Raw genomic sequence first — 124,795 nt, 5'->3', positions numbered from 1 at the left:
TGAATTGTACCCATAATGTCTACTTTAATCACCTCATAACTCATTAGTTTTTGAAAGATATTTATCTCTATTTTTTTTAGTAAGAAAGAAAAATTCCTTAATTAAAAATAGAGTCATTTAATTTTCTAACACTGCTTCAAAATTTTGTTTATATATAGATAGTGGGTTATACATATGAGCCTCCTAAATTAATTATTTTTTCAAATCTTATAATCATAATGCAACTTTTTATCTTTAAGACTTAGAAGTACAATGTAAATTAATACTTGTTAAAAAACATGAAAATCAACTTAATATTTTAATTATAATTAGTCAGAACTCTCTCTCTCTCTCTCTCTATATATATATATATATGTGTGTGTGTATAATGTGTATGTGAAAATGGATTTGGAATTGGTGAGGAAAGACCTCAAAAAGTTACAAGGGAAAGGGTAGCAAAATTTTCAGTGCTCTCATACCTACTTATTTGCCTTTTTTGACATTTTATTCAATCAACACTAATTACTTACGTGTAATACATGATAATTAGTATTTTTAATTAGTGGCCCCACTATAATAAACTATTGAGTTTTTTCTATATCATAGTAAATTAATACTATTAATATTGGTTAAATGAAATAAAAGCAAAAACTTAAATCTTTTATCATGATTAATCAATATTCGTCATGATTTTTAGCCATAGCCAAAACGTTTTGACAATATCTAATATTTTGGCTACACTTACAGAACAACGTTCAATAACCGTTGCGAAACTATGATTGATTTGTATTAATCATAATAAAAAATCATAATTTTGTTAATGCCCTATGTGTGTGTGTATATATATATATATTTACAGGAAAGTGCTCTATCTATCTATCTATATATATATTGGGACTTGCTAAATAATTTGATTTGCCTTTTCATATATTTATGATGGATATATGATCAAATCTAGCAAGGGTTGACTCTGAATTATATATATATGGTGATGTTGGAAGACAATTTCTCAAGTAATTGATCTTGATTTGGCATAAGATCAATCATGGTTTTGCTTTTTTAATTAGATTTAAATCACTTTTTTTTTTAAATTTTTTTCTACTTTATAATGATGTATGTGAATGCTACTTTGTATGGATTATGAGGGGAAACAACACTTTTGATCCTGTAATTATAGGAGTGATAAATTTTGATTTTATTAAAATTTAATGTGGTATTTAAGTCTGTAATTTTGAAAATTTGGTATATTGGGATTATAATATTAAAATCCATCGAAAATTATAAATTTTGTTGAAATTTTATACGTATATCTCATGTGAGCCCCAAATTTAATCCAAATTGCATTTTTTTAACGAATTTTACTTCAACGTGTCAGTTTTTAGAATTGCAAGAGTTAATTGTTAAATTGAATTCCAATAAGAATAAATTATGATTATCCTATAATTACAGGACAAAAATTACAATTTTCCTTACTATGAGGTAGGTTATGAATCTTGCTAAACATATGAGTCCAAATCTAGTTGTTTGATTGATTTTTTTAGACATAAATTCAGACCCTAATATTGTTAATTCAATAATTTTAGTTATTCGTATTAGAACATGAATTTGAATATTTTTATCAATTTCTTTTATTTATTTGGATGAAGAAATGAACGGAGTTGATCAAACTTATTGAATCGGACTAGAATTTGTTATTATCAATATGAGAACTGTGTTGATAGCTAATTTATAAATAATTTGATTTAATCCGTAACAATAATGAGTATCAGATTCACTTAAAATATTTTGTACTTACCACCAAATTATATATTAATGGTCAAAACCTTACAAAAATTAAGATAATTGCGGCAAATATAAGCAAAAGATGAACCTCAAACCTTAAAATCCAAATTATGCAATAGATAAAACATGTCTGACCCATTTGAGCTACATTTAACTGTGGATAAGAATTAGATAGACCACAATGAATTCAAAAAGGGATGTCTCCACTTTGTCCCCCACCCCACCCCAACCCCCCTATGTGAAATGATGTAATAACAAAGATTATAGGTGGTTTAGGTTGTCATGCACTTCATCTCTACTTCCATGCCGACCACCCAATCCCTCAATGCCACGTGTGAGCTGTGCATCCATCCAGGACATAGATTTTGGATTGAGAAACACTGGACTACTTTACTTCATGGATAGGTAGATATATAGATAGTGATGAAATTAAATGAACCCTAAGAAGAAAAGGAGAGTTTGTTCCATTGCAAGCCTACAACACCCCCCCTTTTCAATTTAGTGGTTTTTAAGGTGGATCCCAAATATTTTTCTTTGCTTTTAGCTCAATGAGGTAATAGCCTACCCTTAATTTAAGGCAAGTTTTTTGATCAATTTTTGGTGGGGATGATGGATTTTTATGGTATCCAACTTTCTAATATTTTTGAAATGATTCAACATCATTAAGATTCATGTATTTTTTATTTGACCCGATTCGATCGAAATTATATATAGTCGTTGAAGCTCCTATCTTTCAAGGGCCTTTCAACAAATACGTGACTTTGTAAAACCTCTAACAATTGACCGTTTATAGATAGTAGTTGTTATCATTTGGGAAATATGAATTCATTCCCGCGAATACTAGCTTTTCAAATGATTACCCAATTTGACTCTTGAAATTAGAGAGTTTTATCTAGGGGCCACTCCAACGAACCTAACTTTCAGGTCAAATTGTTGAGGACCTTGCAAACACCATCTCTAACGTGTGCAAACTGCTTAACCCCTAATTAGGACCATCAGTTGGCCCACGACACATCGATGACCTCAACCCGAATTAGGGGGTTTTGTTTTTTGTTTTTATTAATTATAAATAAAATATTACAAATTGAATATCGATCTCTACTAGAATGTGTTGATATTTCTTCACTTTTTGGGCAACATCTCTTCCCATTTCTTCATGTGCAGTTGACCTATTTACTCATAATCATTCACTCCAATAATGCCTTGTCATAATACTCTACTTTTTATTTATTTATTTCTTATTTTTTGCGAATGCATCAACTTTGCATGAATATATTGGACAATTTTTCACCAACCAACAATCTTCCCACTCTCAACCAATCAAAATTCCCAACATAAATAAAAGTAAGCAACCTATTAATTCACATTTCTACTCACATTGCATTATTTTATATAGAATTATTAATGGGATAAAAAAAAAAGAAGAGAAATTCATGTTGGTGTACAATTGAATACCATATTCGACTTTTGATGGTGTTGTGTTGATGAAACTAACGTTTATTCTAATTGTTCAAGTATTTGATATGAGAATGACAAACCCTTTGAAATTATGCATATATACACAGAAATGTGTGTGTATATATGTAAGTGTGTAGAAAGCATAGAAAACTTGAAAGAATAGTGGGCACAGGTCAGCGCTGACTAATTGTGTCTGGACAAGGAAGAATGGATAAGTAGAGGTGGTGTGGGCGCCTTAGAATGTCAAAGAAACACACTCACTCACCTATGACGATGAAACCATTTCACTTGCATGTCCTTCCCATCTTCACCCATACCCCCCACCCCCAACCCCCTCTTTCTTTACTAATATTACAAATCTTATTATATAAATACATAAATATCAATCAATAATTTAGTCATCTACCAAGAATTAATGCTATTAAAATTATATAAATCGATACCTATTTTTTTAAAAATAAAATAAAAGGGGTAGTGGGAAATGGTGAAAAGGGGATGCAGGCACCCTACTTCTGCATGTCCAACTCCACTCTCTGTCTTTCTGTTCTAAATTATTTTCTTGGATTTAGTCATTTTATATTTGTAGTCTTGTTTATTAATTTGCAGTTGACTTTTGATCGAATAAATTTGCATTTTACTCTCCAATAACTATACAAACATTCAATATATATATTAAAAATGTGTAGATGTTATAAATATTAACTAAAATAAAAATATATAATATTATTTTAAATTAACATTCCAAGTAATATCTTAACTAAGGAGATGCTTTTCTCGATTGACTGCCGGACATTATTGATTTATAATGTTAGGACATATAACATTATTAATTAAGATATTGGTTGAATGGCTAAGATTTTCGGGCAATTTGGCCACCAATTCCATGTCATCAGCTGTGTCAATACTTAATTTGGGATTTTTGTTGAATTTGGTGACGCGACAGTCCAAGTTATAATTTTTAATTGTAATTTTGGTCCTCCTACTTTGAATGTAGTGATCTTAGTCCTCGCTCTATCTCTCAAAATAGTAGCAATTTTGGTCCTTAAGCATGATTAGTGATCATTTTGACATTTTATGATGAAATATCAAAACATGCTATTAATCAGGCTCAACATACTTCCAAATTAAAATTAAGCATCGATAACTTCGTACCTTGGAGTTTGACTGTCTTGCCACCAAGTATTCAAAATTCTAAGTTTTATGAATTTTCTTCAACACTACCGTAACAGATGGTTCACAAATACTTGGCTCATTCACTAACAAACAATAACAAATGCAGTGAGATGTATACAATCCACCAAGATCTGGGTAGAACACCAGTAAGGAGAGGTTTTGTCCATATTTTGATTCAAGTGTTTTATTTTCATAGGTATATGGATTTATGTCCACAATCTTGAACTATCTTTTGGATCTTGAGAAAATTTTGAGATATCCGGCTCGAGTTCTTTCCAACCAATTCCTTTTATTATAATATTAAGAACTCCACCGTTTTAGAAATTTGCCCAATCAATCTCTCCTTACTGGTATTCTCCCCAAGATCTTGGTGTATTGAAGAAGTCTCATTGCATTTGTTGCTAAAAAAGTCAAGTATCTAGAAACCATATATTAGATAATGTGGTTGGAAGAAGTTTGTAAAATCAAGGGTTTTAGTTGGACAGGTGGTCAAATCAAGCTATGGAGTTTATAGAAGCTTAATTTTATCTGAAAGCATGTTGGGGCTGATTAATAGCACTTGATAAGACTATTGAGATTTTATCATAAAAGGTCAAAATGGTCAATAATCAGACTTAAGGACCTAAATCGCTACTATTTTGAAAGATAGAAGACTAAAATCGCTACATTCAAAGTTAGAGGACCAAATTGACAATCCCTTAAAGATATAGAACCAAAATAACAATTAAAAATTATAACTTGAACTACCACGCCATTAAATTTATTAAAAATTCCCATTTAAAATTCCCTTAAAGATAATGCAGAATTTTTTGGTCAAATTGAGACAAAAATTACCACCACCAAATTTCAGAATTATTACATTTCCCCCCTCTACACACACACGCAAAAATGTCTAGCTCATGTTCAAAGGTAACATCCAATTCACACCAAACCGCAAATTAATTAAGACATGAACTGTTGACATAGTTAAAGCAGTTGGCACTTGAATTTGGCACCTTCCCACTACGACATATATATATCAAGCCTACCAAAACAAATATTCCAACAAAGAAGTATAGACCACCAAACCACGGCTTAAATTAGAAAAGAAGTCAAACTTTGCTTTAATAATTTGATGCATATATTATATATATATATATATCAAAGTATTAATAATTAAGGAAGTAATAAAAATTTTGGATGAGCAAGTACAATCAATAAATCTTGATTATTTGTTGGAATTCTTGTTAATATATATATAGAGAGATGTTTTTGTTTTGTTGATATTAATGATGATGATGATGATGTAATTATGAAAAGAGGAGGTGGCGTCCACGCGATGGAGGAGTGGTGTACTGGAAAATTCTGGGAGTACTGTGCTGTTTGGTCACAGGGGCCACTACAAAGATGGGGGGCTGTGGGCTGTGGTCTGTGGCCTGTGGCTGTGGTACTACTACTATATAAATAAATTCAAGGCCTTCTTTCCCCCTTCAATTCTGGGGAATACCTTCACGCCTCTCTCTTGCTCAAACAGCATACTTGGTGTGAAGGACCTAGCTGCTAATAATTCATTACATCACGCACATATATATATATATATATATATATAGAGAGAGAGAGAGAGAGAGAGAGAGAGAGAGTAGTGTGTGTAGTGTGTGTGAGGAAATGGAGAGCTCAAGAAGGCAGGTGGATTTGAAGGGAGAAAAGAGCGGTGCTGAAGAGACTACTACTACTACTACTACTACTGTTGATTGGAGAGGAAAGCCTTCCGACCCTCTTAAGCATGGTGGGATGAAAGCTGCTGCCTTCGTTCTAGGTCTCTCTCTCTAATTACACCTACACATTGTGTGTGAGTTTATTTTTCTTGATTTGTGTATGGTGTGTGTACGATATGTCCATTCGAGGTCCAAAATCTCAGAAAGCAGCGTTTCTTGGATTTTGTGGTGCAGGACTTCAAGGATTTGAGATAATGGCAATAGCTGCAGTTGGGAACAACCTTATAACCTATGTCATAAATGAGATGCACTTTTCCTTGTCAAAAGCCGCAAACACAGTCACAAACTTCATAGGAACTGTCTTCCTCCTCGCTCTTCTTGGTGGCTACCTCTCTGATTCTTATCTTGGTTGCTTCTGGACTATGCTCATCTTTGCCTTTGTTGAACTCTCGGTATATATACACATATGCATATATCCTCCCTTCAATCTCTCTCTCTCTCTCTCTCTCTCATGCATGTTTCTTGATCTTATCTGTTACATAGGGTTTCATCTTGCTGTCAGTGCAAGCCCACCTTCCCCAACTGAAACCCCCACAATGCAATATGCTGACTGATAGTGAGAACTGTATGGAGGCCAAAGGGTTCAAGGCCTTAATATTCTTTATAGCTCTATACTTGGTGGCATTGGGGAGTGGCTGTGTGAAGCCTAACATGATAGCCCATGGAGCAGACCAGTTCAACCAAGATGATCAAAAGCAGTCCAAGAAACTCTCCAGATACTTCAATGCTGCTTATTTTGCCTTCTCAATGGGTGAACTCATAGCCTTAACTGTCCTAGTTTATGTCCAAACACACTCCGGCATGGACGTTGGCTTCGGTGTCTCCGCTGCCGCCATGGCCATGGGCCTCATCAGCTTAATTTCCGGCACAGTTTTCTACAGGAATAAGCCTCCTCAAGGCAGCATCTTGACCCCTATTGCACAAGTAAGAAAATCTTTTAAGTTCCTTCTTTGGCTGTGTTTTAATTTCTTTAGCCTTAATTATGTATCCATGTATTCTACCTATTGTTATTATTTTATGCATAAAACATCATATTTTAATCAAATTGGAAATTATACATGTTATTATATGTGGTGAGCTTAACTGTTTGATTCTGCTGATTATGGATGCTTTCTTGTTTTCTTATATATGCTGAATGTATAGATGGGATTAAATAATATCCCCTCCTTATTGATTGGTCTGTTGAATAAAATAAGTTGGTATGGATGCAAATGCTGATTTATGTTCTTGGGAGAAAAGTTTTTACCATTTATGTGCCAAAATTATAATACAAGATACAGATGTGTCGGAAGATTTGGCATCTTGCTTACATACATTTTCTTTTTTTTAAAAAAAAAGACTTTCTTGATTTTTAGTATAATAATAAATTATTTTTCTGCCAGGTATTTGTGGCTGCAACTTTAAAGAGAAAGCAGGTTTGCCCATCTGATCCTCGGATGCTTCATGCCATCCACTCCAAAGAGCCTAATACTGACAACCCAATTTCTGACACTTCACCCAATCCTCAACTCACTCCAAGATTTAGGTAATTTTTCACATTTTTGTTTTTACTTTTATTTTTCCACTATATAATGGGTTCTTGGTGTTAATTACTAATATTCCCTATGCATATATTATAATTCAAAAAAAAAAAAAATTCAGATTCTTGAACAAGGCCTGCATCAAGACTATTCAAGATGGGAATAGCAAGGAGAGTTCATGGAGTCTTTGCACTGTGAACCAAGTGGAACAAGTGAAAATTTTGATGTCAGTTGTGCCCATATTCGCATGCACAATTGTTTTCAATACAATTCTTGCACAGCTTCAGACATTCTCAGTCCAACAAGGGAGTTCCATGAACACTCAACTAACTCACTCCTTCCACATTCCTCCAGCTTCTCTCCAGGCCATTCCTTACATCATGCTGACCTTCATAGTCCCTCTCTACGACGCATTCTTCGTCCCCTTTGCTCGTAGGATCACCGGCCACGACTCCGGGATCACCCCTCTACAGCGCATAGGGGCCGGCCTATTCCTTGCCACGTTTTCGATGATCTCAGCCGCCATGATGGAGCACAAAAGACGGGAGTCGGCCGTGAAGTCGCATGAGATACTGTCAATATTCTGGATCACACCGCAGTTTCTGATATTCGGGATATCAGAGATGTTGACTGCAGTTGGCCTAATTGAGTTCTTCTACAAGCAGTCTTTGAAAGGGATGCAATCGTTTCTAACAGCTATAACTTATTGCTCGTATTCGTTCGGCTTCTTCCTGAGCTCTTTGCTCGTGTCGATTGTGAATAAGGTGACTTCGGGCTCATCTGGTGATGGATGGCTGAGTGACAATGATCTCAACAAAGACAGATTGGATCTTTTCTATTGGTTCTTGGCAGTTCTGAGCTTCCTCAACTTTTTCAATTACCTCTTTTGGGCTAGATGGTATTCGAACAATCGATCCTCGTCAACATTGCAAGATTCTAACATTACCATTAAAGTTGCAGGAGATGACATTAATGTATATCCATCAAATGATGTTGTATGATTGCGGTGGAACTTTGTGTTGTTCACTGCTGCCTTAATTATTGAACTTGTTGTACTAAGAGTAGAGAAAGGAGAAAAGAAAGGCTAGTGCCATAGCTGAGATAATTAATGGCATTAGTTGCATAAATGTATAGAAGATGGAATCAATAATTGCTCCTTAGGCAGATGATCTTGATGGATATTCTCCTATCTCTGGACAATGTCTTTGGAATCATAGGTTGCTTATAAGAGTGCGGAGAAAATCGAACCCACAACCATAAGAATGAAACAGGCCAAGCCTGTCTTTATCTGTATTTTGTAATGTCACAAGAAAAGTATGTTTTTAGAGGGACTCCAAATCCAAAGTAGCTTTGACATGATGGAATCATGTATATATAAAATGAAGATCCAATGAATATAAGCTTAGTACTATTGCATATGATGATCGGATAGTCAACAAAGGGTTGATCACAGAACATGTGCAAGCAGTGTGTATATTAGTGGCTCTAGCTACTTTTTGGTTGGTTGAAGACACTAGTGCTAGTGTAATTCTACTATTGCAGCCTTGATGCATTAATTGTCATATTACACAATCAAAGTACACTATAGAACAACAACAAGGCTACAGTCATGAGAACAAAGATGAAAACAAAAGAAAACCTCTCCTTACACATATATATATATATATATATATATATATGAGAGAGAGAGAGAGATGATGTCTTGATTGTGTTGTTGTTTGTGTGAATGAATGATTCACCTTTTCACAAGAGGGACATGTCTGAAACATGTTGGAAAGAGGGACAACCCCCCCCCCCCCCCCAAAAAAAAAAAAAAAAGAAAAAAGAAAATCCCCCATTTGAAATTCTCCTACCACCACTGCTTCAGTATGTTGCCCAAAAGATGGGCATAACTATTAACTTGGTCCCTCCATCCATACATATTAACATACCCTTTATTATTCTCTTCTCTCTCTCATCATTTATACTTATATAATATACATATGTACACATTATCCACACCATATGAAAAGCTTCAAAATAGCTCCAATATGTGCAATGTGCATGTGTCTTGAGTGAGAACGCTGTCTCCATTTCTGGCTTTTTTAGAGTCATGTAAGACCACTTTTAAAATATCTACCTTAACTACAAAACATGCTAACATATATATATAATTCTTATCTTGCACGATCGATAGTATTTCAGTTGGCTTGGTCTATATGTGGTTATTTATATATGTTTTCTTTAATTATTCCAAAATTTTAAATGAAATGAAGTGTTAAAATGAAATTCAACTTGCGCCTGACATCAATTTTATCAAAATTTTTGAGAATTTTCTGAAATCTATAGAAATTTGCCAGAATGTTAAATATTATTTGGGTAATTTTGAATTTAATTTAAATAAATATTAATGCTATAATAGATATAGTTAATTACTAACTTAATAATGAGTGGTAATAAAAAAATTAATAAACTCTTTTTTATACATACATTTACCAATTCTGACAAAAAACAAAATTTACTTTTATCTAATGTCCTGAGCTGAATATTGTCATCATCATCTGATTAATAATATGTATAATTGTTAGTATAAAAATTGGAGGTAACAAAGTGATCGATCAATTATAATAGTGATCTTCAATTTCCTAAATACAAATCCTATATTGTTGTTCTTATCAATTAAAACGTATCATATCTTCATCATAAATGTTTTTTTTTCTCTTTAGAATATTAATAAAAAGAGAAAAACTTAAATTCATGCAAGGACCTCAATTTCTATAGCAACACGTATTGGACTACAAGACTTGGTATATATGGGCATCTAACTGATGCTTGCAATAAACAATACAAGTTAATTATAATTGAAAGTTGAAAATATCTGAAAACAAAAACGAAAAGTGGAATAAGATTGAATTGGAATAGGTGAAAAAGCATTCATAGTTCATATTTATAATTTTATCCAATAAATTGCAGAACATGAGGAAACGGCTAAGGATATGCACTTATTTTCAGCAATTGTAGAAAACCCCTTGCTGCAACAAACTCTGAATACAACAACAATACTGCAAATATATTAAGGATGTTGGATTAGACAGCATAGCAGCATAAGCACCAAGCTATTAATTTGAGTATTATGAATTATCAACTGCAGTGATAGAAGTAGCATGTTTTGCTTAATAAGAGCAACACACCCAACCTTAAAGCTACTAAAACTGTTCACAATTGGTCGGAAGTTTTGATATGTATCTACACAACCACAAGAAAACCCGAAAATATATTCAGTATCTAAGTTTCTACATTTTCACCATCTGCAATTTCTATATTAGCTCCTTTCAGATGAAGATGTTTTTCTCTTCTCTGAAACTCAGTCAAACCCTTCCCACTTCCAGTTACCCCAACCTTCCCAAAAGGATCATCTGGGGATTTAAATATGCTTTCTCGCTTTCGCCCAGAGAAGAAACCGACCTGATCAATAAACAGAAAAATAAGAGAGAGCACATAAACAGAGAACAGAACACTAATTAGATTGTATAGAAGATATACGATGCAGTAACTCGGCTTTTGATGTTTCAGTTGGAGAAAAAGTACACATAACTTGTAACCCTTGATGCCTTAAAATTAGACACCATAGCTTTATTCTCGTTCACTAGGTATCAGCTGGCTAAGGCTTACACTCCACCAAGAAGTAATTGACAAGTCTGAAGAAGCAATAAATCCACAGAAAGGAGAAATATGCATACAAGTTCTATGGCTAGACTGAAGCGCTTCAAAACAGAGGAACAGCAATGACACGTGAAAAGGCTTCTTTTTGAGGGTTCTGAACTACAGCCAGCGGGGCCCAAAGAGTCCTCTCATCTGCTATAGAACAAGCTTGTAATGCAAGCCTGACAATAGGTGATGTATAACCCTCTCCACACCCATAAAACATAAGAGAACCTACAATGATAGTAAATAAAGCCCAGGTGCAAACCTAATAGAAAAATGGAACGAGTGTGGTGCGGTAGCTTCTATGCCCAAAAATAACCCAATACACAATTTTCAACACCATTGGAGCTTATCCTACCCAATAAGCTAGATTAAACCCTCGATCACGAAGGCTAGCTAGATTAACACCCTATCTACCCCCCAAAATCTCTTGACCAGACTTCACTGTCAAGGTTAACCAGGTTTCCAACAGTTTGGCTCCATTCTGCACAGCAATATAGAACCATTTCCCACAAGGAAGCTGTTGATGCAGCCAAGCTCATCGGTGTACTTAGTAGCTCTTTCTCTGCTGCGTGTCCGCTCAACAGTGACAACAGAACTGGGGAAAATGTCAATACTGCTCAGTCGGGTGCATGGCTTTGATAAATTGCTTCGCTCAGGGTGTTCAGATGCTGATTGTTGGCCATATGTTTTCGGGTTTGGGGATTGGGCTTACCAATCAAGTACATACTGGACCACTGTAAACATGAAATAAGGAATTCCTTCTGATTTTCTCTGTTTCAGTTAATTCATGGTATAGATTTTTACCAAGAATTGGGAGATTCAAATATCTTTTCATTGTTCCGCCCTCTTGTTTTTTCTTGCAAGTTTTTGTTATAGAACGAAATGGTGTTTTCCACCATGGCATTTACTGGGGCTTTTTTACTGCTTCAGGATATTTCAACCTCATGTTACCAATCCATGCGGTTCTAGTCTTGGTTTTGCAATCCCCTACACTTAATTGTTCTCTTAGATTTCATTAACACACACAGAAACTGTCAAAACTGTCAGGTTTTGACCCGAAGCTCAAATTTGTGTCAAACTAATCAAGCTCAATTCAGGGGTCCAGTGATTCTCCATTGGCGTTGGGTAAACACCTGGATCGGGGGCGCGCCTATTGCAATGGCATCATTGCTTCCATATAGATGCAATAATCTATTGCAGTACTCAAGAATGAATTATTCAACTCATATTTTGAGTTAAGTTGCTTACAATTTTGTCAATTAATCTATTTCTTTTCACCCATATTAGCCCATAATAAATGGTTCTCTACATGCTAATAGTATAGTGCTTATTATAAGTATGAAATCAAGGTCAGATGAGATAGACAGCATTTTATAATTCAGATAATCAGACACAATAGACTACAAGATCATGGTAAAAGTCAGAAAAATCTACTCAAGCGTAGCAATGAAACATAATTTTCTCTATATTTGAAATGACAACCATGTACTCATAGAAACAAGATAGTGTAGGCACTTGCAGACCACCAAAAATGGAGATGGCTAAAGAATATAGCAAGTTCGCCACAATTACTTCTCACACAGGCACACACAAGCAGTAACTTTTGTAGATAGTAGCAGGCAGGTTACCTTTTTAGCCCGGCCTTTAGTTGTCTGGAATTGCTGCCAGGCATTCTGCCTCTTATTCTGCATAACTTCTTTTGCTTCAATCCGCATCTTGGACTTAAAAGCATGTAATTTTTTCCGCTTGGCAGCTTTCTGTAAACAAAGTGTGGGAAATTATACAGCAAGTTAGTGACAATAAAACAAGCAGATGTTGCAAACGGAAACAGTAAATAAGAAGATCTGGAAACCATATATAATTAATTAGTAAATAAGAAAAAATGAAAACAAGCAAACAAAAAATGAATCGGTTTATTCATTTCCCCCATTCCAGGGGAATAATTATATCCAATGCTAGAAACATGAAAATAAAACATAAGAAAAGAACTGGAAATATTATTTGATGCTTTGTGTAATGTGCCAGAATAACTATAACAAACACTGTAGATATACTAATAGTACGCCGTAAATCAAGAGGAAGCAGTAAGCATCTCTGACCAGAAACATGAATGTCAGTTTGATGCTTCACCTAATGTGCCAAAATGATAATAAAAACTGAAGATTCCTAAACACCAAGTGCCACCAATCATGATAAAGGACCTCTAACCAGAAACACAAATTCTGGAATTCTCACCAGGGTTTAGCAAGATGATGTTACTTGATCCAAAAACTGGACAGTATCTTTGGCTAAAAGATACTAAGCTATCATTTGCAAGCTACACAGTCACACTAGTTAGGTATGTAAAAAGCTAGTGAAGATTCTTTGAAAGCACCTGCACATTGCAGCTACAATGTGATCATAATCATTTTGCAATGTAATTTAATTCTCACATACCATATCTTCAGGGTCATTTGGATCAATTCGAAGTTTTTGTGGCACAGTCCAGTTTTCGAAGTCTTTGGCAGCAGCTTGGGCAATCTTTCGTTTAAGGGCTTCTTTTGTAGCCACAGCTATCCTCTCAGCTTCTAGCAAAGGGTTGGGAGTGCCTTCTTGAATTGGTCTAACATTATCGGGATCAACCTGGAATCACCAATTATGCACAGGATAACTAGTAAACAGAAGCACAATGAAGCTTCAAAAGTCCTAAGGCCACTAGAATCATGGCTTTTCAAGACAAGTAAATGTTTCAGAAATTTTATTAGAATGGTCGTATTTTCAGGGTCTTTTCACTTTGCTACCTCTATTTTTAGTCACATTAGTCATTCTATCTATCAAATATTTTTCCTGTTTTATTGTTGCTACAACTGACAACAAGAGAACCAATAAAAGTTGGACTTTGTTCTATTGCCTTCCATATCGTGGGTTTTAGAATTCTTTTTACATTTTCTTTACTAGCAGTTGGTTTTCTCATTTGAGCAAGAGCTCAATTAGATCGACCCTGGTAATAGATCAACCATTCAACCGTGTTAATTATTAAATTATATAACAGTGTAACAGAAAAGATAAATAAAACTGAGGGCTAATAAGAAAATAACAACAGAGGTTTGAATAAAAGATGAGTAAGTAAGATCAGAAATCAGGTTGTTGGTTTTGTAAACAAAAACCCTATGATGTACCTCATTTCGTGAAGTTAACCTAAAAGGTTAAATGAAAGAATAGATATTTCTAGAGCACAGATGATTTATGTCGAGTATTTTAACATAAAATGGACTTATTCATGTAAATTTGTTAGTATAGGACCAAACTGTCATCTGCATCAATAACATGAGCAAATTAGGACGTCTTTGAAATGAAAATTACTTGAACATTCAACATTCAGAAAGAAAGCTAAAAATCAATGTCTAAGTGTGATGCTTAATATTATTATCTGTGATGGCTTTAGAGAGATTAATGATGGAACTCATAATTAATAAAAAGCCTCAGAACATAAATGATCTCATTGAAGATTGGCATTCTTCATCTCTTACAGGAAAGTGATGCATGCTCTGTAGCACTCTACTTTATCTTTTACATCAATATCACAATATAAAACAACGCCAAAATGGGATTTGCAGTTCAAAAAGGAGCAAGTCCAAACCAACTTGGATGCCCACCTCGACTAGGTCACCACCTGATCTAAGCATGTATCATGAAAATGGATGTCGAATTTCTGATTGCTACTTAGAGTATGCAACAGGTCTAAATAAGGATAATAATATAACACATTCAGAATATGATATAATGGTTTCCAACTTGATCTCATAATTAAAGATATTTACTGATGAATTTGTAATTCACTTCTGAGCCTTGTTCAACAGATAAAAAGTTAAAAGGACTAATGGGGAACAAGAATCTAGATAAGGTCCTAAGGAAAAGGACAGCCTTGAAGCTTGCCAAGACTTAAGATGTCGACTTAACTTGGAAAATAACAATCCAATTTCACACAAATCATACCTCTTCCTTGTTACCCCATCCATCATACCGTACATAATACCCGTTTGGAGTAAGTGCCTCAATTGTTGCATCATACCTGAATGTCAACTAAATCAACCACAGATGACAAGCAAAAGGTAGAGGAAATGAAATAAACAATTCAAGTAGAACATATTGAAAATGTGAAAAAAATTTAGATACCACTCTCCATCTTCACTCCAAACTGCTTGAACTTTTGCGCCAACTGGGAACTTATCACCATAATTAGCAATAGATCTTGATTTCTGGATTAAAAATTTGAAATTATCACTACCACGAGCAAAGCAAGGCAGTGTCATCATAAAAACAAGTTAAAACAGAGGGAACAAGTGAAACAAAGCCATCAAAAGAAAAAGAGTTGAAACATGCACGATGTTACAATCATTGAAGTCTAACATTATTATGGTGAATGGGATGGTGGGGGCTGCCATAAGCTGCTTTAACAAGATCAAACAAAAATGAGAAAGTAGTGAGAAGCAATAGGATGAGATGAGAGAAGGTAAAACTTAAACCCTTGGTTATATAAAGAAAATTTTGTAGAATACTAAATGCGAAACATAAATTAAGATAAAAAAGACTTCCGTCCCAGAGACCACGACCTATATCTACCTATGGTCAATCACATTGCTGTAACCACTACCACCGGCTTAGCTCCCAATTTACCACATTAGTGACCCATCACTATCAGAATTTCCACCACCACCTGATCATTGCTCCCTCCCTTAATCCAGACTAGTTTAAAATTGACTACTTTGTGAACTTGAAGAGCTCTATTAAACCAAAACTGGAGGTCCCCTTTCTCGACCTCTTATACTGACAAATTCCATAACCTATTTTCTTTTTTCATTAAGCAAATAATTACTTGATTCTCCTTACAAAAATGTTCCTAGGCTGGTATCAGGGTTTATGACTAAGTCCTCATAATTTCCATTTCCCGTATCAAAGATCAAAATAGCAACTTAATGAGTGCAATTGAAATGTTTGTTTTGATAATAGTTTTAAATGCTCCAACAGCTGCCACACAGAAAGGCATTAGTAATGGAGGCAAATGAATAGAGAGAATTATTTTTATTGTTTCAAATGGAATATTTTTCTAATTGGGATAGAAATATCAAAATGATGTCTTCATACTCCAGATAAAAGAAAATTTGATTCAAATCAATTCAGACTCCAAAGTGAATTAAGGCAGCATAGAGCAGCCGGCAGCGGAAAGTTCAGAGCTTAAGTGCAATGACTCGTTTTTCTTTAGGTTATAATTGAAAGACTGCTCGCTCGTGGACTTAATAAGTCCACTCTATGAAACTTGTGAAATTCCAGAGCTGAAGAATGTTAAAGGCCAGCAAAGAAAATCATTTGAAATATCCTAAAGGAACCCTTGTGCAGCCACTGAGATTTGAGTCCACCGGACAACTTGTATTACCAAAAATAGAAAAGATACAGGCACTTCCATATCAAATGAGAAGTTCTAATTAATCTGGAGATGCGCAAAATCTGAATAATCTTTGAAATAAGTCAGTAGTCAACACACCACATCAGAAGAGCTCCCAGGAAGATGTAAGCTAGGAGACACTTCCGCACTAGTCCCAGCAACCAGTTCAGAATTACCATCACTTTGTTTTGCAGTTGCCAGAAGTTCTTCTGTCAACGTAATCACCTGATGCCACATAATCAACAAAGTTCAAATTAGAAAACAAACATTTTTTTTCCTAATGCAACTCACTAGAGATTAAAAGACATTGAACTTCAAATCCAGAGAGACATCTGAAAATCACGAGAGAGAGGCAAGCTGGCCGTCACCAAACATAGCAGACCTGCAATATAACCAAGACAAAAGTGATGTGCACCTTGATAAAGTCTCACACTCCACAACTTTCACAAATACCCATGCTTCGCTACACCAAGGGTGCATATTTCTCTTAACAATATAAAATAACCTCACCTTAACGAACCAAGGACAAAAAGATCTCTCCTCATCAGGGTAGTTCCTTCAAACTGCTTGTTTGAGCAATAATAATATTTGAGAAGGAGGAATAGATAGTTGAATTCAATTCCAACAAATACATAGAATGACCTTCTAACCAAATTTATTAGCCTATAATGCTAGATGCTAAAGAAAATGGCCACCACTAAGCTGATAAAAATGTTTTTCGACCCAAACCCCACCAAGTTAATAAAAAATAGATAAAATAAAATGGAAATGGAAAAATATAAAAAGGGATTGAGAGGAGGTAGGGGGTTTCCTGGGGGTAAAGACAAATATGAGATCACCTCCACAAGTTCCTTCTCCATATCCAAAAGTTCAGAGTTCTTAGGATCATCATTCAATACTTTGCGGACCTGAATCATAGAAAAAGGAAAATATTGCTAAGGAATTAGCAGCTTGTGTTGTAAATTGAAGAAAACCTACACAACTGCATAATGAAAACAAAAACTCTACAATGAAGTGAAGACAAAGTACCACAGTAGGTATAAAGAAGAAAATACACCAGGTTGCTTCTGTTCATAAAGGGAAGAGAAGGAACAGAAAGCTTGAAAAGCAATTTCTTAGGATCATTGATCATTCATCACTAGAACTTCCATGTGATGTCAATATGAACAAGCTATTTGTTCATTCTAAGGGATTTACAATAATCGACTTAACCAATAATACTGAAAGACAATGATAAAATTAGTTATTTCATGTGAACACAAAGAAATACATCCAAACTCAATAAAGCCAGCACTTCTAGAAGCAAATCAATGAACCAAACTTTATTATATCAGCACTACCAGAATGCCATTACGCCAAACAATCACATTCTTTCGTAAGGATTTCTTGGGGCAAGAAAATGGACAAGACAACCACCTCATATTCTCATACTTGATTCTTGAGAGGGAACAGAGAAAGAAGAGTTGGAACAGATGGAAACGTGGTTGCTCTTCTACCATAGCTATTCTTTTTCCTTGCAATTGTTCAGCTTGTTTTGGACTTCCCCAAACAACTGTCATTTAATTACCCCCAAAACTTTTCTCTCTTCAATTCCTAATTAACAACACTGATTGAGGTTCTTCCCGTCCTTGAATCCCCACTTATTCAAACTAAAAAGAACTCCCATCTCTCAAAAGGTCCTAAATTCTATCCAATCAAATAAATCAGTTAAAAGACCAAAAAGAAACAAAATTACAATGGAAATTATAGAATTTAGAGTTCCCAGCAAATCTTTCGCATGCTAATGAAGAAACAAACAAAAGGTGTGAAGAATTACCTGCTGAAGCTGTTCCCGGTAAGTAGAGAGGTTAGAAGCGAGTTCTTCAATGTTCACCTCTTCACCTTCGACGCCTTCCATACTATACGAATATAGAAAGCAAATTTTTATCGACTATCGTAGACGATAATTTGAATGATCGCTACTTCTCCGAAGAAATTGAAGGAAAAAGGGGAAACCCTAGCGCCAGAAGAGGGAAGGTACTCATACCACTTGTTTATTTTCTCCAAGTCCAACAATACAAAATTTACAGAATAACCCCCAGATTTATAATTTATAACACTTCACTCCCCATGAAATAGGAAATATAAGGGCCTGACTTGCTTTGCCAGTTATGCAGCATAACTATAACTAAACAATATCCCAACTTACTCCTTTTTAATTCCTAATCTTCATTTTTCATGATTTTTTAGATTCAAACCGTCAAAACTAATAGACGACCGATTTGGCTGTACTCTTCTTTAACCACATGCATCATTTACATTTATCAACTAGTTCTGCTTCTAAACACATGCACCATTCTTCTCTAAACACATGCACCATTCTTCTCTAAACACATGCATTTTGTTGATGTGCTTTTTTGTTAGGGAACAACAGTTGGAGGAAATCAATTCGTTTAAAGTATAAAACCCATCCACTGCCTCATTATTAAAACATAAGGAACAATGCAATTCGAATTATCAAAAATCCTACTCAATTGATTCTGGTTCACCAACACTACCTCCATGTCCTGCAATTAACACCCTTCCCTTCAGAGTCCCCCATGTTTCGTCGGCCCTCATCTCCACATTCTTCAGCAGCCCCGTTTTCGCAGATTCATCCAGCATCGACTCCTCCGCTAAGAAAGTGATCCAAGATAGATGAAAGCAAAGATGCACTTGCCAACAGAGTGGATGGGGAACAAGAACACGGCCATGTTTTTCACAAATTCTAAATGGGACGATATAAGCACCAACCAAGTGTTGCATGGTCATATAATTTAGCACTGTTAGTTTTGGCGATCCGACTAAATGTGCAAAAATTTATTATCTTTGGAGACTCAAATAGTGAACTTGCAATCTCTAGAGACTAGAATAGTGAAAGATGAACATTAGGAATTAAATGCGAATAAGTTGCTATACATAGAGACCAAAAGTGTAATTTACTCAAATAATACATAAATAGCAGATCTTAAAATTTCATAAGGAGGTTATGGATTCGAGTTCGTGTGTATATTTTATTCACTTAATGAAAGCATTTGTCCCACTAAGAGTGAGTTAAAGTAATACCAATTTATGAAATTATTAGTCAATTGATGTATTTATCATTGATGTAATTATATAATTATTGTTTATTTTTTTAAAAAAGAGCTTTTATTTCGAGCATATATATAGATATATATATCAACTCTAGATAAATGTTACCTCAGAAGAGTCCATGTCTATTGAAACATTTAAGGGCAAACAGGAGTGACTACATTAATTGCACTTCCTCAAAGTGTCTCCCAAACTTTTCCAGGTTTCCTTTCAAATCCATACCCAGTTCTAATGATCCAAAACATAAAACGCCATGGGTGCAGCAGCAGCACCCACCAAACTTAGCAATACATAGCATCTAAAGGAGAGCCTTAAACAACATTAGTCGAATTCAATCGAAAATTGCATGAATCTCCAATTTACACAGCAATGGTCAACCGAATTAACAAAAGAGAGAGGCCAGTATATTTTGGAAGTCCGACCAGGACAGAAGCTCGACTGGCCAAATGGAAAAGCTAGGACTATGCTGTACAGGGCAGTCACATGCCCAGTTCCCCCAACAGGATAGCTTAGTTTACTCACTGTAGATGCAATAGCCCGGCATGGTATGTTCAGTAAATTAACCCCTTTTCCGTGGACCTGTATAATGTTCTTCATCGGTAAAAGATTACGGGTCAAGGGAAAGTCAAATACATGCTTCTGAAGTCTGCAGCATCAACTGGAAGCATTGAGTGGAACAAATTTATTCATTCCGAATGGAAGAGTATTTCTCTGAGAGTCTTGCTGACTTGGCAATTTCATTCATGAGATTCTTAAACTTATGACTACAGTCTCCTCCGCTGCAAGTGTAAAGGGGAGAGAAAAGAGAATCAGTCATTACACCTGTAATGAATAATTTCCAACAGTTCTATATTCAAATGTGCAAAAACAATATCTATAGTCTACAAACAACAGGATGAATTTGCACTCAGAAGATCAGCAAAGGCTATTGATAATAGCAATATTTCGTTTATCGGCAGAAGGTAACAAAAATGTGACTGCAAGAGCAGTGGTGTCATAGAAAGCCAGAAACAGAAACACCTTATAAACAGGTTGGCCATGTTCTTGCTCCGTCATAATATGAATGATAACTGGAGTGAGGATGGCCAGAAACCAAATCAGAAAGAAACAGATTTGAGAACAGATGGTGAGGATGGTTTGTAGAGTTCAAAGAAACCACAGAAGGACAAAAATTAATGAATTCGTGGAAGAACACATAAATTATTATGTTATATGGATTTCTTGTCATCGCCATCGGGGAATATACCCTTGAGGAGGATTTTGAGGTTAACAGAAAATATTAATTTGAAACCTAAGAATACCTTATGCGATTCAAGGATGCAATTGCCCGGAGGGCACTTCGGATCATGTCTTCATTACGGTCAACCTCTTGCTTGACAGCATCCTGCTTGGGCCTAAAGTTGATAGTTTTCTGGAGAGGATCCACCAAGGAATCCAATACTGGAGTGCAATATTTTGGTGAAAATTGGATTAATATCTACTTAACATACTAATTGGAAAATATTAAGATCATCTGCAACCAAAACGTAACGACAGGAGATACCTGCCAACACAGCAGATGGGCACTTGTCGGCCAACTTTGAAAGGATAAGATGACAAGGCATTTTGACATCATAATGATCTGAAATGAAGAAAACCAGTGAGACAGGCTAGCAATAAAAGTAGCTTTGAATTTATGTGCTTCAATTCTTTGCATTATTATCAAAAGTAAATTAAAATCAACACCACCGGGGAAAATGAATTGTGATATATTCATAGATATTTGATGCTATTGGATAGACTCACCATCTAAACCAGATAAAAGGTACGGAACAATAAAAGAAGAAGGATTCACTTGATCCAGACAACTGTCCAACAAAGTGTCCACACATTCAAAAGCAGCTTTCCTCAATTCAAGCCCATCATCTACTGTGTGCTTGAAAGGACCAAGATCCACTGTCCTGATCAATTCTTTCTGCAAAGAGATAATTGACCAATAAATTGAGTTTAATAAAAGACACTTCCTAGAGGAAAAAAGGAAAAAAAAAATTAAAACAAAAATCAGAACACACACACACAGATAAAATCAAACCAAGTTGCCACCGAAGGTAAAAGGAGGTAATAATACTAAAGTTGCAGCATTTTCGTCCTCGGTAATGACGACAGGAAAAACGATGTCCAGTGAAACAATGTTAACATAACTAGCAAAACGAAATACACCTTTTCACCACCTACAATAAAATATGAAATAGGGAAGAAAAGAAAAAGAGACAAAAATGGGAGAGAAATCCACAGAGTTGATCACGACAGTCCAAAAGTTGATAAAACAAGGAAGTACTATGCTCAAAGGAAATGTCAGACTTCTTTTCCGTTTTTATAACTAAAATTGCTGTCTCAAGAATATCCATTTACAATCCAAATAATGGGTGATCTCCTGTGCCACAATCCATTATTTGATGAATAACCAAACCCAATAGAGTAGTGTTAAAATGGACCTCTTGCATGATTAATAAAAATATATCTTACTACATACTATGGTATTAATTACAAGATCGGACTGCACATACATCCCATATCAAGGATTCTCACGCTTTTAACCCTGCCAAATGCTTAAACGAAAGAGGAGGAATAGTGCGTTCGCCTATAGCAAGTGTAGCCCATTGCTAACTAAAAGCAAAATGCACCTCTTAAAATATGAAGACTCTCGTGTCTGCCGCTATTAGGTTACTTACATCAGGCGCAGGAAATTTCAGTTCCAATTTTGTGCACTTTTATAGTCTTTGAAGGCTATAACAAAAGGCATGCTAATACTATAAGGTACTTGCCTTTATCACTGTTTGATCGTAAAGCAGTGGCAATAGTTCCGGAAGCAGGCCCTTTATCAAGTTTGGCTTATTATGAGCTGCAGTACTCAAGGCCAATACAGCTGCACGCCTCACATGCTGCATGTAGACCAATAAACCATGAAATGTATTAAATTTAAGGAGAGATCCAAATAGCACATATAGAACACAATTTTATTATTCTAACATGAACATTAACTAAACTGAATAGCTTTTACAACAATGTCATAAATATCTAGCAAATTACCCGGTCATTATCCTTGATAAGCATCAAGAAAGATGAAATTTCTGGGTACAAAATCTCATCTATTTTCTCCTGCCGCTCAACTATAGAATATTTCACCGCAATTACAACTGTTGCTCGAGTGAATGCAGCTGGGTTGGAAGTCCGTTCCTACAGTTATAAATTGTGCATAGTATGTATCCATAAGAATGAGATCACATAAAATGTTTCTGTAAGAAAACAAAATTCACATACTGAAGAAAGTACCTTTAGGGCAGGAACAAGTTTTCCAGGTTCAATAAGCGCAATTTTCCCCAGACATTCAGCTACCACATTACGAACACCCTCTTCTTCACTCTCACAGTGGTTAAAGAGCAAATGAGTGATCTTCTCAACACTAGAATCGTCAAACTCTGCTTTATCCACAGATTGTCTTACAATGACCTGTATGCAGAAGAGAATTGAGCATGGTTGAGCTATAAAGCTCATTACATAAGTTTCTTGCAAATGACTAACTATACAACACGCACCTCCTTCAGAGAATGGAGCAAGAGATATTGCTTCTTCTGCTGATTATCAATTTTATCCAAGATAAAAGGTAAATACTTGGGCAGATTGCCAACAGCAATATTTCCTAGTGCATAAGATGCAGCAGACTTTATTTCTTCGAAAGGTGATTGGAAGGACTCGATAACAATATTCTCGATATGGTCATGAGAACTTAGATCCTTTCTCCTGCCTATCTCCCCCAAGCACAGCAAGGATAGATGTTGTTTGGCCTATTAGAAAGTACAGTGAGCAATATTGAAACATAAGGTAATGAGACAGAGATAATACAATTTGGTATTCAATATTATTTCTATTGTTGAGTAAAATAAAGATTTAAAACAAAAAAGATGGAAAATGCCTGAACAGTTATCCAATCATGAGAATAGATGATTAGTCCTTCACAATGGCATCCAGAAAAGTATAGCAATATCATCTTAAGCATTATAAGCTGTAAGTATTTGCTCGCAGAACACCAATATACTCCATTCCCATGGTCACGAGATAAGTAGCCAAGTTTCAGCTCCACCACCCAGCTATCTAAGAGAATCTCCTATCTTGTAGCATATATTGCTTGAGAATTCATATAACTTCTTTGTCAGATTATGCAATCAGCAAAACATCGTTCATGTTTGGATTATTCACAACTATAGTATAGATAAAAGATCTTCCAATTACTTCCAAGGTTTCAATCAAATACAGTGCACCAAAAGAAGCGACAAACAAAGTAAGGGGGAGACAGCTTGTTTAAATCAACCAGGGTTTATGCTATGGACACACAAGTGTCAGGATGTAGGTATATGTGCATCAGCAATCATCTAAAGATGCAAACTTAAAAATTAATAGAAATCTTGCAACTAAAATATTCAAGCAAAGTAAGGCAGGGACAAACACAAGTAGAAAGCATACCGAATTGGTGCTGCTATCAGCTTTCAGGATATCCGTAAGCATATTTACAGTGGAGGAACATTTCTGATCGCCTGCAGCAAGACAGAGAACTGCTACGCATTGAGCAATGGAAAATAAGGCCTGTTTTGCAACAGCTCCAGCCTGGGAAGATGGTTTTGCCGTTGAAAGAAGAGAGTCCAGCAGTACATCAAAGCTTGTATTTGCTGAGTAAACCAGGGCACCAAAGAAGTTCTGCAGTGCCTGTGATTTCCAAAGATGATGTTATAGTTAAGCAAACTATTCTCTGACATTTTTCAATCAGTGAAGCATACAATTAGTACCAGAAGGGCTTGTCCCTGGAGCAGTGAGCTTCGAATCAGAGTCAGTGCTTGCGGCAGAACTTTGTTTCTGACAGTCAAACCAACATTTGGACCAGATCTGCTGTCGGCCATTAATGTACAGCATAATTCCAGAGCTAGAGCAGCCATATGCAAGTCTGAATCACTGAAAAGCACAAGGAAGAATTAGTATTAAAAAATGCCAATGGATTCAAAACTGTAGTTGGCAACCATGTAGTAATGGCAACTGCATTGGCAGTTTAAAAAAGAAAAAAGATTTATGAAACCTTATCAGAGTTGAAAGTTCAACAACAATAACTTCATAAGCAGCTGAACCAATTTTATCACCATAGCTGACAATTAGTGTGTTGAGAGTCCCCAGGGTAGCTTGTCTTAGAGCACGATTGGCCTAATTTCCCAGAAACATCAGAGCATTTAGTAGCTTTTATTACAAATCATCATAGTGGAAAAACTATCCAAAAGCTGTAAGGAAAGAGGCATATTATTATACCTTCCGTAGGAATGCCGTCAACTCTGAAATTACATGCTCCAAAACACAAGATAGGTCAAGGTGCAGAGGAGAAGCAGCAATGACAGCAAAAGCCTGGAAAAAGGGATAAAGTTGTAGAAAACTTGCACATGAGAATATAAATACAGCAACGTCCCAAAGCTGACAAGTAATTTTGTGCTGAGAATAGAAATTAAACAAATTCAACAAAGTGAATATTGTCAATTGTTTGCAAGCTCATAAATATTTTTCTCAATACAATTTATGACTTTATCTCACAAGTCCCCATGAGATTAAGTTATAGAACAACCCAAGTCCATTTTATAATTTTGAAGATATTCCTCAATCTTTCTGTAAATAAGATTGACCAACTAGGGATTTATTTGCCTCAGCACTTGCTAAAGGAGTTCATTTGGTAAGGCATGTATGATAAATGTGTGCTCACATATTCAGGAGTCCAGAACACGGTGGAAGTTTGAACCCATAATGCACAAATCCATCAAACTTGTTTGGATAGTTTACAATGGATTTAATATTCTTTAACACTCATCACTTCTTCAATCATTATGGTGGATCATTTGAATCCTACTGTCAAACCATTCCCTCAAACCCAAATGACCAAATCTTCTATCCAAACACACCTTAAATTTATTTCATATTCCCCATCTCCAAAACCTTAATCAACAAAGACTATCCAGAGCAGGAGATGAATCAGAGGAGCTTCTTCTAAAGCACTAGAGAACCTCACACTAACAAGAGCCACATCAAATATTCAAGTATATGAAGAATTTGGCCATCCAGAACAGCTGAGGAAGTTTATCTATTTTATGTAGTCTTCATCCTGACAACCTTAACAAAGTAATTCCCGACACTGTCACCATAATCATAACGGTCACATAGTGCGTTAAATGAAGAATACTTCCACCACTTATTGTGAGTGCTTGAAAATGCAACACGTGAATGGAGAACCACAACTAACTAAAAAACAAAACCCCAAGGTAAAAAATTTAACAAACCTTCACGGCTGTAAGTCGAGTTATTTCATTTCCCATTCGGTCCACCAGCACGGGAAGGCATGTGGGTAGTTCCGCCCCAAGATGATCACCAAATGTAGAAACCACAAGTCCCATGCAAGAGATGGCACATTCTTTCACTTCCTGCAAGAGAAGAAAAGTAAGACATGAAGGTAAAGAGGGAAAAGATTTCAACAAAAGAAAAGGCTCTAACCTGGTCTTGATCTTGGTTTGTCAAGCGCGACATGATAGCAGTGTATATAGGATGGACAAAAGGTTTGAAATCAAAGCCAAAATCCTGGACAACAAAATCGCCTTAATTTTCAGGAAGGGAGCCGCCAGCATCTACAAGGCAAAAAGAATCTAGAGATGAAGCAGCTAACCTCAATATTTGGCCGCACAACACGGACAAGTTCTCCACATACTCTTAATGCCTCAGCTGTAACTTTGTAATACCGTTCACCAACTGCAGATATAATTGGAGCAGAAATCGCCTAGAGAAACAAGACTAATACTTCATTATACAACCAAGAAAAGCTCCTATCATGGATCAGCAAAGTTGTCATGATTATACGTTACAACATTCACTTCTACAAGATTTATAATAGCAGCATGCTATAGGAATAAATGATCATTGACAACCACAACAGTTCCACATGTACATGATTATCTAAATTTACACAAAAATGTATCAGAGAAAGATTAAGGTAAAACAATTTCTCCTTCCACTCAAAGGTCTAAGAATCATGATGCTATATGACTTTCCACTGAACTGGATGACTGACTAGTATGATTTCGCAAATGCTAAAAATAAATTGATATCAGAAACTTTTCTGATAGTCAGAATGCGGTCCCCCTCCCCCCCCCCCCCCAAAAAAAAAACAAAAAGAAAGGAAAAAGAAGAAGAAGAAAAGAAAACTAATAATGAGAACTTTCTGCTTGTCTGCTTCAGCTTTACAATAATTCCTGGACAGTATCATTGGGACATGTAAGCGGATGACACAAAGTACTCTGTAAATACTGAGGCATCAAGGACATAACTTATAAATAGCATCTGGATGTGATATGTGGCTTAAACTATCAAAAAGAACGGGGTCAATATAACTTGTGGAAACAGATTCTACAAGTAAATCATCTTGGATTTAAGAGGAAAAAATATGCCCCTAAGATAAGACCAAGACGAGTTTTTGCAAATTTTGTTGCAACTAGCTGCTAGCATAAATAATTCACACTTGAATTGAAGCCAATGCAGCTGCAGATTATCTCAGAAACTTTGCCTTTACGAGGGGATTACAGAAATCACTTGGTGCAGAAGTACAGCTTCCAAAGCAGTTAAGAGCCATTCACAATCCTGATTGACTTGAAATTCCTTATTTTGCGATTCAGATGCTCAATTCAGCTACTTATTAAGTTTTTGGTTATAACATCACTAGTTGTAAGAGAGCAGCATCATAATTGCAGCATCACACTCAATGCAAAGGAGAACCACTCCACATATTGCTTTATTTATTATTACTGTTCTCCCATCTCCACAATGTTGCAATACTAGGGTTAGGTATAGATCCTCCACCCCTTGTTCACCTTTACAAAATTAACTGACCGTTAGGGATCATCCAAACTATCCACCAATGTCTTGGACCTCCGTTTTCAGAAAACAGGGAATGAAATAAAGGAATGATGACAGACATATAGCTGTATGATATGGACAATATTATGTGATAGTCAACAACTTCTTACCATTGGAATCAAGTGTTCCTAAACCTAACAGGTCAACAAAGACCAACTCTTCTTCAATATGAAGTCTGGACCAAGAGTGAACAGACATCCCTAAACCAACAGCAAGTAGAGACTTCCATCAATTCCCCCTTTCTCTATTGGGGTACCACCCCTTATTACCGAACTTCAAGCAAGACCTTACAGATTTCTTTTTCATTGGTATTCAGAGGTTTCCATATTTATCAGCACAGAGCTGATTAGCAAAAAAAGGCTGCTCGTCAGAAAAGCTTACACACTTCTACTATGCATGAACATCTCAGACAAAGAATCTAGACGTTAAGAGATATTTCATGCTTGCTGCTTGGTATTACTTCAAGGAGTATATCTATTCTACAGGGTATCTCTCTGATAATTTGGCAAACTAATGTTAATCATGAGAAAGTTCCAACCCAATCGTCCGCATACATCCATTAATAAAAAAGAAGAAAAACAAGTAATTCCCTAAAAATGGTAAAATTATTTCAGAGGAATCAAAATTACATCCTTCTAACTGTGAACTTATCAAAATAAGGATTGAACAAGGTAAAAATTATCACTCAGAACATTTCCAGAATACAACCCAACCTTTCAAACAGAGACAAGATTTTTAGCCATTACCTTGATGTAGGGATGAAAAACAGAAGGAGCATGCGAGGCTAACACTAATCTCGTAAAAACAAGAGCTTCAATCTTTAGATTTGAGGTAGAGGATTTATCCTGTGGATAAAGGTAAAATTCAAAAACACAATATTTATAAGACATATGGAAAAGAACAAATGTTATGTAATTCAAGTCCTAAGGGCAACAAAACTTACACAGAGTGCTTTTTCAATTCCAGGAGTAAGGGATCCAATGTGGTCTGCTAGGCAATCAGGCAGCACAACTACCAGCTCTTTCAAAACTGAGAAGGCTCCAACCTGTAAGACATGAACAAAGTAATAAACTGTAGAAGCTCATGTTGACCGTAACAGCAGTGTACTTTAAGATCTTCCTACCTTTGTCTTGATAGATTTTTCACGTAGCTGTTTATTTACCGATCTAACGATCTTTGGCACCTCTTGCTTCAATAGGTATCTGGGACTGCAAAAAATTAAAGCATCAGATCATAATAAATCAGATGAGCCATTCCTAGATGGCGCTGGAAGGGTATTCTCTGTTGCTCAACAGGATAGTGTAACGATTGTACACAAAGCAGAAAGTATTAATTCAAAGGTTGACAGAAGAGAAAAATTGTATAGAATGTTAAGAGTCTTGTATGTGTAATTTGTTAACACAACTACATCCATATGAAACCAAGTATAGTTTACAGAAACTTATGCTAACTCCAAACCATATCTTCCCTGCCTTCCTTTTCTAGTTAACTCATCAGCTTACTCAAGGCGTCAGTTGACAAAATTGTGAAAAACCAAAAATATTAACCATATCTATAATGATCCTCCCACCCCCCTGAATTCACCCACCCACCCCCCCTTCAGAACCAATCTGGTGAATTGTGCAACATGATTTGATTCTATTACATAGCTTATGGTCCACAACAGCATTTCTTCTAATCCAAAATTAGAATACCATAAGAATAATTGGACTTCTTAGAAATGCTCTTATCACCATATAATGACAATAAATTAGAAAAATATCAGACAATTCAAAATGGACAAACAATGCCTTGCCTTGATTCATCAAAATCAGTCTGCCCTTTTGTAACATTCCCTGTTTGTCTCAATAATTCAATGAATGTATTAAAGACATCCATCTGCAGCATATTAAGCAAGACATAAGTCAAGGAGAAATCCTACAACTATGGAAAGACCAGTTAGATTATTCCTCCGTACCTTGACGTTCTCTTCCCTTTCTTTAAACCTATCAATCAACTTGGGACAAGCCTGAAAAGAAGAGCGTCCATATTTTATTAGTCGACCAGCATACTCTACTTAGGTTAAAACAAAAGAAACATCATTCAGAATACAGATCTACAAATTTAGTTTTCACGAAAATAAAAAATGCTTCCCAATTATATTCTAATATCTCAAATTCAATATAACTAGTTCCAACCAGCATTGTAAGAGTGGTCTGATAATAGTTGAATGAACTTTTTAAATAAAAGAACAATTTGCTTTACTTAAATGAATTCCTCTTAATTGCCATTGTACCACAAAAAGTTGCTACAATTCATGTTATAAAACGTATGTTTGGGGAAAATTATCTTTCCTACTTGCTACTGCATTCACCACATCTTAGTTATTGCAGATATAGTCCCTATCTATACCATAACATCATATCTAAATTTTGAAATTAAGAAGCAATTAGATAATTACACTAAGTAAAAAGCTATGACGGGTTAATTAGTTCAGTAAGGGGGACATGGTATATTCAAGTACCTAACATTACACCAAAGAATGTACAAGTTTTATCAAGAAAAATCTTTGCTGCCCTATAGAGGATGTCTAGGTTCATATATCCATCCGTTCAGAGCTGTGGTTATATTACTGAACTCAAGGCAAGCAATTTAAATTTTCACCACTGGTCCACTATGATCTTCCTTGAAGATCACTCACGCTGACCTTCTCACTATTTTTACCAAAAAAACTATTAAAAGTTAGTGGAAAGTACATAGAATTTGTGTAGAGTTATAGAGCAGATTCAAGGCCACTAGTTACAGTCTCCTTCTATCACTAGCATACAGTCCATGAATAGTATTATAAGCACTAGTCTGTTTCATGATATTGATCACTAAATATAAAGTAACTTCCAAAGAATAATTAGCAGTCTTCACATCCAAACCTGGAACTACAACACAACATTGTCACTAGTGGGAAAACGAAACTCTCAAATATTTCTCATCTTATCTTCTCATTTGATATTGGTAGAGAAAGCTTTCTAGCTCTTTAAGCATCAAATATTGATGTACCTTGAAAGCAGACCGGACTTAAATTTATAGTATTGTCAATAGCATCCAAACGAGGGTAAAGTAGTAAGCGTGTACAGAAAAGAGGCTTACTTTAACAACATATGGCATACAGTTTTCTGAATGGCAAAGTACTATGTTTTATGGGGAATGAATCGAATGATATCACAATAAAGGCTACATAAGTCATCACTGTGAAATATAAAACTCAAGTTGTTTAAGCAAAATATATAGGATTTAATGGTTCATAGTGGCATTATAATTTGTAACACTTCATTTTATTGAAATACAGCAACACACCCAGACACAAAGGACCAGGTAAGTCTAATATCAGTAATATTCATAAAGTTCATCAAAGCATACCTCATTGTATAGTCTTGAGAGCATCTCAGGGCGAGAAACAATTAATGCGGCTAAGCATTTAGCAGCAGCTCTTCGGACTTTCCAGCTGACATCTTCGTCATCTGTGTATTCATTAGCACTCTCACTACAAGCCATAGAATAACAAATTAGCGACAAAGTTTCTCATGGACAATTACAAATCATTAACAAATAAAAAGTTTCAGGACACACTCATCTTCCTCTTCTGCATAACTCTCATTATCTGTGTCTTCCTCCATATTATCAGTGAAATTTGGATCATGACTAAGAAATTCCAAAGTAAGATGTAAAATTTGATCACAGTAGGAAGAGATATCTCTGGGACACCTCAGCAAAAAGCTCTCTAACGCCTGCACAGGAAACGTACTAACCTCAAGGGCATAGTCCAAACATGATACGAGAGAAATGAACTATGAATATAGATGAACGCTGCATTAAAAGGTTCATAAAAAAATGTCAGAGGAAACAACAAGTACCTGTAAGCTATACTCACGAAGCTCCTCGTCATTCTCTGATGCATTATTACAGTAGTTGATTAAAATTGGAACTGTATCTCCAAGGTGAGGACCAAAGCGATAACCAACAGCGCGGCTTAAAAACCAAAAGGTGACATGTCATTCACTAGATAATATCTCAGCAATGGATAAGACATAAAAATGATCCTATAGCATACTGCATAATCCTAGGCAAGCATCTGTAGGGATCCTAGCCGACAATAGGAAATTTCCTCTCAAGTAGTTTGCTTCTTTTCAGCTATTTCAACTTCCTTAATACATCAGGTTAGTGCCCAGCTTATAATAACTCAAGTCAAGCACATTAATCCCATCTTAAGGTCATACTAAGAACTCTCTGATTTTGTCAATCCAAAGCCATGAACAAACAAACTAGGACATCAGTTATCAAGCATATTTTAGAGATTACATGTATTATTTGAATATAGAAATGTCATCAAATCCGTGGATTTCTAAAATATAGCAGCACTTGAAGTGACAACATTCAGACATTTGATCATAAGCTCACTCAAAATTAGGCAAGATCATTAGGAACCCAAAATATTCAATTAAATGGCGTTAGCCAAACAGTCACAATAGTTGTCAGGAGCTACATTTATTCATTCTCATAAGTGAGTGTGGTGTACTCAATACAACTCTGGAAATAACAAATTGCATCAAACATTTGTTTTCTACAGCAACAAAAGACGACATCCAACAGAAGGATCCAACTGAAGCAGCATAGTATAGACAGATGAAACAATCATAAAAGAAAACTGACTTGATAACTTACCTTAAAGCCCCAATCATCTGGATGTTTGTGCGTGTAATTTCAGATTTTGTTGATTTAGTTTTCAAAAGCTGAACAACTTCAACTGTAGCCTTTGCCAGCAAATCATCTGACAAGCTTGAAGCGAGAGATGCTGCAGCAGAAGTTCTATATTAAATTATCTCAAAGGAAGATCAATTGACACACAAAACAAAAGGACAGGATCATTTTTGGAATATTTGATATAGTTAATCCTACCAATGCATGAAACAGCCTTCTTTCTGACACTGGCTTGATTAGTATTCAACTGGGGCAACAATGAACCTAGCAATACCTCATGATCTGATGCCATTAGATTACCATATTTGTGAAGAACATCACACAGAATATCAAGGCATTCGCACTTGATTTCTGTGCTCATCCCCTAGGGAAAAGAAAATAAATGAGTTTCATAAAAATAAATAATAATTGAGAGAGAAGAAAGGTATTTGTAAGAACATAAACTTTGCTATTCAAATGCACAAAACAGAAGCAATACAATATACTGACACCAAATACTAATAAACTCTTAACTAAGTTGGACATAGGACCACAGTTGAAAACCTAATGCATCATTTTTTTTCTTAAATTTATTCTGAGCATCCTATTGCATCATATCAAGATAGAGCAGCCAGTCTTCTAAACAACAGTGAAGTCCTAATCCTAGTTAAATTCGACCAAGACCCTGATGAATAACAGACAAATGGAAATTGCATATCTTATCCTTGAAGCTTCTCCAAGGATATGGAAAGGAAAGCTTAATCTTTTTCCACCTAATGGTCTGCAATCTGCTTCATTGCAAAGGCAATCCTCACCCTCTCAAAATCCATACACTGCAACTGCAAGCATGCAACGTCAGACCATAACACTAGACCCATCTCCGAAGCTGGTCTAAATCATGTTTGATCCACTTTAGCAGTCCTTTAAAACGATCCAGGGTTTCTATAGACAAGGTCCTTACTAGGAAAATGGGTTAATCATGCCACTAACTCCTCAACATGGACAATGTTGAACTTTGTACTCAAATCTTTATATTCATCAGACACATGGGCAACTCCTTGGAGATCTAAATTCAATTTTCTCTCAAGATACTCCATGAATTTGGAGATGATGGTTCGCGGCCAGATACCATCTAAGAAGCAGTTAAAAAATAAAGAAGAATTCACCCACAATGATGAACTGAATAGGAACCTATGAAGTTAAAAATTAAGCTCACAGCTCACCAGATGCATCTTATGAAAACACAACTTTAAAGAAGGTAATTTCAGAAGAAGCCAACCTCACCAACAAATCAAACTCATCAGAAACAGAAATAATCATAAGGTTTTTTTATCAAGTAGGCAAAACAAGCAAAGAGATTGTAACTCATGATGGAATACTAAAACACCTCATATTGTAATATCACCAGGTTTGAGGATTAAATCTAAAGGAAAAAACTAGAAGTACCACTTATATAAGTAAATTGCAAGGTTTCCTTTCATTATTAACTGATATCTCCTGAACAAAGATCATCCAAGACTGCTAAATGGTACAAAAAGTATACTAGTACAATCAACTATTGATCAGCTTAAATAAATATTACTAGACTCCAGCGAACTTTGGGAGGTATTTATCCATATTGGTATAGAATAAACCATACAGTGGACTCACCTGCAAAGTTATTCCACGTATCAACTTTGGGGAAATGGAGACAAGAACAGATTTTGCAACAGACAACGTAGGAACTTCAGCAACAATTGTCTTCAAAGCAATGCTGGCGATGTCACGATTTTGCTCTTTCCCATTCAGCAATTTATCACAAAGCTTGTTAGTCATTTCAAGAACCTGCTGCTCGTGAATTTTCTTCACCAATGGAGCAAGACTAAAATTCACATTGAAAAACAATATAATGAGAATACCACCATACAAAGGAATACCAACTCAAACTTTTTCTATTCAGATACTCTCAAACCAAGCAAGAAAACAACCAATAAACAGTAAGAATAAGCAAACCAACATTTTTGCATTTCAATGCAGATGAGAGGCACTAGACTATTTGAGCAGGACATGTCCCATTTTCAAATAAAACTTGGCTCATACATGCTCATTTCATAAAAGGTGTTCTTCATAAGCAATAAAGAAAGCTCATTTTTCACATTGTGAGGCAATATGATCATTGGAAAAGCACATGTTGTTGCTGGCACATTTGATTCAACCAAAATAACGAACAGAAACTTTATTTAGTGAAATAGTATAGCCTCTATAACATTTCAAATCCTCCTCAAACTTGGTAGGATCTTAGACCAGATCCACATTGCAGTTCCAGAACCAAACATTTGCAAACCAAACAAAATTAGACTTCCCACAGATGGTTAAATTTTAATTTAACTCAGAGAATACATAGCACTAGAAATCAAGAATTTAAGCTCAAAAATATAAGCAATGGCGAGAACAAATAAATGTAATATTTGAACAAAGGAAAAAGGGAAAAGAACATCCAAAAATATTTTGTAGAATCTAATAAAAGGCGGGAGCAAAAGAAAACTAGAGACCAACACTCGGAGCTAAAGTGAATCAATTTCAAATAAAAACCCAGTCAAATTAAGGACGGAAAGACAATGAAAGGGTAAAAAAATAATTAAATGGGACAGAGCAAACAAAAAACTATGTGTCAAAGGAAGGAAGGAGCAGACCATTTCACAGCTAATCCAGAAACATCGCCTGCGGCATCATCAAGCTGCTGAATGACAATGTTCGACAATTTTGCTTCAAGATCAACATCGAGTTTAAATCCCTCTTTATTTAATTCATTAAGTAAATCAGAAGTTGCCATATATCTGTAATCTTTGTCCTTTCCTGTCATCTGTATTGCATACACATATTAATCTACTACCAACTTCCAACTAATATCTAAACAAATAGCACGACTGCAAAGAAAAATCACAATTAACAGTACCCATGCTTACCTTCTCAAGTATCCCAGTTAACGTTAAGTTTGCCATCTTTGCAAGGCACCAACAAGAATCCTCAGATACAATTCACCAGCAGAAGAAAGTGTATTTTCCTGCTTAAATAAGTCAAGTTTGTATCCAAGTAAGCATACAAATGAGGCATGGGTAATTGAGCATCTTTGGGTGCTTATATGTTCCACTTAACAGAAATGAAGCTCACTTTCTACAGGTGGAAAGCCATGTTGCAGAACAGAAAAGATACAGGACGTAAAACTCATCCAAACTGTACATACTCAATCTATCTTAGAGAACATATCCTACATATTATGGAGAAAATTTGACAAGCTCCTATGTGAAATCCTAAACATAACTAACGATCTTCAGCTCTAATCCGAACTGCAGAGCATAAAAATAAATAAATAAAGAAATTGTGACCATACCAAGCCCGATCACCTAAATACTTCCCTAACATACAAGAAGAAAAACAGCAACAGTCCCAACGTCATACCAAATCAAACAAAATAAAGGAAAAAACTAAAGAAGCTATGCCGGGGGAAGTAATACATGCCTTAGGCCCCCCACCCCCCCAAAAAAAATAAAATAAAAAAAGAAAGTGTAGCAACTGCAATTTCCGAGCAACAAAATTCCACGCCAATGGGAAGCAATTGATCAAATTCCCCGAAATTAACTACCCAAATCAGAGAATCCAATACAAAATGCATAGACCAATTTAGTACATGCATATAAGCAATGCACTTGACTATTCCAATGTAAAAACCCCAAGAGAGAGAGAAAGAGCTTACCTCAGGTTGCAAATGAGAGTGAGGAGAAGTTTCAGAAGCAGTGAGTTGTGAGTGAGTATGTATGTGTATTGAACATTGATATACTTTATGTCGATTGATGCCTTTTTTCGCGTGTTCTTAAACCCTATTTAAACGCATCAGAGAAAGGACTGTGATTTAAGGGCGCGTTTGGACTCCAAGATTTATTTCGGCTTTGGGGCCAACCCCCTTCCCTAATTTCTCTTTTTTTAATTTTCAATTACCGTAACTGGCATTCCTTAGTACACACATCTCATACGTCTGCTTTTTCTTTTTTTTTTTCCAAGAAACATCTAATTCAAATATTTATTTTTTCTTTTTTTTCCAAGAAACATCTAATTCAAATATTTATTTTATCTTTATTATGCACTTCGTTCCGTAATACTTGAAAGCATATAATATCAATAGATATTATACAAATTTTAAAATTAAAAATTAATATATAATTGAAAGCGAAGTCATTAATGAATATCAATAAAAATTGAGGATAAATATGATCGTACGGAAATGATTGACTTTTTTTCTTTTATGTTTGTGTAAATAGATGTACGATAATGAAACTCTTTTTTTGATTAGTTGGAGATTTTATTTAAAAAAATTAGACAATAATGGAAAGAAAATGAAAGTTGAAGAACTGGGGGACAAATTATGTTTGGGAAAAGAAAAATTAAGAGAATAAAAACATATAGATATTTGTTGGTATATTTATAAATATAATAAAAGTAGACAAATAGTCCTCTACAAAATTGAATATTTCGTAATTAAAGTGTTGGATTCAAAATCTATTTAGAAGAGGAGTAAAAAATTTTAAATCAACATAAAAATCATTCATGTGATTTTAATTTTAATACAGCACAGATAATTATCATTTAATTATCTTAGAACATAAAATGAATTGGAAAAATTAAATAGGATATTTTTTTTCAATTGTTAGATATGATGATCCATAAATAGGGAAATTTTAAATTATTACCGCCCCCCCCCCCCCAAAAAAAAAAAACCCTTAATTTGATATAATAAAAATAAAGTGAAAAATGGAGGATTTATCTTTCTTACTTTGCTCATACATTTTTGGTGGTTATAGATATACAATAAATAATAATCAAAATGAAGATTCTTTTTTAATTTTATAAATCTTATACTTCCACTTTTTTGAACGAAAATTAAGGTAGACTGTAAAAAAGATCTATTTGCTTCAAACTATAGCATAAAAAATTTATGTTACACACCCCTTTTATACTTGTATTTTTCATGTACCCTCAATTTTTGCTGAAAATAAACTAAATCAGAAGATTATAATAGTTGACTCTATAGCCAACAAATACATTTCAGCCATTGAAGTGGTTGGCTTCTCAATGCTGTCTATGAGTCGACAGCGATGATTTGCTGAAGCAGTTCTATGCCATTTCAAGCATTTTTCTTGATCTATGGTATTAGTTTGGGTCATTCTTGGAGAGAGCAATGCGGTGATTGTAGAAACAAGTAGTGGGCAGGGGGGAAAGCCTTTCATTTTTCCAAAAATTTATGATAGCATCTGCATATTTACATTGATTTATTTTCCCTTTTGGGACTGGTGCGGTTACAAGGTCATGGCAGGCAACGTGTCCTCCGTATCTACCTGCAAGCTTCTCTTCCCCGAAGTGTCCTCTTCCTGAGAAATGCAAGATAATGGGTGGTCAATAGAATTCTAAAATTTAGTGACTAGAGCATATTATAGTCTTTTGGTGATGATGGAAATGATGAGGCTGTATTGGTTGGGAGACAACTTGGCCCATGGTATAAGACGAGGAGAAGGATTGTGCTGATGCACATCCAATATCGTCTGACACCAAAATGTTGAAATCATCGGATTACAATCCGTTGAAGTTCTCAAATCAAAAGTGGACAGCAGCTCAAATCTATAACAAGTAACTGATGTCAGAAATCAAAACGTACTCTAGGATCTTCTGATTTTGTTCTTCTTGGAATTTCTTCTAACCCGCAGTCTGAAAAGAGCACTTTTGCTCCGCATCCATGTGCATCTGGTGCACCTACAGCCTCTTCATCAACCAAAACTGTATCTGCACGATCTGTTCCTGATTTTGCATCTGGAACCTGTAATATGAAAAATATGATTAAGCTATAAGTACCCGTCAGAGACCTTGCACTGCATGATCTAATTCATGGAAGAAATGTGAGAATTCTGGAGCTTGCGAAGACATCAAGGAGGGATTTAGGAGGCCTTTGATCATGCAACTAGCATCACTTAAATTTTAAATGTAAGCAAATGCCCCCCTACCAAGAACCCGATGAGAAACTGACTGAATCATTGTCAACTAATCTTACTGAAATTTGACATATTTACTACAAGCAGCAATTCAGTCATATACAAGCTCTGAAGTAGTTCAAATGCTTTTCTTACCAGTATGACCTATGATTCACCTCCACATTGCATTTGAGCTTGTGTGCATGCTACATGAAAGCAATTGCAATGATAGAAATGAGTAGCATTAGCTTTTGCATACCTCAAACATTGCCTCGGTCAAAATATCTTCTAATATCGCTCTCAAACCACGTGCACCAGTATTCTTGGCTATTGCCTTCTTTGCAATCAATCTCAATGCACTGTCCGTGAAATTTAACTTTACCTGTTATTTGAATACTCAGTGAAAATACAGAAGGCCCATCTGTATCCGATATAAAAATATCTTGAGTATAGGATAATGTCTTGCTTATGAATAATATTGTCAATCATAACGTACATTGTTCATGCTGAACATCCTCTTGTATTGTTTACAGAGAGCATTCTTCGGCTCCGTAAGAACCTACAAAACCAATTCTTAATATCTAAGTACCATTTAAACTAAAATGGAACAAGAATTACTTCAGAATATAGAACTCCAAGCTGAGCTTTTGGGAAATAAAGCAGAGATCATAACTGGACTGTATGTACAGAAATTTCTATGCTACCTCCCTCCCTTCAAAATAGTAGAGACAATCGTCTGATCATCAAATTCTTGGCATGCAAGTCTTTGTTCCTGATGTTATTCAGTGACTACATGTGGGATGCGTAAGTCTACCTGAAATGTTTTTCTTTTCCGCTAGGTGAAACACAAGGCTGATCGTACTAACCAAGTGGGAGATGTTGCAGACCAAATATTTGTTTTAAAAGTTTTAATACCTTCACTTGAAAATGCCCCAGAAAAGTGAAATATAGTGTTGAAGACCAAATATTTGCTTTCATAGATCTAAAGACCAAACCGAATGTAATGGTAATTGCAGAGTTGAATTCTTGTGATAACAGATCCTGGAGAAGACAGGGTTACCAAAGAAAATTGGGTACAGAAAGAGAAGTTGTATGTTTTGAACTTTTAGCCAGGTAGAATGGACACAATAAACCCATCAGGAAAGGACTTTGGATAAGAATGGCAAAAGGCGTGAAATACAACTAAGAGCTAGCGAGATTGAAACCAATCCCTTCTTCACAATTTAAACATTCTCAGCAACAACAATAAAAACATTGACTCATACTAGATATAATTTTGAAAGGGAAATGGCAAACAAGGAAAGCATAATCCCCATTGTTTGGGAGGCAGAGAAGAGAAAATTCAAAAATGCAGACTCCATTAATTCTGAGGTCCTGACGAACACGTGGAATACATACCTGTCTTAGGGTTATATTCACTCCAACACATTCTTAGATTAGAAAATGTCTCCAAAGAAGAGAAGTTGTTCACAGCCCTAACTTATTCTATTTATTTGTTAACTATGAAGTCTGGAAAAAATTTGTAAGTTCTCCAATGTTTCTGCTTCACCTACCCAAACATGGTGTTCAAGGCCTGAATTCAATTCTCTTCTTATGAGTTCTTAATATAAATCAGCCTAGAGCTTCTCCAGAATAGCTGCATAGGCAGAAAGACAGGTGGTCCAGTTCGCCAGGAGGCAGAAGAAGGTTAGTTTATGACCAAGGCAAAACAGTAAGCACACCTGAACAAGCTGTTCTTCGTCAAGAGCAGACAAGTTCACTACAACAGGAAAACGCCCAACAAATTCAGGTATAAGACCATAAGCAGTAAGATCACCACTCTCTACCTGCAACACCAAAAGCAATCTTTAGGTAATATATAGGGATATAAACTAAAAGGTGTTGATAATGTTGAATTCATATACTAAACAATAGAAAACTTAAAAAAGATACAAAATGTTAAAATGACCCAGTCATTGCTCACATGTTCCAATAGTGAGGCAGCTGCAGAAATACTTAACCCACTAAGTCTCATATTAGCACGGACAGGTGCTCCAAAACCAATTGACGCATCTTGTCGTCTGGGATAAAACAATATATAAGTTCAAACCTTCAAATTAGCATAGGTCACTCAGTCAAAAGCTTAGACCACAATTCGACTACCTCTCAGAAATGGTCTTCTCCAGATCAACAAAAGCTCCACCACAGATAAAGAGGATATCTTTTGTATCTACCTGCCAGTTATAGCAATGAAAGCAATGAACAGATGAAGACTACGTTTCTTTTAGAAGAAAGCTCTATTTGTTCAGAGTTTAATATGAAGATAAACCTCTCATTCTCCAGTTTCACAAATATAAGAAAAGGAGTTGATCCATTTAATTTTTATTAAAGGATTATGCCTGATCTATTACTTCAAATAGCAAAAATAAAGGGCGCCTAATTGGTTGAGCCTTTAAATAACAAGAATATAAGTTTCACCTTGTATCTGTTAAAGATGATAGAAGCATAGATTTGATAGTTGTGCTAGTTAAGTTATATAATAAGATCTTGGAAAGAGCAATATACTACCAATTAGAACTTAATGGGAAGTAATTAGATTTATAAGTGACTATGTAATGTTTCATTTTGCTTAATCAATATAACCTCCAAGGAAACGGAAACTTAATATTGATACCTTTTTATAATCAAATTTTGAAACGTTTACTAAGTCAGCTATTCAAAGATGATTAAGTCAAACATCAAACTTACCTCCCTCACAAACTAACAAAGTCTCCCTCAAAATTTGGCCCAGGGTAACCCGAAGCATCAGAACTTACATATCTCTACATTCACGATCTAAATATTTACAATTAAAACTTGTACAGTAAACACAATATGAGTTATACAGTAACCAATTTTAGCTTTCTCTTTCCCTGAATTGATATAATATTGCAAGCTGGATGATTTTCCTTCTTCTCATTGAAACATAATATACACTCTCTGTGAGCTTTTTTAGGTTCCAGTAGAAACTCTGATCTGTTTATACAGAAGGAGACACCAAGGTAAAAGTTTCCAACTAGGAAAATTATCCAACTCAAGCAAAAACATTCTCAAAGTAACAGTACACAGCAAATCATTGTGTCCAATAAAACTAAAGCTGGAATGTGCGTAATTCTATTTTTCTCTTTCCATCCACATAAAAACCTTGCATTGTTCTCCTTTCGAATTTCTACTAAAACTAAATAAGATACTTCGGGAACTACTCATATTGTGTGGAGACAGCAAAATCAAGAGATATTGTGAATTTTAAAAGGATAGTATAATAATGATGAAAAAAGATGTAACTTGCAAGAATATGAATGCATTAGGAAAGCAAGTAATGGATAAGACATGAAAGTTGACAGCACCTAATTACAATCACCAAAATCAACAAGCACATAAGAGGAACAAATTCAACTTCTTGATACCTGAATGTTATCACGCCGTGCATGTCTTGGAGTTCTATTGTCAGGAACACTTACAATCTAGATATATAAGAGAGAGAGAGAAAGAGAGTCATTTTTTATCAATATAACATTAACAATCATTTAATATTATCCCAAAAACAAACTTTAAAATTGATAAATTGAAAGTACAAAATTTGGAAGCGGGTAGAAAGGTGAAAAACCTGAAAGCCTAATGCCAGGCAGTGTTTTCATACCTCACGATTAAACGAAACAACTAAGTTGACAAAAAGTAAAGGCAGAAAAGAATAGCCAGGAATGTACTCACAGTTCCTTCCAGCATTTTTAGTAGTGCTTGCTGAACACCCTCTCCAGATACATCTCTACCAATGTTCAAGCTCTCAGTCTGCACAGAGCTTCCAAGGAGAAAGTTTGTTAAGGAACACGAAGAGTTAGATGCTGACCCTGTGACTTTGGATCAAATTATCAACGTCAATCTTACCTTCTTAGTTATCTTATCTACTTCATCTATGTACACAATTCCTCGCTGAGCTGCTTCCACATCGAAATCAGCAACCTAAAATGGATATTATAAGATGGCAATAAATTCAGCTACCTTGAAGAGTAGAAGTTTAAAGGAAAATAATATGCCTAATTTTACATCTTTTAGTTTTAGCACCAAGTCATGATTCATGCAAACTGAATCATATGCAAGTCCTCAGACATTTTTAGAAGATCTAAATAAGGATTATCTGTTTTCTTTTGCTTTAGCTTTCACTTATGATTTCCCATTTTCTGTTTCTCTTCCCTACACAGTAAATAGAGTAATAGTTAGGAGCTAACACAGAGCATAAATGAGGTAATAGAGGAAAGAGGAAAAGTAGCAAGATTATTTTTTACTTCTGCCGACGTATGTACAGAGATAGGAAAGAGGAATGAATAAAGAAAAAAAAACAAAAGATTGTCAACTCATTACAACACCCAATTCCTCCCTTCTCTTGAGTTTCCTGAAAAAACATAAAGAAACCTTCATTTCCTTGCTTTTCACTCATAATCAAACTTTTTGCTTCCCTTTCCCTCCCTGTGCTCTATCCAAATGGCAAACAATTGCTAAATTAGCTTGAAAAATAAGAGAGTTATAAGAAACATAAATCTTCGGTTCATGATTGCTATGGGATTAGAGATCTAACAATGTAAACGATAAGCTACTTCTAAAGGCCATTATCAATGAATCTTTTTTTTGTTCAGTCCCTTAACTAAACCATTATGATCTAAGACCTCATATACATAAAAGTAGAAAAACGCCCCAGTAAAAAAATCACTTTGTGGAATATGCCATACATGCTGCTAAAGGAGTGGCCTTCATGGGAAACTACTAGAATCATGATAAAGTGAACCTGCTCAAATAAATCAGAAACAAATTACTATTCTGAAATAATAGATACAGAATTATCCTTTCCAATATGTATATCTTTGTTTCCAAGTTTGAGTAAATAAGCAAATAAACAAAATACATGAACTCTTATACACATATTTATATCTCTTTAACTCCTCTTTGTGTACATGATATAGAAAAACTCAATGAACATACCATGAGTAGTTTGTACAGTATGGATTCCACATCTTCCCCGACATAGCCAGCCTGCAGACATGTACAAACAGGAGCAGCATCAAGAAGCAAGTACTGCATAAACCTAACTTATTGAACAAAAAAAAAGGAGAAGAGAATTTACTAAATTATATCAAACCTGCCTGTGTTAGTGTTGTGGCGTCAGCAATGATAAAAGGCACATTCACAACACGAGCTAGTGTTTTAGCAAGCAACGTTTTCCCTGTCCTTCAATCAAGGAGAGTAACATAAATCAGAATAATCCACCATGCATAAGTAGCTTTATGCGCCCCAAGACAAAAACACAAAACTGAATTCACTCGTTTTCTTTTCCTTTTTTTTCTTTTTTTGAGAAACCAAAATACTCTACACAGCATGCCTGAGCCAGTTGGGCCAATCAATAAGACATTGCTCTTATCCAGCTCCACAATATCATTATTGCAAGAATCTAGTTCAGCATGTGCTACTTCAGAACCTGTCCTGATAGAAAAATGAAAATCAATGGTCAACAACATACCAATAATGCATCTTACATATTAGGGAAAAGAACAATTTGCAAGAATTGATATGATGAAGAATCAAGTGGTTGCTTATTATTCGGTCATGCTATTCTAACATAACAATCAAGTATTCAATCAATCATGAAGATAGCTGAAATCATGCAAGGACAGGTGACAAATATTAAGGAAGTTATGTCATAACAGTTGACAAAGAAAAGATCAGCCACTATAAAAAGGTCCATATGGCAAAAAACACCTGGTGATAGAAATCCCAAATTGGTTGCAGTGGTAAGCGAAAACAATGAATTTCTTGAAGATATTAAGGTTGAAAGATTCTGATAACTTAACTAAAGTTGTTTCTGGATTAAATTTTATTGTTATCAGATTTCTTCCGAAGTGCTAATAATAACAGAAATATTAAAATGAATTGTTGATACATAATTCCATGTCTCTAAATGCAAAAGGTTTAATTAAGACCTATTCAGTAAGTCACTAACATGTTTTATTAATGATCTCCAGAATTGCCAGAAAAAAGGAACCAGACATGTAGATACTCACACTTTCTGCACCAGAGCGTGGTTTATTCTTTTGTAGTGGTTGTAAACAGCAACAGAAAGCACCTGTCATATGAAGAAAGTCATTTCTCCAAAGTTTGGTACAACAGTCAAACAACTCAGAAAAGAAGGCTAAAATTCATAATAGCAAGTTGTGGAAACGGATATTTCCATTCTTATCAAACATAAACTAGGCAAAAGATTCCACAAATAATCTTGAATATATTTAATTTACTTCATTAGTTTTGTTATGCATGTCCAAATTCAAACAATATGCATCATATGGGCGTCCTTTTAGTAGAATGATTTCATTTGGCAAAGACCACACTGATCTCTCAAACAAAAAGCTCTTGAGGTCGCAAAAAACCAAACCTTTTTGGCCTTATCCTGCCCAATAACATACTCATTGAGCACCTTACATATCTCCTTTGGGGTTGGCAACTCTTTCCCGAATCTCGACATCTCCTCCACGGACCCTGTACTCCTTCCCTCCGAATTCTCCTCCACATTAGAACTACAATCACCCTGAGCATCACCATTTCTGTCATTATTCTCACTACCACTATAAGACCTCAACTTCTCCCAAATCTTAACTCCAGTCTTCCCACTTCTTCCCGCGCCATTCCCCTCCATATCCCCAAAATGCTCTCTCCCACCCTTAACCCTCCCAATTTCAACAAAACTCCCCAGAAGCGGCTCCAGCTTGAACGGCCGGAAATAAAACGCCGTCCGGCAATTGTGACACATATTAACAGCCTGATAAATCCCACTCTCTCCAGCAGTAATGGAGAGGGGGCGGTTGGAGAAGAGCACGGTCATAGGCTTGGAGCAGCGGGGGCAGTTCACCTCGGCCTTGATTTGATCGTAGTTGTCGGAGCTCCCATCCCATTTATGCCGTTGCTGGAACCCTAGTTTCGCGGGTTTGAAAGGTAGGGTTTGTTGGGACTGGAGGAGGGTCGAAATCGGTCGTATTCTGACAGCGGATGAGTGGAAGCTTGACGATGGTCTGGAGTAGAAAGCGGCGATTGTGGTGGTAACACGGCGGAGCTTGGACGTAGAAGATCGTAACATAGAAGACATTGCTGGCGCTGGCGCTGGCGCCGCCGCTTCACAGCGTTTGCATACACTATACAGCACACTCTGAATCTGAAATAGTGTAGTGGGGTTCAATCCGTCCGTGGGTAGTCACACTGAAGTCATGACTTGGTGGGGACGGCTACTTTGCGCCAGCAGATTCCAAATTTTCGACACAGTTAAACCATGAAATATATTGGATCAAACTTTTTCATTTGGGCCGACTCCTATTGGACTAGCTCCAACATCACTACGCCCAAAACACCTACCTTGATGATTGGACCTCACAGTAAGAATGCTGGTTGGGCCCATTTTTTTTTTTTTAATATTTGTCAAAAAGAAAGTTCAAATATACTTTTTGCTATTTTTTATTAGATTAGTTGTCGTCACGCACTGTCCCACGAGTATATCAATATATATATATACACTATGGGGTCCAAAAGTATTATTTATTATTTTCCCTGACGAAAACCTGATACGACTCCAGTCGTGCATTGATAATTTTTAATTAAATGATACCGCAAATATCAGGACAGTACCAAAATTTTGAATCTCATATGTATATATATACAATATATATAAAAAAAACAGTTAAATTATATATTACACTGATGTTATATATATTGAGTATACATATGAATGACACGTATCTTCTAACTTAAAAAAATAGTATATGTCAGTTATCCATCAATTTATACGATATATGATGCATTTGATATAATATTTGCAGATTCCAAGAATGCCATCAATGAATATATAGGTGTTTAAGCAATTTGAAGGAAAACTCAATGCATTCGCATCAAAAGAAAACAAAGATCGGAGGGCCCTAAAAGTTTGTAGTTGCAATCAACAAGTTGGTGCATGTGGTCCTGCCCTCATCCAATCCTCCTCAGCAAACTCGAAGTTGTATCTCATCACATCCCCCTTCCTCTTTTCCACCTCACATGCACCCTACGTTGTTTTCGTAGAGTCGTTAAAAGAAATGGGAAAATATTAAAAATAAATAAAATAAAAAGATTTGTTTTTGTCCAAATTTGATTTGTAACGTAATTTTTGGACATAAAATTTATGTGGTATCTGAGTCTTAATTCTTCTTATATTTATATGATATCTGTAAAATTGAATCTATCAATCGTTGGACTGAATATAATACTGAACATGCTCCGCATTCCAAAAAAAGATAATTTATATATACAATATCTTCACATATATATCCTAAATCATACACAACCCAAAAAATAGTACATTTTTTTATGGCCGTGAGAAACAAATAAAATAATTCCAATACAAATTAACGTAGCCGCGCGGCCTCCAATTTATTTTTTTTGTAGAAGTAATTAAATTTGATTAAAATAGAAATTTGAAAAGTTTACATAAAGACAGGATGCGGTACCAAAAGAGTGGAAAGAATAATGGGGCTAATCCAGCTAAATACACGGCTGGAATATGATACCTATATTCATTTTAAATGTGATTGTGATAAAATTTTGACATTAGTTTCAGCAATAAATCCAGCATGCTTTTCCCAACTCTCAACTAACAACTTTTACCAATGGGGCCAAACTCCAATTTAGGCCACGATCCTCTATCTTAAACTTATTCCAAGAATAATTTAATTTAGACATTGACAATTATATGATTTTAAACTTTTCATTTTTATATGTGGGTAAAATACCACATTTCAAACTATTTTCCCCAAATCCGATCTTTGTTTTCGTATAAATCAGTACTTCATTTTTTTTATTAATTATATATATATATTTTTAATTATATTTCAAACGACAAGAAGGATAAATACTTTCAAACTTGTCCTTATTCTTGCCATGTTGCTGCTTTTCTTTTCTAAATAATAACAAAAGTAAAAATACAGGACGATGGTCGAAGCTAATCTATTTGGGACGAGCGTAATATAATTAAATTTCTTTAAACAAGTGCGACTCTAAGATCTTAAATGCTTCTTACTGGTAAGATTTTCGTCTTGTAATTTGACTCGTTTATCATTAGTACGAATATTTGATTGGAATTAATGTGGTTAAAATGGATTCTTATGGTAGTTGTTTTTTGTTGAATTATTTAGTGAAATTGTTGGTTAACATAAAGTGCATTTATATAGTTTTTGGTGTTGCTATATTCAGATCAACCTAACCTACCAACATTTTTATTTAATTAGACATGTGAGGAAAGAATTATGGTGGATGCACTTCTTCTTCCTCAACCTATTCAATTCAGCTGCATTCTGGAGTTGGATAACCAACTTTATGTGCTCAACAATGCTGTCTACCTCATTAACACGTAAATAATGTTTGATTTTATTTTTAACTTGTTTTGAGGTGTTTTGTGAAGATAGAGAGAGAAAAACAAAGATAAATAAAAATAAGTTAGGGATAGTGTGTATGTTTGGATTTATTTTTGGAGATAATATAAAATAAGTATGGTATATTTGATGTTGGATAGTGGGGAGACAAAAAGTACTGTTCATTGTCAAATCATGTCTATTTTATATATATTTATATATATATGTATGTGTAAAAATATATATAATTTATTTAATTGTGAGTGATTAAAATAAATATTATTTTTTAATTAATTATTTTTTTTGGACAAAAAGTAATTAGAACTGTTTTAAAATAATAAAAAATATATCCAAAACTTATAAAACCAAACAAGACAAACATACACTATATTTTGGCCCATCTCAAAGATGTGTCAAAATTGAAACCAAACATACTGGTAATTTTTGTGTGTATATAATAAAATATGTGTTAAATCTCCTAAAATAATTTCAGTGAATTACAAACATAAAATTTTATTTAAATAGTTTTTATTATCTATTTTTTTTTTCAAATCTATACTATTTATTAAGAAAGGAATTCGTGAATTAATTAGTATGATTAGCAAATTATGAATTGCCTAAAATGCTTCCAACGATATTTATTTCTTCTATGCAAATCAATTTTTTATTAATTAATATATTTTTATTTATATATAATTAAAGTTAATTATTTATATTAATTTAATTGTTCATATGCATTGAATGTGCATAATAATTAAATATTTGCAAATTTTCATTTTTTTTTGGGTTTTCTCTTATTATTATTGTTTTTGAGAAGCCCTACTGGAATCCAGCTGACAGAACACACAGTCACGGTCAGTGTAGTGTTTCTCTTATTTCTGGGTGACATCTCTTGCTGCCACGTGTCCATGAAGCCTTCCTTCCATGCCCTCGCTCGTCACCCCATCAAAACCCCACCTCCCATCTCTTCCCCTCCTCCCTACACCATCTGTGGTTCTTCTCTCTCTCTCTCTCTCTCTGTCTTTCTCTCTCTAGAGGAAGAAAGAAAGAAAAAGAAGAGCAGAGCAAAACAACAAAATCATAACAAGAAAATCTCTCTCTTAATCTCCGTTCACCTAAATATAGCGCTCTTCCAAAATTCTTCCGCTCTCTCTCTCTCTACACACACACATACATATACGTACAACAGCGTATATATACACACCGTTGGTTTTTGCCTTCACCAGAGTTGATCTTGATTTTGCTGCATTGTTTGGGTACAATGAAGCTTAAGCACCCCTCCAATTCCGCCTCCCAAACCCTGACATCCTCCGACACGCGCATGCTCGTCCGTGAGACGCTCCGCATCAGCGCCAACCTTGCCTCGGCGCCTCCGCCATCGCCCGCCGCGGGGGCTGTGGCGCCTCAGGACCGGACTTTGCTCCAAGATTCTAGCTTTGGTGGGTTTGTGGAGGATCAGTTTCTCGATTCGAGCTTGAGGTTGATTTGCTGCGAGGAGATCGATGGTAGACGGTGGCAATACTTCGCGGAGAATAATATTAGTGTCAGGAGTGGTGGTTCCAAGAAATTGAAGAAGAATTCTATCCGCGCTGTTAGCTTGCAGAGTCCTCAGGCCCCCATTGATGTCGGTATCTTTTATTAAGTGTTCTTGTTCTGTTTTCCTTTTCTTCCTATTTCTTTTTCAACTGTCCGCATTGGTTTCATTTGACAAAATATCCATGCATTAAAACCCTTAAATTAATTAATTGTTCCCAATCTAACTTATTTTGGAACATTTAGATTTGGGTTCAGGAGCTAAGTGAGAGATCCAGCGCAACAAGATAGAAAGTTGAAAACTTGTTTGTTTTGGCTGTTCTGTAAAGTAACCAGTTTGGCTCTTGCAGCTAATAAGTTGAAGTGGTAATGTTGTTCTTATGTTATACAAACATGCAATATGCTAATCTCTTAATGAGACAAACTTGTGATTGAGCTGGTTGAGTAACTTATTCGGTCTCAATATTAAACAGCTGATCGGTCGCAGCATTAAATACATGAATGAAAGGAGCTTTGCTTAACTAGAATGTTATGTCTGTTCATGTATGCGCACGTGCGAGGCCAAGCATAAATACTCAGCCACCTGTCCACATACACCTACTAAAAGTATTTAAAAACTGGAAAAGAGAAAAAGAGAAATAGCAAGAATTGAAACTGCATGACTAAACTATTATTCATCAGTCACCAGTTGCATTGTCATCTTCATTTTTCTTTTGTTGTTTATGTGGTCCAGGAGTTGATGGCGTTTATAAGATCCTATGTCGTCCCAGAAGGTTTTCCAGACAGTGTCACTCCTTCTTATGTGCCATACATGACATGGAGAGCTTTAAAGGTACCCTTCTAATGTACTAATGGTACCAAGGTGCATTCGCATACAGCATTGAGTGTGTTCTGTTACTAGTAGTTCAACTGCTTAAGTAGGTGCTGACTGTTGTTTTGGTTGTAGCACTTCTTTGGCGGAGCAATGGGTGTTTTCACAACGCAAACACTCCTAAGTTCTCTAGGAGTATCCCGAAACAGAGCTGCACCAGGTGCTGTAGCTATCAACTGGATTCTCAAGGTATGCATCATATGAAACCTTACTATTGCATTTTGGAGATATTAGTTGACTAGTTGCAAGATATTGTGTGTTGTACCTTGGTTGCAACTGTGTGAAAACTTGAGAGTTTTAAGCCGACTATTGAAGCATAAGTTGAAGTATCACCTATGTGGACGCAATGGGATCTCATTATTTACTTCTGAATTACATTTCTTCATGATAAAGTACATAATGAAAGTTGTTGGATTCGATCTGCTCTTGTTCATGAAGGAATATATGCTGTGTTACCTAGCATACGAAATGCATAGTTCTGCATGCCAATTTTCAAGTTTTGATCAATGCTCTAAATTCAGTTGCCTCAAATCTAAACTTAGAATGTAAAATATGGCCACTTATAGGATGGCGCGGGACGGGTTGGGAAGATGCTTTTTGCTCGGCAGGGAAAGAAATTTGATTATGATCTAAAGCAGGTAATAAATTGTTAAATTTGGTGCTCTGAAGAGAAAGCAGAGTTTTATGATGTTGTCCGATACAATTCTTTATCTTCTCATATTTTGAACTTCGTTCAGCTTAGGTTTGCCGGTGATCTCCTAATGGAGTTAGGAGCTGGAGTAGAGTTGGCAACTGCAGCTGTTCCCCATCTATTTCTTCCATTGGCATGTGCTGCCAATGTGGCTAAGGTAGTCTCGTTTACTGTGCTTTTCATTTGTCAGTATCTAGGAAGGCTGAGAAATTAACTTCATACATCCATCTTGGTTTGCTTAAAGAATGTTGCTGCGGTGACATCGACTTCAACTCGAACCCCAATCTACAAAGCTTTTGCTAAAGGGGAAAATATTGGTGATGTGACTGCCAAGGGAGAATGTGTGGGAAATATTGCTGATCTGGTACGCTTTGTTCAATCAAGATACATTGTTTACGATCTCTAAATTCTATTAAATCTCGCCTCATCAAGCAAACTGGTACCAGAAGCTCTTTCATGCATAATTTTGTAACATGAAGTGACATGGTTTAGTAACCTGCCTTTCTGGAAAAAAAGCTATGTAACAGTGACTTGATTGTCCTATATTATCGCACCATCTCACTCTCATCCCAACGTCTTCACCTTCAGATTTAAGGCTCACAAGTAAAATCTAGTGACTCTAAAGGATTTCGTGTGCCTAGGTTTATCTTACATATCGATCCACAAAGCTATAAATCGTCTTGCTTCCTATCTCCTGTTTGAGCAATTCGTTTGCATTTTAGTTGGAACTGATTACCATTACTCTTTCTTGTGAAGCTTGGTACTGGACTCAGCATTCTGATTGCCAAAAGGAACCCATCCCTGTTCACCACTTTTGCTCTGCTTTCATGTGGATATGTGATGAGCTCTTATCGAGAGGTTGGATTATGCGAATATATCAACCCTTCCTCCTTCCTTTTCCTTTGTAACTCTTATGTTTGTTTATCTTAAAGTGTTGATGGAAACTGTGTATATTGTATCCTTTCAGGTGAAATCTGTTGTTTTGCATACATTAAATCGGGCACGATTCACTGTGGCAGCAGAATCCTTCCTGAAGACAGGTTGGAACAAGTGCATTCTTTCTGCTTCTTCTTCTTTTTTCCTCTCTCCCGCTGGCGTGTGGTCTCTCATTAGGCTAAAAGAAAATGTAGACGGCCCAAATAAAGGGACTTAACATGAGGGAAACCTGAAGCATGATTGTTTTCTGTTACCATTGACAAAGTAACTTGACGGCATGATTGTAGTGTAGTTGTAGATGAACTATGGAGGTGGTTCATGATATAGCCATTACCAACATTAGCTATGTTTTATGGCTTTATAGAGTGGCTAAACTTGCATTTCTAATCTTGAAATTTTGAGAGCTCATTTACCAGTATAATCACTTTTCAGCAAATCTAGGTGAGTCTGGAATTTGCCTTCATGTTGGAGAAAGTAGGGCATGATTTTCTTTTGCTTTAACAACGGTGAAAGATATTAAAGTCTTTCTGATTCTTTTGTTTGTTGTATTCTTCATTTTTCAGGGCGCGTTCCAAGTTTGCAAGAGGGAAATTCAATGGAAAATATTTTTGTTCCCCCATGGAAACAACACAGACCTATTGTTCTTGGTACTTGCAAATACATGTCTATCTTTGTCTCTCTTTCACACAGCCTTTCTGAATGCATGCACATGCACGCTTGTTTGTCATCTTACTACTATTGCATTTATGGAGATTATAGATTGATCAAGAATAAATTCTGATGTTTTGCAGGGCCAAGATTTAAAGAAGCATTCCAAGACCCTAATTCATACCTTGCTGTGGAGCCCATTTTTGAGGTGTATTACTTATTACTGGGAAATCATACTGATGTCAAGCCTGTATCTTCCCCTAATCTGCATGTGTTAATGTTCATGGATTTCCACTTGCATTACATTTGATGATTTATGTGTGCATAGTTTTGATTGCTTAAAATTCTCTTACCGTGACTTACAAGTTTTTATCAATTTTCTTGATGACAGAAAGAACGATACATCATTACATATAATCCTTCAAAGGGAAATATCTATGCCTTGTTCAAGGATCAAGCAAAGTCTGATGATATACTGAAAGCAGCTTTTCATGTGAGATTGTGGACGTGATTTTCTTATACTCAGCATTTTTGTAAGTGTTCCTTGCTGAGATCACCTTGCATTACAGGCTCATGTGCTTCTTCACATCATTGATACCTCCAGTCAGGACCAAGCTACCTATAGAAAGAGAGATCATGATCCTTCAGCTGGATTGCCAACATTGGGCGACCTTCAATCACATATTGCAGAATCGTATAAGATGGTATCAGCTTTATATGGGCCTTTTAAAAACAAAGCTAAAGATCAGGTACTTGTTCTCTTCTTAACCAAGCATTTTGGAAATTGAGATGAGCTATTGAAATTATTCGGGATGTACTACACTAGATAACTGTTTTATAATATGCTCATTAATTCTTTGAGTGAAACCTATTGTCTTTGAGGCAGCCACATAGCATAATGAAGTATGGAGATTGGCTGCTAATCTTGAAAAATGGATTAAATCTCATGGTGAATTCTGCGATGATTCACACATTAAGGGGGTGTTTGGACGAGCTTATAAGCTCTTTGGAACAAGTTATAAGATGTCGAAAAGTGTGATAATTTTTTTTTTTTTTTGAGAAAGAGCTTATAAGATTTAAAAAATAAGTCGTTTGGAGCTTACAAACTTCTTTGAAAAATAATACTGTGAGTAGTTTGTAATTTATTTTTGAGATTTTAACAAACTCCTTCAATTATGATCATACTAATGACAAAATTGTCATTATTAACATCTTATAAGTTCTGTAATTTATAAGTTTTAATCAAGTGTTTATTTTTAATAAGATATAACTTTTTTATAAAGTCTAAAAATATCTTATATTATGAATGATGTTATAAGATGTTTTAGATAAGGTTAACCAAACACCCTTGAACTTAAGGTGACTTAGATGGTTTCTCTGGAACCTGAAAAGCTTCATTTATGTGTCCTTCAACACTTTTGATCATGCAAGGATGCAGAGAAACTTCAAGCCAAAAATGTAGTAGTTTGTGAATGAGATCTTCAATCGTGTGTACCATATCACACAGATATAATGGAAGAGGGGAAAAGAAAATTCATTTCATGTTCTGTTGACTTTGGAAGTAAACGAAAGAAATTGCTTGTTATTTATGAAAGATTATTAAAGGGCACACATTGATTGGAAAAGCCCTTTAAATGTGAGATGATCCACACTCTTTGTTCGTGACTCTAGTAAGTAGCTCTACAGCTAGTTGGTGATGGTATATACGAGTTCCTAAAACTGGGATGTCTACATGAGGAGAGAAGAGAGAGATTGGTTTGTTATTTAAATTTCTGGTCCATGCTGATGCTTATGACTATGTTTTCCTGCTTGCACCAATGGCTAATGGTTTTACGTTGTTCCAGGGGTGGGTTATGTCAGAATCACTACTTAATCCCGGCAGAGCTCGACTATGTGAATTAGTCAGATAATAAGATTCATGTAGGTCTTTAAATTTCTGTAAGAACTTGGAAGGATTGGAAAGATCTCTGGTTTACTCCCTTGTCTCTGAATTGACTTGACTATGCTTGGGGACTGGATACATAGGCAAGGCAATGCTGTGGCGGGATCAGGGAAACATGTTTTCCTGGTGCCAAAGAACCCAGTTTTCTGCATCGGACGCTAACAAAACTTGCTACTGGTGTTTGAACTGATGTGTAAGATCCTTAAGTGCCATGAAGGCACAGTGATAGAATGAATAGTCGACTAGAGTGGCCAATCAAATAGGTGCCGATTTTAAATTTGTCTAAGTATATCGTTGTTTTATCATATGCATGACTTGTCTGGTGCCTCAAAACCTCTTAATGGTGATGTATATTCAGTTTTGATATTTCTCATTTTCCTCCAATTTCTCTATGTTATCATGCATCCTTTTTGTAATACTCAAGTTATTCATCAACTACTGGCTGGCTTTCTGTTTGTTTAGTTAGCTTGCCTCCGGCTGATGATATCGCAGTCTTCCGTGTGATTCGCCTGTCTTGGTATATGAATGCCATTGCAGTCCCTTGTGACGATCGATTCTTGTTTCATCTATAGATTTCCTACGTGCTTCACTGTACCAACTCATCTGTATATGTAGTAGAGAAGAAAACGGATACAACTGGTTACGAACACCACGACATCCAATCTATAACCATACATCTTGACTGCATCAGTAAGTGGATCTCTAGATGCATTGTCTGTTCTAACTCTAGATTGCACCTCCACCTCCATCTGTCTATCGTAAATGTAAAACGCCAATACGGGAAGACGGCCATTTCCCATTTGCTCTCCTCTGTAGAGTTACCCCTAATTTTGATAAATCCATCGAATTGAAATCGAAATTTCATTATCTGAATTAATCATATTAATACTAACATAGTTATTTTGGACATATAATAACAAAATTCATGTCCTACGGTTGAATATGAATATACGTATACAAATTGTTTTATTTGTATATAATAATGATATTTATATTATAATTAAAAAAATAAAAACGAGAAATAGTTTTGGTATGAAAACCAAGCTACGAATGAAGACAAAATATATACGGTACGAGGTACTAATTATACCTACACGCCTACTCTACCATATATATACATATGTTTCAGTGCATGGATTTGTCCATGTTGTGGGATTGGTTAATTCTCGATGTAATAAATTTTTTTTGGATGTTTGAATAAGAAAGATCTACTCGAATTTTGACTTAAAATATTTGAATTTTTTTTAAAAAAAAAATTATCCAAACTCGAACAGGTCATGCCAGGAATCGAACTTTCCGACCTGAACCTCAACCCCTTGTCATAAAACACTTAAATAACAAATTCAAACACATTCTAGGTCCAACATTCTGATTGAAAAACTCAATTCATATGAATTTGTATCACATGGACTGCTACTGATTGAATTAACAAATGATGATATCATCACATGTTGTCCAATAACTGATAACTCATGTGAATTTATATTCATATGTGTTTGCGATATTTATATATATATATATAAATAACTTATAAAAAAATGTGTTAGGGATGAGTAGTCTTAAATTGGCAAACATATATCAGTTAGGGACCACAATTTTATTTACTATAGATATAAATATGAGCGTTGTAGTTCGCTTGGCCTTAAGTAGGTGCTGAAATATTAAGACAAAACGCATCACTGAAAAAGACACAATACATGCGCTTTTAGTTATATGCATTAAAGCTGCTACATCACCCTGGAACACAATTTTAACTCCTCTCTCAAATAAAAAATTCCAATACTTTATTCTATTTTTTAAGAAAAATATTCTGCTTTTAAAAATTTCACACCACTAATTTGAAACTCATTGTTTAAAATTTCAAAATTCATTTCAACAATTAATAGAACTAACTACTAATAATTCTACTTTCATGGTAGGAAATATATTGTTCAGAAAGTTGTAATTTTAGCTGCAAAGTTCGTGGAAGAAGTTTACGACTATTACCTAAAGACGAGTTTTTAAAAAAAAATTATTTTATAAAAGTATAAGTTGCGAATTATACAAATACTTATTTTAATTTATTTTTAACAAAAAAACTAATAAGTGTTCAAAAATAAGAATTTCCAAACACCTCTTAATTAATTAATATTTAGTGTAAGAGAGAGTAGAAATGATTTTGATGCATATTTTGGGTAAGGATGTGATGTGAAAATTAGGCACTAAATTGATGAATGTTGGCTAGTGAATAGTGAGCATCCACTATCACAAATTATTGTTATCATAAAGGACGAAAACAAGTAATTATTAATCATATGATCTACCTATAATTTCATCATTTTTTCCTTTAACATCCTCAATCTTTATTCCACTTAATACTTTATTTAAACAAAAATAGAGCTAGGGGAGAAAAATTACACTTGCATTTCTAATATTCTATACAAGATAAAATAACATCAAATTTATAAATTATATCTATATATATATGTGTGTATGTGCACTCAAAACAAAAAAAATATTACATGATTAAGTAATATTACATTTATCGTATTATTAATGTATTTATAATTTAAAAAGAGTGATCAACCACATAATAAGATCCCTATAATATGATTGATATAGTATGAGGGTCTTGATTTAATAAGAAATTTTCACATGCACACTTGTACACATATATATATATATATATGTATAAAATAAGAATATATATGTGTACCTAGAGATCCTTGAAGAGTGTGCAAATCCATTCTAAACTTGAATAGATTGAACAAAGAGGAATCAAATCCAATCCAAGTCATGAGACCTAAAACCCCAGTTTCCAATTAACTACATTACAACTATAATTATTGCAAAACATAGTAAAACAAAAACCTACTCCTAAATGCAAGATCCAAGGATGCAAAACCTCAAATCTAACACATCCCACAATATCCCAAGAACAAATGTAGTAAAACCTAAAATAAATAAGGTAAATTAAAACCCAAAAGGCAACTAATACATTCTTCCTACCAACCAAGAAAAACATTAATAATACCCCAATTTCATTTCATGATGATGAGGAGTTGTGGTGATGGAATGGATCTGTAATTAAACTTGGTTTTGAGGGTTGGAGTGATTAAGGTTCTTCTTGGCAAGATTGTGCTTGTTGTTGTGCATCCAAACTTTGAGGACTCTTCTCTTGACACCAACTTCTTGGCAGAACTGTTGCACTACAGATTCCTCTTGCTTTTGTATTTTCCACCCAACTTTCTCAGCAAAGCTCAGCATTTTCTCCTTTTGCTCCTGAGTGAATTTTGTTCTGAACCTCTTCTTCACCACCGGAGTTGGCCTCACCACCACCCCACCACCACCGCCGCCGCCGTCCTCGTGCTCGTCTGACTCGGAGGGAAGAGAGCCGGCCATGTTGTAAGACATGATCATCTGATGGGGTGGGACTGGTCTTGAAGAAATCAATGGTGCACCATGATGATGATGATGATGGTATGCTAATGCATTGTGATGGCCGCCCATGAAGAGCTTCCTCCCCATTCTTGGATTTGGGTAGCAGCCATCACAGGAAGAGGGCTCACCTTCAACTTCTTTCCTGTGGAAGTTTCTATGGCAGTTGCAGGCTGAGCATGTGAGGGCTTCCAATGTGCCTTCTTCACCACTGGGCATGAACTCACCACATCCATCAGTGGCATTCCCGCCCATGGATGCTGCATGGTTCTTGAGGCATTCCCTGTACCTCACCATCTTCTTGAATGGGAGATGTTCGTGGTCATGGTCATGGTCGTGTTCATGATCATGAGATATGGGGGGCCCATTTGAAGGGATTTGATGAGGAGGACCTCCTCCTGAAGAAGGGATGATGTGGGATGCAGGATCATGATGATGGATCATGTGACCATGCCCATGATGATGGATCATGCTGTTCAGTGGGATTGGCATCTCATCACCTTCTTGATGACTTGGAAGTTCCATTAATTCTCACACACTTTCTGTTTCCAGTGTGTGTGTGTTTCTTGTTTGGAGACCAAAAGGAGGAACAAGACAGGATGGGGATTAGAGGGACTAAAAAATATGATTAAATTAAAAGTGATGGGCTGACTTAAGATTTGATATGTTTTCTTTTATTTCCAAGCAAGGTGCTGTGTCTTTTGTAATTATCTTATAATAATTGTCCGCTCTTTATGAAACAAACATATAATACTACAAAAAACACTTGACACACACACACACACCCCTCATTTGTAGTCTGAATTAGGACAGAATTAAAGATGGAAACCAAAATTACAAGAAACAACATTTGAGTTCAAAATGAGCAAATACTGAACCTGTCTTTCTCTTTCAACAACACTTGTCTATCCATGTTTCTTGAAAAGGAAACTACTCACTCTTGGAGAGAAGGGGTAGTAGTATCAGAACTCACACAGTTTCTTTAAGTGTGTTTTGCCTGAAAGAGAAGACAGTAATGTCAAAGGTTAGCATATGGTTGTTGCAACAGAGGTAGACAACAATGGAGAAAGTAAACATTAGCACTGGAAAGAAACAAGGAAAAAGAAAGAGAAAAGTGGGAAGAAAGACATCATATATATCATCATCATCATCATCATGTGTAGTAAATCAGAGGTAGGTTTAATTCTTGAAACACTACCACTACTACTACTGTAACTCAGGTTCCTGCTCAAGTTAAAACCACTTCAATCCCAAAACACAAGATGTAAATGAGAAGGGTTCATTTGCTTACACCGAGAAAATGGAGCTGTCTGGAATTTGTTTTCTTAAAAAAAGTGTAACAATTGGGGTGATGAAGAAGAAGGTCTAGAGAGAGAGAGAGAAGGGCTAAAGGAGAGAGTTTTGCATTCTGGTTTGGGGAGTGAATGAAGCACTAAACATGAGCTTATAGCAGTAGTGAGAGCTCAAAGATTAAAGGGTTGAGAGAGAGAGATGAAAAGAAAAAGCAATTTTTTTTTTCTTTTTTGTTTTTCCTTAGAGACAAAGAGGAATTCAGTGTGTTTAGGGAGGGAAGAAATTAAAGTGGGGGGAGAGGTGTGCTTGCTTTGCTTGCACTACTACACAGGCATCAAGTTTACGCCATATAGAGAGAGAGAGAGAGAGAGAGGGAGGCAGTGGTGTCAGAGAGTGGAGAAGGACAAAGGTAGATGCACTGCTTGTAATTGTGTGTGCAAGAGAGAGATGAGAAATGTTGTCCCACATTGAAATTCTTGAAAAGAAATGAGGTTCAACATTAATTTTAGTAAAAGATGAGTTAAAGAAAGAACTCAAAAACCCGTGTAAAGGGAGACAAAAACTATATATACATAATCATGCTAATAAGCTTCAACTAAACTACTTACTATGTTTGGACACACCAAACCTCTTACCCCTCTTTTCTTTCTTCTTACACTTTGCATTTTTAGGCTCATTACTTAGTACTTGCATCAATTTCCCAACACTTTTTAATATTTACATCCCTACTCCATATCTAACCTCATTTTCTGTAGTTACAGAAATTATCCATATCAGCAAAAAAACACACGGAGGTTGACGTTTCTTAGAGTATTGTAGGTGTAATTTTTTAAAAAATATGAGTGATTCGTATAAATGATATCGACGTTTTTTAATGAGTGTATATATAATTTTTTTAAAGGTACGTATGAATGGTTTGTATAAATAGAGCACAAGTTAATTAGAGGGTGGAGATGAATATATTCCTAAATTTAATCTTTTGTGGCATATCATCCTTACGTGCATATAATATATAATCTTTCATATTTTAAAGTATAAACAAAACACATTTTTTTAGAAAAAGAAATAAAAAAAAACATTGTTGTAGTAGTGTTAAAACGACGTCGAGCCCCTTTTGTGAAAAAAAATAAATAATTACAATTGATTTTTAAACTTATCTAATTAGAGATGTAACTATTATGTTTAAAAATTAATACAACGCTGACGTTCGTTTATAAATATAGAAAATCTTTTTTTTATATATAAATATATAGAAAAAGTAGGAAATGGGGAGTGCAAAATCTTGAACATGCAAAGCTTTAAGTGTGTGTCATTATGTCACTCATGATATAGTTACACCTATAATTAATGCAAAACTACCCACATAAATACTAACATTGACCAATGCATATATATATATATATATATATATCTCGTGTCCTCATTAATTATATATATTTTTAATTATTTTTACAAATCAAAATTAATTACCTATGTCTACTACCATTTTCCACATGACTTATTTAATTTATTTTAATGCAAGACCAAATTAATATTTCGTCCTTTTTGAGGTAATTTATTACTAGTGGACGTGTGTGTGTGTGTGTGTGTTAACCATTTAGATATTGGGGGTGATAAGATTATATTGCATGATGGGGTCATGTGTGGAATAGGACAATGCATGATGAGGAAGTTTTATTTATGATGTGTTATTCTGTGTTTGGTTGGACATTCAAACTCTTGCTTGTTTAGGTTTATTTGTTGCATAATTGATTATATAATATTAAGAAAAAGTTAAAATACGTTTCGCTCCCACTTATATACACAAGCGTACGTAATTGTGTACCCATCCCGTAATTTAAGAGATGGAATACACAATCATCCGTACATACTATGTTCGATATTTCAGTATCACGATCTGAATACACACCAACTAAATAAATTACTGTAATGTAGAGTAGATAGTACTGAATTATATCCTGTATAATCAACCCAGCCAAACGAGACCTTAATGTTTTAAAAATATAGAAATATTGCTATGGAATACATGATATATAACTAAAGGCTTGTGATGAATCATTTTAGCAACATAATTTTCAAACTATAAATAAAAGAATAATTGGTGAATCCATTTATTTATATATCCATTGTTTGAAGCAAATCATTATGCATATATAGATAAAATTACAAAATTAGTCCCACATTTTAGGATTATTTCATATTTTACCCCACACTTTACGGGAATCGGGATTTACAATAAAACTGCACGTTTTGTTAAAAATTGCAAAAAGAGTCCAAAAAAATTACAATTTTTAACAAATATGGTGTTAATTTTAAAATCTCAAAACATGTGGGATCAAGTATAGAATGACTCAAAATTATGGGACTAAGTTTGTAATTTTGCCTGCATATATATATATATACACACACACACACAATGAAGAGTATATTAATGCAAGGACAGAAATGCAGCATAGGGAAGCATATGTGCAGGTGTTTTAGGTGAAAATAGGAGACACAGCCTGTTACCTTATTTCTTCTCCATACAGACTTACTCAACATGAACAACCATTCATCATTTTTCTTCAATTTTTCACTTTTATTTTTCTCTTATAAAAAAAAGAATAAATAAATAATGTGCATGTGATGAGAATAGAATGATCATCATGTCCTCTTGGAATGCAAGCTTTCTGCACATTTCTTTTTTCTCAAAAGAGCTTTTGTTTTTATTTTCGTAGAATTTACTTTTTTGAATTTATCATCATATTTATTTGCTTTTATTTTTTATTCATAATTCTTGTAATTGATAAATAGGTTTAGATCATGATTCGGGTCGGACATTCAGGTAGGGTATCCTGATCGGGTAGTTGGGAACTTCAGAAGAGAAAGAGATCATTAAATATGATGGGAAATCTCCAACTAAAACCCTGCGATGTTTAAAATCAGTTCGTGAGATCAGAAATAAATATTTAATGAAGTTGTTGGATATATTTATAGGACCGGATCTGCCCACTTATCTGGTCCACATGGCCTAATTCTAAGTTATTGGATGTCAGACAGATCAACATCTCAAAAGTTGGGTCTCCACGTCTGGTCGAATCAGGTTAGACCCGACCCCAAATCCAAATAAGAAACACACGAATCTTCACTTTAAATAGGAATTTTGTTTTTATGGGGAGGGGTTGTTTTGGTCTTTTTCACTCTTAATTTGCTAGATCTTTGTCAAATCAAGAATTTGAACGACGACGAGAACAAAAAAATATTTATGTGAAATAATATAAGCTTGTGAAAATGTATATTTTTCTACATATATATATAATACTCTATATATGTAAGTTTATTTTTTCTAAACAAAATTGTATTTATATGATTTTTGCTATATCATTTATTTTTTTATATTTTAGGAATGAATTAAAATGCACTCTAGAATCATGATTAGTGCACGTGTGTATTTTAGGTCATAATTGGTTCTTCACATATACGGTATAATTCCTGTATTTCCACCACTTATATACGATCTTCTGTTTGCATACTAATATGACCTACCGTCAAGATGAGTAAAGTACGTAGAAGACATACATACGGTCGAGATGAGTAAAGTACGTAGAGGACATAAATTTGACTTTTTTCTCGAACATAAATTATGTACGTAGGGAAAAAAATTAAATATTTGAATATTTTTATTTTTTCAAATACATTTGGCACATGCATGTAAGTCACGATATTCTATTACTAATTAATATCTTATCTTATCTTATATTATATTACATATATATATATATATATATATATATACTTGACAAAAATTTCATAATCACAATATATATGTGGAGGAAAACATGAAATAGTATAAAAATTTTAGCTAGAGTACTATCCAAGCTGCGTGAAGTACATGTTTTTAATTTTGAAATTACTAAACTGTCCTTGGTCCAAGACATTAGGGGGTTCTGAATTATTTATTTATTTATTTTGGTTACATAAATGGAAAAGTACGGGCAACACCCATAAATCAGTGTGTGCACCATTCCGTATTGGTTAGGGTCTTTATTACTAATTTACTGTCGTAAAAAAACAATGTCTATCCATTTGAGAGTCAATAAACAGATACATTAAAACGTACGTAGAATCGTATAAATATTTTGACAAAAAGTCGAACCCACACACAACATAGGTGTGACAACGTGCAATTTAAAACCTTAATCACTTGAGGACAAGAAGAAGTGGGTTAGGGTTGTGATTTAGTAGTACAACGCTGGTACTGGAAGCAGCAATTAATTCTTCACATTATATCAGCCAAAGGGAGTTTGTTAGAGTCAGGCGGGGAATTGCTCATCCTCATTATTGCACTTATTTCTTGATTTAATGCTCTACTACCACTCCAATTAAAAATTTTAGGGATAATTATACTTTTCTGTCATGAAATACGGTGTAATTACATGTAAATTTTTGAAATATCTCAGTTCTCATGCAGCATCTGCTTATTTTTGAAATTCTTTTGCTAATTTTATCCTAATATTTATTTAATTTTATTTAATTCTAATAATATATATAATTTTATGATATGACTAGAACATTTAAAATAAAATAATATATATAATAAAGAAATTATTTATACATACAGGCATGGATTGAGGTGGGTATGGAGAATTTATTAGAATGGGGAAATGGGGGATACAACAAATTAAGATACCAAAATGGTTTGATGTGAAGAGAAAAAACAAGAATTGGGAGTATATATCCAGGGATAGTATATTCTTGATTTGATTGTACATATCTTTATAAAAAAGGGAGTGATTTAGAAAAAAGAAAATAAGAGAATGGGAGGTGGGATTAAGTTATCCAACTCACTTTATTCTTCATTATCCCATTCCTTTATTCCACAATCCACCATATGATCCCCTACATACCATCTAATTTAAAGACTCTTTTGGTTTCTTGTCTTCACTCTCTCTTGTCCCATTTCCCTCCCACACCTCTTCAGATTCTGATTCAATTTTCTTTTTTTTTCTTTTTTTAATTTCAAATCCTATTATATTTATTATTATTTTGTTAATTATTATCTTTTTATATATGTGTATATATATATATATACATATTAAGTAGAACAAATTAAAATAAAAAATTCAATCTGCTTCGCACTGCCTCTCTCTCTCTCTCTCTCTCTCTCTCTCTCTCTCGGAGTGTTCTTTGAAAATCGATTGTTGGCGGTAATTGATTGCAATATCTACTTAAAAATATTATGGTCATAATCAATGATATCTTAACCTAGTGGTTAAGTTTAAAGTCTCATGGATAAATTTAAGGTTATAAGTTGAAATCCCGCTAAACATGTGGATGTTTTTCTTATTTTACGGCTGCTTCTATGAGGAAAAAAAAAAAAAAGGGAACATTACGGCCACAAGTCCGCCCCAAAAGAAAATGCAAAAGAAAAGGCTTAATAGCTTTAGAGTATTTATAGGGTTAAATACTCAAATTTATATAGATCTACGTATCAAAATCTCCGTATTTTAAGTATTATAGAATACATGGCGAAGGTCAGATGAAAATATACGAATCATTGATCTTATTTGGATATTTAAAATTTTGTAGAGGTATTTTTTTCCTTTCATATTATAGGTTTTTGAAATTGAAAGGCGAAAAAACTAAATAATATTTCACAAAATAATTATTAAAAATAATTGAAAATTTCATTTAAGATGCACCAAGAAAGTGTTGTTTAGCATTCCACAATAGTATAGACATAACATAAATGACAAATTTCAAGAATGTGAAAATGTAGTGCTTTAGTTTGAGGAGGGACATCAACATGCGACATACCCCAATCCCATCACTGCCATCCCAAATTATATGTATGTATATATTCAATGACCAGATGAGTGTCTTCTACTGTTTTTACCCTTCAAATTTAACTTTGTCCCTCTAAAAGACAAGTTTGATTCCCCCCCCCCCACCCCCCCAAGCTGAAAAAAGTTTGAGCATCCTATGTTGCCTTAAATATTACTCTTTCTTAATTATCTTATGAAGAATTCTGACTCAAGTCAAGTTGGTTTAGATCTAATACATTTGTTATGTGATTGATATTCAATTTAAGAAGAGTGTTTGAGTGGTTTAATTTAGTCAAAATCTCTAACCTGAATAAGTATTTTCATGATTCTCACTTTTCATCTTATTTATTAGGTTTCGCTTAGGAGATTCTGTCAGCATTATGTTTTTCAAAGTTCTATTATATACATACAACGTTAATTTCACCTTTGACTTCTTTCAAAATTGCATAATTACAATCTACTCCAACAACTTTTGAGAATTTCATTTAGACCCATCCAAGAATTGCTTCGTTTTCAGTCTTGTGAGTTTAAACGAAAAATGCTGAACCCACTAAAAGATATAAATGAATTTTCAATATACAATCGGCAAACGAAGAGAAATATACAATCAGACAGATTTCCTGAAGATAGATATAGGTTTATGAGAAGCAATTAAGTTGGTTTAATTTTGAGCCCGGAAAGTGGAGGGACGTCAACTCAAATTTGGTCTATATATAATGTAATAATAATATTTATTAATTACAGTATATATATATGTAATAAAGCAAGAAAGGAAAGGCAAACAGAAGCAGCAGCTATCTGCAGTCTTAGTTTTAATATATAGTGTGTGATGGAGACAACCTTTTTATCAGAAAATTATGGTCTTGGAAAACATGCCATGCCAATCATCATGATTTCATTTGGACAAAAGGCATACAGCTAAACAAAATTGTGTTTATGTATATATGCAGATTTATATACTTTTGCTTTAGGTATCTTTCTTTTATGTTTAAAAGGGCTACGGAGGGGTTTGGTTGATGTTGATGATCATTTCTCACGCCCAAATTTGTGTTTGTCACCCACTAAATATTCTTTTCTTTTCCTAATCATAACTATTTTGTCAACTTCTGCATACACATGCTATGCTTTTTCACTCACTCCTCCTTTGAGGTTGTTTCTCTAAATTTTCGACATTTATTTGATCCCACATGTCATATGTCTCGTCATTTGGTGTTATCTGTGGGAACGGCAATATATAAAACGCTTTTCAAAGACAACATGCATTTTGAAAGACAAAATCATGAGGTTCATGAAGTCAAAGTAAGAAATTTATGTAAAACGGCTTTAAAAAATAAAATTATTAAGTTCATAAAATCAAAAAATAATAAGTCGAAGAAATAGTGAATATGATTGAAATTAAAAAATAATTATATGAATATTTAGTGATTGTGTACAAGGAATTAAAGACATACCAATTTATGTCTAGTATCTATCTAGCATGACCAACACAACTTTATAGTGGTTGACCTTTGAAAACATATTGAAGTACTCATTAATTCATCCATACTACCTAATTCTTTTGTTTTTTTATATATAAGAAAAATAGCAATTAATTAAAATTTGAACACCATTATTATTATTATTTTTGTTTATATCAATCTTAAAAAAAATTATTTATAATAATTAAATTAAATTAAATTATTTGATACTTAATTTAAAAATAATATAGTTAATTAAATATTAGGTAATTGAGCTTAATTGCTTCCTTTTCTATGTATTTTGAGCTTAAAAAGTTTAAATAAGTTTGAAAAATAATAGATTTGAGTCGTTTGGACATATTTACGCCTTTATATATAAATATACTACAAATTTTGGACCCGCAATCTACACGAAATTAATTTGTGTATTAATTTCACATGCATGTTCATTCTTGTGACAATATTAAACACCAGACATCATAACATCATTAATAAATAACTTGTTTAGACACCTAATAATTGCTCATTTTTCATTAAGTAATAATTTAAATATTATTCCGATGACAATTATATGTTAATCCAAACTAATCATGGGATCTAACGAGGTTTTTATGTTTGTTTTTTAATGGATTTGTTGGAGAGATTCTAAATAAAAAGGTAAATTTCATTAACGTGCACTCTTCTATAGAGTCAAATTTTGCACAAATACCACTATCGGGGGGGGGGGGGGGTACTGTAATTTTTCAAACCGCACAAAGTGTTTCTATAATTAGATCTAATTTCAAGAGTGTTGATTCATGGGTTGTGAATTATGATAAATGATAGGGTAAATTACAACGAGCTTCTGTGAGGCTTGTCATAATTATAAAATACTCCCTTATTGTTTAAAAAATTATAAATACCCATTAAAATCACGAATACCTCGTACAATGGGCTGTCACATTGGGTTATTTATAACTTTTTAAATAATAAAATATTTGTAACTATAACAAACTTCATGATCGAAAATTCATTATAATTACTGTAAATAATAATTATGAAGTTTGCATTTGGAGTGGGGGTGAAATCTACTGCAATCCATAAATGCGACTGGCAAGAAATTGTGTATCATATTTGTAGTTTGTTGAGTTAAAGAGTTTAGGCCTAATGGAAGAAGAAATTAGTGAGGGAGAAGGTGTCAGTATCACTCTGCTTTCAAACTTGAAACATTGCTTCACTGATTTTGACAATTCATGACCTGTGTTTTGTGTACAAATCCCTCCATGCTATCATCTCATGTTCTTCTTGTGGCTGCCTCTGTCTCCTTTCACCCCCACCCAATTCAAACCTTATGTGGAGCGAGAGAGAGTGTGTGTTTCTGGTGTTTTCTTCACATTTTGATTTTTTTTTCTCTGTGTACATATCATAATTATTCTGTTATATGCGTGTCGACCGTTGATATGTACGTATAATAAAAGATAGAACGACACGAACTTTTTATTTTGTTCTATCATGAATTGTAAGTTCTTTTACGAAATTATCGAGAAGAGTAGAGATTTCTTTCTTTTTTTTTTTTATTTTTTTTCAAATTGTGTGGAAGTGGAAATGATGTTCACTTCAGTTGAATTGGTCGGATCTAATATGACCACCCCAACTAAGAAACTCTGACCAATATGAGATGTTTTTGTGCAAAACGTTGTTCGGACATTGTTCAACTTGATTACATGAATTTCATCAAATTATACAAAGCTGACCTTTGTCAATCCACAAACTACAAGCACATGCAGTTGCGAGTTATATATTTATGGTAAGATCCGAATTCGTGATATTCAATTGAAAAACTAATTATTTAATGACTTAAACCATTGTGCTTGCAATAATTCATTTTCTCCAATATTACATACATAAATAGTCTCACTTTAAATTGTCTCATGTCCTTAAATGCAAATATACCAAATATTCACACACACACACACACATATTTTTCAATAATTTTGGAATAATTATTTTGATCAAATTAGAAGAATTATAACGGAAAAAAAAAAAAGTGTAGGCGTTGGGAACATTCTCTGAACTTTAAAAACTTTATCTGAAAGTGGGGTTTGTGAGAGACATTCTTGAAGGCAACAAATTAAGGCATGAGATTCAAAGCAACTTATAAGGACAAAAAAAACATACATAAAAAGACTATCTTTCCTTTTACACAATATATATATGTTTCATTTTCTCTTACCCCACCACCACCTTCTTCTCATCAATCATTCACAACCCCTAACCCCCCCCCCCCCTCCCTTTTGTTTGGGGGGGAAAAGTGGAAAAGTAATTTTGGCTTTGAATCCTCTCTTGTTTTACTACTTTATTTTTCTTCTATGAATATTCTTTTGTTTTAATGTGTCTTGCAAGGAATCACAAAAGAAACTTTAATGTTGCATTTAGTCATATCAAAAACACACACACACACACACACATATATATATATATAAAAGATGTTGTGGAGATAAAATTTAAACCCTTGATCTCAAGATTGCTATATGCAACGTAGCAGAGAAGAGGTCAAAACTAATAGGAAATGAGGATTGAATGTGCGTCTCTACTTCCAACTTCCAAGCTTACTTTAATATGATATAGGTTAAGTTTTATGTGCGAATCCCTTCTGCACATGTATCGTGTACATTTACTAGTTATTTGTTCTTCGACTCCAGGGGACTGTTGTCAGGTTTTGTAAATCTTACTAGGCTTCTGATGGTGTTACGTTGATGGGATCAGTACTTGTATTGGTATTCATGCTCATTTGATATGTTTGTAGTTGAACATGAAAGTGGGGACATGACGTGCAGAGGGTTGCCTAGGTCGCAACTATTGTTGCCCTCATCTTACTGATGAAGGATTAAAACAAAAGGAGTTGGTTGTCAAATTGGATTTTTGTGAGAATGATAATATGTTTGGAATAAATATAGAGACTTTATAAAACCACGTGTCCGACCCACTATCTTGCGTATTATTTTCTGAACCCACATGCTATGCAAATACCATTTCATTTATTTTCAATGTATTTATGTGAAATAAAAGATATTTCTAAAATATTATATGTAAAGAATAATATAAAGTTACTAAACAATTTAAATTTTTAATATATGTAAAGAAACAAATCCCATTTGAAGAATCTTAACTTTTCAAAAACTACAAAATTTACATATATAAAGAATTATATTTTTTCTTTGTCGATAATATTATTTAAGTGACAAGATTATTATTTTTGGAAGGTCCTAAACTCCTAGTATTTTCACTACTGAGTACTCTTTCATCTTGAAATTTAAGTTTAGGGATAATTATATTCCTCTCTTTTGATATTTGGTATAATTTCACGTAAACTTCTTGTGGTTTATTAAATTACATATAGCACTCCGGAAATTTATTTGTATTCTAACAAATAAGTCCCTCCGTTAGTCAAAATTCATCGAATTTGCTTATATTAACAAAAAATTCAGAAGAAAAATCTATATTAGTCCTTGGTTAACTTATTAGTGACTTATTGCAGGTCAAATAAATATTTTTATGACCAAATTGCCCTCATACGTCTTCACGCGTTAATGCATGTAAAGAGGTATATCTTCACTGTTATAAGGGTAGTTTAGTTCGAAAAAAATTGCTTAACATGCAAAGTCAGTAATCAGTTAATCGATGGCAGATATTAATTTTCATTCAGTTTTTTTTATTAATATCAGCAAATTTAGTGAACTTTAACTAATAGAGTGACTTATTTGTTAGACGAAACAAACTTCAAAGGTGCTGGATGTAATTTCTCAAATTACAAAAGATTTATGTGTAATTACACCAAACCTCAAGAAAGAAGACTGTGCATTATCCTTAAGTTTATCATGTCTACAATCGAACTGAATTTTAAATTTAAGTACAATATAACATTTATTTCTAACTCAATTCATCATTAAAACAAATCATAAAATCATCACAATGAATAGAAAAAGTAACTGAAATGCTTGATTGGGATCAATACTTTCAAACCCAAAAATAAAAGATAAAATTAAAATAAATTTGTTGTTATGAATTTGAAAATTTTAAATTTAAAGAATCATAAAAGAAAGTATTTCGAGACATGTTGTTGTGTTCCGGATTCCTATTTCTTGCTCCGATTGCTGTGCCAACCAGAAAACCAAACATTCATAATGTTATTGTTTTTTTCCTCAAAATTTGCACTAATTCTCACAGCCTTAAATTACAAAAATATCTCGATTTATTTTAAAAAATATGTACTTTCTTGGATCCCCACATCAATATCCCAAATAAAATTCTCAACTATTATTTTTAAAAAAAGTAATGTAAAAATATTTAATTTTTTTAATCGAAAATTAAATTAGAAATTGAATGTGTAGAAGAGATGAAGATGAGAATTAAAAAGAGGGAGAGATGGCATTGGCATGCAATGTAAAAGGACGTGGGTTAAAGGTGTGTTTGGAAAGCGGGAAAAAGGAGTGGAGCAGGGAGGGTGTTTTTAGTGATCCAATGCCAAGGAGAGAGCAGAGAAACAGACAGCCCCTCAATGAATGGAATTTGAATTCAATTTGTCAGCGCTTGCACCTTTTTTTTCCTTAAAGATTTGTTATTTAATTCAATGATTGGGTGCAAGTTAATAAACTCTTACACATCAAGATAATACAAGGCGTCGACACGGTTATTATGAATACATTTTTGTTTGACAGATTGCTTTATAGTTTTAGTGAACACGAGATAAGTCGTGAATTGGAGATTATTACATGAATGTTTATGTTCCTCATTGCCTAGAAGCATGCATGACTTAAGTAGTGCTCTTGGCTATCTCTGCGTGATAGCTTTTTGAATGTGGTCCACTATTCAACTTCAAGTTATTTTTGGGTAACTGTCAAGTAAATACATATGAGGCGCTTTTGATGGCAAAATGCATCAAAATATTGGATTTTTGTTGGAGATATTTTCTTTTATGAATATGATTGAGGCTTGGGCCTTCTGAAATCTTGCAATCTAAAGAATACAAAGCATCAGTTTGATTGAATAAGAATTTGAAAGAATCTACCAATCATTTTTCTTGCAATTTTTTCCAAAATTTTGTTTCCAAATTTGTCATTTAATCCATGGCCTAGTAAGTATACTTACTTATGCTTCCGGATTTGATAATCTAATGTGTATAATCTAAGTTAAGGATTGGCAAGTTTGACCATGTTCAAAAATTAAAATTTGCAATTTGGTCCTGTAGTTTTAATAATTATGGCAATTTTGTCCTTTTCGGCCAATTTGAATGAAACGTTCCATATCGTAAGCCATGCCAGCACTTAAATTGGAGTTTTAAGTGAATCTGATGACATGGCAGTCTAAGTTGTAAATTCTCTTATTAAATGGATTTATGATTGTGGGCTCATGTTCCCTACGACCTATACATTACATACAAGGGAAATGCGTATTGGGAATGGTCATAAGCGTGCATGTTTTTATATATCTGCAGATTCAGACCTCCACACTCACATTTCAATCACTTACAACACAAATATTAGAGAGATTTTGGCAAATACTCTTAGAAGCAAGTTCCCATTTAATTTTTTAGTGATCTTCTCCATTTCTTATAGTTGATAGGTGTATTTCACTTGTATAAATAGGTATATATGTAACCTCAAATCAAGATAGACATTTGTGTCATGGACGCAAGCCAACCCATATATATATATATATATGGCCCAACATGTAAAGTCTTGTCTTATATATGTTTCTCTCTCTTTGAAAAATAAGGCATGCAATAAGCAAGACTGATGGTTTACTTTGTTTGAAAGCATGCAGAAGATTGAAGGGTTTTCAGACATGATTAAAATAATGCACTCTCTAATCAAAGGATGTAAAGATTATGATTTTTGTGGATTTGAATATAGTGAAATTCATGAACAAGAACGAACATTAGCCAAGAATGTTTCGGAAAATTCCATGTTTAAGGCCATATTTGCTGTCTTGAGTAGACTATCAGACACACTTGCAATGTTGCATTGAAACCACTTACATAACTTCATCTCATCTCTTATTTCTTCCTGCAATTTTGCTGGTGAGTTTGCTCAAACACTGGATGCAGCTTGTAATTGTCTTTAGATAAATTCTTGATGAGCTGATCAGCAACTTCACTTCAATTAAAGTAAGCACTTGCATTGCCGTTTTGCCCCTCAGGGAAAATGCCTGCGTCATTACTCACACTCCCACTCGATTTTGGAAGTTGCCGTCCACTCCTCCTTCCCGACAAGGCTTCCATCTGCTTTCTCTTTGATCTGCTTCTTGATTCCCCTTCCTTCTCATCTGCGAACGACAAGAATCTTTGGATCCGTATGGACCGCGAGCTGCTCTGCAATGATGGCTGTGGTTGTTGTCGAAAATATTGTTTAAACTTTTGGATGATTGAGCAGAAATACAGGAGCAGAGCAATAAGGCATGCAATTCCACATATGAGGAAAAGTCCCCAGAAACTCTTCAGATTAAGCTGCTCTACGTCCCCAGCGCTTGCCGGCCAACAAGCTCTCGTGTTGAGCCACTTGTCATGTATCTTTTGAAGTTCGCCGTTTTCTGATAGTGTTAAGATTGCAGTAGACATGTCCATGGCTAGTGGGGAGTCTCTTGGAAATGCCTATCAAGTGTTATTAAATGTTAGCTAACTTATGACTGTAGCATCATCTGCTGTGTTATTGATTTTATGATATTGAGTTTGGAGATGTATATACTCACAAATCCCCACCCACTTTTAGTGAACTCTTGCCCGACGGCCTGGAACGTGCAGTAGTATGAGAGGAACAGATCGATGTAGGGACGTTCATCCACGACTGCAGCAACTCTCCCAGTCTTTAGTGCGTCTGCATAATCTTCAGGGGAGCCAAGAGGAACGAGCCTGGATTTTGGGACGCTGAGTTCCTCGTTTAGATAGTTTTCAGCAAAGGATCCTACTTGGTATCCGATACGGTGATGGCTTTTGATCAAGGACTCAATTCCTGTTATGGATGGGGCCAACTGCTGAACAGTCAAGATCGATGTCAAGCTCGCCGTGTAGCTTGAGGTGATTATCAAAACCACAAAGAGCCAGATGATCAGAACCATACGGCCTAGCGTGCTTAGGGTGTTTTCTCCTGAAAAATAATGTTGGAAGTCAATACATTAGGCTATGCTTCCATCAAATTCGATTGGCCTAAATGGTGTGAACACTTACTGTGTGCAAAAAACATAGTTGAGAAGCCAAACCTGCAGGTTGAAGACAGGGAAAGAATGATATTCTGGTAACATATAACTAAACTCAAATCACCAAAACTCTCTGAAACCAACTCACCATAGAATAGTGATGAACTGTTTCTTTGGCGGACCACGGAAATCATCGTTGATTCTGTGTTCAAGGATCCAAATTACAGCTCCAACAATCAGGAAAAATGCCCCTGTGACTGCCCACATTGTAAGAGTGAACGGCCGCAAGAAAGCCCAAGGGCTTGAGTTCAACTTCCTGACCGGTGCCACGACAACTAGCCCCGACTCTATATACGGCTGGGTGAAGTCCACGATCTTCGTACGGTCCGTCACGATTGCAACATCACCAACAACTGCATCCAACTCCTGCGTATAGCCTGTTATGGTACAGCAAATACAAATTCCTATAACAGCATTCACTATTAATAGTCCTTAACACTCACATTGGATGCAATCATGTTTACAAGCTCTGCATAGTTTGGATTGTCGTGTTTGTTCCCGAACAAGATGAACTCATGAGGAACCGCATAAGGCAGTAAATTTATGGCAGCGAGGAACACATCGATGCAGTATCCATGGATCTCATTTGTACTATCATCCTTCGAGATAAAAGCTTTATAACTCACTCTGTCTGGAACTCCTATTCTCAGCTGTCTCCCGTTATGAGGAAAAACCCACCCCCGAGGCTTGACCGTCGTTCCTCCCGGCCATACCACACCACGCAATTGTTGGCTTGAACTTGAACGGTTAGGTGGTTTAGTGTAAAGTACCTCCGGAGGCACAACAGAAAGGCCAGAATAATTAGACCAGTACCCTATTTGCCTGTAACCGTTCCCGATTACGTTCAGGACATCGTAAGCTGGACGTATCATGGATTTATCCGAATCAAATGCAATTCTCCCTGTTAAACCTGTCGTATTCATCAGCAATATGTTGCTAAGCAGTTGCTTCCCTCCATCAAATCTGCTTAAGGAACCAAGACTCAGGGTCCCTCCCCCTAAACCATTCAAACTCGAGATGTTTGAGAAAGAGATGCTACCACCATTCTCCAAGAACACCTTAACGGCACTAGCAATCATCCACACGGTGTCATATGCATACAAGCCATAAGGGTTCAACCTGATCGAACTGTTACTCAACTCGTCCCATCGTGCCAAGAACGCCTTTTTCCTCTCAGAATCTGGCGTGTGAGGCCTAAATGTGAGAACCCCTTGAATAGACTTTGCAACTTCGCCAGAAACCATAGTGGAATCCAATACGGTAGACAGCCATGCCGTGGCGATCCACACGTATCCCCTGTCCATCATCCTAAGTCTATTGGCAGCTCTGAAAATCTTAAGCCCAATCACAGCAAAGGCACTAACAATGATTACACGTGACTCCATCATCGATACCTTAACCAACTCATTCATGATTTCTTCGCTAGTTGCTAAGGCTTCAGGAGAAAGCAAAGCTTTGTAAGTGATTCTACAACTCCTCTCTGCAAGCTTTTCCCCTAGAGCTGTTATACTGCCCCGATTCTGCTCATCGTCGGGGTAAACAACCACCACCTCTCTGTAACCGAAATGGCTTAACATATCGGCTATGGCTGTCATCTGAAACAGGTCATTAGGGGCAGTTTGGATGAAGTAAGGGTATTGAAGGGAGGCGAGGCTTGGATCCAATGCCGTAAACGATAGCATTGGGATATGGAGTTCATTTGCAAGATGTGATAGAATATGAGCCATTCCTGAGGCTTGTGGCCCAATTATGGCTACTGTATTAGTCTCCATGTACTTCAATCCTGTTGTGAGCCAGAGGAATTGAAAGAGACTTATTCATCTATCATACATACACTCAACTCTTTTCTACAATGGGGACAACATATACTAACTCGAATGAGCAAGAACAAAAACAACAAATACGTGCAAAACTAAGTATTTCGTACCTCCAATGATGCCAAGAAAGCCACTGTAGTTAGAATCATGCATGGAGAAAACCAGTTTGGTCCCTCCAAGAATGGTGGGATCAGAGTTCACATCTTCAACAGCAGCTTTCATTGCAATCTTTGCCACCTTCCCAATTATAGTACCGAACGAGAAAATTGATCCAATTTTCACAAATTCGGGTCTTGAAACTTTATCAGCTGAAAACCCTCCAACAAAGAGACAAGAAAAAAGCACCAAGAGGGACAACAAATTCATGCTGCTCTCAGATGATAAAAATCAATGTAATGAACTTCCTCCAAAACAAACTAACTGAAGAACAATGGTATTGGTAAAGCTAAAAAAATATATTCAGTAGTTGTAAATCACGATGCAACAATCATTGGTGGGGAAACATCCTAGTTTTCGAGATAGAAACGTGGTAAGAGAAAGGATGGCAAATGAATACCAGAAAAGAAACATGTTTTTACTGGGGGAAAAAAAAGAAATGGTTAGCAAGTTTCATATAAAAGAAAGAGGCCCACTTAGTTAAGAGTGAGAAATTTGTGGAATTTTTCAAACGTGGGAATAATGGAGGACAAAGACAGAGAAGGAAGAAGAAATTAATGTAGGAACTTCCCTTCGATTTGGCAGAATCCTGCTGTTCCATTGCATGACGGAAAGCAAATAAGAACGTTGTGATGGTGCATGAACGAAGCAGTGGACAATAGGAGGAGAGTCTTCATTACTTTATTTCTTTTTATTTTGCATTTAATGCAATATGAGGATAATTTGCTCATTTATAATGTGTACTTTTTCCTTTTAATTTTCTGTGGGTAAATTACATTTTTGGTCCCACAAATGGACCCGATTCCAATTTTAGTCTCATACTAAGGGCAATTCGCACATTTGGTCCCGTAAGTGGATTTTTTTTTCAATTTCAATCCCAGTTGGGGATTTCCGTTAAACTTGACAGCTGCTGCCGATTGCCGTTAGGTGCTGTTGTAAATGGAGGGAAAACATGGAAAATTGGAGGGAAAATCAACAATTTGGTGGGAAATTACACTATACCCCTCTTCCTTCTATTTAACTCCCAATTTTTCATTTCTCTTGCATTTAGTAGAAAAAAATCTCACAAAATATGGCTGCTAGTAGAGAAAATTGTTGTCATTGTGGAAGGCTTGCGATTTCGAAAACTTCATGGACCGACGACAACCCAGGTAGGAGGTTTTTTGGGTGTACGAAAAAAGAAGTGGATGTGGTTTTTTTCGTTGGGAAGATCCGCCGATGTGTGCAAGGGCAAATGTTATAATACCCGAATTGCTTCGAAAACTGAGGGGTCGCGTATAGCCATGTCAATTACCCACGCTCACCAAAACCTTGCCTTCAACAATGGCCGACACTTTGCTCACCAAAACCTTGCCTTCAAAGCGGGGAACAATAGTATTTCAAAAGAAAAAAAACTTAGCAAAAAGGATTTTTTTCAAAACAGGGAACAGTGAACGAAGAAGAAGCGCAGGTGAACGAACGACGAAGAAGCGTCGGTGAACGAAGAAGAAGCGCCTGTGAACGAAGAAGAAGATCAGGTGAACGAAGAAGAAGAAGCGCAGGTGAAAAGGGGAAAAAATTAGGGCTTTTGACTGCTGTAAATTTGAGTCTTTTCCTTCTATTCAGCGTAAGATGAAGTGAAATTTCTCACGTGCAAATCACGTGAGAAACGACCTAACGGCAATCGGCAGCAGCTGTCAAGTTTAACGAAAATCCCCAACTAGGATTGAAATTGAAAAAAAAATCCACTTACGGGACCAAATGTACGAATTGCACTTAGTATGGGACTAAAATTGGAATCGGGTCCACTTATGGGACCAAAAATGTAATTTATCCATTTTCTGTGTCTAAAAAACAACAAAAAAAATGTCATTAATATTTACTTGTATTTTTATAAGATACATAGTTCACCATGTTTTAATTGATTTTGTTTGTTTTTATATACAAATCGAACATATATCAAAGCTCTAAAGTAGAGAGGATGGGTGTGGGTGTGCGTGTGCGCAGCCGATGAAGTGTTGCATTTAGTCCACTTAAATTATTTACTTTGTAATGTAAGTTATTTGAGTGACAAGATAAAAAAAATCATGTATAGATAATACTATATTTTCTTTAAGACTGTTTGGGATGTTATTTAAGCTAAACTGTAATGAGTATTTGCTTTTGAATTAGAAATGAACCTACATAATGCAATCTAAACACTTTTTACAGATACTGTTTTAGTTATACAATCTAATAATAAAAAATAAACAGGATCGTAGTCAACATTGTCATATCACATGCAATTGTTTGGTTGACAGTGAGAGGATCGATATCATGATGCGTGTGCATACTGTGGGGATTTATAGTTGGTGGCAGCGTCGTTTTAGTGGGGTGGGGTTGGGGGGATTGGGAACGATACCTCAGAGTTAGTGGAGAAGACGAAGGGCTGAGAGTAAGATGAAAATGAGGAGGCAAAAGGTGTTGGTTTTGGTTTATTCTTCTGCCACTATCTATCTGTCATCTACTTCTCATGAGGTGAAGAGGGAGGGTAGTCAGTGGCAGTAGTGGCTTATCATCTTTGTTTTCTCCACCACCACTCTTTTTAAGTGGGATTTCAGCTTCTGATTTGAGATTTCTTTTGTTTCTTGCAATACTCATGTCAACAGAGTTGATGCCCACTTGGGATGGAGTGCTATGTGACGATGATGATGATGATGATGATTATGGTTGTTTCCCTTTCTGAAATATTTGTGTAGTTCTCTAAATTTGTTTAAAAGAAAAATAGGCTTGGTTTTGGATTCTTTATACTCTCTAGTGTTTGAAATTTTGTGGGGGGTTTTTTGTATACTTTAGTTGTAATTTTTAAGATGTAGATTTTATGAATAACATGCTAACTACACCATACTAACACAAGCTCAATACAAACTAAACTACTCTGTTTAGGGTTGGCAAAATGGGAAGGTAGGCCCTACAATCTGCAATGTCGATTTGACCTCGTTGCATATTCTTGCACCTCTGCAACAACACATACGGATCGGTCAATAGGCTATCTGTCAAACACAGGTTTCAACATAGTCGCCCAATCACCACTACTCATCCGTATCCGAGGAATCAAAAGTATCCTTCAACTGTTTTACACGACTAACAGAGTATGTTATAATCTCAACATAACATACATACACATCAGTTAATGAGAAACATCTAGACTAATAACATCTATAAGCCAAATCCACTTTGATATCATATGTTGAGGCACTGGTCATGGCATTCATCATTTCAACAAAGCCACTAATTACTTGATGCAAAGTAAATTGGTTTTGTACTTTGACAATCATGTTTTCAGGAACATCTTCCTGAACTCATCATTGGATTTTGGGGTCTCATCCTCCTGTTCCTCATCTTGTTCAGGTTGTGGTTTACTTCTGCTGCTCCAGCCCAGGGGTTTCACATTTCTTGGAACTGCAAATGTGTTCCTCCCCTTCAGCTGGACATCTTCATCATTTCTAGAATGCGAAGCTTGCGCCTGTGGTTTGTTTTGCCCTTTGGAAGTCTCTTGTGAATCTGTTTTCAATGTACTGTTGGTTCGTTTTCCAGCATTGCCTGTCATTTGAGATGCAACAGCAGAACAGGTAATTAATTGTTACTCGACTGGATGGCAGCACTGTTTAGCGACCAAGGAAAGTGGAAAACTATGGGCGCTCAAGCACACATAAAAAATAAATGACATGAGTTCAAGTAATAACCCTATCAGAAATGTAGTAGAAACATGTGATGTTCAAGTACCTCCAGAAGTAGAATTTTTTCTGATATTTTATGCTCTTTTATCAACAGCTGCATTTTACCATGTAAGTTCAAATGTGAAAGGAAAAAAGGTCCCATGAGGCATGTATTTTGGTTACACACCTAACAACATAAATCATTTTTCGAACGTAACTACACTCACAGTGGACTTGCTCTAGGACTCCTGATTTTGAGTCACATGTCAGTAGCTGATAATATCCCTAGAAAGACGAACCCTTTTACACAGTGGATATCCCTCTATTTTGAACAATTGGTCCCAAAGCATTGATACACTCTGCTCATGGTTACTGATCTAATCCATCTCTAAGAAACCAATTACCAACAAGGTCGAGGAAACTTCCCTAACCCAAGTTGGAAGTAGTATTACAGATGTGGAAGTGAGTCACATAATGGAGCATATAGGTTTGTCATATAAAATAATGCCAAGTGTCAACCTCAACCAGATTATACTAAAGCGGCAAGGCAGCAGCAGAAGAGAACAAAACAGGAATATAAACCGTGTAAATAGGCAGCATTAAGAAATTCATTAGATAGAAACAACCTAATGTCTCAACTTACCATGCTCAGATCTAGTGCCTCGTCCAGCAGCCTTTTTCCTGCCCTGGGGATCTGACTTCAAAATGCTTAATCTCTTACCTAACAAAATCTGCTTGTTCTTCTCTACAGCTGCAGCAAGATGTGCATCATCCGAGAAATCAACATATGCTAATCCCTTCACAAAATTACAGGTAAAATACCAAGTATCAATATAGTTTGTCTAACTCATATGCACATGCGTAAAACAATTCGAGCGCAAATAATTACAATAGGCTACTGAACTTCTTGATGGAGATCACACTCAAGGTCTAGATTACTATCTAACCTAAGTATTTTTCTCTTATCAAGAGAAATAAGGAACATAAAAGATGTGCTTCGAAGATTTTATACTGTTTGAATCTCTGATTTAAGTTTTAAACTGATAGCAATCAGGCTCCTAGATGATAGGTATCATTGAGTGAAACCATGAACAAAAGTTAAAATAAATAGGAAAAGTATTTACAAGAACACCATAGGACTTCAGCAATGTGTCCCAGGTGCACAAAGAAACCAACAGAATTCATTATTAACAGAAAACTATCTGAAGGAGACTTAAAATAACTAAAAATACCACGACTCTATTAATCTTGCACCATTGGAAATTCAAAGAAAAAGGCACTTAAATGACCACAAAAATGATGACATGACTTGCAAATAGCCGACCACAAATTGACCAGTGACTAGCCAACCAAACTAATTGTAGTCAACTGGATCTGTGGACAGGACATTGATTCAAAAAACTAAACGACACTGCAACAACTTGTTATGAGTTCAGGCAGTCTGACTTCTGAGAATTAGGCAGACCAACAACGACATCAATCCACAATCCAATTTTAACCGAATCCACCTCTTTGATTGCAGCAACAACATGAACACAACAATCAACAACTCAGCCACGAAACCACTCGTTCACCCAAAATAGAACAAATCTACAAAACCCACCAAAAATAATGCTCCTTGCACTGTCAAAGCAAACAAATCTTGAAGTTGCTCCACGAACACTACTATTGAATTAGGCAAGAATGTCAACCACCTAAAACGGATCACAAAAGCCCCAATGAAAATATAAAATAGCCAACCGGAAACTGTAGGGACCACCCAAACTCAATCTGATTCATCAAAAGCATCACAATACACGACAAAAATGGATCAGTAAATGCCCCAAATAACAAAACATAGTCAGCTCCAACTCTGGGGACCCAGCAGATTCACTATGAAGACAAAAAGATTTTTTTAATTTATTGGGTGAACAATGGCCTGCTTTGACCAGCCTAACCCAGTCTGTCTCAGTTTAACCAGGCTACTGTATCTGACTTGGATAAGACTGTTAATAGGACCTGACTTCAGTTCAGCATTTTGTTGACTATTTTGGTCATAGATAATGACGAGAAGCCAACTGCTAAGATGAACAATGGAACAGCATGATACTTTCGGTCAAACAAGAGCAAAAAGAGCCAAGAGGCTCCTTCATCAGCAACTGCATTGATGGAAGTCAGCATATAGTGACACAAGGATCTGGAGACCTGAATATACAGTGGATAATTCACATAGGTGTAGTGTAGATGCCAATACCAACATCAATGACGATCAGCAAGCGTATCTGCTTCCAGTATGAAAGAAAATTCTAACAGATAATATGAAGATCAACTATAGGTGCATTACAAGGATACTTATATGCATCATCTTTACCCAGTTTGACTCTAGGTAAACTTCATAAACCCAAGGTGAGTAAATTGTCTCTGGAACTTACTCTTGATTTTTTGGTGAACTTGTCCTTTAATATCCGAACAGCAACAACTCCACCAACATCAGCAAAGAAATTACGCAAATCATCATCAGTTGCCTGCAGAAAGCTTAATGAGATAATTGAGAAGGAATAATACTGTCCATGATTTAGTGACAAGCAGTCACAAAAGAAAATGCTAGCAATGACGCACCTGGAGGCTTAGATTAGAAACAAAAGCTGTGCATTGATCATCAAAAGGGACAGATCGTTTTGAGGACTTATCCTTCGATTCCTGCAAGCCAGTACTCTCTGCTTTATTGACATCTAATGCAGCAGCTTCACTTGCTTCAGCTGCATGCCTTGGCTGACCTTTATCATTCTCCTTTGTTTTCTTCAAGTCTTGAGCCATATTTTTGCTACGTTTAGCTGGAGACTGTTCATGGATCGAACTCGAAGGTGGTTTTCTCTTTTCACGAGCGGTTTTCCTAGAACTTTCTCTCTCATTTATAGCCGGACCAATATATTTGCTCTCCTGCTGGAACCTAAATAGCTGCAGCTCTTGAAGCCGAGGGGTCACCTGCAACAAAATGAAACATGGGGGTGTTAAAATTAAAATCTTCAGCAATAAAAATCAATTTTAACCTAATAGAAGAAATTTCAGTAAAAAAAGTTGATCCATTAAAGTTCTAAATCTAAGAAGTCAATTACTATTAGGAGTTTTTAGCAATTTGCTCTTTTACTTTTAGCAGGTATTGACGATGTTAACAAATAATTAAGATGACTTACACATTATTCATACTGCCATCCTCCCACCCACCCCCAATATACAACATTCGTAGGAAATACACCAATCTGTAAATATGATTGGGAATTACCTCAAACTTTATAACTTCTATTGATGTATAGAGGTGTTGGTGTATAGAGGTGTAGGGGGCTCAGCCTACTTACACATAAAATACAATATAAGCGAAGAGGATAAGTTTCAAAAAATAAACTAACAGTACAATTAGACCCTTGGATCAGTAATTGTTTCACCCATTTATCTTTTGGCACAACATTCCGCATGCATTGTATGATCAGGAAACATAGTCAGATTTAATTAAAGGTTGTCCACAAACAACTTATGCTCCTGCACAAGTGGTTGGTATGTAGCACAATGCGAAAATAAGAAATGCATTGCTTCTCACACTACCATGTAAACCTTCAAGTAAAGAAACTTTATTGAAATTATAGGCCTCAAAGTTCATTAGGCAAAAGTAATAAGCAGTGTGAGAGGCAAATGCAAAATAAAAGTAGAAAGCAGAAGTTAGTACCTTATGACCAGCAGTATCAAAGTCTTCCAGGGAACCATATTCTCTCTCAAAGCGCACCCAAGAATGGCAGATGTCCTGAATGATTCTGTTTTTTTAGGAAAGGAAGGTATCATCTAATTCAAGGTATCACATCTATCATAGTTAAAAAACATGAACAAAACTTCAAAAAACAAATACAAAGTTCATGTCAAGTCTAATGACGCATTCTCTTATAAACAAGAAACAGCTTGAAGAATAATGATTTCCCAGTTTGTAATTGATCTTTCATATCTACTCCCTTTCTCTTAGGTATTTGTGCAATAATACTTGCCATATTACGATGATCTACACTGACTTCTCGAGGTTTAGATAATAGGATAAGTCATTAATGCATCGCAAAAACAAGTAGCTGAGTTGATGGTAAAAATTAGTTCATACTCTACTTAAGAGCAGATTGGCATTTTACAATCTGAAAGTTTTAAATTCTGACAAATTTTATTAATTTATGCTATTAAAAAAATTTTAAAGAAGACTTGATTATTCTTATTTTGTTAGAGAAGTCCGCCGAAAATCTGTTGTGACAGGGAGAAGGTACTCTACATCCCCAATCGGACATCTTTAAATTCAGGTATTCAAAAGTGGAACAAATCCAACAAACCAGAAATGCCCTAAGTCTTTAACTTATTGTTAAGTCACACTATCCTCCATTGAAAATATCAAATAAGCATAGCAAGTTGTTCTGTCTCGGAGCAACAATACCAACAGAATACTGAATAACCATCTCAAACCATTTTACAAACATGATCCAGCCATTCCCTGTTTATTGCTTTATGCTAAATCCTCTAATTTGAACAACTCAAGTTCTACTCTCAGCCTAAAGAGTCTTCGCAGAATGTATATCAATCTTTTATTCTGTCTTATGCTCCAAAGACCCAGGAAGTACCAAAAATTTTGTACCGAAGGATCCTAATCCTCTACATACTTCTTATTCTCCATGTCAAGTGATCCCAAGTTATGTACCTACTGTGTGCAACAAGACAGATCCAAACCCGCTTAAGGTTTAAGCAAAAAGCAATAACATATGATGAAGCTTTGTGAAGCGAAGTGCATCTGATGCTGAGAACTAAAACACAAACTGAGAACTACATGCAAAAGCAAAGTAGGAAATTGAATTAGTTCTTCAGGTAATCATTTTACCATCATAGCACAGAAGACGCGGGAAGGGTCATCTGAAACACTAACATGGAGTTTGTTAAGATGCTTAACCTTTGGTGCTCGGTATACAGAATTCTTAGACACAAATTCCAAGGAGGAACTAAATAAGCCATGTCGTATATAGAGTCCCACCTAGATTTTCCTAACATGGATAGGATAACACTGTACGAAAGAGAAAAGACCAGCGTTTAAACGGGTTGTGCTGCCTGACTAACTTGGTTCTCTTCCCAGAACCATTTCTTCCCCAAAATGGAAGACAAGAACAAGTACCTTCATACGTTGCTACAGGGACAGTTAGCCCCTCTTTCATCAAAATCTCAGAAAAATCAGGCTGAAAATTCTCTAAAAAAATTTGTAATCCATTGCACTAACTCCAATTGGAGCAGCCAAATAACTACACATGGTAAATACAACACCAATGCAGAGAAATCCTAGTTAAAATATCATTAGGGCATGCTCTTCTACACCTTGCTGCACTTTTCTTAGTCGGCAACATCAGCATAGGAGCACAAAAATCATCAGCTTTACGATAAATCTTAACATCAATTCCCTCAATTCTTCTTACTGTAAAATAAGTTCTATCCTTATTCATCGTGTATACAGTTTATCTGCAGCACGTAACTGTAGTACACCTGACTCTATATATAAATACCTCATACAGTTGTATTTTTTCCTCCCCAAGTGAGTTTCAGAAGCATTCTTCCCCTTTCAAATCACGCCTTTCCCAAAGTGATACAAGAACCCTTTCCCAACTCCATAGAGAGGAAACAATGGAACCACCATGAATTGTCACTTTATTTTTTGTGTAAACTTAAGAAGAATCCTTAATCCAGGCACCCCATCACCCAACCAGAAAAACGGAGAAGGAAACAGGAAAGAGATATCCCCCCATAACAGTAAGGGAGGAAAAAGGAAGAACTGAAAAGTATAATCAAGTGCATGTTTTTATATTAAAACACTTCTCAATGTGGATCAGGATCGTAGAAATGGTCCAGGAGGGAGTTCCTTCCAAAATAAACAAATACTATTGCTGCATGAAAGTTTACCTCAGAGCCTGTTCCAGGGAATCTTTTACTGTAGCATCTCTTGTAGAGGGATCTAGCTTCATTTATATGACCAATCTCAATCTCCCATGCTATATAAGCTTGCCAAGCTTCCAGCATAGACCCACTGGAAAAGACCAAAAAAAAATGTTCTACAGTTCTATGATATACAAAGCAATGTAGTCAGGAAGAACAAGGAAAAGGGGAGATGGGGGTTGGGGGGGTTACCTAATCTTAAGCAAGCTCTCCCAGACACCACGAGCTGCAACCAGATCTTTTCCCAATTTTAACTCTAAACGGGCCCAATAACTATACATGTTAAGTAACTTGTCCGTGTTGTTAAGGTGTGGGGACAAGTAATCTGATGCACGCTGAAACCAAAAATTGAGTAAGCCTTTATATCATAAATAGGACCTTACTAATTAAAATAGCAGCACCTAACTCAAGGATGCATTCATATAATCACACAGCTCATCATACTCTGTTTGTAAATAAAAATGCAAGATAAACACAGGACAGAGTTTGCGGTCAACAGAAAACAGACTGCAAACATTAAGCAGTGCAGTTTTTGAAACTTAGAAAGAGACGCAGGACATAAAACTAAATATCAGAAGAACTTAAACGTATGTCAATGGATTCTCCTTCTTGAGGACATAGATCCAAGAGTCCAAATATAGCCAAAATTCCATGTATGGTATATTCTCACAGAGGAGGGTATGTGGTGTCTGTGCGTCCATATTCCATAAGCGTTAACTAGTACTCAAAGAGATAGCATAGACTCCAAGCAGTGATTCATTGGCTTCAAGTCTGATAAGTAAAAAATTGAGAGCAAAAATTGACTATTTGCACATTTCCTGTTCCGTGGTTTAAAGATGAAGAAGTATAAGGTCTCGTACAGATGTCAATATCAGATTTTCACCAAGTCATAACAACAACGGCACACTATCTCTCGAACAGAATACCAAGGGTACTAAAATATTTTACCAAGGGGAAGGCAAGGCTGCCTTTTGGAAGGCAGAATTTCCAGAAGTATAATATTATAATAGTGAAGAAAAATAGCAAAATAAATTAACATAATTCTCGAAGGAATCAAAAGATAGAATTTGATTTGAGTATAAAGAAAATAAATGAAACGTAAACAATGTTCACAGACCCTTGTCACAAATAAAACACAAAAATTTAGTTAGATCCCTGTAATGTAATAACAAAGATTCAATGATGCAAAACGCCAACTATACATTGCTCACGGCAACAGAAGCAATAAATAGAAATGCAAATGAAGCTTCCATTTTTGTGAAGCCTATCAATCTACAAAGAGATTGGCGAGGTGTGGTTACCAAAGGCATGTGCATATTAACCCAAGTCTTGAGGGCTCTTTTTTTCACATCACCTCAATGTATTAATTTTAGAGAATATGTGAAGATCTGTATACTAACAAGCCAGCATTTTCTAGATGCAACAATCGTACAAAACGGATGATGGTTGTTGATTCAGTTCAATGTTCTGTAAAAAGTTGAGCCGACTTCCACACTGTTTAGTCAACCAGCTAAATCACCAAATTGGCTTAGTAATAACAAATACAACTAAGTCTTCTTTATCAGATTTCCAAGGTGATCCATTCAGAAATACAAAGTGGATACCCCAACAAAGCCACATTCCTTGATAGTTCAACATATGTGTCAAAGATCCTTTGAGTTTTAATTAGTTTAGAAGACTCATAAGAGCTTTGTTCTCTAACTAAAGACTCAACATACAAGGCAATGAAACAGAGAACAATACCTAATGTTTGATGAAATCATTGCTAACTCCACAAGCTAAAGAACCAGGGAGGTAAAGACTGCCGCAAACTATAAGTCGCTAGCGTAGGAAAACAGATATCAAAAGTTAAAAAGGCTACAGTGTTAAACCTGAAATATATCCCTTATAGCTGCATAACTCAAACCATCCACCACTTGTGTGGATGCAGATATTCTCCTCCTTAACCCATCTACTCTAGTGAGGAATATGTTGAGATACTGGAATAGAAAACACAGGTCAAATTAGGAACTTGCTGAAAGCAACAATGATATTAAAGGACAAACAGAATCTCTAGGTAAATAAATTTAAAACTGCATTAAGAAAGTACCAATTTTTGAAACAATAAGCATATGGAGGGTTCATAACTCTCCTTCTGTCCTTCCTTGCTCAAAACCAATAGAAGCAATTCGTAGAAGACACATAATACACAGAAGAATGGAGGAAACCTACCAAGCTTTTGGTTACTCACTCATCACTTGGATTTCAATTCTAGATATCTTTCAGTAACTTCGAATCATCTATTTACATTAGCCACATGATTATCTAAGGTATATTCAACGTTAACCCTTTCAAGAAATCTAACAACATTTGCTCTTTAATATATCAATACTTCCATTGATCTTTTACTAGACTAATCCTGTAATTTCGGCTGAACGAATGAAAGAGGCAATCAATATAACCCAAGTCACAGTTACCCTTCATTTTTCCACAAGAGTCGTAAAGATCTACAAACTGACAACATCTCCAGAATAATTAATCATAAGATATATGCTTGTAGCACATCAAAGCTTGAAATGTAATAGTAACAATATCCAGTAACTCTCAAGCAACATAAATTGACACCGTTTCCAGAATATTTAATCATAATACATATGCTTGTAGCCTTGTACCTCATCAAAGCTTGAAAAAGTGCACAGGAGTGATTTCTCAAATACCTGGAATAATGAGAAATCAGAGAAACAGAATAAGAAAAGCAAGAGCAAAGCATCCCCTCAAGAAAAGTGCATAAATAAACTGAAGTTATAAATATTTTTGGAAGCAAAAACTACTATGCCGGAGGCACATTAATAGTATGTACTCAAAGTTCATTTTGTTACAAGAATTATGTGACTCATAAAAACTCCCCAACCCCGAGTCAAATTAATCCTGCATGTAATGTAAGATGGACAATGACATGGAATACATGCAGCAACAAATATGTAGTAGGCTGTTCGAAATTGCTAATAATTTGAATAAACAACAATGCTATGAATCTAGCAGCAGATGCATTAAACATCAGCATAGCTTTTTGGAATGCATCCTTTTTTATTTAAATTGTAGAAAATAAGTTACAAATAACATAGAGCTTTAATGGTGAAACTTTCCAAACTTGTAAGACAAATCATAATTTGATATTCTTGAATGTTAAATTACTGTAGAATCAGAATATGAATTAAAATATAAGTACCACAGTAAATAACTCAGAGCAGGTTCTTGATGATTTTGTTGAATAAAATAATAACAATGAGCTCTAGATTGACCAGCATGCAGAAAAACATTGCAAAATATCGCCAAAAAATTAAATGCTGAACACCTATTTCTCAATTTTTGCTAGTCTATATTCAGGCAAGTCATAGCACTAAATACATGTATGATAATATGTTCCAAGATATGCCAACCCAAAGCCAAAAAGATGCCAAAACAGTTTGCATAGTTTACCAGATCAAGCAACTAGAATGTCAAAAACAGCTTCTTCAGGAAATAGGTGATAAAAGAAAAAGATGCAAATCAAGAAAGGGAAAAATAGCACTTTGGGAAAACAACCAAACTCTCCAACAACAGTAAATAAAGCAATAATAAAAGCGATATTGAAAGTGCAATTATCAAAATCTCAAACAATATAGGAGGTTTTAGACAGCCAGACAAAACATCACTTTTAAGGACATTACAGGTCTACACTAGAAACATACAGTTGATAACTCGTATTCAGAACCACGGCTCCTCTCCAGCGAGAGCAAGTAACGAACCCACAATTCTCCTACCCAAGGGCAGTTTCTTGTGGCCCTGTAATAAGCATCCCTCACAATTCTGGCAGTCTGCAATAATGGATCAGCTTCAGATGTGAGTGTGGTACATGTAATCCAAAGACAAAATCAGTCAGTATAACAAGACAAAAATAAGTACAAGAACCTTGAATGTTTTATCTAGGTATTTTGTATACTCAAGCCATAACTCAGAAGATACAGGAAACTCAGCTATAGCACGTTCATACAAGATCTGTATACGGGCTGGATCTCCAAACGAGTGCTCAAATTTCAAGTAAGTCTGCACGAACATGAAAACCCGTTAATAACCTTTTACAAAAATATTAAAGAGTGAAATAAGTAGAAACAAATGCTATTGCATTTTGCAAATAGAACTCTTTTTACTCATAGATGAGATTGTTTTGTATCATTTCCTTTCTAGTAATAATTAGAATTGGCCATATATGCACTAGAATTGTACATCACCGAATCCCTTAACATGCTAGGTGAGAAAAAAATCAACAAGTTACAGATAAACATCATTTCAACAACATAGCAAAGAAACCGTATGGAAAACACATAAACGAGAAACTATTAAAAAAAAGGCTCTCTGCAACGGCTAAAAATGAGAATAACTAAGATGAAGAAATGGTACACACACACAATATTCCACATTTGAGTTTTTTCCCCAAAACAAGAGGAAAAGTTAATAAGATCAATTACAATAATTAACATGCCCTTAAGCTACTACATCCAAGGGAGTGGCGAAAAGTTCATCTAAACAAAACAGAACAATTGGTTGTTTTCTTTCATTTTTATTTTGATAAGAGACTAAATGATTGTTTACAGCCAAATCGCACTTGCCTATTAGAAAACTATAAATGTATGTTAAGTATAGAAAATAGCAATGCTTCATTAACAGAATTGATTTACAAGAAAACGGTATGTGGAAACACAGATTATAGCAAACAAGGAAGTACAAGCAGGAACTGCAATAGTAAAATAACAAATTCAAAGAGGTCAGAGCACCAGCTGAGAGCGCAAATATATAAATCAAACTATGAACCCTTTCCATGAAGTATCCAGATCGGTATCCTTTTAGCACATGTTAGGGGAAATACTGCATACTGAATGAAACAAAATCCAGGCACCTATATCAGTCAGTTGAAGGAAACTACTATTAAATTTTCAGTTGTCTTTACTTTGCACCTCATACAACTATTCAGCATTAGAACGATAACACTCTATCCACATTTCCATCTGTATAAATTTTCCCTACTCCTTCATAAATTGAAACTCTCATTTTCTTCAATCTATGTTCATTTTAAACCTACACCTTGGTACAAAAAAATTAAAGTTCTCATTTTCTTCATATGCAGTTAAGCACGCCATGTTCTTTAAATACTTGATGTATCTGACTCTTTGTTTTTAGGTACTACTTTTACTTCACTGCCACGCAGACAAACAGTGAATGTTATAAAGAGAATACCATGAACTCCTCAAGTTTTTCTGAGTCAATCTCCTTCTTGGAGATTTGTTCTTCAAGATGAGAACGAGCATTCAACATCTCCAATGCCTTTTGATATGCAGAGACAACATGAGATGGAAGACCTTCCAATACTTCACTGTTAATATCAATGGAACTTTCATGATCAGCTTCCCACGCCTTGTAGGCGAGAAGAGTTGATTTTAGGTCAGCAAGGGGAACAGACAACTGACGATGAAATAAATTTCGTATATGCTGGATCTGCTTTTCTTTTGCCTGAAAAATAATAAGCCAACATCATTTACAGAAACTTACATGGTTAGAGAAAGAGCATACCAATTGACAAGAAAGAAATGGCCAATTAGTTTATTACAACTAGCTGAGAAAGTTCATGAAGATACATGCAAAAACACAAAGAGTTCACTAGAATCAGCCATTCTTCTGAATTTACAATTTATTAAGGTAACTTCTATCTTCAAAACGCATAGAACTATTTCGATCAGTAAACATACAAGTTCCAAGCCAACTGATTAAAATATTCTCTTGGTAATTGCAATTACCTACTCTTCCCCAACATTCAGCAGTAGTGTTTCAAAAGAAGCAGGCACGGGAAATTGCGTGTGACAAGAAGATATATTCCCTCTGAAGAACAATAATCAGTTTCAAATTGAAAAAGAGCTCTAGGAAATCAATACCTTATCCAACCAGCAGTATAATTTGGTACATGATGAATTCGCAGAAGAATGTGTACAAAAAAGGAGACTTTCAGAGAAATGACCACAATGCCCAGCCCTGGCCAATCATATGAGCAAACCGTCCCAACCCATACAATACTATTATTTTAGTAGAGGATTTGGAATTATAAATCATTTTATTTTCAAGCTAATGTCAAGCTAGATTTAAGTTCATTACATAATTATCAAGCTTGGTTAGCAACTTATTATACCAAGGACAGCTTCACGGGTATGCAAGTCATGTCATCATGCTAGTCCTGTTTTAGCAACTGGCGTCATGGAAATTGTGCCAATATCAGTCAAGAACTAACAAGAATTCATTTCCTTAAGGCAATATCATCCCCATAAATATTGGAAGGTTGGATGGGTATTACTTGGATTCAGTCATCTAAAGATGTAGCTGTTGAATCTTGCCTTTTGCAAACAACAAATAACCAATGAAGGAAAAAAGCATGAAGGAAACTGGACTGCAGAGAGAAGCAAAGCATCAAAACATCTATGCAAGACCAGATCTTTCATATATCCATCTACTCATTATGGAAACAGTTACAGCAAACAAACTGGAAAAAGAAGGAAGTATAAGCAAATAAAAGCCCGGAAAGAGCAACAATTGTTTCTCTATGCTCCTCCTTTCTCTATTTTCTTACAGACATTGCATCCAATTGTTTGGTATCTTACAGTGTATATGCATGAATAAAATCACACAAGTGGAATAATACTGTTAGGAACTTCCTACATACATACACTAATAACTGAAAAAACAAAATTAAATGAGAAGGAAAAGTTAAATCAACAAGGATAGCCCAGGTATTGACGCCAAGATTGGGCGCACAGGCAATCACTGATAAGGTTATGTGATAACTACTAGTGTGGGTGAAGTAGATAAGTTAAGAGAGCCACTTCTTTTGTTTGCAAGGAGCTCCTTTTTCCCAGTATAGGATAAGTAAAGCCCTTTTGCCACAGGGCCATGTTTAAACGTCAGTAATCACAAATCTGATGAGAAGCACAGAATTATGACAAGCATTTGCATACACGTAATATTAATTTCACCAGACAGTTAACACGAAGATAAACATGAAAGATGAAAGGAAAAAACAACTTAGTCATAGTGAACACCATAATTAACACTTTCTAACCATAAAACAACGTCAGACACAAATATCAACACATAAGAATAAAAGCCACATGAGAGAACAAGCACAAACAAGAAACAGGATTTTCTAACCCCAGAATCAGTTTCTCCAATGGTGAGGAAAATAGCTTGTTCAAACTCCCTGTACAATTCCCAAATCCTGTGACCTTCAGTAACATGCAACCCAGCAGCAGTCAGTGCACGCTCGAAGAGATTCCTTGCCTTTGAGATGCCCGCGGCAGAACATTCCCGGACTGATGGATCATATTCTTGGACAAAATTTAAGTAGTCACACCACAAGGTAACAGACTGCACAAAGAAAAATCAGTCAACATCTTACTTGAAAGCAGTCAGGTCCCACCCATCTGAAAATAAGAGGACATTAGTAGCCAAAGTTATATATGCAGCAAATACTTCCACTAGGGAATTATTAAACCTCCATTTTCCATTTAATCATTATTTTGATTTGAAATGACAAGTTAAACTGAGATCTACATTTATTAGACTCCTTGACCATCTCCAGGGCAATTAAACTGAAACCAGGATAAGGACGTAGCCTTTCTCTTTGTATCCATGATGCAGATAATTTATCTACCTATATTCCAGAGAACATAGCACTCTGTTTAAAATAATCATTTTCCTCGGATTTACCCAATCCTGACCCAGAAAAAGTGACATTAACAAACAGAATGATACACAAAAAGATGTGGTCAAAGTAGGTGGCAGGGAGCCAATCATATCGAACAGTACATTTTATCATGTGAACTCAACTATGACACTGAAACCTCAGTTTAAGTTACTTTTGTGGTAATTTGAGGACCAAACTTATCAGTAAATGTTGATACTGAGATTACGCCAGGTTTATAGAAGTAGCAGCCTGCAAATGCAGAAGCATACACTTTGAAAACATCTATTACCATTCCCATTCTACTTATTATAGTCAATATTGTAGTTGTTGAAATAAGATGCAACTGCCTGTTTACCAGAAAGTCACTTTTATACATCCTCTACCTGTTTAATTCTTACTTGATTCAGTATTGTGGTTGTACATACCTAGCTACTGACCAGATCCTCAGCCAACACTATCACCTGAATCGCATTTCTGTGACAGATTATGCAAGCTCTGAATAGAGTAAATATTGGTGCAAATTGGCTCATTTCACCCCTTTTATGGTACTTATCTAGAACTTACTAGGAATATCAGCCTGATACTACTTCAAACATGACCTGGACAACTTAACTCCTAATTTCATTTACTTCTTGAGAAATATTTGCAAGAACCTACCAGATAATCAGACACCCCTCGCTCATAAAGCTTTTCGACAGCATGAAACGCCTCCACTCTGAAAAAGAAAAGAAAAGCAAATATAAGTTCAATAGACGTAGGCCCTACCTCATTATAATGAGACAAACATGCACCCAAAGATAACCTGAAGGAAATACGGCAGCATCCTTCCTACAATATTGACATGTCTTGAATAGCTTCTATGCAAATAAGTTTACACCCGAAAACTAACAGAGAATCGACCTTCTTTTATACAATTCCAAAATGTGATTTCTTTTATTCAAGGACTTCGTCATGGAAAAGAATTAGAATGTTGTTTAGTTTACAAGAGACCAGTCAGTTTTTCTCCTAATCTAGAGTATTGTAAGTTCAATCTGTCATAAAACTTCGTTTAATAAGCTAATTTTGACTAAGTTAAACTGTTAAACTTTGACTTCCTTCCAATGGATATTCAAGATCATTCGAGTGATTAGACTAATTGGTTTAGGGAAATACTTGGTTACATCGAGTATTTTGGACCACTTACTAAACATCATGCCAATAATAGCCCACAATTAATATTGTAATATATGATCATTTTCACCAATTGCTTGATAACATATGAGCTTCTCATAGGCCTGGCCTAAAATTATTATGGGTTTTTCATCATTATACCTAATAAACCATAATGCACACTGGTGAAAGCCTGAAAGAATGTTACTTATTTCAAGCATACATTTATGATAAAACAGAAAAATAAGTGTAACCATGGTTGGCCGACAAAGTTGTCACAATGAAAGACATTTCTTTAGCACCCCATAAATCTAGTGTGGTGTATATGCTGGGAACCATCAAACAAACAAGTGACCACGGAAGCAACAGGCCAGATAACTAAACAGGGAACAAACCCAGAGCTAACAGTAGTTTCATCTTTAGCCCATTCCTGCCACATGTCAGGAGTCAAAGGGAACAAAGAACTCATTGCTTCCCTAGCTTGTCTCAGCTTCTCTAAGTCCCCTTGCTTGCGCAGAATTTTAATATACTACAAGAACCAGAAAACATAAAAATAAATCAACATCAGGAATAGCCAAACTTAGTCTTTAAAGCACAAACTTAGGACGGAAAGCAGACAAGTCAATATGATGCCTATAAAGATATGCACATGCATGGGTTACTATATGATTTACGGAAATTTTCCTTCAGATTCGTATAAATATCTAAAGATAAATCTTGATGATCGAGAGAAAATAATTCATTGTTTAAAGGCAATAGAAGGGGCATAGATGGAAGCTACGCTTCCTCAGCAAGGTTAGGTATCAAAAGTAACATAAAGATGTCAAACAAAGACGTACTTGCAGCCAAACTAAAAATCTATTAAAACATCGGCATGAATAGGTACCATAGGCACCCAAAACAAGTCCATATATCCTACTCAGAGAGTGGAGTAGATCAGAAAAACTAGACATCTCATGTACCAAAACAATGGGATGGTCATCGTAACATCTCCACAAAGCATTTCAACCGCCAGTACCCTTACCCCCAACCAATTTCAAGTAAAAAACTCCGCAAAAGGAAGCATAGTAGCTGAAAGATTCTTAAGACTTGTAATCATAAGCTCTTCTCACTTATGGTGCTATATATGCTGCTAAGATCAGCTGTTAACATTGTATTATTTTTATATGAAAATAACATGACAAAATATTAACATCATACATATAACTAACACATTTTTTAGTCAATTTCTGAAGTCTGTAACAGATAACAAATTTAACTTCACTCGTCAGGCAGACCTGGATTACGCACCAAATATGGCTGGTCTACATACCCAAACTCTTTTCCCAACCAAACTGCAATATTTTCATGCTTATGGATATCTTTTCACAAAGATAAGTAAAACAGTATCTATATATGTGTCAGGAAATGCTAAAAGTTCTTTACTTGGACATGAGAATCATAATCTGATGGATTATTGTATAGCGCTGTTTCTAGGGCTTCAATTTGCTCCTTCACTTGGGCTTCATCCTCGGAGTCGGAGTCGGAGTCAGATTCGGAGTCCGAACAGTCACTAGGGTTTTGAACGTCGGGCATGGGTTGGTTTTCGTTCCTGTTGGCGTCTTCTTCTACGCCAGACGTCTGAGCAGCAACTAGGGTTTCGGAATCCGCCATTGTTAATGAACGTGAAGCTCTTTGAATATATACAGTCAGACAGTCCTCACATATAGCTGTCCGGAGAGTAAAACACCAGAGTTGCAGAATGGAAACGCCCACTCGGATTTAGTATGTGCTGTGTGTGCGCAGACTACGACGTCGTATAGGTCCAACATTCAAACACCATTCCAGTTGAGGATGTCAACTTTAGGGGTACATTTTCTTGTTTTTTTAATCAATTACAATTAAAAGTATAAATTCTACTTATCAAAATTCATATATCAATTATTAATATCAAATATTTATAATTAGGATAAATTCAAACACTTCACATAAATTTTGATATAATTACAATGATCTCTTTATTATTTGAGAAAATACTAATACCTCCTTAATTTTAACATCCGTCTAACAACGAATCCATACTATTAACCCCATTAGGTTCCTATCCAATTGTTATGGTAAAATGATTATATACTTTTTTTGAATTATAAATTATATTATAATTTTCAAAAAATACTTTTTTACGAACTAATATTCTCTTTAGGTTATTTATTTTACCACCCTCATTTTTCTTTTCAATAATTTTTTAATTTTTTAATTTTTTTTAACAAAGTTAAAATAATAATGTCCACTTCATGACTATGGGTTACATATTTTTTTTATTTGAAAGGATATTTGTAATTTTTCAATAACGAAAAATATTTATAATTATACCAAACCAAATTTATTCTTATAATTAATACAACCACTATGATGACAAAACCATTAACTATGAACACATCATGTCACAGTCGTGAAACCTCAATTTTATCAATTAAATTAAGTTTCACTAACAACTGTGACGTCAAAATTATCAATTAAATTAAAAAGAATCAGTTAAATTAAGTTCCATTAACAATTAACGCGTACAAATATTTGTTGCCAAAATGGGGGAGGGGGGAGTTGTTATGTAAATCACAATACAATAGTTTTAGTGAAATTGCACCATGTTTGATTACTGGAGGGCAAATGTCCACCACCTTACAATGTGAGGGTGTTAAGGGAGCTGGGGAGCTGCAGTGCGGGGCCAGCTGATAGGGAAATGTGAACGGCAGCTGTGGAAGAGAAAGCTCTCACTTTGGTGAGGAATTGCTAGAACGCAGTTTCACAAGGTTGCCTGCCTAATCACATCTCACACAATTTAAGAGACTCAATGCAACAAGTTCACCGATGATGAACTAATTTTGAAACATCGTCGTTGTAAGTTTTTGGTTCTCAATGTCATATCAAAATGGTGCTTGCCATTCAAATTACACATGCTCGATGGTTAAGACTTTATGCTCGGTTCAGGGTGCTTGCCTACGAATATCACGGGCAATGACAACGTGAAACAAGTAATTGTTGAAAAGAAAAGAATATTATAAAATTACCTCAGACAATATAATCCTGCCATTTCAACAGAAATACATTGAACAGTTGGATGCCCACGCTTAACATAACAATGGAAAAGATCCGGTTGAGAAGGCCATTTGAGGGAACACGTACAATTCCTATTGAACCTTCAAAGTAGTGTGCATCCTCCTGGACTAGTGCCACAAACAAAAAGCTTGTGCCCGGGGAAATTGAAGTCTATGCATAGTAATTCAAGCTGGCTTTCTTTTTCGCTTGAACTTGGATAATACCTTCATTAAAATCTTCATGGTTCACCTATGAAACCAAGATGATTCATTATATCATGCTTTTTATTTAGATATAGAAATAACATAACTACATAATAAGATCTATAGAATCACAGGACAACGCATTTCATCCAACCAGATTTATTTTATTATTTTTCTAAAGTTTCAGACAAATGTTTAAGATAATTTTCGTAAGTATTAGTTCCCATTGCAAGTTTTCAACATTGAAACAAAAATTTGGGGTTAGTCAGCTTCACACCAGTATTTCCCATGACCTGATTTAAGGTAATATAAAAGAATAAGATTATGAAAAATAATACATGGCAATAACCAGGAGACAAGCAATCTGCTTACAGACAGAGTCTAGTGTTTCTCTGCAATAGAGGGCAGGAGAACCAAAATGTGGCTGCCCTCAGTACGTTCACCAAAACGCAACTTTCAATTTACCTTTAAAACGCTTAAGTGTAATCATTTCCAAACTTAACAACATTGTGCATGACATATCCTAATTGTAAGACTGCAGAAAATGTAGCCCACTCTGAAACAAAGTAATTCGGGACAAGGCCAGGACTGAAAATCCCAGTACATCCTCAAACTCAAAGTACTCTTACCCTATCTTGGTTCCAACGCCTCAACACATTTTCCATTTAACTTAGCACTCACCATAGGAGTCTAATTTGTTACAACTTTTAACATAACCAGCTTTGTCATTTCACTTTGCATAAATATGAATTAGAAACACAATAAGCTCTAAAATCTATACTTGGAAGGTTAATCTCAGCTAACTATGGTATCTGCAGGGTAAACCTGAATTATACTGAACTCAACAAGTCAAAACTTGAATAGCAGAAATACACTTCTTTATCAAAATTTGTGGTCCATAAATTATACCAATCCCCAACTCGCAACTACCAAACAGTAGATTTCTCCCACACTCTAATAGCATACCAAATCTGAAATATCATGTTATTTACTTCACTCCAACATTAACTGCATTCTCAAGTTCACTCCAGCACCATCACATATTTAGACATAGGAAAATTCACTTGTATATATAGCATTGGCAAAGAAGAAAATCATTACTGTTAGCACACCAATTTTAGAGTACTCCCAAGTGAAACAATTAAGATCAACTGCAAGAATGAAAGAAATTCAATAACCAACTATTATCAGGATTGCGGAATTTCCTACTCCAGTAACCATATAAAAAGCATAGGAGGCAACTCAATCAGCTTTAAGCAATTTGTGTTTGCAGGCATGCCAGAAACACTGGTCTGATCTACAATATCACACACATATGGGCACACATGAAGTATGTAAGTTTGCAAATGTTGGCATGACCGCTAAGACTGCACATGCTCATACCCACTCATACACACACAAAGACGGACACTGACCTCGGTGGCATCACGGCGAAGTGCTAACATGCCCGCTTCCACACAAACAGCTTTAAGTTGTGCCCCATTGAAGTCATCTGTTGATCGAGCAAGCTCTTCAAAGTTGACATCTGGATGAACATTCATCTTCCTCGAATGGATCTAAAATAAAAGAAAACATTCATAAGTAGCATGTCCAAATCAAGCACTGTGATATAGGAAATCTGGAAATGATACAACAGCCTCACTTCAAAACAAGCCAAACAATCAACTACTTGAAAACCAAGGGTATATACATTCTCAACTAATGGTATACCTGCAAAATGCGAGCCCTGGCTTCTTCTGTAGGATGGGGAAATTCAATTTTACGATCCAGCCGACCAGACCGCATCAAAGCAGGGTCCAAGATATCTGCTCGATTTGTTGCTGCTATCACCTGAATATAGAAACAGGGGTCAAATACCATCAGCAAATCATGATATCAAAGACCACATAAGTCATTGATTTTACTGAAATACAAGGGAAAACTTGTTACAGTGCAGGCCAGAATACCATAATGACATTACAAAGTGCACCCTATCCATCATAGATCAAGACATCATCATAAAGTAATAGAGATATAGACAAATCCAGCAAATAAAGACACCAAACGTTTAAAACAATAATGGATAAAGACTCTTCTGGTTGCAGTGACCATCACGGAAATCACTCAATGGAGAAAATAACAAAAGTTATAATGAAAGAAATAGAGCAAAACCTTTATTCGATCATCACTGCTAAAACCATCAAGCTGATTCAGCAATTCTAACATAGTCCTTTGCACTTCTCTATCCCCGCTAACTTCACTGCATAGGAACAAGGTAGTATCAACTGTTATTAGCATCTAAGCACCACCAGACCGTTAGTATATAGATTTTTCAGTCGCTTAATCCACTACATCAAGAAATTTCAATTCTAGAAAATTGCAAGGGCAGAGAAAAGCAACACAAACTGCATCAAGCAGGTAGGCACCTACCTATCAAAACGCTTCGTACCAATAGCATCAATCTCATCAATAAAAATGATGCAAGGAGATTTTTCTTTAGCAAGTTGAAAAGCATCACGAACAAGTTTAGCTCCGTCTCCAATGAACATCTACATACACAAGACGTTTGGTTACAAAATTTTTAGAAAAAAAAGGAAACTATTGTTAAGCAACCGCAAATCTCTGAAGTAAACCACAGCTTCAATGCAGTACAGTACATGCTCATATTAGACAAGTATCAACAGAAAATATCACACACTGGAAGGATAACTGGGGATACTGAGTCAAGAAAGAGAAATCATCGAAAGGAGAGACTTCATAAAGGCAAGATTGACATCCAACCGGTTGCTGGAAAGACAAGGATGAGAAGCATAACAAATACATGCAAATCTTCATCCAATATGATTGCCACTGGGGGAGATACAATCTGAAATACATGAACGTGATTAAGCAGAAACAGGTTTGGTGGGAATCACAATTAGGACCAACCCAAAGTTGAACTTGATCAGTCAGAGAAAAGATTGTAAAGGAGGTCAGAGGTCCTTGATTTAATTTCAGGTGGACTCTCCCCTGGGTGTTCATCTGCTGTCCATTTCTAGTGTAGTTTTCTCCTCTGGATTTATTTCATCTATTTTCCGCTCTCCACACTTCTATTATCTCCAGGCTCCTAAGCTGCCTCCACACTGCCACCTAACATACCTAACCATTCAGCCACAACTCCTAGTCTCCTACAATCCACAGGTGGCAGCTACTTTTCTGCTGTTAGCGAGGACATAATTGAAATTTATAATATGTACCAAATAAAATACACAAATAGAGAAATCGGGTAACTTAAGTTAGATAAAATAGAACCCAAGGCCAACCCATGTAACACAATAACTGTTTGGAACGGCTGCAGTCGTATTCATTGTCCTAAGATCTCTTTAGCAGCAAAATTTGGTTAGGATACCTTTTACAAAACATGATGAAAGAAGAGCTTGATCCCACCCCTATCAGCAGGTGAATAAAGGCACTACCACCAAACTTCAGAAACCACAAAAGGCTTCAAATGTGAGTCTCTGATGTGATATGTAACGCAACCAACAGATTTACACCACATTTATCAAAAACAACTAACAAAATAAACAAGGAAAAGCATGGAAACCTTAACATCAAGATCAACCAAGCTACAGAAAGTAAAGCATCAGTGAGTAGGTCCTGTAGCACTATACCTGTACAAGCTGGGGACCAGCTAGCTTCAGAAAAGTAGCATTTGTTTGGGCAGCGCATGCACGGGCCATTAAGGTTTTCCCTGTCCCCGGAGGACCATACAAAAGTACCCCTTTTGGTGGGCGAATTCCTAACTTCTGGAATCTCTCTTTATGTGTCATAGGCAACACAATGGCCTCAACTAATTCTTGAATCTGCAGAGATCATAAGAAATTTCCAGCATAAGGTATATACATCAGAGAACGGCAAGCATCAGTCTTTATTAATCGATCAAAAAGGAAAACTAGCCTGTTTCTCCAAGCCTCCAATATCATTGTAGTCTTCAGTTGGTTTCTCATCAACCTCCATAGCCTTAACACGGGAGTCATACTCGGATGGCAAAGTATCCAAGATGAGGTAACTGTCTTTGTTTACTCCAACAAGATCACCAGGCTTCAACTTATCAGGATCAACCAAACCTACCACAGGCAGGAAAATTGTCTGCAATTTAAAGATTATATGTGTTAATGATCCTGTTTAGAAATTCAGGGAATAGTCCTGGATTCGGTATGGATCAGAAAATCTGTACAAAGGCCTTTTTCTAGGTAGAAATCTCCAGAACTCCACTGCCTATTATGTATTCTTGTAGCAGGTATCAAGAGAACAAAATTGATAAATGAAGTATCTACTTCCAAACTCCCACTTCCAGAATTCAATTCGATTAAGAAAGAAAATTCCTTAGATTTTTTCACGTACCATTATTCATAATTCCAGTGAACATATTCGTTATAAATTTGATGAAAATAGAAAATGCTTTATACATAATCTAGTGTTATTGTTCGTATCTCTACTATACCATCTGAAATGAGAAAGATACACATGAGATTATCCCCAACCCTCAGCCTTGTTACCTGCCCCTCCATGCCAAAAAAGAATGACAAACAAAACACAAACACATGCAAATAACAAGAGACAAGGGAGATCAAGGAAGATGGAGGGGGAGAAAAATGGAATAACATATGCCATCTAACCTGGCGTGTGGATGTTTTTAGCACAACACATTTACCCTTCCTTTGTGAGTCCAGATCAATATTTGCACCATCCTCCTCAGCTTCTTCCTCTGGGTTCATTTCCAAAATCTGTCAAAAAAGATAAAAGGTGCTGATCTCATTAGTAGATAACAAACGACAATTCTGTAGCTAGAGAAATTGAAGCGACCAAGAAAATGATTATAAAAAATTGCATAATGCCCTATGCAGGCCTCATGACAAAGCCATTAAGACTACTCAGTCACTAAAGCGTAAACCCCAACTACTCCATGTATTTACTGTTCTTGGCACTTGCCTTCAACGTATTTTTTCAGTAACCGAACTAGTCAAACAGAAAAGTAGGGATGCCAATATTACTGAACAACCCAGTCAAGCCCCGTTAATAATCTGCTCATAAAGTGAAGGTTTCCTACCATTTCACAAGCCAAAAATATATATAGCTGTTATGGTACACTTTTGTTTCCTATAAACTCTATACTGAATCATATAAAATTTACATTCCTACATGCAAGCTGCCGTATGTATCTGCTCAAACCACCATGACCACATTTATCTACAATAACAAACCCCCTGCTGACCCACTATTGTCAAAGATAACAATGACCCTCAACTTAAGACTGGTCAGAGGGAAGCCTTTTCTGGATATGATGGAGGGCTGAGTTCAGTGCATGCATCCAGTCCAAGAACTTGATACTCTGATTTAGTTCCTACATAATTAATCCTTTTGAGCTTAGAACTTTAACAGTGCTGCCCATAATGGAAGAACAAGCCTTGAAAAAATAATAACAAGAAACTCCACAATGCTTCTTCCTCCTAGAAGCATGCACATTAGTCGCCTTTGTTCATTTCCCATGAAGTTCCAAATTCCTTTCACTTTCGCAGTTTCAGTCCACCAAACACTAACAAACTCTAAACTCCCAGCCCACAGTCAAAAGAAGATGTCCTAATTCATCTGAATTTCCAGTATTTCCTGAAGGCCAAACGGTAAACCAAAAATCCCTAACAAAAGAACCCATTTACGAAGGCCACAAAAAGGCACCAAATTTCGAGCAAAAGAACAACCAAAGTTGTTGCGTAATACCTCAACAATATTTCCGACCAAGTAAGGAAGCTGCTTGTTCAGCTTGATTTTTTCTTGATTCTCTTTTATCTTCTCGCGGAACGAATCCAACTCCAGATTCGTCCTCTGCAACTCTTCCTGCCAAAAAGACACAAAATCATCATAAAACGACTGAAAACTCCGGTCTAACTTAACCAATTGCAATCAATTTTCCAAGCGGAAAGAAATCCAATCCACTCATTATCACATTCGAATTCCACCAAAGAAACATCGGGAAACAAACCTTGAGGATCCTGATTTCGTTATCCAGAAGGCGAGAGGCGCGAGTGATGTCTTCAGTTGTCATAGAAGAAAGCTGGTCTTCCTCAAAGTTGTCTTCCACCATCGGCGTCGCCATCTCCGATCAACTTCGTCCCAATACGATCCCTCTGCGCGTGTAGTGAGAGAGAGAGAGAGAAGTTGGCTTGAGGAAGGGGGTATGGTACAGATAAATGGGCCGAGCAATGTCCATAATGGGCCCATTCAATGTTGCACCTTTATCAGGCCCATTAGGCCGCACTAATTACCCAATCTGCTTCACAACTTTTGCTATACATTTCATGATTTAAATTAAAAATAAATACATTCACACCTATAAAATCTAATTAAAAAAATACACCTTTTTCTTTATAAAATTATGAATAAATTCTTCAAATTTATAGTTGACACCTAACATGTAAAAAAATTATTAGATATTTGTATAATTAAATCTAATTTTAAAGAATGTCTACATAATCTACTCTTAAATTTTCTATCTAAGGTTTTTATGTAATTTTAGATCATAATTGGATTAATTAATATAACTTCAATTCATTAATAGTAATTCTGAAAAATATACTTATTGAAAAACTGAGCTAAAAAAAATTAAGATTTGATTTTTCAGGAGTTCAAATAATTAGATCTGAGTTATTAAATTTTGGGAAGAATTATATATTTTTTTTAGATATAGTTGCTGCCGCTAAAATTTAAAAAAATATACTAATTAAAAATTCAAAATAAATTAACTATATGAAATTTGGGTCTTATATATTTTCATAAATTAATAATATGAATATAGAGACTTTAGATTAATCACATTTCAGTGATTGAATTTTTACACATCCACATTGAAAAATACATTTCAAAACTTTGGATGGAAATTCAAAGCATTATAATGTTTTCTTCATTTAAATTTATAAAATTTCATTATACTCATTTATTTTTTAAAATCTTGTAATTCTTTATTTCAAATTCAAAATTTTTCTAAATAATAACAATTTATATTATAAACAATTTTTATCGAGTCGGATTTAATCCAATCACGTACTATGTAATTATTTATTTTTTTAAATTACACATTAATCACGGTAGATATATATCCATCGTATGATCAATCAAGAATCCGCTATATCCATCGTATGATCAATCAAGAATCCGCCGTGTATTATAGCCTTAGAATAGTAGGAGTCCAAACTGTGAAGGTGGATCGTTTGACTAAAATCCATAGAATGTCCCTTTGAAAAATAACTCAAAACACATTTTATTCACCAATCATTCGTTGATAGCAACACACACTCAAAACCTGCATTGGTTACATACATCACACCGATGCAACAAAATGCAAATACATACAAACAGCACAAGTGCGTCAAGAGACGAGAGGGGAAGGCGTGGTTGTTCACAGCTCTTGCTTCGTGGGCTTAACCACATCTCCGCCGGAGCTCTTCTCTTCATCGGAAACAATGCTAATCACCTTTGGCTCCCTCTTCTTCTCCCCCTCAGCCAATTTCCCCACGCTGATCCTCAACACCCCGTTCTCCAGCCGCGCCGTCACCTTCTCCATGTCCGCATTCGCCGGCAGCCTGAACTGCCTCCAGAACTTCCCCACCGTCCGTTCCACTCTATGCCACCTCTCGTCCTCCACTTTCTCCTCCGTCTTCCGCTCACCGCTCACCCTCAGCACCCGGTGGTCGTCCACCTCGATCTTGATATCCTCCTTCTTCATCCCGGGGATGTCCAGGGATATCTCGTGCGCCACCGGCGTCTCCCTCCAGTCTGCCCGGGCAAGGGCCAGGGCGTTCTCGTCCACCACTCCTCTAGGAAGGCCCAGAGGGGAGTGTTCGAGGATCTTGAAGGGGTCGTCTGGGGGAAGCATCATGTCCCAAATTGAGCGTGCGTAAGGTACGAGTGCGTTGGTCTTGACTGGCAGAAGAAAAGCCACCAGTGCTAAAAGGGTGACTGCCATTATGGTCAGTTTGCCTTTCTCCATCTGTGATCTTTGCTGATGTAAATATAGGTGTGTGTTTATGACCCTTTACTTGGTGAGTGTAGTGGGTGTAGTGTGTGCTTGGTGTGAGTTTCTTGTTTGAGTGTGAATTGTGTTGTTGGTTAAGGGTTTTATAGGTGGTGAGTAACATGGTTCTAGAGGGTGCTATGATGGGGCAGGGAATTTCTGGAAGGGTCAAGAGAGTCCAAGAGAAGCTCAGGAAGCTTACAGACTGAGCTGGAACATGCAAGTATGGAATAATCACTAGTGAAAATAAAGTCTACAACAGATAAGAATTGCATTGAATTTTTTATTCTAATTTCTATTGTATTTTTTCTTTCAATTTATATATACATATTATGTGTGTAAAATTTTGTTTTGTATAAAATCGATAGCTTCATCTTTATACATATATCATGTATACCTAAAATAAAACAAAAAATGTAGCAAAGGAGAATAAGAAATCCAATCTAGATGAAAACTGAAAAAGTTAGGACCCAATTGAATCTTTTCTTGCAAGATTTTTATACTATTTTGTACTGCATTTGAAAATATCGTGTAGTATTTATAAAAATACGTCATTAAGAAAAAAATTATATGCATAAGGCATATATGTTAAATACGATACAAGATGCGATACAAATTTACTGTAGAATTAAAATCCAGTTCAAATAAGAATAGAGATGATATATAATTGTGTTGTATTTTGCATTCTACAGTAAAATTAAGATTTTGAACTATATATGTGTGTGTGTATATATATACATACGAAACTCTAACTACACGATAGATTTTCTACCTGCAATTTGTCTTTCAGAAGTATTTGTTAATATTTCATCCAAAAAGAAATAATCCTCTTGCTAACTTGACGATATTAATTTGACTACACTTCCTTCTGTAAAAATATAAAAGAATCAATATAACAATTAGTTACATGTTTAATGTTAAAGGAAGATGCAGTACGTCCGCTACTCTACTTTTTTGCCAAATCCCGACTCTCAGTTCGTGCAACACTGTGAGTGAGTTCATGGATTCGAGTTTCTCTGGACTTGTAGGTATTTGTAGTTATTGTAATTTTGTTGTTTACTGGTCTTGATGTATTGCTTGAATCCATGTAATGTAAAAAAATTTCGTGCAACAATGTACACCGGCAAATTTTAAAAGAAGTTTCTACAATAATTTAAAAAATCGAGTTCAGTAGCTGCAAATAGCATAAAACTCGAAAGGATCCATAAGTTCAAGTTCTATAAATGAGGACTACCAAGTAGAAGAACGAAACCTGTGGCTCTTTCAGTAAGAAGAGCAACATCAGTTTGGCTGATCAACAAGAAGTCTACTTCACAACACCAAAGTTGTGAGCAAAAAGCCAAAGAAAAGAACATGTGGTAGCATAACATTGAGAGTGCAATATTTCACTTACCAACCGAGCTTTTGAATTTGGCAATGCAATCCAAAGCACGCTTGAAATTGCTTTCTTCCAGGGCGATGTTGAATCGGCAGTAACCTGGAATGCCGGTCCATTTAGCACTGTTGATGCACAGGCCAGTGCTGCTGAGTATGGCTTCCCTGATATTGGAGTCATCAAGCTTAATCTCCTGGCTACTACCACTTTTGTTTATTTTGATGGTCTTGCCCAGGTAAGCAGATGGCTTTGCTACAACAGAAATGCCCGCTTGAGCTTCAAGCACCTCCCAACCACTACTTTCAAGTGTCTGTCGAAACAAATTAGCATAAGATATAGACCACATGAAAGAATATTTTTAGCTATAATTTGCAAGTACATAGAAAAAAAGTGATTGTTAGCCGATGATCTATCACTTGGCATCCTAAGTTATTAGGTGCTACATGCCTTAATATATACTAGTCGTCAACTAGCAAAAAGCAGGACAATGAACTGAATCATTTATTTGATATTTAATTCGCTTGCCATATCAGTGGAAAGCTAATCATATCGACTAGTTGCATTGATTTGTGTGTCCGGACAAGATTACGTATCAAGGTCACAAGAATGTGCAGTGAAATAGTTTCTGCCTTTAAGACGAGGTAGACAGTATTGAACTGCTGATGGGTAAATGCATGTATGTGTATTTGGGTAGCAAGAACCGATGATAAACAATAATTAGGGAGGAAGGGAACCTTCTATGGATTGATAGGTTGCAAGATTTACCTGCTTCAAGTGCTTATATCTATTTTCTAGATTTTCCATCTGTTCTGCTGTAGCATTCAATGGATTCCCTGTTTCTTGCTCTCTAAGATCCAGCAATTTCTTTACTGCGTACTTGGTTGTGCTGTGAGGTTTGCTTAATCCTGCAAAGCTATGGAAAGAATCCATCAAAAAGGGCTGATTTATAAGTAGAAAACCAAATTTGAGCCCGTTGAATAATCCCCCGAGTAGAGACACACAAAAGGTTGAGTTAGCAGATGAAAGTTTCTCCAATGTTGCTCCCAAATTCCAGCCATTGAAACCCTTGGAATTGAATTCGACTCCCGAGAATGAAGTATCTAAAATAACCCTCGCTCCAAACTCAGCACATACAGATAATAACTTATTCATTTCTTCATTACTATATAGCATTCCAGTTGGACTGACAGTTGGACCAGAAATGTATATCCATGGTTTATTAACAGTCTTCAATGCAGCAGTAAGTGTTTCTTCTGTCAACTTGTACCCTACTTCTGGATTGGTCGGAATGCTTGCAATTTTTGCCTTCAAAAATTTTGCAGCAGATACATAATTTCCATTGGAGCCAGTTGGGAAGCACAGAGTTCCACCCTCTTGAACACAGCAGAGAACCAACTTAGTGAAAAGTGCCACAGGACAGTCCGCATATATGAACTCCGTGTTGCAATTAGATGGAAAGCCATAACTGCTGCTAACTAATTGTCTAATGCCATGTGTAACATCAGTTTCTGATTCTGTTATATTCTGCCTTGCAAAACTCTCAAAGATGGCAGCCGTAACAGGTTTTGTTAAGGGCAAAAAGCTTTGGTCGGCATCCATATGAACCAGGGAAGACTCATCAGATTCATTTATCGATAACTCGGTATGATCAAGTAATGAAAGTGTAGAACTAGAAAATCCATTAACTGCAGTAGCTTTCGCCTTCTCACCATTTCTCTGAAGACATGAAAGATGAATACTGTAAACAGTTAGATCTATCAGAAGATTTTATAAAATCCATCAAACTGGAATTTATCTGTATTCAGCAGTTTAGATGATTGGTCACACTATAAAGACACTGCGGTTAGGGCCATATCATTTGTGCTTTTCTGAGAAATCCTATGTTATTGATGTACAGAATAAGCTGAACAGAGGTGTGTGTGTGTGTATGTGCACAAAGTAGCAAAGACACCGGTGAATTCGAAATCCATCACATATAGCTTTTAAAAAATGATAGACATATGAGCAACAATGATAAAAGTATTCATTGACAAACTAACCAGTGGAGGCGGGCGTCGATCAGCCAGCTGGAAAGCTAGAAGCTCATGGAAAAGACAACCATAGTAGTATTGGCTAATTATTGCTGTACTTCCCTGTAAAAGTTCAACCGTCTTGCATAGAGCTTTGAACATTTCCTCTTCCTCTGAAATCACAAAAGCCACTTCCAAATCTGTATAAACCTGGACTCCAGAGAACAAAAAGGTCAAAAGAGGACATAAATCAATTGAAAGCGTCTATACAGCCTCCATCTAGAGCAGAATTGATAGCTTGAGTAGTATCTCCACTGACAAAGTACTACTAGACCATATACCTGATTTTTCAGTAAGCCACAAACAATCATAGCATGTGGAGGCAGAGGAGTTCCAGCAAGATACTTAAGGACTCCATTGGAACTGGGAAGGCTAGATAGCTCAAAATGGTCTGATATATCCAAAAACAAACGAGAGCCAATTTCTTTTGTCGTGTCCAAAAGATGCTCAAATGCTGAACTAGTAACTGACTCAAATTGAGCTATCCCTGTCACTACTACCTCTGGCTTCAACTTTTTTATCAGCTCCAACATCAAGTCTGACTGACGTGGCGCCTCAATGACTGCTATTACTTCCTCCGAGTTTTTTCCAGTTTCTGCCTTCTGGGGAGGAAAGAGAACTTAAAAAACAAAAGAAAAGTTGCACCTAGGCAACACCCGCAATTGAATGACAATGTTGAATTTTTTCCCCAAAGCCTCTAAAATAAACATCAAGAATGTGAAGGACCATGATTTTTACTTATAAACAATCATGAACAGCTCATCGTCATGTCTTTCAAATTTTTTTCTGGTTACACAAAAGCATACAAGAAGAAACAATATAGCATGTTATAATATGTCAGCCTTCATATATGGAGGATGTTTAGGATTAGAGTATGTCACCTTAAGGTTGACTACAGAGAAAAGAAAAAAAACAGTTCAGAACCTAATCTGTTTTGAGGCAACAAATTTTAAAGTTTGCATGTGAAAACAGAAAAAATTTCTGAACAAGGGAAATTTAAGGAAGGGAGTATCTTCGAACAGAAGAGCTGGTTGGATATGCTAGTGCATCTCCAGAAAAGTTTTCATGAACCTTTGTTTTCAGGAATGTGAAATATCAGCTCAAACCATCAACCATTTCTCTTCAGAGATGAGCACAATCTCTTCATATTATTTTCCTATAGAAGGCTCCATTTTTAATTTTTAGCCTGATTCTATAGCTGAAGTCAACTCTATCAAAGAATTAATCAGAGGTGTGTATAAAGTCTCATAGGATAAAAAGAATATGATGTCCAAATTATGCTACTACCATTTATAAACACAATGATCAATAGTGATGAAATGGATGCAAAATGACTTTGGCATCACCGTACCTCAATATTTAAGGTTGTTAACCATTGGCTTGGTAAATATCGGGACAGTTGTTCATCAACAATGGCGAGGTGCGGCGACAACAGACGTAGAGCACTTTCAATAGCAACAGTCCTTGAAGGAAATACAACAACATTCTAGTCCAAAAATAAAAAAAGAAAAGAATCCTAATCAGTAACGTGGAAAATTTCATTCTACATGCCTCAAATTTCATGTCAACCAATTTTAAGGGCTACCATGTGAAATTTTTCAAAACCGAACTACATATTGTTGACGAAGCAGTTTGAATGTAGTAAAGACAAATTGTAAAATGCTCCATATAGAGAAATACTTTTTTCACAATGCTCGTGTCTGGAGTTTGTAATTTCTATGCTTGTTTCTACTGATTAATTCAGGTCCTGGGTAAGTATTATGCGTTCTTATTGAATTTCATAGGGGAAAGTTGCTTTTTGTACAACAAATATGGGCTTCAAGTCCAAGCAAAGAGGACTATGAAAGGAAGCATTAATTTTTGTTGATGAAATACAAAAATACAAATATATCAAGCCATCCATCATGACTTCCTTAATTAAGAGAACAGATGATACACTTGTCTTTTTATAACCATCAACTACAATGCATGATACCATAGTTTTCATTAACTGATCTCTCCTATGCCAAAATCTTCCAATTATAAGAAAATATGCGTTGTGAATTTCCCTCTAGAAATGTAATACCAAGTCTTCATTCTTTCTATTAATGCTCATTTGGTGTCGGGAAACTATCGGATCTAATGCACCACTACCCTGAGGTAGACCAAGTGTAGACAACAGAAGTCTGTCCTTTACTCATTCTGTTGATAAGTGGTTCCAAGATACATAAATCAAAAGAGAACCACGTTTCTAAAGTACAGCAACATTTTCCACGTCGCATGTAATTCACCAGATGTCAATATTTTTGTTGACTCGATATTTTGCTGACCATCACAAAGAGTTAACAAGAAAGAGGCCGGTATTCAGAGAAATAAGGTCAGAAACTAGCCTGATGCACTGTGAACCATCTTCTAAACCAAAATTTGATTGTTATGCAGTATATCCCAAAGGTCAACTAGTAAAAACCTATTTTCCTCATTTTCCCATCAAACTTTGTCCCATCTTTAGCAGGAAAGAGTTTGCTTTATTTAGTTCAACAACTGTCAAGGTGTAAAATACTACATCTTGATAAATAAATTCATGAAATATTGTAAAAATGGGGTTGTTGCATATGAGCTTGCATGTGTATTTACTTTTAAGATTTTCATGTTGAGCTTCATATTTCCAAAATTTTCAAGATTTCTTCACAGTTTCACACAAGTGGAGAAGTCTACAACAGAAAGTTCCAATTAATAGGTTACAGAAAGCAAACACCATATAAATCTAAGATGAATACAGGCAGCTTGTATCACAGTGATTAAGAACATCAAGAGTAAAGTTTGTGCAGTTGAGTTAAAGTGTTTCTTACATCTGCAGTCAGTGGGATATGGTGGTATGTTCTCATAAAGCCAGAAATAAGACTACGAAAACGTCTGCTTCCTGCTGGTGGTTGATAAGAGAAAAATGAAATATCTTGTAAAATATTAGCGAGATGAGCTAGGAATGGAATCTTCTCATCCGCAACAGACTCATCCTCAAAAGACAAATCTAAAACGCTGCTGATATCAGTCAATCCATTTCTCAGAAACTCAAAGATCTTTTTCACCTGTTGAAGCAGCAGATTTAGCATCACGCTACAGAATGAAACCATTTCTTCTGAGGTTCTAAATGTATGTCTAAACTCTTATTGATGGAGAAATTCCAAACCTGATTAGGTTGACGGAGTCGACAACTATATACTGATAAAGCATGAGAAATACGGCCACCAGCTTTCGCATAGGCCCAAGCTGTTCGTGCACAAATTGGTTGATCTCCAGCAAGTCCCATAAAGAATTCAAAACGGTGTGGACTATTCTTTTCAATTTCAACTAAGGCTGAAATATCTGTGTCAGCAGCCTGCAATAAGAGATCTTAAAAATTTATCCTTTAATGGATATAAATGTTACTTTTAAGTTATTGTAGAACCTGAAGAATTTTAGTCTGCCAGAGTCTTTTAACACGAAGACCACGACGTTCAAACAAACGCTTACACACTGCTTGTCCAGGGCGACCTCCCATATTAAAGATCATAACCCCCAGAGGTTTTATAACAGATATCCCTTCTTCGATGGCCCTTGCAATGAGACCTAACCCAAATTGGTCCTCCACAAAGCCCTAAAGAAAACAGATTATAACTCAAGGAACCAACCAGAGCAGCTCTTTTTGCTTCAAAAATAGACACAGAGCAGAGTAGGTATAGAATAATGTTTCAGCACGTGAACGAACAGCTTTGTCTACATATATAATTGCTAATAGAATGAAATGGATGGTCTATGAGTCTAGATATATAACATCCTACAAAAAAGAAACTGCATCATCATGAATATAATGTGACAGAGTTGTTTGCAAGACAAACTGATTTTTTAACTTGGAGGCAAGAAATGGCACATCAGATATAGAGAGATGAAACTTGCGCTGCAGAATACCCCATAAGATTAACTGCAATTTTTCTTACAACTCTTATCTAGGGACTGTAACTAGAAATGTCTGCAGCAAAAAACTATAAGATTAAGTTTCTTCATATAAGATGGGACCTTTTGCACAAATAATCATCATATAATAACTTTTTGTTCGCTCAGTTAGTTTCATCCATCCTATGTACTGCATAAGTATCAAGAAGCATGGAAAGTCGTGATTATCTGCGGTCTATTTAGGTTCAATAGCAGGAACAAAGACTAGCACCGCGGGGGGGAGGAGAAGAAAAAAGGTTTTAGGTAAATGAAAGAGAAAACTCAGAAGAATTTAGGAGAGTAAATGATAAGGTCAGAGCCAGACAAAATACTTAGCCTGCAAGATCCTTGGATTCTATTGCATGCTTGAAGAAAATCTTCACCAGATACATAAGTAATTAACTAGAACTCTGTTTCACATACTTAGCTTGAAGCATTTAGATGCAAGTGGAAAGTTGAAATAACATAAAACCTGAAGAGCACAGTAGTTGCTCAGAGAATGTAAGAATTCTTCGCTGGCGCTCTCCGTAATCATTTTGGACATTGCATCTGGATTAGGGTTAAGAATCTGGAAACAAGCCAAAACAAGAAACATTGGAATATCTAGAAAGAGTCTTTCCATAACCACATACACCATATCAATAGATGGAAGTAGCTTTTGCCCTTTTATATGAACATGAAAAGCATGATCATGTGCAAACTTTGTGAAAACCATTTCCTGAAATTGATGAAAGTACCTGTGGTATGCATCCAACAATTCGGTCAATTTCTATATGATTATCTCTGCAGTAAGATAGCAAATCTGATTCATAGAACTCAACCCTATCAAGTAAAGTTTTTTTCTCCCCATCATAAATTGGTTGCCCATTGTCGTCCAAAGCATTCAAGTATAGATTTATCCAAGAAATCTTCACTGCTCTTGGATTTATGTCAAGACCATATACCTGTAAAATGGTATGCAGTGGGTTAAGAAACCTCCTTCACTTTATTTCTCGGGTCCCAAACAAACATTAGAAGACATGCATAACAAGATAGGGTCTTCACTGGAGAAGAGAAGCACAACAAGTTAAAACCACTCAGAAAATAACTTGACAGTAGGATTAAGGGATCATGAACCTTTAAGGGCAACCACTTCTCAGCAATGGCAATGGTTATCCAGCCATTTCCACAGCCAAGCTCAACTACACTCTTGTCCTTAAAAATAGAATCTGGATGCCTATTGAGACCCTCGTAAAAAGTGAAGGACCAATCCTCGGGCATAAAGATACTGGGTATTACAATCATGCTAAGTTTCTTCCGCTTCTCAAAACCTGCAATAGGTGATAGAATGATATCAATGCAACAAAGGAGTGCAAACAAACAAAGCTAAAAGTGGTATAAAACCATATCAGTATAATACAATTAGTTTCAAAATACATGGAATGATATCAATATAGGAACTCCATTTACAAATAAACTTTGGTGAGGAAATTATAGGCATCATTCGCTTTGCTCGACACATCAGCAGCCTTAGTGTCATAGACTGTAGCATGTAACCCCTTGCAAGAATTGATTTGTATTAATTTGTTGACAGAATACAGGGAACAGAACATATCATTACACAGTGAAAAATTCTCAGCACAGTAGGAGTTGTTTTACTCTATGCATGAGAAAACCCACCTAATTAGAAAAATAGAAAATAAACTATTGATCAGCATCCCTATGTAACATTAGCATTGACAAAGACTTTTTCCCTGTCTTGGAAGTATTCATATTTTACAGGCTACAATGATTGATCCATTGTAGTTCTTAATTTAGCAAAGTCTCAAACAGCCACTAAGTTAGCTCCAAGAATAACAGACTTTTGAACAGTGTCGTGACATTGACGTTTAAAATTTACTTTTCGTCGATCGCCCTGAGTAAGGCAATTCCATGAGATTATGGAGCAAACCAAACAATATCCACTATCCAAAAACCACAATCCCAATCCCCTCGTTAAACCTCTCCCCCGCAACATTCTTCATCAAATCATATCATCCATGCAGGTACACAACCACGGACACAAATACACGCATAGATTTACACGTACACCAATACGCATAGATGTCGAAAGGCGCATATACCTTCATACTGTTCGAGATAGATGTCTTGAATTTGGAAATGGTAGGTCTCAAGGCACCGATCGCGCTCCGAGGCTTCCTTGGAACTGAATCGTTTCTGGAGCTCCGACAGGAAGACACGTGCGTCGGTCCGCGTACTCGGATCCTCGAGTCGCTCCAGGAGCGATCGGAGAGCACCGTAGGCTGCATCGCCGGACTGCTCGCACCGCTTCAGAAACTCTTCCATATTCAATGTTAATCACCGTGTGTTGTCTGCCTATGCAGTCGCAGAGAGCTATGGGTGTGCAATGCGTGTATACGTATGAATCTATATATATATATATGCACACACCAAGACTTCGTACAACGTGCGAAAATAGGTTTTGACTTTTTATGTGATTATTATAAAATATTTTCAGTCTTTTTTCTATTTTTAATTTTCATAAAATGTGACCCCTACTTTCTCTTACTATTCTTTTAATGTTTGTATAATTTCTATCTGATGTTGCCTTTCTATGATTTTCAAAAGCATATAGCACGTTTTATAAATCAACAAATTTACCATTTCAATATCATAAAGTAGATTAATAATTTAAAATCTCAAAATATTGCACGCGTATGAAACAAACAACACATGCAATACATTAATTACCTCTAAGTTTTAAAACTTTAGTCGTCAACACTGTAAAACAAAAAATGGATTGGAGACGGCTTGATAAGGATGGGTCGGGTCTTCAATCCACCCTTATCCATAATTTACTATAAGAAATTGCAGCCCTTTAGAAATCTACATGACGTTGGCTCTATATAAGGCTTGATAACTTATTCGATTCTAAAAGTATGATAATATAATTTGGTAATTTTACATTTTATTAAATCAGATAAATACTAACAAAATTACTAATTTATCATCTCTCATATTTTACTGTAGAGATCCCTATCAACAATCTTTCCCACATACAAAAAATGAACCGCCCATTACTCCTCTATCGTATGGAATTAAAAATTCAATTTTATTTAAACCAAGTTGTGATTTGTTACATGTTGAAATACTTAGTTATGTAATTATCACCTCACAATCCACTTAATTGATAATCTAAAAGTGTCTCTAGATCGATATTATTGTTTTATGCAACTTGATCATAGTCAAGCATTTTTCTTTTAATTAAAAAAAAATAGAGTAAAACATGAATACATGACATATCATTATTTAAATAACAAATTATATGATAAGTGGATACGTGTATTTCAGATATAATTATACATAATTAGTCAATGTGGCATGTTGTTTCTGCATGCATATAATAAATAATATTTTATATTTTAAATTATATTATGAATAAAAATATATATAAATGTGCATGCCCATGTGCGCATGTGAATCTGCATATCTGTATTATTATGCATATGCAGACATATATATTCTAAAACATGTTTATGTTTTCACTGTGTAAAATATGAATAGAACATAAACAATAGTTAGATGTTGATTTTTTATTGGTATTATAAACTTTTTCGTACAAGTTCCCTTTTCTTTATATTGTTTTTCCTTAATATGTAAAACGTGGACGATTATAATTTTGTTGTGATATGTATTTTACAAAGGGTTAATTACACTTTTCTCCCTTAAGTTTTAGCATAATTATGCATAAATTTTTTCTCTATGATTTGAAAAATTATATATAGTACATCTAATAATAAGTCACTTTATAAGTCAAAGTTCATCGAAATTTACTGATATTAATAAAAAAGGATAAAAATTCATATTTATTCCTAATGGCCTTATTAGTGATTTATTGCACGTTAAATAAATCTTTTTATGCTTAAAAAAAATACATTCATGTAGCATCTCGACTCAGAATTTTTTTCCCACCAAAATAAGCGTTAGAAATTATTACGATACACTTCTTGTACGACGCTCATAACAGTCCCGAGATTTTGTCCTGGAATAGATGGAAAATAACATAAACCACCAATGTGCATTTTCAATAGGAGATATTAGAAATTAACACTCAAAAGGCATTAAAATTGGTAAAAAACTGCAAAATTGGATTGAAACATCAATTCATCTTTCCCAATAAACGAAATGTATAATCTTCAAGGGACAAAAATCACTCTTACAAATACTACTATTCATGCAATGCCCTCAAACACTATATTGCACCTGTCGTATTCTGAGATCTCAGGATGAGTTCAAGTGATCCATCACAAAACAAGAAAAATAAAGGCCGACGAAAGGTGAACATGACGAAGATGGAGAAAGAGAGCAACCTTCAGGTTACTTTCTCAAAACGACGCGTAGGCCTTTTCAAGAAGGCAAGTGAGCTCTGTACGCTTACCGGCTCTGAAGCGGCCGTCGTTGTTTTCTCTCCGGGCAACAAGGCCCACTCCTTCGGCCACCCTGATGTTCACACCGTTGCCAACAAACTCCTGGCCCCAAATTCTTCGCCTGGTGATGTTGCTAATCGGTCGAATCATGTATTTCAGCAGGGTTCAACCAGGAACAGGCAAGAACTAAAACAAAAAATAATTTCACAGACAAAATATCATGTGATAATTTTAAATTATCACTAGAAATATATATGTTAACTGACACTAATTATATTTTGCCATATATAGTTTCCAAGAACTTATTAGCAACAAGAAATTTGTGTAAATTGTCAGTAATCTTGATAATTAACTACACATCAATAACTTAGTGACAATACAAATACATTGATAGTCGTATTTACTGATATTAAATTATCACTTTTAATATAATAATTATCACTATTGAAACTACAAACTTCATTATTAACAAAATAAAAATATTTCTTTTAGCTTATCAAGTACATATAATTAGAAACAAAAACGATACCATCAGCTTTTTTTTTTCCCTTTTTCGTTGCTAATATTCTCTTTTTCTATAGCGAAAACGAGCTCAAATATCTTGCAGAGGTTGAGAGGCAGATAGAAGCAGAAAGAGCGAGGGGAGAAGAGATAGAGAGGATGAGAAAGGCTTGTGAGAAGGAGAAATGGTTTCCATCCGCGGACGTGATTGAGGGACTGAGCTATCAACAGCTTGAGCATCTGAAAGGGGCTGTCGTGGATTTCGGCAAGAATCTTGAAACCCAGGTGGGGAGGCGCGGAGTTGGCCCTGGAGGTGGAGAGGGTTTCCTGTTTGGTGCCGGTGCTTCATCCGAACATGCTGCTGTGTTTCAGTATAATACTGTGATTCCATATGATCAGGGGGCAACCAGGGCTGGTGAAGAAGACATGTCTCAGGACTTCAACGCTGGCTATGGCCCTGGGCATTTCTGATTAATTTTGAGATCAGTGGGTTTTTTAAATAAAGAAGCTAAGTTACATTTCTCAGTATTTGTATTACAAGTGTGTGTTTTGAAGCTCAGGCATCAATAGCCTTTGGAAATATGATTTCAAATGATAGTTGCAAATTCCAGTTGTCGTGCTGGTGGATCTCTGCTTGTCTGGTTGGGGTAGAAAACTAAGCCAAAATGTAGAACAAGAATAAAGATTCAGGAATCATCAGGGATTTGATATTAAAAATTAATGACTATGTCAAGGATAATACGCATGCAAAATAATAATTATTTTACAAAATTACAGCATCTGGTGTGAACATTATTCATAGATATTATATATGCGTAAAATAAATATATGAGTTGGAAAATTCAAAGCAAAAACAGATGGTAGTTAGTATTAAAGTGTTTATATCCAATAATTACGGCAATAAAGTTGAAAAAGAAATTGCGTTGCTAACGAAATTTTTGAAGAATTATGCCATATTCCTCAGGCTGCTAATGGAACTCAGCATGCATTAATCGATTTAAGCAGACTTCAATACATCGCGGTCTCTGGCAAGACAATTTTGTGTCTCTATGTATGAACATATACACACATGAATATATATGCAGCTCACACAACAATAGAGAGACAGAGATAGCATCAAGCAAGTGAGATATAAGAGATAAGCCATTGAAAAAACTGTCTTTCTTATCTTGGATACAAATTCAAAGTTGTAGTTGATTGGAGTCAACAAACAAGTCCAGGGAATGCTTTATTTAATCACTCGCAGAAATGGAGCTGTAAAGTGAGAAACATGATCCTCTTCATTCTTTGACACCAGATGTTCATCTGCACGATCAATGTATGCAACAAAATATTAATCTTGGTGGAGATTTTCATCAGGTAGCGTAAAAGAAATAGTAACTGCATCCATCCATATGAAAGCAGAAGAGAATAGAAATGGCGTAAAGTTGCAACACAGCAATCTAGCATAAGCATTTAGGTTGAATGGCAACAAGAAATTGGATGTGTCAATATTGGTTCCACGGAGAAAAGGTGAAGAATAATCCATGATAACATGAAATAAATATGCCAAATTCAATATGGTCTTCTTGCAAATGGGGAAGGAAAAAAAGAAAAAGAAAAAAGGCAGTTAGAGATTAATGAAAAATCAATAACTACATCCAGCATAGAAGTTATGAAGACTTTTCTAAATCACTTAGGTCATGATCATGATAAAATCCTATCAGCTACTCGGCATTCCAATTGAACAACCCCACATATTTTTCAACGACACATGGATCCATTTGACTAAAAACAGAATTGGAATTGTCAGCCCAATTCTGAAAATGTAAAAGCAATACCCAAGAAGCCAAATAATAAAATTTTTCTAAGGAGAAAATTGTCTCGTGCAAGGTGAAGAGCATTTTTGTTTTCCAACAGTCTCATCTGAAGGAAAAAAAAAGAATTAAATAGAAACACTGTATTGGTTAGCAATTCTATAAGTTCTTTTTAAAGAAAAACATCTTAATCCCCCGGAGCTTCATTGTGATCAACCATTGCAGTAAGATGACAATAATATAAGCTCTTTCCAGAGCCCTTGTGATGACAGAATATGCAGTGTTCAGGAGATACAGAGTGGAAAGTAATCAAAAGTTGGTAGAAATATTCCGTTAACTATTTCATTGACGCAATGCTTCTAATCCACCGTGCCAATGTTTCAACTAGCTGACTGAAAGACAATGCATGTACGAGATTGTAAGCAAATGTCTTGCTCGTCCATAACCACAAAGGCTCAATAAATACTCATTGATTAAATCTGCCTTACGGACCTTGGCCAAGGGGAAATCCCAGTTTTGTCATCTGCTCTGAACTTTGAGGTGAAGTTTAGATACCTTCGCAAAATTACAAAATAACGAAATCTAAGCTCAACCACTCTATTTCAGAAAAAGAAAAAAGAAAAAACTCAAATTAGACTGGGCATGCAACCAAGAAGACTACCCCCATATTAAACTGCCCATGCAACCAAGTGCACATTAATTTGCCTATTTGGGTGCATAGCGTTCATACTTCGAGACAAGATAGACACAAGCCCAGAGAAACCGAAAAAACAACTTCAAAACAATAAGACACTTGCTTGCAACTAAATCACCCAAAAGAACAAATACTAGAACAGACTGGATGCACAAAATAAGCAAGAGCAGCACTAAGGCAACCATATCTATGATTAAAAAGAACCTAATTTTCAGATACAAAACCAATAAACTTGAGAAAATAAGTGAAATTTCGAGTTTCAGTTAAAGAGCCCTGAGGTGCAGAAAACAAAAATGTATACGACAAGATAACCTGAATCGACAAACCAAAACCTAACGTATTCAAAACCTAAACGTCAAATACTCAATCAAAACTCCAAATTTTCAGAAACAAAATGGCAATTCGTAAGCTTCTTCACAGAACGATAAAAAATCAGATTGTGAGTCTAACCCAGGGCCGAGGTTCAGTGAGAAGCAGAAGAGATGGAGTGACTGTGGGAATGAGACTTGGGGGCATAGATCTTGTTGTAGGCAGTCTCACCGACGAGGTAGATTCCGAAGGCCACGAGTGCGATCCCGAGGCCAGGTGTGGCGTGGCGCCACTGATTGGTCAGCATCGGATGCTTCCGCCACTCGTCGCGTCGCCTGAAAAACTCCCCGGTAGTTCCCAGTGGCTTCGCCATTGACGCTGCTGCTTCTTCTGGTCGTCTCTCTCTTGCCCTCCGATGACGATGATGAAATGATCAGTGGAGACTGGAGAGAATAATTGGGCTTTATAAAAGAGCTAACCGCAGCCCATGGGCCAATTACATGGGCCCATCATTTCAATAGATTGGGCCTCAAAGAGTAATAACGTTAGACCAATATTTTGGGCTTCTTGGGCTTAAGGCTTTCTGATATTGTGCAACTCAAAATTTTAATTTAACTCTCTTCATAATTTACACTAATTACCCTACTAAACCAAGATTAGAAATTTAAACTAACTAAAAACTATTAAGTTATTATTTTCAATAAACTTTTAAATTTTTTATTTAATATGTAAAAAAAATATAAGTTAAAAAATAGTGAAAGTTGAAAATATTCAAAAGTAAAAAAAAATTAAAAAAAATATTAAAGTTGGAGTGTTTAAAATAATAACTAAATATTTATAATTTTATCATAAAGAAGCATAAGTTGGTAAGAGTTGCTTATAATTTTGTATTTAAATTAACTTAATTTAAGTAATTTTAAAATAAAAATTATATATAAAAAAATACTCTTTTAACTTATTTTCATATTATTCTTGTGTTGACGAGTGTAAATTATATTTATTTTTAATTTTAAGCAAGACTATGTTTTTAAAAATAAAAATACAGCTGCATTTTTCATGAATTAATTCATATTTATATTCAATTGAAAAAAAATAATATGATACTATTATCAAACATTAGCATTAAAAATAAAAATAATACAAAACATACCAAAATTAACATGTTGATCTCTCTTATTATTAATAAGCTAATGAAGTTTTAACTCAATAAGTAAAGTTGAAGTCCTGTAATTATAAAATTACGAGTTCGATTTTCATCAATATGTGCGATGTTATTATACTTTAATAGTATATATTAATTAAACGTAATGATATGATGTTGATAGTAACGAAAATAATTGATTTATTGGGAAAAAAGAAACTTTTTTTATTAGACTTGAGTGAAAAGAAATTAAAAGGATTTGAATATTTTAAAATAATTAAAAAAAAGTTGTTAAATTTAATTAAAAGAAAAATAAGGAAAAACTACAAAGAGAGAGCTCCCTCGCGGACCATGCTCCTAAAAACAATTCTCTTTGGTGAACTTTTTGTCCTCTCTGTGTGTGATGTGCGTGTAAGTTCATTCAGTGGCACACCGAACTCTCTTCTGCAAGGGAAGTGAGGAAGAACAAAGATGTCAACACTTGAATTGAGCACTTCACTCTCTCATTCTTCATTTTCTTCCCCCCCTTCTTCTTCTTTTCCACTCTTCTTGGGAAATGGTTTCCGGGTTCCCATCAAATTCCGCCCTTCACTTCCTAACAAGTTCAAGAACTGTTGTGTTTCTGTTAGATATAGTGAAAAGTTCAGATCTTTGGAGAACCCAAGATTGTTTAGAATCAGTTGTTCTGCAGAGGGTGCAGTGGTATGTGTAAGTCAGTGCGGAGAGCTATAATTTCGTCAATGTGTTGTTTTTGAGTGTTTGAATGACTTGATTTGTCTGGAAAGTCAAAGTTTTGATGGGTTTTATATCGACTTGTTTGATGTCTGACAGGGCTCTGAAGTAGTGGTTAAAGAGAAGAGTGTTTCTGTTATTCTGCTTGCAGGTGGAAAGGGTAAAAGAATGGGTGTAAGTCATTCATCTGTCAGTAGTATTGCTTGTATGTTCGTGTGTGTGTGAAAGAATTATTGTAACTTTTTGGTTGGAGTTGTATGTTTAGTTGGTCCAAATAGGAATTTTTATGAATTGGTTGATGGTGCACTTGGAAGAGGATTGATTTTTGAATCCTATAGAATGGCAAAGTGATTAGAGTATTATCAATTGTCAATGCTTATTATTGGCTCGCAACAGATGCTCACGCATAATTTCTAACATTTGTAGCAGCAGAAATTAGGCAAGGTTCATACAGAATAACAGTCATCATGAAATGAAAACATGGGTTTTGTCTGTTTAGTTTGTTCAAATGTATTTAGTTGATCAAGTTTTGGTCTACGTTGGCCTTGTCCTTGCACTATATTTTCCCATATTACCTGTTCATCCACTTCTACCCACTATTTTTCATTTTCTTGATGATAGTTTATCAATTTGTTCATAGGCAAGCATGCCAAAGCAGTATCTTCCACTTCTGGGCCAACCAATTGCTTTGTACAGGTAAGTGCAGCAACACTATGCCCTGATTTGATTTACTTATGTTCAAGGTGTATGATAATTAGTTATTTATTCTCTTAATCTGCTAATGCCCAATTAGTTACAGGGTGAAGCATTTCGAAATACATTACTTTTATATCTCTGTTTTGTATCATCTTCTGTTATTGGAATTACAATATGAAATATCTTGCAGTTTCTACACTTTCTCAAAGATGCCTGAAGTGAAGGAAATTGTTGTAGTATGTGATCCTTCTTATCAAGACATTTTTGAAGGTGTGGAAATGCTGTCTATGTATTACCTAAAGCAATTACTACACGAGAAAAGAATCAAATCGAAATTTATAGCAAATTTACACACAGTCCACTACAAATGTGATAGTTACCTTCTCTTCTGGAAAAATATAAAATATAAGCTCTTGCATTGTTTTAGATGCCAAAGAGAATATCCACATAGACATGAAATTTGCATTACCTGGAAAGGAGAGACAAGATTCTGTATACAGTGGATTAGAGGTATGTGGACTTTTCAGACTTCTACATCTATTTTCTTGAATTGTACACCGATATGTTCCTTGGGTTTTAAGTTATTTTCCTTTCAGCTTCCTCATCAGTAGTTAGAAGAATATTTGGATTTACCATATCACCCCCAATCTGTCTTTGATATATATGACTATGATCTGCCCGAAATTCGCAAGTTGTGTACTCATGCTGTGCTTGGACCTCGGATTTTGTGAGGAAAATGAAAATGAAAAGAATGAAACACAGCACATAATACTATCATTTAAAGTTGTGAACCATTTTTCCTAACCTTTTCCTCACTAAAGTCCAAGGACCAGATATAGCTCAAGTATGATGCATTTGTGATGTTATTACAAGAATTTGTTTCTTAATAAACATATCTGATCTCAAAATCAGCACAATACTGGCGTTCCCCTCGTATGAAAAATGGGAGCCAGTTGTGAAGTTCAAGTCCAACCCATCCGATATGTGATATCTCTACTAAATTATCCCTGTTAAATGTGCAGTGATAAAAGTTATGCCCCTAATTCCTGATGTGGGTTTTCCGGTAACTTAATTCCATTCAAATTTATAGCGAAGGAATACAGGAACACTCGTGGTCCATTATCACTATAGAAGATAACTCTCGACACAAAACCTCTTAATTTGGAGTTTTGTGGTTCAATGATGAAATGCATTGCATGGGTTATACTTCATTAACTAGAAATCAATAAGTTGTTTCCTTCTTTGATTCAATTAGGACCTGGGTGTATTTTGACTCTAACTCTTTCACTAACAAGCGAGGATTTTTTATCAGGCTATTGATTCAGATTCTGAGCTAGTCTGCATACATGATTCTGCTAGACCTCTGGTGTTAGCTGGAGATGTAGCAAAGGTGATTTTTCGTCCTTGTGTCCTTTCGGTTTGTTATTTGTCACCCATTCTATATTACTTCAAATACAGGAGTACATACGAGGCTACATATTTTGCTGTCACTAGGTTT

General features: G+C 35.5%; 13 protein-coding genes and 1 pseudogene across 24 annotated transcripts in view; 4 read left to right on the top strand and 10 right to left on the bottom strand.

Annotated features, from left to right (window-relative positions):
* The first annotated feature begins 5,850 nt into the window (after positions 1-5,850).
* LOC105169054 (protein NRT1/ PTR FAMILY 4.3) lies at positions 5,851-8,997 on the top strand. Its single transcript, XM_011089319.3, has 5 exons — positions 5,851-6,187; positions 6,321-6,538; positions 6,630-7,070; positions 7,529-7,671; positions 7,788-8,997. Exons 1-5 carry the CDS (start codon positions 6,037-6,039, stop codon positions 8,665-8,667), a joined length of 1,833 nt encoding a protein of 610 aa, XP_011087621.1. The 5' UTR covers positions 5,851-6,036; the 3' UTR covers positions 8,668-8,997.
* Positions 8,998-10,750: 1,753 nt separating this feature from the next.
* LOC105169052 (uncharacterized) lies at positions 10,751-18,820 on the bottom strand. 3 transcript variants are annotated; one of them, XM_020696321.2, is made up of 9 exons: positions 18,592-18,664; positions 17,615-17,683; positions 17,286-17,338; positions 16,875-17,157; positions 15,509-15,591; positions 15,329-15,404; positions 13,790-13,975; positions 12,982-13,110; positions 10,751-11,110 (listed from the first exon to the last, which is right to left on the bottom strand). In XM_020696321.2, the coding sequence occupies exons 4-9, from the start codon at positions 17,010-17,012 to the stop codon at positions 10,931-10,933; spliced, it is 792 nt and encodes a 263-aa protein (XP_020551980.1). In that variant the 5' UTR covers positions 17,013-17,157; positions 17,286-17,338; positions 17,615-17,683; positions 18,592-18,664; the 3' UTR covers positions 10,751-10,930. The 3 variants fall into 3 exon arrangements, with proteins under 3 accessions (XP_020551980.1, XP_088739979.1, XP_020551981.1); XM_088883853.1 differs by lacking the exon at positions 17,286-17,338 and having other exon boundaries at positions 16,875-17,000; positions 18,592-18,820; XM_020696322.2 differs by lacking the exon at positions 17,286-17,338 and having other exon boundaries at positions 18,592-18,636.
* A 1,170-nt stretch (positions 18,821-19,990) lies between these two features.
* Positions 19,991-36,453, bottom strand: CAND1 (cullin-associated and neddylation dissociated). Of its 2 annotated transcripts, none has more exons than XM_088883596.1 (29): positions 36,295-36,453; positions 35,507-35,604; positions 35,234-35,403; positions 34,212-34,422; positions 32,781-32,946; positions 32,547-32,676; positions 31,739-31,853; positions 31,455-31,612; positions 31,245-31,368; positions 29,809-29,859; positions 29,647-29,729; positions 28,975-29,059; positions 28,795-28,896; positions 28,598-28,696; positions 26,608-26,718; positions 26,439-26,522; positions 26,228-26,368; positions 25,215-25,307; positions 24,991-25,112; positions 24,707-24,869; positions 24,387-24,626; positions 23,462-23,710; positions 23,199-23,375; positions 22,956-23,102; positions 22,687-22,807; positions 21,672-21,836; positions 21,430-21,507; positions 21,188-21,326; positions 19,991-20,665 (listed from the first exon to the last, which is right to left on the bottom strand). In XM_088883596.1, exons 2-29 carry the CDS (start codon positions 35,540-35,542, stop codon positions 20,569-20,571), a joined length of 3,657 nt encoding a protein of 1,218 aa, XP_088739722.1. In that variant the 5' UTR covers positions 35,543-35,604; positions 36,295-36,453; the 3' UTR covers positions 19,991-20,568. The 2 variants fall into 2 exon arrangements, with proteins under 2 accessions (XP_088739722.1, XP_088739723.1); XM_088883597.1 differs by having other exon boundaries at positions 35,507-35,607; positions 36,295-36,449.
* A 1,345-nt stretch (positions 36,454-37,798) lies between these two features.
* LOC105169050 (ATP-dependent Clp protease) lies at positions 37,799-45,846 on the bottom strand. Of its 3 annotated transcripts, XM_088883872.1 has the most exons (15): positions 44,994-45,846; positions 44,626-44,687; positions 43,947-44,047; positions 43,711-43,790; positions 43,550-43,600; positions 42,461-42,535; positions 42,287-42,364; positions 41,983-42,039; positions 40,700-40,770; positions 40,521-40,617; positions 40,279-40,383; positions 39,054-39,116; positions 38,817-38,939; positions 38,248-38,406; positions 37,799-37,963 (listed from the first exon to the last, which is right to left on the bottom strand). In XM_088883872.1, exons 1-15 carry the CDS (start codon positions 45,699-45,701, stop codon positions 37,892-37,894), a joined length of 1,902 nt encoding a protein of 633 aa, XP_088739998.1. In that variant the 5' UTR covers positions 45,702-45,846; the 3' UTR covers positions 37,799-37,891. The 3 variants fall into 3 exon arrangements, 2 of the variants coding, with proteins under 2 accessions (XP_088739998.1, XP_088739999.1); XR_016066792.1 differs by lacking the exons at positions 37,799-37,963; positions 38,248-38,406 and adding an exon at positions 40,111-40,193 and having other exon boundaries at positions 38,863-38,939; XM_088883873.1 differs by lacking the exons at positions 37,799-37,963; positions 38,248-38,406 and having other exon boundaries at positions 38,840-38,978.
* Positions 45,847-48,958: 3,112 nt separating this feature from the next.
* RUS6 (root UVB sensitive protein (Protein of unknown function, DUF647)) lies at positions 48,959-54,982 on the top strand. The gene is made up of 13 exons (XM_011089314.3): positions 48,959-49,612; positions 50,255-50,353; positions 50,468-50,581; positions 50,959-51,030; positions 51,130-51,240; positions 51,328-51,447; positions 51,840-51,941; positions 52,051-52,123; positions 52,583-52,666; positions 52,811-52,875; positions 53,059-53,160; positions 53,237-53,416; positions 54,512-54,982. Exons 1-13 carry the CDS (start codon positions 49,250-49,252, stop codon positions 54,575-54,577), a joined length of 1,551 nt encoding a protein of 516 aa, XP_011087616.1. The 5' UTR covers positions 48,959-49,249; the 3' UTR covers positions 54,578-54,982.
* Positions 54,983-57,311: 2,329 nt separating this feature from the next.
* Positions 57,312-59,688, bottom strand: LOC105169048 (zinc-finger homeodomain protein 2). Of its 2 annotated transcripts, none has more exons than XM_088883083.1 (2): positions 59,225-59,688; positions 57,312-59,023 (listed from the first exon to the last, which is right to left on the bottom strand). In XM_088883083.1, the coding sequence occupies exon 2, from the start codon at positions 58,549-58,551 to the stop codon at positions 57,676-57,678; it is 876 nt and encodes a 291-aa protein (XP_088739209.1). In that variant the 5' UTR covers positions 58,552-59,023; positions 59,225-59,688; the 3' UTR covers positions 57,312-57,675. The 2 variants fall into 2 exon arrangements, with proteins under 2 accessions (XP_088739209.1, XP_011087615.1); XM_011089313.3 differs by having other exon boundaries at positions 59,318-59,688.
* Positions 59,689-72,407: 12,719 nt separating this feature from the next.
* LOC105169047 (glutamate receptor 3.2) lies at positions 72,408-76,429 on the bottom strand. Of its 2 annotated transcripts, none has more exons than XM_011089311.3 (6): positions 75,738-76,424; positions 74,254-75,593; positions 73,899-74,176; positions 73,782-73,813; positions 73,307-73,701; positions 72,408-73,208 (listed from the first exon to the last, which is right to left on the bottom strand). In XM_011089311.3, the coding sequence occupies exons 1-6, from the start codon at positions 75,991-75,993 to the stop codon at positions 72,717-72,719; spliced, it is 2,793 nt and encodes a 930-aa protein (XP_011087613.1). In that variant the 5' UTR covers positions 75,994-76,424; the 3' UTR covers positions 72,408-72,716. The 2 variants fall into 2 exon arrangements, with proteins under 2 accessions (XP_011087613.1, XP_011087614.1); XM_011089312.3 differs by having other exon boundaries at positions 72,983-73,208; positions 73,321-73,701; positions 75,738-76,429.
* A 2,379-nt stretch (positions 76,430-78,808) lies between these two features.
* On the bottom strand, positions 78,809-96,136 carry EMB140 (EMBRYO DEFECTIVE 140). Of its 2 annotated transcripts, none has more exons than XM_011089310.3 (16): positions 95,752-96,131; positions 94,722-94,855; positions 93,835-93,892; positions 92,643-92,858; positions 90,687-90,959; positions 89,364-89,498; positions 89,144-89,269; positions 88,085-88,129; positions 87,305-87,412; positions 85,626-85,768; positions 85,401-85,524; positions 83,161-83,235; positions 82,059-82,424; positions 81,872-81,964; positions 80,104-80,257; positions 78,809-79,344 (listed from the first exon to the last, which is right to left on the bottom strand). In XM_011089310.3, the coding sequence occupies exons 1-16, from the start codon at positions 95,977-95,979 to the stop codon at positions 79,076-79,078; spliced, it is 2,547 nt and encodes an 848-aa protein (XP_011087612.1). In that variant the 5' UTR covers positions 95,980-96,131; the 3' UTR covers positions 78,809-79,075. The 2 variants fall into 2 exon arrangements, 1 of the variants encoding a protein (XP_011087612.1); XR_016066719.1 differs by lacking the exon at positions 78,809-79,344 and adding an exon at positions 81,064-81,721 and having other exon boundaries at positions 80,197-80,257; positions 81,792-81,964; positions 95,752-96,136.
* Positions 96,137-97,341: 1,205 nt separating this feature from the next.
* LOC105169045 (26S proteasome regulatory subunit 6A homolog A) lies at positions 97,342-103,777 on the bottom strand. The gene is made up of 10 exons (XM_011089309.3): positions 103,603-103,777; positions 103,341-103,457; positions 102,242-102,349; positions 101,520-101,711; positions 101,234-101,425; positions 100,014-100,132; positions 99,756-99,843; positions 99,315-99,434; positions 99,020-99,160; positions 97,342-97,650 (listed from the first exon to the last, which is right to left on the bottom strand). Exons 1-10 carry the CDS (start codon positions 103,714-103,716, stop codon positions 97,573-97,575), a joined length of 1,269 nt encoding a protein of 422 aa, XP_011087611.1. The 5' UTR covers positions 103,717-103,777; the 3' UTR covers positions 97,342-97,572.
* Positions 103,778-104,852: 1,075 nt separating this feature from the next.
* LOC105169044 (18.1 kDa class I heat shock protein pseudogene) lies at positions 104,853-105,729 on the bottom strand (annotated as a pseudogene).
* Positions 105,730-106,746: 1,017 nt separating this feature from the next.
* Positions 106,747-115,416, bottom strand: MMT (methionine S-methyltransferase). Of its 2 annotated transcripts, none has more exons than XM_011089306.3 (12): positions 115,125-115,416; positions 114,139-114,332; positions 113,760-113,966; positions 113,495-113,590; positions 112,499-112,687; positions 112,241-112,429; positions 111,903-112,139; positions 110,426-110,560; positions 109,356-109,676; positions 109,045-109,224; positions 107,771-108,721; positions 106,747-107,315 (listed from the first exon to the last, which is right to left on the bottom strand). In XM_011089306.3, the coding sequence occupies exons 1-12, from the start codon at positions 115,345-115,347 to the stop codon at positions 107,016-107,018; spliced, it is 3,222 nt and encodes a 1,073-aa protein (XP_011087608.1). In that variant the 5' UTR covers positions 115,348-115,416; the 3' UTR covers positions 106,747-107,015. The 2 variants fall into 2 exon arrangements, with proteins under 2 accessions (XP_011087608.1, XP_011087609.1); XM_011089307.3 differs by having other exon boundaries at positions 109,356-109,673.
* Positions 115,417-117,256: 1,840 nt separating this feature from the next.
* LOC105169042 (agamous-like MADS-box protein AGL62) lies at positions 117,257-118,587 on the top strand. The gene is made up of 2 exons (XM_011089305.3): positions 117,257-117,607; positions 118,010-118,587. Exons 1-2 carry the CDS (start codon positions 117,288-117,290, stop codon positions 118,398-118,400), a joined length of 711 nt encoding a protein of 236 aa, XP_011087607.3. The 5' UTR covers positions 117,257-117,287; the 3' UTR covers positions 118,401-118,587.
* A 453-nt stretch (positions 118,588-119,040) lies between these two features.
* LOC105169041 (NADH dehydrogenase [ubiquinone] 1 beta subcomplex subunit 3-B) lies at positions 119,041-121,167 on the bottom strand. Of its 2 annotated transcripts, XR_848377.3 has the most exons (3): positions 120,870-121,167; positions 120,218-120,280; positions 119,041-119,234 (listed from the first exon to the last, which is right to left on the bottom strand). XR_848377.3 is itself a non-coding variant. In XM_011089304.3 (2 exons), the coding sequence occupies exon 1, from the start codon at positions 121,099-121,101 to the stop codon at positions 120,883-120,885; it is 219 nt and encodes a 72-aa protein (XP_011087606.1). In that variant the 5' UTR covers positions 121,102-121,167; the 3' UTR covers positions 119,041-119,234; positions 120,870-120,882. The 2 variants fall into 2 exon arrangements, 1 of the variants encoding a protein (XP_011087606.1); XM_011089304.3 differs by lacking the exon at positions 120,218-120,280.
* A 1,061-nt stretch (positions 121,168-122,228) lies between these two features.
* LOC105169040 (2-C-methyl-D-erythritol 4-phosphate cytidylyltransferase, chloroplastic) overlaps positions 122,229-124,795 on the top strand; it is a 5,310-nt gene continuing 2,743 nt past the window's right edge. Inside the window, exons 1-6 of one of the 2 annotated variants that reach the window (XM_011089302.3) lie at positions 122,229-122,571; positions 122,701-122,775; positions 123,242-123,297; positions 123,488-123,567; positions 123,725-123,807; positions 124,610-124,687. In XM_011089302.3, the coding sequence (XP_011087604.1) occupies positions 122,341-122,571; positions 122,701-122,775; positions 123,242-123,297; positions 123,488-123,567; positions 123,725-123,807; positions 124,610-124,687 (603 nt within the window). In that variant the 5' untranslated portion in view covers positions 122,229-122,340. Of the gene's footprint in view, positions 122,578-122,700; positions 122,776-123,241; positions 123,298-123,487; positions 123,568-123,724; positions 123,808-124,609; positions 124,688-124,795 lie in introns of both variants that reach the window. The other variant, XM_011089301.3, reaches the window with a different exon arrangement.

Source organism: Sesamum indicum, linkage group LG8 (genome assembly GCF_026168435.1).
Source record: "Sesamum indicum cultivar Baizhima isolate 11 linkage group LG8, ASM2616843v1, whole genome shotgun sequence".
Lineage (NCBI taxonomy): Eukaryota > Viridiplantae > Streptophyta > Magnoliopsida > Lamiales > Pedaliaceae > Sesamum > Sesamum indicum.
Note: the sequence above shows the minus strand (reverse complement) of the source record. Positions and strands in the feature narration are given on the sequence as shown.

What these genes read in the sequence shown, in the direction of transcription:
- MMT (XM_011089306.3), bottom strand. Translation starts at nt 115,347, where the DNA reads ATGGAAGAGTTTCTGAAGCGGTGCGAGCAGTCCGGCGATGCAGCCTAC. An exon ending in ATATCCCACTGACTGCAGAT is followed by an intron (nt 110,561 to 111,902) that starts GTAAGAAACACT and finishes TTTTTGGACTAG; the next exon opens with AATGTTGTTGTATTTCCTTC. An exon ending in GATATAAGCACTTGAAGCAG is followed by an intron (nt 107,316 to 107,770) that starts GTAAATCTTGCA and finishes TTGTTTCGACAG; the next exon opens with ACACTTGAAAGTAGTGGTTG.
- LOC105169041 (XM_011089304.3), bottom strand. Translation starts at nt 121,101, where the DNA reads ATGGCGAAGCCACTGGGAACTACCGGGGAGTTTTTCAGGCGACGCGAC.
- CAND1 (XM_088883596.1), bottom strand. Translation starts at nt 35,542, where the DNA reads ATGGCAAACTTAACGTTAACTGGGATACTTGAGAAG. An exon ending in CAGATGATTGGGGCTTTAAG is followed by an intron (nt 31,854 to 32,546) that starts GTAAGTTATCAA and finishes TTGGTTTTTAAG; the next exon opens with CCGCGCTGTTGGTTATCGCT. An exon ending in AACTTGTTCCTGCCCTAAAG is followed by an intron (nt 23,103 to 23,198) that starts GTACTTTCTTCA and finishes TTATAACTGTAG; the next exon opens with GAACGGACTTCCAACCCAGC.
- LOC105169054 (XM_011089319.3), top strand. Translation starts at nt 6,037, where the DNA reads ATGGAGAGCTCAAGAAGGCAGGTGGATTTGAAGGGAGAAAAGAGCGGT. An exon ending in TCTTGACCCCTATTGCACAA is followed by an intron (nt 7,071 to 7,528) that starts GTAAGAAAATCT and finishes TTTTTCTGCCAG; the next exon opens with GTATTTGTGGCTGCAACTTT. An exon ending in CAACTCACTCCAAGATTTAG is followed by an intron (nt 7,672 to 7,787) that starts GTAATTTTTCAC and finishes AAAAAAATTCAG; the next exon opens with ATTCTTGAACAAGGCCTGCA.
- LOC105169052 (XM_088883853.1), bottom strand. Translation starts at nt 18,672, where the DNA reads ATGGAAGGCGTCGAAGGTGAAGAGGTGAACATTGAAGAACTCGCTTCT. An exon ending in TGGAGAAGGAACTTGTGGAG is followed by an intron (nt 17,001 to 17,614) that starts GTGATCTCATAT and finishes ATGTGGCATCAG; the next exon opens with GTGATTACGTTGACAGAAGA. An exon ending in CTGGGAGCTCTTCTGATGTG is followed by an intron (nt 15,592 to 16,874) that starts GTGTGTTGACTA and finishes TTTTTAATCCAG; the next exon opens with AAATCAAGATCTATTGCTAA.
- RUS6 (XM_011089314.3), top strand. Translation starts at nt 49,250, where the DNA reads ATGAAGCTTAAGCACCCCTCCAATTCCGCCTCCCAAACCCTGACATCC. An exon ending in TGATGAGCTCTTATCGAGAG is followed by an intron (nt 51,942 to 52,050) that starts GTTGGATTATGC and finishes GTATCCTTTCAG; the next exon opens with GTGAAATCTGTTGTTTTGCA. An exon ending in CTGTGGAGCCCATTTTTGAG is followed by an intron (nt 52,876 to 53,058) that starts GTGTATTACTTA and finishes TCTTGATGACAG; the next exon opens with AAAGAACGATACATCATTAC.
- EMB140 (XM_011089310.3), bottom strand. Translation starts at nt 95,979, where the DNA reads ATGGCGGATTCCGAAACCCTAGTTGCTGCTCAGACGTCTGGCGTAGAA. An exon ending in GAGGGGTGTCTGATTATCTG is followed by an intron (nt 92,859 to 93,834) that starts GTAGGTTCTTGC and finishes TTCTTTGTGCAG; the next exon opens with TCTGTTACCTTGTGGTGTGA. An exon ending in CTATAAGGGATATATTTCAG is followed by an intron (nt 85,769 to 87,304) that starts GTTTAACACTGT and finishes TTTTGGTTTCAG; the next exon opens with CGTGCATCAGATTACTTGTC.
- LOC105169048 (XM_088883083.1), bottom strand. Translation starts at nt 58,551, where the DNA reads ATGGAACTTCCAAGTCATCAAGAAGGTGATGAGATGCCAATCCCACTG.
- LOC105169045 (XM_011089309.3), bottom strand. Translation starts at nt 103,716, where the DNA reads ATGGCGACGCCGATGGTGGAAGACAACTTTGAGGAAGACCAGCTTTCT. An exon ending in ACGAAATCAGGATCCTCAAG is followed by an intron (nt 103,458 to 103,602) that starts GTTTGTTTCCCG and finishes TCTTTTTGGCAG; the next exon opens with GAAGAGTTGCAGAGGACGAA. An exon ending in GGTACGAAGCGTTTTGATAG is followed by an intron (nt 99,844 to 100,013) that starts GTAGGTGCCTAC and finishes GTTCCTATGCAG; the next exon opens with TGAAGTTAGCGGGGATAGAG.
- LOC105169042 (XM_011089305.3), top strand. Translation starts at nt 117,288, where the DNA reads ATGAGTTCAAGTGATCCATCACAAAACAAGAAAAATAAAGGCCGACGA. An exon ending in CAGGGTTCAACCAGGAACAG is followed by an intron (nt 117,608 to 118,009) that starts GCAAGAACTAAA and finishes CTTTTTCTATAG; the next exon opens with CGAAAACGAGCTCAAATATC.
- LOC105169050 (XM_088883872.1), bottom strand. Translation starts at nt 45,701, where the DNA reads ATGTCTTCTATGTTACGATCTTCTACGTCCAAGCTCCGCCGTGTTACC. An exon ending in TAGATAAGATAACTAAGAAG is followed by an intron (nt 42,365 to 42,460) that starts GTAAGATTGACG and finishes AGCTCTGTGCAG; the next exon opens with ACTGAGAGCTTGAACATTGG. An exon ending in GAGAAGACCATTTCTGAGAG is followed by an intron (nt 40,618 to 40,699) that starts GTAGTCGAATTG and finishes GTTTTATCCCAG; the next exon opens with ACGACAAGATGCGTCAATTG.
- LOC105169047 (XM_011089311.3), bottom strand. Translation starts at nt 75,993, where the DNA reads ATGAATTTGTTGTCCCTCTTGGTGCTTTTTTCTTGTCTCTTTGTTGGA. An exon ending in CAGTTCATCACTATTCTATG is followed by an intron (nt 73,814 to 73,898) that starts GTGAGTTGGTTT and finishes TTCAACCTGCAG; the next exon opens with GTTTGGCTTCTCAACTATGT. An exon ending in AACTATGTTTTTTGCACACA is followed by an intron (nt 73,702 to 73,781) that starts GTAAGTGTTCAC and finishes ATTATTTTTCAG; the next exon opens with GAGAAAACACCCTAAGCACG.